Genomic DNA, 130,339 nt, shown 5'->3' with positions numbered 1-130,339 from the left:
ATTTTTGGGGGGTTACAGTCTTGTCCCATCACTGCAACTCCCGTACAGACTCGGGAGAGGCGAAGGTTGAGAGCCATATGTCCTCCGAAACACGACCCTGCCAAGCCACACTGCTTCTTGACACACTGCTCGCGTCACCCGGAAGCCAGCCGCACAAATGTGTCGGAGGAAACACCGTACAACTGACGACCGTGTCAGCGTGCATGCGCCCGGCCAGCCACAGGAGTCGTTAAAGCGCGATGGGACAACGACTCCCGGTTGTGGCCAGCTGCGACACAGCCCGGGATCGCAGCCTAGCACTGCAATGCAGTGCCTTAGACCGATGCGCCACTCGGGAGGCCAGGGTCTGAATACTTACGTAAATAAGGTATTTAGGATTTTTTATTTGTAATAAATGTGAAAAAAATTATAAAAACCTGTTTTCGCTTTGTCATTATGGGGTATTGTGTGTAGATTGATGAGGAATGCACTGTAGCTTGTCTAACTTTCTTAGCTGGCAAGCCTGCTGGCAAGGTTAGCAGACTTTAGAAAAGCAAGAAATTACTAAATGTAATGAATAAGACTCACATTCCTTTTACCCAGATTTTAGCAGAGAATCATTCGTTTCTTTAAAACAAAACACCAGTCAGAAGGATACAGACAGCTCAAGAGGTACGCAGAAAAATAAACATTTTTGACATATAATTAAGCATAATTATTATGGCTCTAGATTGAAAGAAAAAGCTAAATTATCAAATTTACAGACAACGGGCCCAGCCTGCCCCCAGCCATCCTCAGGTACTTTGTGCCCCCTGCCTCTAGATGAGGTATATAGGGCATCAGAATGCATTTACGATATCATTATCACAATTCCTCCTGATGCAGGCCTATGTCTCCATTAACCTCTGACTGGTAAAGAAGCTGAATGAACAGATATATTTAGAGGTAGGTTTAATGCAGTAGGCTTACAGAAGACTTAGATTAATACTGTCAATGAGATGAAACACTGAGCCAGAAGTTACACCACGAATCATACTGGGTCAGGAGTTACAGTGGGGAGAACAAGTATTTGATACACTGCCGATTTTGCAGGTTTTCCTACTTACAAAGCATGTAGATGTCTGTAATTTTTATCATAGGAACACTTCAACTGTGAGAGACGGAATCTAAAACAAAAATCCAGAAAATCACATTGTATGATTTTTAAGTAATTAATTTTTGCATTTTATTGCATGACATAAGTATTTGATACATCAGAAAAGCAGAACTTAATACTGTCAATGAGATGAAACACTGAGCCAGAAGTTACACCACGAATCATACTGGGTCAGGAGTTACAGTGGGGAGAACAAGTATTTGATACACTGCCGATTTTGCAGGTTTTCCTACTTACAAGGCATGTACAGTGGGGAAAAAAAGTATTTAGTCAGCCACCAATTGTGCAAGTTCTCCCACTTAAAAAGATGAGAGAGGCCTGTAATTTTCATCATAGGTACACGTCAACTATGACAGACAAATTGAGATTTTTTTTCTCCAGAAAATCACATTGTAGGATTTTTAATGAATTTATTTGCAAATTATGGTGGAAAATAAGTATTTGGTCACCTACAAACAAGCAAGATTTCTGGCTCTCACAGACCTGTAACTTCTTCTTTAAGAGGCTCCTCTGTCCTCCACTCGTTACCTGTATTAATGGCACCTGTTTGAACTTGTTATCAGTATAAAATACACCTGTCCACAACCTCAAACAGTCACACTCCAAACTCCACTATGGCCAAGACCAAAGACCTGTCAAAGGACACCAGAAACAAAATTGTAGACCTGCACCAGGCTGGGAAGACTGAATCTGCAATAGGTAAGCAGCTTGGTTTGAAGAAATCAACTGTGGGAGCAATTATTAGGAAATGGAAGACATACAAGACCACTGATAATCTCCCTCGATCTGGGGCTCCACGCAAGATCTCACCCCGTGGGGTCAAAATGATCACAAGAACGGTGAGCAAAAATCCCAGAACCACACGGGGGGACCTAGTGAATGACCTGCAGAGAGCAGGGACCAAAGTAACAAAGCCTACCATCAGTAACACACTACGCCGCCAGGGACTCAAATCCTGCAGTGCCAGACGTGTCCCCCTGCTTAAGCCAGTACATGTCCAGGCCCGTCTGAAGTTTGCTAGAGTGCATTTGGATGATCCAGAAGAGGATTGGGAGAATGTCATATGGTCAGATGAAACCAAAATAGAACTTTTTGGTAAAAACTCAACTCGTCGTGTTTGGAGGACAAAGAATGCTGAGTTGCATCCAAAGAACACCATACCTACTGTGAAGCATGGGGGTGGAAACATCATGCTTTGGGGCTTTTTTTCTGCAAAGGGACCAGGACGACTGATCCGTGTAAAGGAAAGAATGAATGGGGCCATGTATCGTGAGATTTTGAGTGAAAACCTCCTTCCATCAGCAAGGGCATTGAAGATGAAACGTGGCTGGGTCTTTCAGCATGACAATGATCCCAAACACACCGCCCGGGCAACGAAAGAGTGGCTTCGTAAGACGCATTTCAAGGTCCTGGAGTGGCCTAGCCAGTCTCCAGATCTCAACCCCATAGAAAATCTTTGGAGGGAGTTGAAAGTCCGTGTTGCCCAGCAACAGCCCCAAAACATCACTGCTCTAGAGGAGATCTGCATGGAGCAATGGGCCAAAATACCAGCAACAGTGTGTGAAAACCTTGTGAAGACTTACAGAAAGCGTTTGACCTGTGTCATTGCCAACAAAGGGTATATAACAAAGTATTGAGAAACTTTTATTGACCAAATACTTATTTTCCACCATAATTTGCAAATAAATTCATTAAAAATCCTACAATGTGATTTTCTGGATTTTCTTTTCTCATTTTGTCTGTCATAGTTGACGTGGACCTATGATGAAAATTACAGGCATCTCTCATCTTTTTAAGTGGGAGAACTTGCACAATTGGTGGCTGACTAAATACTTTTTTTCCACACTGTAGAGGTCTGTAATTTTTATCATAGGTACACTTCAACTGTGAGAGACGGAATCTAAAACAGAAATCCAGAAAATCACATTGTACGATTTTTAAGTAATTCATTTGCATTTTATTGCATGACATAAGTATTTGATACATCAGAAAAGCAGAACTTAATATTTGGTACAGAAACCTTTGTTTGCAATTACAGAGATCATACGTTTCCTGTAGGTCTTGACCAGGTTTGCACACACTGCAGCAGGGATTTTGGCCCACTCCTCCATACAGACCTTCTCCAGATCCTTCAGGTTTCGGGGCTGTCGCTGGGCAATACGGACTTTCAGCTCCCTCCAAAGATTTTCTATTGGGTTCAGGTCTGGAGACTGGCTAGGCCACTCCAGGACCTTGAGATGCTTCTTACGGAGCCACTCCTTAGTTGCCCTGGCTGTGTGTTTCGGGTCGTTGTCATGCAGAGATGAGGAACGCTCACACACACACTGCTGTAGACAATGAAGGATGGCGTTGAGTTTCAAACCTATGCCTGTCCACCGAGTGTAGGATCTAGACCCAGGTGTAGCAGAAGGTAGGACCCGCCTGGATGTTACGTCTGGGTGGTGCAACAGGTATAATGGGCTTGTCTGACCAAAAGTGCATCATGCTACGTCGGACATTCATAGTGTTATGTCGTAAGCCCAGCTGATGCAACAGACCCCAGGTGCTTGGCCCTGTACACTGGCACTCTCATGTCCGCTGCTGTGGTATCAGGTCCTGGTCAGAGAGGAGAGGCTGCTGTGTATTAAACCCTGCTGATCTCATCTGATCTCATCGGCTGGACCGATGGCTGAGAGGACAATAAATCCCTGTCAAGTGCTAAAACACCATCAGGGTGTGTGTGTGTGTGTGTGTGGGAGGGGGTGGTTGCGGCTGGAGTCCTGGGTGTTTAGCTCCTGAGACAGCTGAGGGCCAAGGTAGTACTACAAGTCTTATTCTTGAATTTGGACCAAAACAACAACTCTCCTCTCTCTCTCAGTACCACTTCTCTGTCTGGTTGACTATATCCACACTCTACTATTCTCTGACCTCTGACCCCTGGATTATAGTCTCCATGTGTCCAATGGCCTCTAGAGATTCTGAGCCTCTGAGCAGCCGGTCCAGTCAGTCAGAGTAGCCGGTCCAGTCCCAAACAGACCCTTTCTTCATCTGCTGCTAATGCTTGTTGTCTGCTATTAATAACTTTCTGATGAATAGACATGACAGTAAAACGGTGAGTCTGTGGGCCCTGGATTAAAGCCTAGTGAATGGATGTGCACTAATGCACTAATGCAGTGACCTATAAGGTTAATACCACATCTCTATTCATACCTTCTTCAACAATAAGCCTGGACTCACACACTCCCAGTCTACTTGTATATGAGTGTGTGTGTGTGTGTCTGTTCTTGTGCGTGCATGTTAGACACACAGGAGCGTTTCTAACATCCTTCCATTGCTGTGTGTCCTGTCCTCACAACAAAGATCACTGTCTGGATAGAGATTGACTGTGTGACTCTTGTCTGCTGTACACGTGCAAAACACCATGGTCTATAGAACCCACAATGCACTTTGTCTGAGGCGAGATGCGTCTCACGGCACCATGACGTGCTCTAAGCGGGAGAGCGAGACTGAATGCGATCATGAGTTTTATATAGAGACGGTTGCTATGGTGATGTCATTTTGCAAAGAACTCTAGGTAGTATTTTAACTGTCACTTCTCTCTGTAGCGGAAGTGGTTTGGTAAACTGCGTTCGTATGAATGAGTCATCTTGCCTGTGTCATGAAGACTCGAGTCTCATGCGTATACAGATACGGTCAAATATATTGGCACCCTTGCACTTTACAATGGAGTGCAATGGGGCAGAATGTTCTGTTTTATCTTTTCAAAACTGTTTGAATGGCTATTTTTACCCAGTATGCACCTGTAACTTACCACAGATGAGATAAATTACACTTGCCGAGTATCACTTGCCTTGAACCCAATTAATTAGAATTTGTATTAATTTAGTCTTTATTTTTTAGTCTTTATATAAGTAAAACATCTCAATTTCAGTTTCGATTATTATAATTGTTTTGGTCCTGTGCAATTGTAAATCAAACAAATACACGTGTGAACACCAAACGTTTTTCAATATCAACTGATTTTAGAATAAATAATGAATTGTGTAAGGGTGCCAATATATTTAGGCTTTAGCTCTGTAGGCTAATGGTCTTGAGGCTCGGGGATTAACTCGGTTCAATAATACCAAGTGGGTCACACCTACTTCCTCTAGGCCTTTATGGCATAGGAGGTAGTGCACTTTCCCTGTAAGTAACCGCAGGGTTACTGGTTCAAGGCCCACTCCAGCAGTTCCCCCTAAATCACTACACTAAAAGGGAGAGCTGAATGTCATCCGGACCTAGTTATTACACAACCATCATAGCTGACAATCACTTGGTGTGGGCCTGATCACTTGTTTTGTGTAATAATTATAATAATCGTGTTTCTGTTGAGGACAGGGCATGTCAGACAGACTCCATTCAATCTGCCATACAAATCAACCCACAGTGCCACACGTACACAACCACAGACTAAATCATCTGAATCCAGGACAGTGGACACACCCTGATCCATAACTCCCACGCAGCTGCTTGGTGCTCCGGCAGAGAAGGACACACACATGCAGAAAAACACAAGCCATCAACCACTGAATGGGTCGAAGCACCCAGCCTTGAGACTGTCCTACATAAAATACAACTGACACACAATTAAAATGTGCAGACTGAGACTCTCCATCTCTACCAGTAGTAACTACAGCAGACTGAGACTCTCCATCTCTACCAGTAGTAACTACAGCAGACTGAGACTCTCCATCTCTACCAGTAGTAACTACAGCAGACTGAGACTCTCCATCTCTACCAGTAGTAACTACAGCAGACTGAGGCTCTCCATCTCTACCAGTAGTAACTACAGCAGACTGAGACTCTCCATCTCTACCAGTAGTAACTACAGCAGACTGAGACTCTCCATCTACAGCAGACAGACTCTCCATCTCTACCAGTAGTAACTACAGCAGACTGAGACTCTCCATCTCTACCAGTAGTAACTACAGCAGACTGAGACTCTCCATCTCTACCAGTAGTAACTACTGCAGACTGAGACTCTCCATCTCTACCAGTAGTAACTACAGCAGACTGAGACTCTCCATCTCTACCAGTAGTAACTACAGCAGACTGAGACTCTCCATCTCTACCAGTAGTAACTACAGCAGACTGAGGCTCTCCATCTCTACTAGTAGTAACTACAGCAGACTGAGACTCTCCATCTCTACCAGTAGTAACTACAGCAGACTGAGACTCTCCATCTCTACCAGTAGTAACTACAGCAGACTGAGACTCTCCATCTCTACCAGTAGTAACTACAGCAGACTGAGACTCTCCATCTCTACCAGTAGTAACTACAGCAGACTGAGACTCCATCTCTACCAGTAGTAACTACAGCAGACTGAGACTCTCCATCTCTACCAGTAGTAACTACAGCAGACTGAGACTCTCCATCTCTACCAGTAGTAACTACTGCAGACTGAGACTCTCCATCTCTACCAGTAGTAACTACAGCAGACTGAGACTCTCCATCTCTACCAGTAGTAACTACAGCAGACTGAGACTCTCCATCTCTACCAGTAGTAACTACAGCAGACAGACTCTCCATCTCTACCAGTAGTAACTACAGCAGACTGAGACTCTCCATCTCTACCAGTAGTAACTACAGCAGACTGAGACTCTCCATCTACAGCAGACTGAGACTCTCCATCTCTACCAGTAGTAACCACAGCAGACTGAGACTCTCCATCACTTCCAGTAGTAACTACAGCAGACTGAGACTCTCCATCTACAGCAGACTGAGACTCTCCATCTCTACTAGTAGTAACTACAGCAGACTGAGACTCTCCATCTCTACCAGTAGTAACTACAGCAGACTGAGACTCTCCATCTACAGCAGACTGAGACTCTCCATCTCTACTAGTAGTAACTACAGCAGACTGAGACTCTCCATCTCTACCAGTAGTAACTACAGCAGACTGAGACTCTCCATCTCTACTAGTAGTAACTACAGCAGACTGAGACTCTCCATCTCTACCAGTAGTAACTACAGCAGACTGAGACTCTCCATCTCTACCAGTAGTAACTACAGCAGACTGAGACTCTCCATCTCTACCAGTAGTAACTACAGCAGACAGACTCTCCATCTCTACCAGTAGTAACTACAGCAGACTGAGACTCTCCATCTCTACCAGTAGTAACTACAGCAGACTGAGACTCTCCATCTCTACCAGTAGTAACTACAGCAGACTGAGACTCTCCATCTCAACTGAGACTCTCCATCTCTACCAGTAGTAACCACAGCAGACTGAGACTCTCCATCACTACCAGTAGTAACTACAGCAGACTGAGACTCTCCATCTACAGCAGACTGAGACTTCCATCTCTACCAGTAGTAACTACAGCAGACTGAGACTCTCCATCTCTACCAGTAGTAACTACAGCAGACTGAGACTCTCCATCTCTACCAGTAGTAACTACAGCAGACTAGACTCTCCATCTCTACCAGTAGTAACTACAGCAGACTGAGACTCTCCATCTCTACCAGTAGTAACTACTGCAGACTGAGACTCTCCATCTCTACCAGTAGTAACTACTGCAGACTGAGACTCTCCATCTCTACCAGTAGTAACTACAGCAGACAGACTCTCCATCTCTACCAGTAGTAACTACAGCAGACTGAGACTCTCCATCTCTACCAGTAGTAACTACAGCAGACAGACTCTCCATCTCTACCAGTAGTAACTACAGCAGACAGACTCTCCATCTCTACCAGTAGTAACTACAGCAGACTGAGACTCTCCATCTACAGCAGACAGACTCTCCATCTCTACCAGTAGTAACTACAGCAGACTGAGACTCTCCATCTACAGCAGACTGAGACTCTCCATCTCTACCAGTAGTAACTACAGCAGACTGAGACTCTCCATCACTTCCAGTAGTAACTACAGCAGACTGAGACTCTCCATCTCTACCAGTAGTAACTACAGCAGACTGAGACTCTCCATCTCTACCAGTAGTAACTACAGCAGACTGAGACGCTCCATCTCTACCAGTAGTAACTACAGCAGACTGAGACTCTCCATCTCTACTAGTAGTAACTACAGCAGACTGAGACTCTCCATCTCTACCAGTAGTAACTACAGCAGACTGAGACTCTCCATCTCTACCAGTAGTAACTACAGCAGACTGAGACTCTCCATCTCTACCAGTAGTAACTACAGCAGACTGAGACTCTCCATCTCTACCAGTAGTAACTACAGCAGACTGAGGCTCTCCATCTCTACCAGTAGTAACTACAGCAGACTGAGACTCTCCATCTCTACCAGTAGTAACTACAGCAGACTGAGACTCTCCATCTCTACCAGTAGTAACTACAGCAGACTGAGACTCGCCATCTCTACCAGTAGTAACTACAGCAGACTGAGACTCTCCATCACTTCCAGTAGTAACTACAGCAGACTGAGACTCTCCATCTACAGCAGACTGAGACTCTCCATCTCTACTAGTAGTAACTACAGCAGACTGAGACTCTCCATCTCTACCAGTAGTATTACAGCAGACTGAGACTCTCCATCTCTACTAGTAGTAACTACAGCAGACTGAGACTCTCCATCTCTACCAGTAGTAACTACAGCAGACTGAGACTCTCCATCTCTACCAGTAGTAACTACAGCAGACTGAGACTCTCCATCTCTACTAGTAGTAACTACAGCAGACTGAGACTCTCCATCTCTACCAGTAGTAACTACAGCAGACTGAGACTCTCCATCACTTCCAGTAGTAACTACAGCAGACTGAGACTCTCCATCTACAGCAGACTGAGACTCTCCATCTCTACCAGTAGTATTACAGCAGACTGAGACTCCATCTCTACTAGTAGTAACTACAGCAGACTGAGACTCTCCATCTCTACCAGTAGTAACTACAGCAGACTGAGACTCTCCATCTCTACTAGTAGTAACTACAGCAGACTGAGACTCTCCATCTCTACCAGTAGTAACTACAGCAGACTGAGACTCTCCATCTCTACCAGTAGTAACTACAGCAGACAGACTCTCCATCTCTACTAGTAGTAACTACAGCAGACTGAGACTCTCCATCTCTACCAGTAGTAACTACAGCAGACTGAGACTCTCCATCTCTACCAGTAGTAACTACAGCAGACTGAGACTCTCCATCTCTACCAGTAGTAACTACAGCAGACTGAGACTCTCCATCTCTACCAGTAGTAACTACAGCAGACTGAGACTCTCCATCTCTACCAGTAGTAACTACAGCAGACTGAGACTCTCCATCTCTACTAGTAGTAACTACAGCAGACTGAGACTCTCCATCTCTACCAGTAGTAACTACAGCAGACTGAGACTCTCCATCTCTACCAGTAGTAACTACAGCAGACTGAGACTCTCCATCTCTACCAGTAGTAACTACAGCAGACTGAGACTCTCCATCTCTACCAGTAGTAACTACAGCAGACTGAGACTCTCCATCTCTACCAGTAGTAACTACAGCAGACTGAGACTCTCCATCTCTACCAGTAGTAACTACAGCACTGAGGCTGGCTCTCCCAGGGTGGTGGTGTGTACACATTCCCTCCATGCCAGCCCTGTTGTGTGTGTGGTCCTGGACTATACATCAGCTAACATACAGTATACCTTTATGAAACAGTTGAAGACAGTGGAAACACACACTTTGCCCAAGAATGAAACAGTTGACATGGACACACTAACACACACAGCTGGATTCCTCTCATTCCAGAAGTCATTTCCACCTCCCCATCACTAAAAGTCAAACACAGGTTTTAATGGAGTGTTTGATTCATTTGCAGTGCTTGATTCATTTGCAGTGTTTGATTCATGTAAGTAAGCATTTCACGGTAATACCTGTTATATTCGGCGCATGTGGCAAATACAATTTGATTTGATCGGCAGTGTATGATTCATCTGCAGTGTTTGATTCATCTTGTTATTTCTGCAACAGAATAAAAGACAGATGGAATACGCAGTATAATTTAACAGTTTATTCAAAAATTTACACTTTCTTCTATCAAACTGTAAAAACAGTAGAGAATATAAAGAAAGAATAACAGTCCAATGGTCCAATGTTTCTCAGAAAGGGCCACTTCCTTGGTGTCTAGAGGTCATTTGTGGAGCCTGTGTGTGTGTGAGTGCGCATGTTACTGAGTGGTGTGTGAGATGGTGGACTGGAAGGCGAAGGAGATGTGGTTTCGTGCGTGATCCAGGTAAGCATCTCTGAAGGTGTGTGTCCCCCCTGAGAAGTGTCTCCACTGCATCAGTTCTGACATGCTCAGATGCTTCTGCCCAGCCCCATCACGGTCACCTTGACGACCCAGCTGGCACGGCCTATCAGACGCAGGCTCCTCATCCTCTTCTTCTTCTATAATACACACAAAAAACACATTTAATAAACACACATGTAGACAACTCTGTGTGTGTGTGTGTGTACCTGGGGCTGATCCATCCATACTGCAGCTGCAGTGTAGTAGGTCGTGAGTGAGACAGGGTGTGTCCGTCAGGCTGAAGAGATCTCGCAGCTCATTGGAGGAGAAGCTGGTATGCTCTGCCCCTTTCCCCAGGTCCACCACTGTCCCAGAAAGCCCCTGTTTGGACACCTGCCTCTGGAAGATACGCTCCTCTATGGTACCTGCAGTGAGCAGGCGGTAGATGTGAACAGTCTTCTTCTGTCCGTCTCTCCACACTCGCGCCATTGCCTGGAGGGGGACAGACACACAGACAGACACACACACATCAGCCCCAACTATCACATCAGGAGGAAGGCCTATTCCTCATCCTCACTCCTCCAAGAGCATAGCAGGTACTGACCGACCAGTAACGTGTACACGTGTGTTTCAGATGTGAACGAAACATACACAGACCGTGCCATCTAATGGTGGTGAGTGGGAGTGTGGAGCGTGTGTGTGTTTGTACCTGTATATCGTTAGCAGGGTTCCAGTCGATGTCGTACAGGACCAGGTGGGAGGCGCCAATCAGGTTAAGCCACACCCCTCTGGCTTTAGAACTCAGGAGGAAGAGAAAGTGAGCGGAGTGAGGACTGTTAAAGTTGTCGACCAATCGCTGCCTCTGGATGGTGGGGGTGTGGCCATCCAGGCGACAGTAGGTGTAGCCCAGGTGGACACACAGGCTCTGGAGTAGGTCTAACGTCTGAGTGTAGTTAGACACCACCACCACCCTGTACACACACACACACACACACCACATAGGATCAAGATGGTCAAGATCATGTGCCAGAGCATGAGTGTGTCAACCATAGAATTAGGAATTAGAATACTAGAATGGACATTAACCTTCTTATGATGGTCTAAAGGTCAGCCATTTTGGTCAGGGAGTTTGTCAACCATGGTTTGCCAGTGCTGTGATAAGATATTGTGTAAAATAATGCATTTTAAGAATTTATCTGCACTGTATGTTTGTTAGCTAGCTAGCCAGTCAGTTTTAGAGGAATGATTCCATAAATGTTTCTAATTAACTGCCAATATGCCAACATTCCATTTTAAAAATGCAGTCAATCCATACACTGGCTGAAATCAGTTGATGATAGGACTTAGACAAGTTGTAAATGCAACAAGTATTGATATTGTATCATATAACTAACATTTTTTTACATTTATGGTCTGTTTACATATATTTCACAGGCTATTTATACTGAAAATGTGTATAAAATCCGTATAAACTGTATTTATAATTATATGACAATATTTTAGTTTGACAATAATTCTATTACACAATTTCTGATATCACATGCTTTGCTTTTATTTTCCTCCATAAGAAAAATCGGGATTCTGCCTCTTCTGCCATTCATTCCAATTAGACTGGTTTGGATTTCTCCCTGGCCAATATGGCTGCCATTTTCAACCCATTCTGGAACTTTGAGGGTTTATGACAGCCCCTCTAGTAATTTAATAGGATCTCTATGGTGTCAACAAACCAATGGCAGTGTACCCGGATCCCTTGACGCACTTCATACAAACACACACACACACACACACACGCACGCACAGAGACACACACACACCTACCTGTCATTAGGGCTGAGGTGGCGTATAGTGGTCAGTAGGTCAGACAGGACCAGTAGTTTCCCTGAGTCAGCTGTACTGAAGCCCCCAGAAGAGTAAGACTCTGGAAAGACACCTCTTAGCCCTTCATACAGAGAACCCTCTGCTGAGCCACCGTCAGAACGCTCCTGGAAAACACACAATCATCACCATCATCATTGTCGTCATCATCATCGTGTCTTTATGTGTCGTACCTGTACAGTGGAGTAGAGCAGTCCTGGGAGGTTGCAGAGCTTTTTCAGGGCGGTGATGCAGGCGAGGTGTGTGTGAGTCTGTGTCTGTGTCGACCCCTGTAGACAGGCTCGGATGACACGGTGCGAGAGGAGAGCCTGGTATAGCTCCCGCTGCAAGGGGGAGGGGCTACAGAACACTGTCCAATCAAGACGAGGCGGCAGGTAGCGGTTGATGATCTCTTGGGTCCGCCTCAGAATAAACAGACCAGTCAGACGAGAGAGCTCAGCCGCTCGCTCCTCCCCCAAAACCCTCTCCTCCTATAGGGAGAGATATAGAGAAGGAATGAAGGGAGAGAAAGAGATGGGGACAGTAGATAATAGAGAGATAGTGTAGCGGTATAGAGACAGAGATAGAGAGTGTAGGTGGGTAATGTACCTCAGTGTAGGTGGGCTGTCGGGAGCGGAGGATTGGCTCCTCGTACACCTTCCTGTAGGCAGCAGACGACCCCAGAATGCCCGGGTTCACAAACTCTATGATGGCATAGAACTCCTGCAGGTCATTCTGCACAGGAGTACCTACAGTACAGCACACACAATATACCAGAAAACACTAGGAGAAAGGGACAGGAAAACGTCAATAAAACAGAGGGCTGTGTGTGTACCTGTCAGAATAACTCTGCATGTACAGCTGAGACCACTGAGGGCAGAGGAGGTCTTGATGCTGCTGTTCTTCAACCTGTAACCCTCATCACAGATCACCAGCCCAAACTCCAGCTTCTGTACCTACACACCACAAACATAGAACACACACCACACACACAGAACGTTCTGATGTCCCATGAGTGTAGCATCGTACTCCTAATCTGTGTCATACAGTGCCTTCAGAAAGTACGGAGTGCTGCATCAGATGACCTGGCCTCCACAATCCCCCGACCTCAACCAAATTGAGATGATTTGGGATGAGTCGGACCGCAGAGTGAAGGAAAAGCAGCCAACAAGTGCTCAGCATATGTGGGAACTCCTTCAAGACTGTTGGAAAAGCATTCTAGGTGAAGTTGGTTGAGAGAATGCCAAGAGTGTGCAAAGCTGTCATCAAGGCAAAGGGTGGCTATTTGAAGAATCTCAAATATAAAACACTTTTTTGGTTACTACATGATTCCATATGTGTTATTTCATAGTTTTGATGTCTTCACTATTATTCTACAATGTAGAAAATAGTTTTTAAAAAATAAACAAAATTGAATGAGTAGGTGTTCTAAAACTTTTGACGGGTAGTGTATGTAAATAAATTCTATTTTTTATTTTTATGGGGTATTGTGTGTAGATTGCTGAGGATTATTATTTTTTAATTCATTTTAGAATAAAGGTTGTAACGTAACAAATGTGGAAAAAGTCATGGGGTCTGAATACTTTCTGAATGCACTGTATAGGAGTTTAGGTGTAATTCAATCAATCAATCAATCAATTTTATTTTATATAGCCCTTCGTACATCAGCTAATATCTCGAAGTGCTGTACAGAAACCCAGCCTAAAACCCCAAACAGCTAGTAATGCAGGTGTAGAAGCACGGTGGCTAGGAAAAACTCCCTAGAAAGGCCAAAACCTAGGAAGAAACCTAGAGAGGAACCAGGCTATGAGGGGTGGCCAGTCCTCTTCTGGCTGTGCCGGGTGGAGATTATAACAGAACCATGCCAAGATGTTCAAAAATGTTCATAAGTGACAAGCATGGTCAAATAATAATCAGGAATAAATCTCAGTTGGCTTTTCATAGCCGATCATTAAGAGTTGAAAACAGCAGGTCTGGGACAGGTAGGGGTTTCGTAACCGCAGGCAGAACAGTTGAAACTGGAATAGCAGCAAGGCCAGGCGGACTGGGGACAGCAAGGTGTCAGCATGCCCGGTAGTCCTGACGTATGGTCCTAGGGCTCAGGTTCTCAGAGAGAAGAGAGAACGAGAGAATTAGAGAGAGCATACTTAAATTCACACAGGACACTGGATAAGACAGGAGAAGTACTCCAGGTATAACCAACTAACCCCAGCCCCCCGACACATAAACTACTGCAGCATAAATACTGGAGGCTGAGACAGGAGCGGTCCGGAGACACTGTGGCCCCATCCGAAGAAACCCCGGACAGGGCCAAACAGGAAGGATATAACCCCACCCACTCTGCCAAAGCACAGCCCCCGCACCACTAGAGGGATATCCTCAACCACCAACTTACAATCCTGAGACAAGGCCGAGTATAGCCCACAGAGGTCTCCACCACAGCACAAACCAAGGGGGGGCGCCAACCCAGACAGGAAGATCACGTCAGTAACTCAACCCACTCAAGTGACGCACCCCTCCTAGGGACGGCATGAAAGAGCACCAGCAAGCCAGTGACTCAGCCCCTGTAACAGGGTTAGAGGCAGAGAACCCCAGTGGAGAGAGGGGAACCGGCCCGGCAGAGACAGCAAGGGCTGTTCGTTGCTCCAGTGTTGTAACACTGGTACTTCCCACCGCTGTTGGATACGCTGCTGTGAACCAACTCACCACGTCCAGAGAGCGTAGCAGCATCTCATAGCTGATCACTAACACACTGTGGAGAGGAGAAGCTGCAAACAGCTCCACCCTGTGGTCCTAATGAACAACACAACATGGAACACACACACACACACACATCACCATATTATTTTTTATTATTATTTTTTAATTTTTGGTCATTTAGCAGACGCTCTTATCCAGAGCGACTTACAGGAGCAATTAGGGTTAAGTGCCTTGCTCAAGGGCACATCGACAGATATTTCACCTAGTCGGCTCGGGGATTAGAACCAGCGACCTTTCGGTTACTGGCACAACCATATGGATCAGAAACAGCAGTGTAGACGATAATCAAACACACCCCTACCTGGTTAACAGTGTAGACGCTGATCAAACACACCCCTACCTGGTTAACAGTGTAGACGCTGATCAAACACACCCCTACCTGGTTAACAGTGTAGACGCTGATCAAACACACCCCTACCTGGTTAACAGTGTAGACGCTGATCAAACACACCCCTACCTGGTTAACAGTGTAGACGCTGATCAAACACACCCCCTACCTGGTTAACAGTGTAGACGCTGATCAAACACACCCCTACCTGGTTAACAGTGTAGACGCTGATCAAACACACCCCTACCTGGTTAACAGTGTAGACGCTGATCAAACACACCCCTACCTGGTTAACAGTGTAGACGCTGATCCTCTCACGGCCGAGCCACTTCTTAAACTCCGCCCCCCAGTTCTGCACTAGGCTGCCAGGGGCAACCACCAGCACACACTTAGCAACCGGCTTCCCGCCGTACGGGCCCTGCTTTAGCAGCGTCCACGTCAATGCCACACTCTGGAGGGTCTTACCCAGACTCATCTCATCTGTCAGGATAGCACCGTACCTACATGTAGCCCTGACACACACACACACACACCAAATCAATCAAACTAAATAAATAGCAGCCCAGCACAGAGCCTTGTGGAACACCACATTTAATTTTGGAGTGATCAGAGGATTCATCATGAACATGCACACATCTCCCATTACCTCATCCCCATGACACACTCGTAGAGGAACAGCAGGCCGTCTCTCTGGTGGGGTCGGAGGTTAGCAGTCAAGTAGGGGTCAACCACCACGTCCACCAGTGGGAGGCCTGCCTTGTTATAAGCCCACTGGTGATTGGTTGAGGGCCGGGGCATGACAAAGGCTCCTACACAAACCATTAGAGAGATGATGAGGATGAGTGTGTGTGTGTGTGTGTGTGTGTGTGTGTACTGTATGTCTGTGTATTTACCTGGTGCTAGAGGGTCGTGGCGTGGTTTACAGGGCCCCTCCTCCTGAGGCTTGGCCACTCCCCTATCAGTCTCTCCGCCCAATAGTTTGGAAGCTGGGCGTCGTGAGGGGGGAGGAGCTGATATCTTAGGCTCCTCCTTCTCCACATGGACATCAAGGAAACAGCGGCCCTTATTGTAGTCCAGCTCTGATATGAGTCCCATCACCTCCACCTGTTTACCCCCTATCATCAACGCCTCTCCTTCACACAGCGATGCCAGCTCTGACACCTTATACCCACTACCTACACACACACAAAATCTGAATCCCTCTCAGATGCACTCGGAAATAACACTCTCAGGGCCGGTTTCCTGGCAACAGATGAGGCCTAGTCCTGGATTAAAACCACTTTCAAATGAGGATTCTCCATTGAGCATGATGTTTTGTCTATGCTTAATATGTGATTGGGAAACTGCCGCTCAGACAGTAAAACGCACACACACTCACCCTTGCCGATGTCCTTGCCCTCCATGTCTTTGAGAGTGGCGGTGCGTCCTCGTGTCACCAGGACAGCATCTCCCTCCCAGCGCTTGTGTTTCCTCCCACTGGCCTTACACCACATCACACTGAAGTACCTCGGCCCACCAGAATCAGAACCAGGACCGCTACCTGACCCTCCTGCCGGACTCTGTGGGGAACATCTGAAATCTGAAACAAAAAAAGACATCAACACTAATAATCAGAGCATTAACACATTACTGCTCACACAAACTGCAGCCTGCAAACTCTAAATATACTACATGTGACTAGAACAAACACCAGCGGAGACAAGTAGCTCAACTCTTTTTCAGTACAAGATACTGAGTGGTCTTTTATATTTGCTAAAGCATGAATGTATGAAAGCGTGTATTCTTATTTGAAATGTATGATGTTCTGTCCATTAATGTTATGTATTATGTCAAGTTTTATGTGGATCCCAGGAAGAGTAGCTGCTGCTTTAGTAGTAGTTAATGGGATCCTAATACAATACCCTAAACCTTATACCAAGGCTTTGAATTGCTCTTTAAAATACATTTGTTTTCAATTCTGTTATTGACAGCAGCAATGTACGATTTAGGTGAAAGTGTGAATTGTGTGTGTGCACTAATCTCAAATTAGGATTCACGCTATAGGTTTTATGCAAGTATAGGTTTTTATGCACATGTTCACCAGCAGAGGCTGCTACATCACTGAGGCCTCCACTCTACTTGCAGCCTGGGACTTTCCTACAGCGCCATGCCCAGGATGAGACATCAGCCCTGGGCTGCAAGAGGCTGTCCAAGCCATGGGTCCCTTGCCTTACAGAGAAACATTTAATCCAGTTTCCTCTAAAATGACCATATTAGGACAGTATAGTCACTGTAGTTGTTAAGCATCACTGCATATGTGCTTTACCTCACACTTCTTCACAAGTGAAACATCCAAGTCTAAAGGTTTTGAATTAGGTTTGAATTACACATTCACTCTTACAGGTGGCAGGCTTACAGTGAAGAGAACCTCATATTGAGTCTAGACCGAAGAGGAGAGGTGAGGGGAGACCGGAGAGAAGAGGAGAGGTGAGGAGAGAAGAGGAGAGACCGGAGAGAAGAGGAGAGGTGAGGAGAGACCGGAAGGGAGGGGAGGTGAGACCGAAGAGAAGAGGTGAGGAGAGACAGATATGGGGGCGAGGGGGTAAAGAAGAGGGGAAGAGAGAGGGATAGAGGAGGGGAGGTTAGAGAAGGGAAGAAGAAGAAGAAGAGATGAGATAATAAAGCACAAAACCCATGAAGAAAAATACTTTTAATAGAAAACAATGAAACCACAGAAGATCTGAACAACAAACACTGAACATCATAACACTAACAGCAACACCCCCTTCTAAACCCCTCCTCCCTCCCTATCCCTTATCCATTTCCCTCCCCATCACCTATCCTCTTCCCTCCTAATCCCCAAATGGGATGGTTAAGCAACGCAGAGTTTTGAACCAACGGAAACCAGTCAAAATAGTACCAGTTTTAAAACCAGTGATAGTAGCACCTCTCGTATGACAAAAGCAGAGATCTGTATGGTCTTTTGCTCCAGAGTTAAAGCTCAACCGTATAGTCGCCACACACACACTATTCCTCAAGCAAACACACTCTTCCTCATACAAACAACTATTAAATCCTCACTCAAAGATACTCTTCCTCATGCAAACACACTCTTCCTCACACAAACACATTCTTCCTCACACACACACTTTAAATCCTCACACAAACACATTCTTCCTCACACTTTAAATCCTCACTCAGACACTATTCCTCAAGCAAACACACTCTTCCTCACACAAACACACTGTTTAAATCCTCACTCAAACACACTATTCCTCAAGCAAACACACTCTTCCTCACACAAACACACTGTTTAAATCCTCACTCAAAGACACTCTTCCTCATGCGAACACACTATTCCTCAAGCAAACACACTCTTCCTCACGCAAACACATTCTTCCTCACACAAACACTGTTTAAATCCTCACTCAAACACACTCTTCCTTACGCAAATAAACTGTTTAAAGGCCCAGTGTAGTCAAAAACTAGATTTTCCTGTGTTTTATATTTCCACAGTATGAGGTTGGAATAATACTGTGAAAATGATAATGCCTTTTTAGTGTAAGAGCTGTTTGAAAAGATCGGCTGAAATTTTAGCCTGTTTTGGAGGAATGGAGTTTTGGCTTGCCTCATGACATCACCATACATTTGTTAATAGACCATTAAGAAAGAGGGTTCCAAACCACTCTGCCAATAACAGCTAGTTTTTAGTTTTCCCCTCCCCACTCAGACCACTTCCAGACAGTCCTACCAAAATTCTTACTTGAGAAATTGAACTTTGCTAAGAATCTATTTTTGTTTCTTTTTGACCATTTTAATGGAAAACAATCACAGTAAGGTATTTAATTGTTACCCAGAAATGATTTGAGATTGAGATAAAGAAGGCTGCATTGGACCTTTAAATCCTCACTCAAACACATTATTTCTCAGGCCAAACCCCTCTTCCACACGCTAAACATTCAACACGGAAATACTAACAATTCAGAGCATCCTCCTGAGTTCCAAATGGTCAGTCCTACCAGGCCATGGGTGTGTCTTATAGGGGCAGTGGTAGTCCATGTCTCAGCCTGGCTGCCCTCAGTTTCTCTACTTTGATTTTCGCTCTCATAAGCTCTTCTTCCAGTTCCTGCTTCCTCTTTAGCCCCTCCCTCTTCTCCTCCAGGTATACGCCCATCTTTCTGTGATTGGCCATGACCTGCTCGTGCTCCTCCTTGGCCAGCTGAAGGGGGTGGAGCCTGTCAGGGTCACGGCGGGGGTAGTGGTCATGAGGGTAAAGGTCACGTTGCAGGGGAACGGGTGAGGTGGAGAGGGGCAGGGCGACGGAGGATGGGCAGGGAGAGAGGGAGCCGTCGTAACCATGGACACTGCCCAACTCCTCATCTTCCTCCTCCCCCCCCTCGCCTCCTAGCACCGCCCCCACACGCGTGGAGAGGATGGTCAGGTCTGGCGGAGGCTTCACGTCCACTTCCTGGTCCAGCCTGATCACATCCTGGTCCAGCCTGATCACATCCTGGTCCAGCCTGATCACATCCTGGTCCAGGTGGTGGGTGATGGGGTTTGATGGGTAGTCTGGGAGGGAGGAGCTGCTGCCAGGCTGCTCCATGGGAGAGTCATGCTTATACATCATCCTGCAGATAAACAGTAGAAAACAGCTTTATTACTGTAGTCACCCTTATACATCATCCTACAGATTCATGCTTATACATCAACCTGGAGTTAAAAAGTATAATGCAGTTTTATTACTATATCATTATTATACATCATCCTACAGCGAGCATATGGAGTAGAATACAGCTTTATTACTACAGCCATACATTTATAAGTGGCATTAGGTGGGAGGGGGTATTGAGAGTATTTAACACAACCGGTCTTCGGGACTGTCAAAAACATTCTTCATAAAACCCTTTTTATGACCATCTCATACTTTGCTAAAAAATGCATTTGCCTACTGTGGGCTTCTAATATCTCTCCTACGTTTAAAATGCGGATTGACCAGATTGTTGACTTTCTGCCCCTTGAAAAGCTGACCTATGACCTCTGCAAGAGACAGCCCGGGTCTGATAGACTCTGGTCTCCACTACTCATCTATATTTCAAACTGGACAGATTGAATGGGGTGATTAAGGAAATGTGTGTATGTATATGTGAAACTACATATTAGGAAGGCGTTCCTAATGTTTGGTAAACTCAGTGTATATAATAAATATCAAACATGATTACTGATAGTGCTGCTGAAAATGTTGTTTTGTTTTATTTTTCATTTATTTTCTTATGTTATTTATGTCTGCCACATCTGTCAACGTGGATTGTGTTTTGTTTGTTGACTGAGGTAATAAAATAAAACATTCCTGCACAGCCAGAAAGCATGTTCAGCGTTTACATTATGAAGAGAAGAGAACATTTTTCTATTCAATATCACTTTTCGCTGTGCAGGGAGAATGTTGTTATTGCATTATCATCGCTGAAATAAAATGTCAGTTTTACTTGAAATCGGAACCAAATACTTTAGGCTGAATGAGCGTGTGCGTTTGTTAAGAGTGTGAGCATGAGGAGTGTGTTTGTTTGTGTGTGTGTAAACTGATTGGGGTTAGCTCTGTGCACAGTTCTACAGAGCAGCCCCTCCCCTCTCCTCTAGTTACTGGTAGAGCTCTACAGAGCAGCCCCTCCCCTCTCCTCTAGTTACTGGTAGAGCTCTACAGAGCAGCCCCTCTCCTCTAGTTACTGGTAGAGCTCTACAGAGCAGCCCCTCCCCTCTCCTCTAGTTACTGGTAGAGCTCTACAGAGCAGCCCCTCCCCTCTCCTCTAGTTACTGGTAGAGCTCTACAGAGCAGCCCCCTCCCCTCTCCTCTAGTTACTGGTAGAGCTCTACAGAGCAGCCCCTCCCCTCTCCTCTAGTTACTGGTAGAGCTCTACAGAGCAGCCCCTCCCCTCTCCTCTAGTTACTGGTAGAGCTCTACAGAGCAGCCCCTCCCCTCTCCTCTAGTTACTGGTAGAGCTCTACAGAGCAGCCCCTCTCCTCTAGTTACTGGTAGAGCTCTACAGAGCAGCCCCTCCCCTCTCCTCTAGTTACTGGTAGAGCTCTACAGAGCAAGGGGGGGGGAGTGTTCTCCTTTATTTTCTCAACTTGATTTGATTAAAACAAACTTTAATGGGTTTAAAGTGCAGTAAAACCGCTTTTAGGTTAAAATGTCTGCTTCTATTGCAGTGCCTTTCAGCAGGAGTAAGAGTGGATAAATTCACAATAGAATGCATCAGATATCCACTCTAATGGTTTAAAAGTGGTACATATGCTCAATATTTAAGAAGCATGGAGAGGGGGGTGCTGGATAAAAATCTGGGGGCGGGCCAGCTTTGTTCCTCCCGAATCATGGGTTTCAGAGATGGATTGTCCACCAACCTGAGTGTAAACCTCCGCCCCCAGAACAACCATCCTCTCCTCTACTGTTCTCAGTCCTGAAACTTCATGTATGTAGTGTGTGTTTGTGTACGTGGGGAGTTTGTACGCCATCTTGATGGCAAGGTGTTGAATCGTCTGAAGTTTTCTGACATGAGACCTCCCCACGTTCCACCAGGCTGGTTTATCATACTCAGAGCGGCTGGATGTAGCTCGGGTACACTCTGACAGCTGTTCCTGATGTGGCTCCTCCTCCTCTTCTGCAGAGTACCCTCAGGTGGTACAGTCACTTCCACTCCTTCTCCAGGCACTCTATGTGGGCACTCCAGGACATGTTTTCTTGAAATGTGACCCCAAGGAACTTAGCCGCTGGGGTCGTCTGGAGTGCCTGTCCATACAGTTTAAGGTGTACTTGCTTGGTTCTTTTGGGGTTTCTGAAGAAGAGGATGCACTGGGTCTTCAGGGGTTGAGCTTGACCCGCCACAGATTGGCCCAGTTCTCGATCTCTGTTACGCTCCTCTGTAGCTTTTTTCCAGTATGGGCAAAGCTTTTGGAGCAGGCCCAATAACAGAGATCGTTAGCAGCCCCTCCCCTCTCCTCTCTTGAAGAGCTCTACAGAGCAGCCCCTCCCCTCTCCTCTAGTTAATAGTAGAGCTCTACAGAGCAGCCCCTCCCCTCTCCTCTAGCTACTAGTATTTCTCTACAGAGCAGCCCCTCCCCTCCCATCTAGTTACTAGTAGAGCTCTACAGAGCAGCCCCTCCCCTCTCCTCTAGTTAATAGTAGAGCTCTACAGAGCAGCCCCTCCCCTCTAGTTAATAGTAGAGTTCTACAGAGCAGCCCCTCCCCTCTCCTCTAGCTACTAGTATTTCTCTACAGAGCAGCCCCTCCCCTCCAATCTAGTTACTAGTAGAGCTCTACAGAGCAGCCCCTCCCCCTCTCCTCTAGTTAATAGTAGAGCTCTACAGAGCAGCCCCTCCCCTCTCCTCTAACTACTAGTATTTCTCTACAGAGCAGCCCCTCCCCTCTCCTCTAGCTATTAGTAGAGCTCTACAAAGCAGCCCCTCCCCTCACCTCTAGTTACTAGTAGAGCTCTACAGAGCAGCCCCTCCCCTCTCCTCTAGTTACTAGTAGAGCTCTACAGAGCAGCCCCTCCCCTCTCCTCTAGTTACTGGTAGAGCTCTACAGAGCAGCCCCCTCCCCCTCTCCTCTAGTTACTAGTAGAGCTCTACAGAGCAGCCCCTCCCCTCTCCTCTAGTTACTGGTAGAGCTCTACAGAGCAGCCCCTCCCCTCTCCTCTAGCTATTAGTAGAGCTCTACAGAGCAGCCCCTCCCCTCTCCTCTAGCTATTAGTAGAGCTCTACAGAGCAGCCCCTCCCCTCTCCTCTAGTTACTGGTAGAGCTCTACAGAGCAGCCCCTCCCCTCTCCTCTGGTAGTTATTAGTAGAGCTCTACAGAGCAGCCCCTCCCCTCTCCTCTGGTAGTTATTAGTAGAGCTCTACAGAGTATCCTGTGTGTGTGTGTGTGTGTCTCACCTGTGCATCGTCGCAGGGTCTTTATCATGGTGGATAGCTCCGTGATGGAACAGGTGAGGTATCATCTCCATCACTCTCCTGGTTGGTTCAGATATACTTCCTCTGTACTCTGGCTGGGAGTGTCTCCGTTGCATCACTTCCTGTTTGGCCGACTCCTTCAGCCTCTTGTAGAGGGTGCGTAGGCCTTGGGCAGTGCGGGGGGGCCTGTCCCCCCCCAGGACGTTATACTGCTCCGACACTGTGTCCCAGCACTTGTTCTTGTCCACGATGACGGCGTGCTTGTTGGTGTGCTCCTCCAGGATGCGGATGTGTGGGCGGACCAGCTTCAGCAGGTCCAGCTTCTCAGACAAGGTGAAGTTGGAGGAGCGAGCCTTACCCACCATACTGGATGACATGTAGACGGACCCAGACGCCATCTTAGAACATAGCCCAGGGAACCAGACTAGGCCAAGCCTAGACACCAGCACTAACTCAACTCAATAACTTGCTTATTTTCCTCTCCTTTTTACATTTGGTCTGGTTCTCTACCTCCCTTTTCTTTCTGTTCCTTCACTCAGTGCTCCGTGACGAGGCTTAGGCTAATACTGGTTTAACTCTCACTCACTCACTCTCTCCTCTCTTCCTTGTCCCTCTTCTTCCTCCCCTTTTATGGATTCTCAATCAAACACAGTCTAACGCATGTACTCTCGCTCATCCAAGGTCTTCTCTGCTCTGTGTTATACAACACACACAGGCACACAATAAGAATCAGGCTTAACTAGGCCAGCCTCGTTTAGGCCCCCGCCTACCGCGGAGGGCTTTGGGTGAATTCCTCCCAGCTTAGGCTGACGCAGGCTAAAGCCGCTTAAACCCAGCCCGACCTACTTACAACCCGGTCTCTCTAAACCTAAAAACAGCGCTAGTTCTAACTGCTATACACTAAATACTAACATACGGTGGGAATGTGTGTGCTTACATGGGGAAATACCAATGAAATTGTAAAGATGCATGTTCTTTATTCTTATTTCCGTTTAACTAGAGATGAGGAAACGGCGCTGGTTTAACCGGAGCAGTGTGTGCGCTGCGCGAGTCCGTGCAAATGCGCGATTTTATTTTACACAAAGGAAATCAGAACCGCGTCTCAAGGAGAAACACACGAATCATCCGCCGACGGGGAACAACAGAATGGAAATACTGGGAAACTAGTGAAAAGGCAAAGAGAGAGGAAAAGCGGGGAAAGGAGAGGAGACACTGAGACAGAGGCACTAGTTGCTCTGAGAGGGAGGGAGGGGGACAGAGCGCGTGTGCTCACTGATCCCAGGCACAGCTCTAATCTGCCTCGCGCTGCCGCTGCACTACCCACGCTCATTTGCATAATGCTGGAACTGCTGTCATTAAAACATAGGCTTGTTACAGTTGGCCAGGCTTCATTCAGTGTGTGTTTGTTTCACTGAAGCCCAAGGATAAAATTAATCCCTGCCAGTCCTAAATGGACAGATTAAGTGTCACTCACCTTAGAAAGGCGATATTGGTTTGCTGCATTTCCTTTCTAAAGCAGCATATACATTCTCTTGATTTCATATTATTCTATCATGTTTGTATTGGAAAAGCAAAAAGGAAAAATTATAACCACAAATAGGTGCTAAGTGGCATAAAAAAATCTAAGTCCAGGCACTTAAAATGCCTTTCATTTGTAGTCAAATAAAATACACCAACGCCTATCTGCTAAAGCCTTCATCAGGGTGCCACAAATTAACGGCTTTTTAACTGAGCCGGTTGGTCGGAGAGCCGATGCTCCGGTCCCGTTTGCCGGACGGTAGCAGAGTGAACGGTCTATGGCTTGGGTGGCTGGAGTCTTTGGCAATTTTTCGGGCCTTCCTCTGATACCGCCTGGTATAGAGGTCCTGAATGGCAGGGAGCTCAGCCCCAGTGATGCACTGGACTGCCGCACCACCCTCTGTAGTGCTTTACGGTCAAGGGAAGTGCATTTGCCATACCAAGCGGTGATGCAGCCAGTCAAGATGCTCTCAATAGTGCAGCTGTAGAACTTTGAAGATCCGAGGGCCCATGACAAATCTTTTCAGAAGATGCGCTGCCGTTCCCTTTTCACGACTGTGCGGGTGTGTGTGGACCATGTTAAGTCCTTAGTGATGTGGAACTTGAAGCTCTCGACCCGCTCCACAACAGCCCTGTCGATGCGGATAGGGGCGTGCTCTCCCCTCTTTCTCCTATAGTCAACGATCAGCTCCTTGGTCTTACTGACGTTGAGGGAGAGGTTGTTGTCCTGGCACCACACTGCTAAGTCTCTGACCTTTTCTCTATAGGCTGACTCATCACCGTCGGTGATCAGGCCTACCACTGTCGTGTCGTCAGCAAACTTGATGATGGTGTTGGAATCATGCGTGGCCATGCAGTCGTGGGTGAACAGGGATGAGGGGACTAAGCACACACCGCTGAGTGGCCCCCGTGTTGAGGGTCAGAGTGGCGGATGTGTCACCACCTGGGGCCGGCCTGTCAGGAAGTCCAGGATTCCAGTTGCAGAGGGTGGGGTTCATTCACAGGGTCCCTAGCTTGGTGATGAGCTTGGAGGGGACTATGGTGTTTAACACTGAGCTGTAGTCTATGAACAGCATTGTCACAGAGTTATTTCCCCTCTTGTCCAGGTGGAAGAGGGCAGTGTGAAGTGCAATTGAGATTGCGTCATCTGTGGATCTGTTGGGGTGGTATGCGAATTGGAGTGGGTTTAGGGTGTCTGGGATGATGGTGTTGATGTGTGTCATGACCAGCCTTGTACTTCATAATTACAGATGTGAGTGCTACAGGGCGATAGTCATTTAGGCAGGTTACCTTGGAGCTCTTGGGAACAGGGACAATGATGGTCAGCTTGAAACATGTTGGGGTTACAGACTGGGACAAGGAGAGATTGAAAATGTCTGTTAAAACACTTGCCAGCTGGTCTGTGCATGCTTTGAGAACACGCCCTGGTATTCCGTCTGGCCCGGCGGCCTTGTGATTGTTAACCTGTTTAAACGTTTTGCTCACATCGGCCACAGAGAGCGAGATTACACAGTCATCCAGAAAAACAGGGGCTTTCACGCAAGGCACAGTGTTATATTCCTCGAAGCCAGCATAAAAGGCATTTAGCTGGTTTGGGAGTTCTGCATCACTGGGCAACTCATGGCTGGGTTTGCCTTTGTAATCCGTTATTGTCTGCAAGCCCTGCCACCTACAGTACGACGAGCGTCGGAGCCGGTGTAATAGGATTCCACCTTCCTCCTATATTGTCCTTTTGCATGTTTGATGTCTCATCGGAGGTCGTAGTTACTTTTCCATCAAATTGGAAATAAGTGTTGTACTTTCAGACCCAAAGGTTAAATCTAGACTTGGTTTCCTCTATCGTAATCGCTCATCTTTCCCCCCAGCTGCCAAACTAACCCTGGTTCAGATTACCATTCTACCCATGCTAGATTACAGAGACGAAATGTATAGATCGGCAGGCAAGGGTGCTCTCGAGCAGCTAGATGTTCTTTACCAGTCGCCTTCAGATTTGCCACCAATGCTCCTTATAGGACACATCACTGCACTCTAAACTGGCCGTCTCTGTATATCCGTCGCAAGACCCACTGGTTGATGCTTATTTATAAAACCCTCTTAGGCCTCACTCCCCCCTATATGAGATACCTACTGCAGCCCTCATCCTCCACATACAACACCTGTTCTGCCAGTCACATTCTGTTAAAGGTCCCCAAAGCACACAAATCCCTGGGCCGCTCCACTTTTCAGTTCCCTGCAGCTAGCGACTGGAACGAGATGCAAAACACACTCAAACTGGACACTTTGGCCTTTATGCCTCTTGCTAGGCCGTCATTGTAAATGAGAATGTGTTCTTAATTGACTTTACTGGTTAAATAAAAAAATATCACTATTTAACTTGCCTGGTTAAATAAAAAAGAACACTATTTTATTAGGCAAAATACAGTTTACCCGTGCCTCACCTTTTTAGGTCTTAGACTCAATCGTTAAGCTACACAAAATCCCAGCATCTCACAAACAATGTTTCAGAACGTCTTTAGCAACAGCAGTGAAATGTAAACAATATATGCTACATATTGTAAACATACTGCATTTCGCTTATAGCACACCAAATGTTCCTGACTATTCTTACCATCATCATTGGTTAGTAGTTGCATTGTTGCTTTTATGATTAGTGATGTTCATCACCAGGATTTCTGCTTTTGACATACAGAGAGTAAATCCAAAGCTTAACAGAAGTATTGTTCCACATTAAAATTCAGTAGATCTACACCAGGAATACCTGGTTTCAATAGAAACGTTTACTGTGCCACCACCACAACCCACCCCACCCCCCATCCTCCAATGTCCGACTCACCAGCTGGGTCTCCAGTGTTCTGCTCTGTAAAGGAAGGGTCTTCAGGCTCTGACCCGTTCTTCTTACTGTCTGCTGCACCCAGCACCCTGGCTAGAGCTCTGGACATGCCTGGGGCTTGCTCTTAGCCAGGCCGAAGGCCTTCACAGGCAGGGCAAGGGGCAGTGCAGGGGCTGGGATGCTCCTCTGGACCTGCAAGGAAGGAGAACTGTTACATAGGTCTGAGAGGGCCCACACATCGCAGTATGAGTGAAATCAAATCAAATGCTATTTGTCACATGCGTCGTAAACAACAGGTGAAGACTAACAGTGAAATGCTTACTTACGGGCCCTTCCCAACAATGCAGAGAGATAGAGAAATAATAGAAAAGTAAAACACGAAACAATAAAAGTACTAATAGATATACAATGAGCAACGATAACTTGGCTATATACAAGGGGTACTTGTATGGAGTCGATGTGCAGGGGTATGAGGTAATTGAGGTAGATATGTACATATAACTAGGAATAAAGTGACAGATAGTAAACAGTAGCAGCACCGTATGTGATGAGTCAAAAAGGTAAGTGAAAAAAGGGTAAATGCAGATAATCCGGGTAGCTATTTGGTTAATAATTTTTTTTTTTTTTTTAAATAATAAAATTAAAAGCCTTTCATGAACTAACACTCGCACTTGACTTCCCCCCCTCCTACTAGCTGACTTTACTGATAGCTACTTTATTGAGGAAAAATGTACTTACTATGACTGTGATGTGGCTGCTCCACCTAGCTATCTTAAGATGAATGCACTAACTAAGTCACTCTGGATAAGAGCGTCTGCTAAATTACTCAACTGTAAATGTTAACTATTTAAAAAAAATGTTTTAACTAACTATTTAGCAGTCTTATGGCTTGGGGGTAGAAGCTGTTCAGGGTCCTGTTGGTGCATTGGTACCGTTTGCCGTGCGGTAGCAGAGAGAACTGTCGATGACTTGGGTGGCTGGAGTCTGAACATTTTTAGGGCCTTCCTCTGACACAGCCTGGCATAGAGGTCCTGGATGGCAGGGAGCTCGGCCCCAGTAATGTACGCTCCACTACAGCCCTGTCGATGTGAATGGGAGCGTGCTCGGCCCTCCATTTCCTGTAGTCCACAATCAGCTCCTTTGTCTTGCTGACGTTGAGGAGAGGTTGTTGTCTCTGACCTCCTCCCTATAGGCTGTCTAATCGTCATCGGTGATCAGGCATACCGCAGTTATATTGTCAGCAAACTTAATGATGGTGTTGGGGTCGTGCTTGGCCACGCAGTCGTGGGTGAACAGGGAGTACAGGAGGGGACTAAGCACACACCCCTGAGGGATCCAGTTGCAGAGGGAGGTGTTCAGTCCCAGGGTCCTTCCCTTAGTGGTGAATTTGGAGGGCACTATGGTGTTGAACGCTGAGCTGTAGTCAATGAACAGCGTTCTCATATAGTTGTTAATTTAGTGTGGAACGTAATAAAGATTGCGTAATCTGTGGATCTGTTGAGGAGGTACGCGAATTGGAGTGGGTCCAGGGTGTCTGGGATGATGGTGTTGATGTGAGCCATAACCAGCCTTTCAAAGCATTTCATGGCTACAGATGCTACGTGGCGATAGTCATTTAGACAGGTTACCTTGGCGTTCTTGGGCACAGGAACTATGGTAGTCTGCTTGAAACATGTAGGTATTACAGACTGGGTCAGGGAGAGGTTGAAAATGTCAGTGAAGACACTTGCCAGCTGGTCAGCGCATGCTCTGAGTATGCGTCCTGGTAATCCGTCTGGCCCTGCGGCCTTGTGAATTTTTACCTGTTTAAAGGTCTTACTCATATCGGCTAGGGAGAGAAGTAGCTCCAATATGACTCCTATGCTTAGTTACTTCATTACTACAATAGAAATAGGGGTCACATTTGTGGCTTAGGATGACAGTGAAGTGGACCGTGTGTTTACCTTGTTGAGCACGTTCCCCAGGGCGAGTTTAGGGGCCAGAGGCTCCAGTTCAGGCAGGGTACCCACAGGGATATCAGGAGGACCTGCCAGTGAGGCTTCAGGAGGGACGAAGCGGGGCTTCTTCGCCATGTTACCAAAGAGCTGGCTGGGGGCCCCCGAGCGACGCATCCTGTCTGTGAGTTGAGTGAGGGTGTGAGAGTGTGTTTGTAATAATTTATCAAATCATTTCACATTATACTGGCCCCCTGTGTAGCTCAGTTGGTAGAGCATGGCGCTTGCAACGCCAGGGTTGTGGGTTCGTTTCCCACGGCGGTGCCAGTATGAAAATGTATGCACTCACTAACTGTAAGTCGCTCTGGATAAGAGCGTCTGCTAAATGACTAAAATGTAAATCTATAAGAGGGCTTATGAGTAGGGGTGGTCAACCCTGAGCCTCCTGGAGAACTAGTGGTCCTGGGTGTACAGGCTTTTGTTCCCTTCTGTAACACCTTATTCAGCTAGCTAACTAGCTAATCAATGTTCTAGTTAGTAGCTGATTAGTAAAAGACAGCTAGCAGCTAGTTAGATAACAGATTTACATAGCATAGCTATATATTACTTCCATACAGTGTACATGGCCTTTGAATAGTTAGTTCAGATCAATGAGATGTATGGGTTTATACCAATGATGGGTTTATACACATCATTGTTGGTTCAGATATATAGATTATGTTAGCTGACGTTAGTGTAGCTAGTTAGCCCAAATTAGTGCAGCTGCTCGGACAGTGCTGTAAGAACGTTAATTGTTGAAGCCTTAAAAATGTCAAAATGTTCTTCTCATCATCTATAACAACCAACTAGCTTGTGACAACATGTTGGAAAGATAACATAAGGCATAATAGTGTGTTTCATAAATACCTGTCTAGTCAAGCAAGCCTCTGCTTTACAGTTAGTTACAAGAAAACATTAACGCACAACTCTTCAGCGATAAATGAATTCTCCCGCTAAAGTGGCGTAAACTGCTATTGGCTGCGTGTTACGTAGAGGGGCGGAGTCCAGTAATATTGAGTGCACTCGTTTTCTACTCCCGCGCCCCCAAACGGTGGTGTTTGCTCTAGTTCGATCGTTTTGCGATTAAAGACACAATCTGCCGCTGTCAACCAGTATCGTGCCGGTAGAGGTAAAACCAGTGTACATTTTGCCTTCGAAATAATCCGATTTTCGCCAGTTGATCAACTATTTACGATAATAGCCTGCCTGCCCTACAGTAGGCCTACAGTTGGCCATTCCGACTAATTTATCGTCGAGATTGCATGGATATTTGTGTTATAATATATCACTTCAATTTGAAGGAGTTTGCAGAATTAAATGATGATTCCGATTGAGATGTCATCTGTCATGGACTGAGCACTGGTGGTAAGTAAACTACTCTAGAAAATAAAAATCGAATAAGTGGTCAAGTAAATTACATCCTGGCAAGCATTTCTGCAAAACCCCACAGACATACTGTAAACAGCAGCTACTGGTCAGAAGGTTGCTGCATGTGATTATATGGAATATGTCAAATGCAGAATTGATATTCAACATCACAGAATACAGAACTTTTACATAAACCCCAAAGCATAAACTGCTTTGGAGTTACACTAGAGTTTATATTTAGCATGTTATCATAATGCATGATATGAAAAATGCATATTGACACCACATAGTCTTAGTGCAGCAATAGTCGATGGTCATGGTAGGAGTAGTGGGCTGTAGGCTAGAGGGCTAGGCTTTATATCCTACAGAGTTGCTGACATGTGGTGGCAATTTCATCATCATAACTCTATGATATCTCTTTGTTTATTGCCTATTTGATTAACATCTCCCTCTCTCTCTCTCTCTCTCTCTCTCTCTTTTACATTTAAATGTTTTACATTTTCGTCATTTAGCAGACGCTCTTATCCAGAGCGACTTACAAATGGGTGCATTCACCTTATGATAGCCAGTGTGACAACCACTTTACAATATATTTAAAAAAAAAAAATTGGGGGGGGTAGAAGGATTACTTTATCCTATCCCAGGTATTCCTTAAAGAGGTGGGGTTTCAAGTGTCTCCGGAAGGTGGTGAGTGACTCCGCTGTCCTGGCGTCGTAAGGGAGCTTGTTCCACCATTGGGGTACCAGAGCAGCGAACAGTTTTGACTGGGCTGAGCGGGAACTGTGCTTCCGCAGAGGTAGGGGGGCCAGCAGGCCAGAGGTGGATGAACGCAATGCCCTTGTTTGGGTGTAGGGACTGATCAGAGCCTGAAGGTACGGAGGTGCCGTTCCCCTCACAGCTCCGTAGGCAAGCACCATGGTCTTGTAGCAGATGCGAGCTTCAACTGGAAGCCAGTGGAGTGTGCGGAGGAGCGGGGTGACGTGAGAGTACTTGGGAAGGTTGAACACCAGACGGGCTGCGGCGTTCTGGATGAGTTGTAGGGGTTTAATGGCACAGGCAGGGAGCCCAGCCAACAGCGAGTTGCAGTAATCCAGACGGGAGATGACAAGTGCCTGGATTAGGACCTGTGCCGCTTCCTGTGTAAGGCAGGGTCGTACTCTGCGAATGTTGTAGAGCATGAAGAATGGCGCCGGAGAAGATGGCTGCCGTTTTACAGCCCTCTAACGGCATAGTCACTTTAACTCTACCCACATGTACATATTACATAAGTCGCTCTGGATAAGAGCGTCTGCTAAATGACTAAAATGTAAATGTAATAGCCTCCCTACTGTTATTTTATTTTACTTCTGCTCTTTTTTTCTCAACACTTGTTGTTTTATTCTACTTTTTTAATTAAAAATAAATGCACTGTTGGTTAAGGACTGTAAGTAAGCATTTCACTGTAATGTCTGCACCTGTTGTATTCGGCGCATGTGGCCAATAAAATTTGATTTGATTTGATGAACCTACAGGATCGGGTCACCGCCTTGATGTTAGCGGAGAACGACAGGGTGTTGTCCAGGGTCACGCCAAGGCTCTTTGCACTCTGGGAGGAGGACACAACGGAGTTGTCAACCGTGATGGTGAGATCATGGAACGGGCAGTCCTTCCCCGGGAGGAAGAGCAGCTCCGTTTTGCCGAGGTTCAGTTTGAGGTGGTGATCCGTCATCCACACTGATATGTCTGCCAGACATGCAGAGATGCGATTCGCCACCTGGTTATCAGTAGGGGGAAAGGAGAAGATTAATTGTGTGTCGTCTGCGTAGCAATGATAGGAGAGGCCATGTGAGGATATGACAGAGCCAAGTGACTTGGTGTATAGCGAGAATAGGAGAGGGCCTAGAACTGAGCCCTGGGGGACACCAGTGGTGAGAGCACGTGGTGCGGAGACAGATTCTCGCCACGCCACCTGGTAGGAGCGACCTGTCAGGTAGGACGCAATCCAAGAGTGAGCCGCGCCGGAGATGCCCAACTCGGAGAGGGTGGAGAGGAGGATCTGATGGTTCACAGTATCAAAGGCAGCAGATAGGTCTAGAAGGACGAGAGCAGAGGAGAGAGAGTTAGCTTTAGCAGTGCGGAGAGCCTCCGTGACACAGAGAAGAGCAGTCTCAGTTGAATGACCAGTCTTGAAACCTGACTGGTTTGGATCAAGAAGGTCATTCTGAGAGAGATAGCAAGAGAGTTGGCTAAAGACGGCACGCTCAAGAGTTTTGGAGAGAAAAGAAAGAAGGGATACTGGTCTGTAGTTGTTGACATCGGAGGGATCGAGTGTAGGTTTTTTGAGAAGGGGTGCAACTCTCAATCTCTTGAAGACGGAAGGGACATAGCCAGCGGTCAAGGATGAGTTGATGAGCGAGGTGAGGTAAGGGAGAAGGTCTCCGGAAATGGTCTGGAGAAGAGAGGAGGGGATAGGGTCAAGCGGGCAGGTTGTTGGGCAGCCGGCCGTCACAAGTCGCAAGATTTCATCTGGAGAGAAAAGGGAGAAAGAAGTCAAAGCATAGGGTAGGGCAGTGTGAGCAGGACCAGCGGTGTCATGTGACTTAACAAACGAGGATCGGATGTCGTCAACCTTCTTTTCTCTCTCTCTCCCTCTCTCTCTCTCTCTCTCTCTCTCTCTCTCTCTCTCTCTCTCTCTCTCTCTCTCTCTCTCTCTCTCTCTCTCTCTCTCTCTCTCTCTCTCTCTCTCTCTCTCTCTCTCTCTCTCTCTCTCTTTTTCTCTCTCTCTCTTTTCTCTCTCTCTCGCTCTCTCGCTCTCTCTCTATCTCTCACTCACTCTCTCTCTCTCGCCCTCTCTCTCTCGCTCTCTTTCTGGGGTTGCTTTTTGATTTCTGCTGTGGGGTGAGAGTGCATTGGGGATGTTGTCATGGAGTCTGTAATCCAATCAGAGAAGAGCGTAATCCATGATAATCCCACATCCACAGACACAGACAGAGAGGGAAAGGGACAGGGTGAATGAGGGAGAGAACATGTTTGTAGATACACCATGTTCCTGTTTGAATGGAACTGCCTTTGTAATGTGTTGCTTCATCAGGACCCCCTGTAGAACACAATGATTCATCCCAAGGGATTTATCCTGCCAAAATGTCTGAATAAAACAAATAGATAAATCAGGATTACTTACAGTAGGCCTAGTCTTCCTTTCATCACTTGCTCTTAACGTGTGTGTGTGTAACTCTGTCTGTCTGTGGTCTCGTCCAGCAGCTGGCTGCATGGGCAGAGGATCCCTGTTGCTAGGGAGACATCACCACAGAGACGTGGCCCTGAGAGAGTAAATAGAGGAGGGGCCAGAAGAAACCCTCACATGGGGTAAACTACAGAGACAAGAGAGCGAAGAAGAGGTGGAGAGAAGAAGAGGTGGAGAGAGAAGAAGAGGTGGAGAGAGAAGAAGAGGTGGGGAGAAGAAGAGGTGGAGAGAAGAAGGAGACAAGTCCAAAGAGGAAGAAAGGACTGAGGGAGGAGAGGAGAGTCTGTCAGTCTCAGGTAAGGGTCAGTGTATTCTGTAAAATAGAATGCCAGTAGAATGGAGAGTCATAGGGGCTCAAAGACTGAGAAAACCAGGAACATTGAGGAGGAAGTTAACAACACTGCTGTATGAGTGTTTGACTGTTTTTGCACTGTGTGGCCTCATTATGTGCTCTGCACGTATATGTGTATGTCTGTGTGTGCTGTAGGATGGGTTATGACCTGGAGAGGTTTGTGGGGTACGTGAACGAGGGACTTCTGTGCTGTGTGTGTCGGGATGTGTTGGAGCGCCCCCTCCAGGCCCCTTGTGAACATGCCTACTGCGCTGCCTGCATCAGCTCCTGGCTCATACACCACCACTCCTGCCCTGAGGACAGACTTCCACTGGACATCAGCACTCTGAGACCACTACACAGGTACACACACACACAGAAACACTCACACACACACACACACACACACACACACACAATATGGTTATTCTAACAATCACTCTCTGGTCTGGTCTGTGTTAGGTACATGCGTAATGACCTGTCTAGGCTCCAGATCCGTTGTGTTAACTCTGGCCAGGGCTGTGATGCTGTCTGCTGCCTGGAGACACTTCACACACACGAGGATGAGTGTCCATTCGCCCTCATGCCCTGCTCCTACACAGGTACTACAGCTCTGTGTGTATTACAGTCAGTGGAGGCTGCTGAGGGGAGGACGGCTCATAATAATGCCTGGAATGGATTCAATGGAATGGGATCAAACATGTGGTTTCCATGTGGTTGATACCGTTCCATTGACTCCATTCCAGCCATTACTATGAGCCGTCCTCCCCTCAGCAGCCTCCACTGATTACAGTGTATTACAATACAGAGAGTGTGTGGGTGAATATGAACGTGTCAGTGTATGTAAGTGTGTGTAAGTGTATTAGAGAAATGTATAGTATACTACATGGAAGTGTGTTTAGTTGAGACGGAGCAGAAGTGATATGACACCTGTGTGAGGGGAGCAGGTGGTAGACCAGTTGTCATGGTGACATCATACAGAGCCCACCTGGGATGAACAATGACCTCAGCTCCAGGTAGCAGTTGCTCTTAGGCACAGATCTAGGATCATCTTACCCTAACCGAATCCTAACCTTTACGATTATGGGTGAATAATAAAATACTCTAGATCTGTATAGAGGAAACATCCAACTACTCAGGGAGGGATCCCACCTCCATTTTTTATGAGCAACATCCCCCAGGGAATGAGAGCCAATGCAACAGAGGGATGGGGGGGATGTGTGAGTTGGTATTAGGTGAACTCTCACGTGTGTCTGTGACCTGTTGTTGGCAGGTGGAGACTACATATGTTACCAGGGTGGTAGGTATCAGGGTGTGTGTGTCTGTGTGGTATTGGATTGTGTTTAATTTATTTGCACAATTAAAAACATAAAAAGTTATTATCCTTCAATCTTCCTTTGACCTTTTGCTACTGCATCTCTGAGTGGGGGAGTGCTTGAGTGCCGTGCAATGCAGTGGAGTGGGGAAGAGGAAGGCAGAGTGGGGGAGAGGAAGGTGGAGTGGGGGAGAGGAAGGTGGAGTGGGGGAGAGGAAGGCAGAGTGGGGGAGAGGAAGGTGGAGTGGGGGAGAGGAAGGTGGAGTGGGGGAGAGGAAGGTGGAGTGGGGTAGAGGAAGGTGGAGTGGGGGTGAGAAAGACAGTGAGAGACTTTCAGTAGGTCTCAAGTGTTGCTCTCTTACTTCATCTTTCTGTTACTTTCTGTGTCCCTCTCCTTAACTCTTCTCTTTCCCCTCTCCCCCTCCCCAGGTTGTCCGGTGCAGGTGGAGAGGAGGGGTCTAGCGTCTCACTTGTCGGAGTGTGAGTTCCGCAGCAGGGCGTGTCCTAGTGGCTGTGGCCATACCCTTCTCTCTGTAGACCAATCACAGCACAACTGTGTTGCGGAGCTACGAACAGAATTGGAGCTGCTCAGGTTCGTGTGTATTTGAGGTGATGGATTGAGATACTGTATATTAGGCTGTTGTAACCGCGTCGTGCCAATATTTACAATATTCTAGAGCCTCAAGGGTGTTATCATCATTGCTTTTATACAACAGATATTGTGACTTATTGTGACACACGTGTGTGTGTCGCAGGGCAGAGATGTTGGGTAAGGTGGAGGAGGTGAGGCGTGAGATGGAGTCGAGGCTGGACTCTCAGAGGAGACACATGGTGCAGAAAGAGTCTCTGCTGAAGAGCGAGGTGGAGGACCTCAAGGTGACACACACACACACTTATAATATGTACTACCTATATGGATTTATGTGTGTGTGTTATAACACATCCCTGTGTGTGTGTGTAGGGCCAGCTGTCGAGGGTGGTGTGTGATGTGCGGGCTCTCTTGGGTGCGGAGCGCCTGCGGAGACGGGAGCTGGCAGAAGCGGAGCTAGAGAAGAGGGAGCTACTGGAGATGCTCCGGAGCCTGCAGCCATGCAGGGGCCAGCGGAACAGAGACGAGCCAATCAGGGGACTGCATCAAGACGGGCCAATTAGGAGCCAGCATCAAGTAGAACACCCAACCAGGGGCCTGCTGAGGGAGGGGCCAACACATGCCTCTACCCAATCACTGCCCTCGGCCTCGCCCACTCCAGCCTTATTCCCGCCTACCTCCCCACAGCCAGGGGAGGGGTCACATAAGGCCGGCCCCCACAGCATCACCCTCGACTGCATCAAGAGGAGCAGAGAGGTCACCGTCATCTGAGGGAGATTGCACAGGATTTAGGGGCCATTCCTAATGTTACTTTTGGGCACTGGGTAATGTGCATTAGGAACAAATTAGAGAAAATGCTTTGACTTCCATATCCTCAATTCCTTCTTAATTTAACCGTCTGAAAACATTTTGTCCGACGTGGCGTCTCCTGAACGCACCCTTGATGATTGGCAGATACCTGTGACATTGCTTAAACTCAGAGGAAACCAACCTGCTGAGATCCTAAATAAAGTCTGATGAACCACCTCTGATCTCTGGTCCTCTTAAGGTACTATAGTCTTACTCCATCTACTCCAATGGATTGTAATTATATACAGTTTATCACTAAATTCTTACATTGTATATACCCCATGCATCGATCCTTCTGTCAATCCAACCATCCATCCATCCATACACTAACATACCACAGTGAGGAACATTAACACACTACTCCAGACAGCGCTCTCATTCACATAACTTTATTGAGTCTGAACAACAATGTAAAAGAACAAAAACATAACACAACAAGATCAACACAAAGTCCACACATCATCATCAATAGAATCCCACAGAGGACACGTTTCCATGGAGATGATGTACTCATTATCCTGATTGGTCCGTTAAGAGCCGTGATGGGCTGCAGTCATTGGCCAGGTTTGTTTACCTGGTGAAGGAGCGAACGTGTCGTCCCCTCCCTCCTCCGCTGCCTCCCCCACCGCTAAACTTCCCCCCCTGAGACCCCCTCCCTCCTCCTCCTCCTCCTCCTCCCTGACTCAGCCACGACAGGCCTGTACCCCCACGACCTCGAGGGGCGCGGTCCCGCGGAGCCAGGCGATACGCACCTGGAAGAGAGAGAAAGATAGAGAGAGAGTGGCAGGAGGGAGGGAGAAGAACAAGGGTGACCATCAGTAATTGTGCATGAAAGTATTATCTTGTATGCATGTTGTTCTCTGAATATGTGTGTGTGTGTGTGCGTGCATACAGTATGTACGTGTGCAAACGAGCATGTGTGTGTGTGTACCTGCAGGCTGCTGTCGTGAGGGCAGGGGGCCGCGTGTGAAGTTGCTCTGCCCGCCCCTGGCATCACTGTATGTTCCTCTGTGGGTAACCGGTGGCAACGGACCACTCCACGACGAGCCACCTCGCCCACCCTCACGACGGGCATTATAGTTACCTAGAAGGGACGGGAAGATATGTTAGTCAAAGGTTCTTCAAAAGACAACAGACCCCCGCTTGTTAGTTTACAGCGATGTGTGTGTGTCTACATACCAGACAGCAGCACTCCTTTAGGCTGCGGTGGGGTGAAAAAGCGTGTCTGCTGGCTGTGGAAGGCAGCCCTGCCTCTGTTCCCAGTGAACAGGCCTCTGGTGGGGGGTTTGGGGGAGCTCTTAGGGGGTCGCTTGGGGGGCAACAGGCCCAGGGGAGTCCCAACGTCTTTAAACTCTGCCGCCACAAAGTCATCCACGTGCATGCTGGGAGGGCGCGAGGTGTTCTGTTTGCGCTGGCGGAAGATGTCGTGGGGGCGACAGAGCTGTCCCCCGAAGCCCCCCCTGCCCCGACCGCGAGGAGCAGCCATCATGTGGGCTCTCTTAGCTGGCTCGATGTAGTCTGACTTACCACTGGAGTGAGGAAGAGGACGACACAGGCATCTTTGTTAATATGTGGGTCACATACAATCACATGGTTATATGTACCTAAAGGTGATAAAAGTGTGTGTGTGTGTGTGTGTGTGTACCTGGTGATGAAGGTCTCGTGTTTGTGCTTGCCCAGCCTGAAGCCCTTGTTAGTTTTGGTGTGACTGGGAGACAAGGGCTCAGACAGGAAGGAGCGTTCTAGCTCCGACTTCAGGTCCAACTCTGGACAACACTCCTGGGCCAGGCCTAGCAGGTCCACCTTCACCTAGGGACAGAGTCAGAGAGGTTACGCACGCACACACACAAACACACACAGACAGGGAGACACACACACATTCAAACAACACACAGGTGTCTCACCATGTCTAGTTCAGCCTCCATGTCGTCAGTGTGGAAGGGGGAGAACCACAGAGCCTTCAGCTGCTCATCCAACACCTCCGACAACACAAACACCGTCCTACAGGAGAGAACACACACACAGACAGTCAGAACAGGACACACACAGTTTGGGGTCAAAACTGGGTCCATAGCATGTCAGTGGGGCATTCAAGACGAGCCAGATTCTCCAAGCAGATTTTGAGTTCATACAGGCGCAGAATTAATAAACAGTTGATTAAAATTGCACTTTTGTTAAAGGTGCACTATGCAGAAATCGCTCCGCCATTTCCTGGTTGCTAAAATTCTAATAGTTCGCCTAATTTCAGATTATGTGACAAAACAGGCAAGTATAGTGTAGAGAATCATTGTACGATCTAAATCTCAGTGAAATATATATTCGATAACTGTTTCTGCTGTTTGAAGCTCGTGTACAAAACTGAAAGTAAAAGACGCAAAAACAAAATTTAAGAATGGGAAGCATAGAAATAGCGCACATAGAACAGATCTACTGCTTCTTTGACTTACTTGCGTTCAATGAGAATGACAGATCTATAACTAACATTTCTATGTGAATTTGGTCAGGTCACCCAAAAAGTTACATATTGCAGCTTTAACGGTATCTATTGGGCCAACAGTGTCTGTGGGCGGTACCTGTGGTTGAACTGGGCCAATAGCGTGTCAGGGTTGGGTAGAGTGGGCTCCGTCTCAGGGGGAGAAGATGCATCCATAGTGGTCTCCAGCGTCTGTCGTAGACCAATCACATTCTCCAACAGGGTCTCCAATGAATCCTCCTCCTTGCACAGCTTCTACACACATGACAGTTACTGCTACTACTTCCGTTCAGAGATCTGTACTTATAATCATTACTATGCACAAAGTGTGTGGGTGTGTACCGTGATGTGTTTCTCTAGTGTGTTTAGAGGGTGTGTGTCAGTCTCCTCCCACTGTAGCAGAGCCTTCATCTCTGAGCCAGTCAGAGCCACAGACCTTGGGGGCGGGACAAGCACGGACTCTTCCCCTCCACTCTCCTCCCCACAGCAACCCTGGGTATGAGAAGAGAGAGTGTGATAGAATGATGAATGATATACGGGCGGATCGGCCTTCATTTCAGCATCGGCTGATAATGGTTGACTGGATAATGGTTGATCATGTTAATAAGGGTTGATAATGTTGATATGGACTTGTTTGGGGTTTTACCAGAGGGTCAGTGTTGAGGATCTGTCGTAGGAAGTCCAGCAGAGCAGAGAGGAGTTCAGCAGAGTCTTTCCTGAAGGAGAACACCTGTCTCTTCAACAGAGCACACACACTGGCACTGTGCTTCTTCAGAGCTCTAAAAACACACATACTACAGTTGAATTCGGTGTTCCACAGGTTTCAGTGCTTTAACCCCTACTATTGTCTATATACATGCTACACTTGCATTGATCTAAACTCCTGGCAGTGAGGAGTGTGTGTGTACCCTTTGAGGTGGTAGAGTCCATAGTCATGTTCTGTGAGGAACATGAGTGTTCTGAGACAGGTGAGGAGCAGAGTGGCACTGCTCTCTCCGTTCCCCAAAAGCTCCAGAAGCGAGTCGCACACTGATGAGATCATTTCCCGTCCTGGAAGGGCATTGGCCAGCTGCTCGGCCTCCGACACACACCCCTCGGCTGGGTGGGGCACCACCAGAGAGATGTCCTAACACACACACACACAGCAGAGTTAATCCAATGAGTCCCACTGTTTACACAAATGTCTGTAGAGTCAGAATGATTTGAGATGCCTATTAAAAGGTATATATGAAAAGATGAGACTCTCACGAACACGTAACATGTTTCACTCTATGATGCTCATTAGCTACACAAGAGGCGTTAGAAGGTAAGGGGTTCTTCTACATAGAAGATCATAGTAAATTCCAGGACATAGTGTCTAGAATACTGTAATAAGCTCACATAATTGCTGTTATAAACTCCAAACTCCACACAGTTGTCACTGACTAGTTGGATATTCATTTCCCAGTGAGCAAACAGTTTCTGTACTTACAGCATTCATATAACTACATTTTTATCAAGTTTTTGCTCTGTCAATAAAACTCATGAATGCAACTGTTTATGTCAAATAGCTTTGTGTTCTACTTGTAGCCCAGGTTGTCCTGAAAATAAAATGGTAAAACACTTCATCGTGAGGCTAAATATAAGAGCTGGACATGCAGATAAATTAAAGTCAAATAAATGAAAAGCCTATTTTTTGCTGGTGTCTTGGGACCGATGGGGTTAAACACACACCTTCCTCTCTCCCTCTACTGCTCCCTCTCTTACCTGGCTCAGCCGGATACGACACCCTGCTAATCTGACACATAGTTTAGACTAAAGAGCACAAAGACCTAAATGTTTATGAACACAACATAGCAGGCACCAATTCACCCCATACCTCTCCACTGTAATAGCTGGAGGCAAAACAACAACTAGTGGATGAAGTGCATTAGCCTCATACAATGCCAGGTGCTTTGTGTGTTACCTGGTCACACAGTGACTGCAGGACAGATCCCACCAGCTCTGCACAGTGCTGTTGTGGCAGGGCGTGGTCAGCAGAGGGAACCAATAGGGACAGTAGCAGGGGGAAGACATCAGTCAATGGTTCGTCTCCGGGGGCGGAGCCAGAGAGCAGGTGTAACGTTGCGATCTTACAGGCTCTCTGGGAAACCAGGGTGTCGAATAGAGAGAGGAGACGCAGGACCTGCCCCCAGCCCGGACTCTTACCCTCCACACTGAAAAACACAACCACACATACCCAAATCAAAAACATACACACACCAGATACAAACACGCACACACATACACACATCAGAGATGGCAGCATGGTGGTTGTAATTTGGACGTGAAATAATATACAAGGCCAATTTGGGATTTATTTGGCTTGCCATCTTAGTTGATGAGGTGCAAAAGGCTGTGTGTTTGTGCCTGTCTTACGGCTGTACTTCCCCCAGCAGTAGCTCCAGCAGGGTCTTCATGATGAGGGTGGCGGTGGGAGAGGAGAGGTCAGCCAGCTGCACACACACACGTCGCAGCATGGCCAGCAGCGGTGGACAGCTAGTCCCACACACACACCCGAGGGCGTCCGCAAACACGCCCCACTGCACCCGCAGGTGCATGCTCCACAACTTCCTGGTGTTCAATGCTACCGCCACGTCCTGGACCGAGATCACCTGGAGGGGGGCCAGGCACAACACACAACTAGAAACCTGTTCCCCCTTGGTTTGGATGTTTCCAACATGAAAGACTTGTCCTACCTCATGCATTAGTCTATTTGTTAAGTGTCAATCTGATGACATACAGACTGTTGCTGATGACGGTTGCTGTATCAACATGAGAAGCAGCAGGCGTGTGTGTGTACCTGTGTGCTCTGCATGGGCAGGGGGAGTGGCAGTAGTTCAGACAGCAGGGTGAGGCCTGAGAAGAGTCCCTCTGGGGCTTTCAGTAGAGAGCCCAACACCTCCTTCAGCATCAGAGACCATGTGTTGCTGAGCAGAGTCTCCTCTGTGTGGGTCATCTACAGGGGAAATGATACACAGGTTATTACACACACACACACAGCCACACAAAACACACACACACCCACGCCACACAACACACAGCAACACACACGCAACACACACAACATGTGACATAATGTTACAGGACAATCAGAAAAGAGTTGTACCTGTTCGCTGACTCCCTGTGTGAAGGTGAGCAGCACGTCTACGATGAGGGCCTGAACCTTGGTCTCCTCCCAGTCTAGACGTCCAGAGGCCGGGGCTGAACACACGACCATGTGTAGCGTCACCAACGTGCTCGCCACACGCGTGTCCCTGAACTGGAAGGCCCCGCTACGCAGCAGCTCTGTCAGCATGGTCCGCAGCAGCCTTAGCGTGTTCGCGCACACGCCAAGGATCATACAGCGCTGCGGCGTGGGTCCCATGTGTCCGTGCACACGCCAGGCAGGCAGCAACACGCTACACAGCTTCTGGAGCACACAAACACACATGTCCAAGCCCTCCCCAGAAAACAACTGCACCCCCCGCTAGACTCCACTTCAGATCTCTCTGCTGACCCTCTACGGCGGGAGGGGGGACAGGCGATCTGGCAGAGGGCCCTCAGAGCAGACATCAGTCCACTTCCCTCTAGGGTCAACACGTTCTCGACGTTCTACAGGGACACACACGGGACAGAATGGGTTCTCCGTTAGTAATATGACCAATAATACACATGTACATACAATATGTACTTTGTTTACATCAGCCATGCTCTAACTGATGCACATCCATATGCATGCAGCCACATCTCTCTCTCCCTCCCTCTCTCCCTCCCTCCCTCTCTCCCTCTCTCTCTCTCTCTCTCCCTCCCTCCCTCCCTCCCTCCCTCCCTCCCTCCCTCCCTCCCTCTCTCTCTCTCTCTCTCTCTCTCCCTCTCTCCCTCCCTCCCTCCCTCCCTCCCTCCCTCCCTCCCTCCCTCTCTCCCTCTCTCCCTCTCTCCCTCCCTCCCTCCCTCCAGTCAAGATCTGGGTCAGCCACTGTAACAACTATTTGCACTGTCACAACTATTTGCATGTACCGCAGGGTAGCTCTCTAGACCCTCTACTGTTTTCTTTGTTCTACCAATGACCTGCCACTGGCATTAAACAAAGCATGTGTGTCCATGTATGCTGATGATTCAACCGTATATGCATCAGCAACCGCAGCTAATGTAGTCATTGAAACCCTTAACAAAGAGTTGCAGTCTGTTTTGGAATGGGTGGCCAGTAATAAACTGGCCCTGAACATCTAAAACTAAGAGCATTGTATTTGGTACAAATAATTCCCTTTGTTCTGGACCTCAGCTAAATCTGCTAATGCATGGTGTGGCTGTTGAACAAGTTGAGGAGACTAAATTACTTGGTGTTACCTTAGATTGTAAACTTTCATGGTCAAACATATAGATTCAATGGTTATAAAGATGGGGAGAGGTCTGTCCATAATGAAGAGATGCTCTGCTTTTTTGACACCACACTCCACAAAGCAAGTCCTGCAGGCTCTAGTTTTATCTTATCTTGATTATTGTCCAGTCATATGGTCAAGCGCTGCAAAGAAAGACCTAGTTAAGCTGCAGCTGGCCCAGAACCGAGTGGCACTTCTTGCTCTTCATTGTAAACAGAGGTCTAATATTAATACTATGCATGCCAGTCTCTCTTGGCTAAGAGTTGAGGAAAGACACAGCGTCACTTCTTGTTTTTATAAGAAACATTAATGTGTTGGAAATTCCTAATTGTTTGTATAGTCAACTTACACACACACTTACCCCACCTGACATGCCACCGGGGGTCTTTTCACAGACCCCAGGTCCAGATCAAATTCAAGGAAACGTACAATATTATACAAAGCCATGAGTGCATGGAACTCCCGTCTTATATAGCGCAAGTGAACAGTAAACCTGGTTTCAAAGAACAAATAAAGCAGCACCTCACGGCACAACGCCTCTCCCCCATGTGACCTAATTGTTGTGTATATGTACTGACATGTATGTGGAACTGATAGATGCACACACACACACTACATGTTAATGTATGTAAATTGTAAAGTATTTTGTCTGTAATGAATTTTTGTTATGTGTCAGACCCCAGTAAGACTAGCTGTCGCCATTGGCATTGGCTAATGGGGATCCTAATAAATCAAATCAAATTAGCTGTTGCTGAATTTCACAAAGCCTGATCTCTGCTCCACTCCGTTGGTGGATTTGATCAGAAACTTCCTTGACCATGGAGTGGAGTTCAGTCAGCTAGTTATATCAAAGCAAGTCGGTGTGTGTGTGTTTAGGGAGGTGAAGGCCTGCAGCCAAGTCATCATTATGAGGTATTAAACAAACTGCAACAACTGGTTATCACTCCTTGGGGACCTGTAGCTCACCTGTTTGATGTAGTCTATGAGGCTGGGGATGCTGCCCATCTCCAACTTCACTTTGTCCAGAGGTTCCAGCCACTGACTCAGCTCTGGAACACAAGACCAACACTGAGAAGATGACTTAGTGTTGCAGTTCACCTTTGCAAGAAATTCTGAATAGTAGTTCAACACATTCTTTTTTTAATATATATATATATATTTTCTTTTTTTTTACTTTTTACTTTTTTTTTGTACTTTTACCCCCCTTTTCTCCCCAATTTCGTGATATCCAATTGGTAGTTACAGTCTTGTCCGATCGTTGGAACTCCCCTACGGACTCGGGAGTGGCGAAGGTCGAGAGCCATGCGTACTCCGAAACACGACCCTGCCAAGCCGCACTGCTTCTTGACACACTGCTCGCTTAACCCGGAAGCCAGGCGCACCAATGTGTCGGAGGAAACACCATCCAGCTGGCGACCGAAGTCAGCTTGCAGGCACCCGGCCCGCCAAAAGGAGTCCGTGGGGGAGTCCCGGCCGGCCAAACCCTGTTAGAGTCAGGGGTCAGGAGCTACGTACCCTGTAGTTTAGCGTTGGTGTCATCAGCCTTGGCCAGGATGAGTAGAGGAGCAGCGTGTTGTTCCATGGTACGGAGATCACTGGAGTTCTGAACCACCATCAGCACCAGCATACACGCATAGTTATAGGTCACCGCCTTCCGGGCCTTGGCCTCCCCGTGTCCGTCCTTGCTGTGGTGCTGCAGCAGCGTAACCAGACAGGAGAGGTTGTTCTCCAGGCTGAAGACATGGGCCACAGCACTCCTCCCAGTCTGTGTGAAGGTGATGAGGTAGAGGGCATGGAGCATGCTCAGTACCTCCGCACTGTCCCCCTCCTCTAACCCCACCCCTCCCTCCCCACCGGCAGTCACGTGACTCATCAGCTCAGAAACACTCTGGAGGGCATGCAGCGCCTGCATCAGCCACACCCCCAAACCCTCTTCACCCAATCCGGGGCCCAAGAACCCCCCGTCGCCCCCGATGACCATAGGCTCCTCTCCCTCAGCCTCGGCGATGGTTGCTAGGAGGCGGAGCAGCAAGTTGGTAGGCGTGGGCTGGGCCAGCATGAAGAGCAGTCCTGATTGGGTGAGAGACAGGAAGTGCAGGAGTTCTCTGACTGCGTGAGTGACGCCTGTATGCCCCGTCGCCACTGCTGCTGACAACGCCACCGCCGTGCTCTCCAGGAAATGACATGCATGCATGTACCTGTGGGGGGGGGGGAGTTATTAGTACAAACGACTGTGTGTGTATGTGTGTGTGTGAGTTTTTGTGTTGTACCTACCTGTAAAGTGTAGGGTAGGGGTCGTCTCTCTCCTGTGGACCAGTAATGCGTGTGGTTGTAGGGAAGGCCTTTCCAGGGGGCTGGACCATGGTGTGGGGGGCGGTCTCTAGAAGGTGATGTAACTCTTCTAGAACCCCAGCCAACCTATCCAGCTCAGCCTCGCTGACAGGGGAGGGGCCTAATGATGGCTCCTCCTCCATTGGTATGTCAGGCTCCTCCCCCTCATCCTGACATATAACAATGATAAATCTCATATACTGATATACTGTTGTAATTATATGCACAGTAGAACCTCAGACATAGAAACCCCAGAGTTCCACACTGAACTGGGAACTGGTTATGAAATGGGAACTTTTATCAGACCAAAATAACCGTTCTCAAAACGCAGGTCTCCAGTCAGTGTGTGTTTACCTGCAGAGGCTCGCTCCAGGCTGCCGCTGTCCTCTGCAGGTCAGTCATAACCTCATAGGCGTGGCCTTTCTGTAGAATGGCGTTGCCCGCGGTTACCACCCGCACGGTTTCCTCCCCCAGGAACAGCTGCACCAACCGCTGCGGGGGGCGGACACACAACACACAACCTCAGTTAGTAACACACGCAACCTTTCTATTATGAAGTCTTTATGTATACTGTATGGCCCCTCTCACCTGGTATCCACTCCTCTCTATTATAAGGTCTTTATGTGTACCGTATGGCCCCTCTCACCTGGTATCCACTCCTCTCTATTATGAGGTCTTTATGTGTACCGTATGGCCCCTCTCACCTGGTATCCACTCCTCTCTATTATAAGGTCTTTATGTGTACAGTATGGCCCCTCTCACCTGGTATCCACTCCTTTCTATTATGAAGTCTTTATGTATACCGTATGGCCCCTCTCACCTGGTATCCACTCCTCTCTATTATGAGGTCTTTATGTGTACCATATGGCCCCTCTCACCTGGTATCCACTCCTCTCTATTATAAGGTCTTTATGTGTACCATATGGCCCCTCTCACCTGGTATCCACTCCTCTCTATTATGAGGTCTTTATGTGTACAGTATGGCCCCTCTCACCTGGTATCCACTCCTCTCTATTATGAGGTCTTTATGTGTACCGTATGGCCCCTCTCACCTGGTATCCACTCCTCTCTATTATAAGGTCTTTATGTGTACAGTATGGCCCCTCTCACCTGGTATCCACTCCTCTCTATTATGAGGTCTTTATGTGTACACTATGGCCCCTCTCACCTGGTATCCACTCCTCTCTATTATAAGGTCTTTATGTGTACCGTATGGCCCCTCTCACCTGGTATCCACTCCTCTCTATTATGAGGTCTTTATGTGTACAGTATGGCCCCTCTCACCTGGTATCCACTCCTCTCTATTATAAGGTCTTTATGTGTACCGTATGGCCCCTCTCACCTGGTATCCACTCCTCTCTATTATCAAGTCTTTATGTGTACAGTATGGCCCCTCTCACCTGGTATCCACTCCTCTCCATCTCCCCCTCCTGTAGGAAGGCCTCCACACCAGCGGGGGCACTGGTCAGAGCATCCAGAGCCCTCAGGATACACAGCTTCAGCGTGGACGACACATGGTCCACCTGGAGCAGCTCCAGTAGGAGCTCCAGGGCTCCCTCGTGCAGCAGCGCAGTGAGGCCCTGTGGGCACTCAGCCAAGCAGGAAGCCAGCTTAGCTCCAGCTTTCAGCTGCCTGAGGTTTAGAGCAATGGGTTGGGTCAGAGCTATCTCCATACTAAGACCCTGGAGAGCCCATTGGACCAGAGCTCCAATAGGCTCCTCCCATTCCCCCTGTGCAATCAGAAAGCCCAAACCTCTAGCGAGCAGCCCTGATGCCTGCTCTAGGGCCGTGACCCAGCGGGAGTCACGGTCCTCTCCTATCCCAGCCAGGAGCTCTCTCATCTGGGCTACAACCTCAGCCTCTGCCCCCTCTCCACCTCCAGGCCCCTCTGGACCACAACACACAGCCCCCCTGGCCCTCTCCAGCTGGGAGTCGAAGCGGGTCTTGTAAGGAGGGGTGAAGTAGAGCAGTGGGCGTAGCTCTCTTTCGTAGGGATCGTACTGGACTGGGGGCACAGAGGCCAGGTCTTCAGGGGTGTAGTCAATGTCAAAACTGGGCACCTTAAAACTCCCATTGTCCAAGTCATCCTCATCACTACTGATTTGCTCATAACCGTCATCACCTGGAGAGGAGAGGGAGGGAGTGTGAAAGAAATATTGTAAATCAACAACAAAAACAATCAACACAAGCACAGCAAAAGAAAAGGCCTCACTCACTTTAGTGCTAAAACACTAATAACATGATGAAATTACATTTCACTCAACCAAGAGTTAAGAATGAGAGAGACAACCACAGCAGACAGGCGCAGTTAGTTTGTCATGCAAGGGGATCTGAACCTACAGCAGCAACAGCCATGGCTCCAAGGCTTATGATTACAACTGGTTAGGCTGGTTACAACGGCTCTGTTAACTGCACTGAGCAGGGTGTAGGGTTGAGGGGTCTGAGCAGGGTGTAGGGTTGAGGGGTCTGAGCAGGGTATAGGGTTAGGGTTGAGGGGTCTGAGCAGGGTATAGGGTTAGGGTTGAGGGGTCTGAGCAGGGTGTAGGGTTGAGGGGTCTGAGCAGGGTGTAGGGTTGAGGGGTCTGAGCAGGGTATAGGGTTAGGGTTGAGGGGTCTGAGCAGGGTATAGGGTTAGGGTTGAGGGGTCTGAGCAGGGTGTAGGGTTGAGGGGTCTGAGCAGGGTATAGGGTTAGGGTTGAGGGGTCTGAGCAGGGTATAGGGTTAGGGTTGAGGGGTCTGAGCAGGGTGTAGGGTTGAGGGGTCTGAGCAGGGTGTAGGGTTAGGGTTGAGGGGTCTGAGCAGGGTGTAGGGTTAGGGTTGAGGGGTCTGAGCAGGGTGTAGGGTTAGGGTTGAGGGGTCTGAGCAGGGTGTAGGGTTAGGGTTGAGGGGTCTGAGCAGGGTATAGGTTTAGGGTTGAGGGGTCTGAGCAGGGTGTCGGGTTGAGGGGTCTGAGCAGGGTGTAGGGTTAGGGTTGAGGGGTCTGAGCAGGGTGTCGGGTTGAGGGGTCTGAGCAGGGTGTAGGGTTAGGGTTGAGGAGTCTGAGCAGGGTTAGGGTTGAGGGGTCTGAGCAGGGTATAGGGTGTAGGGTTGAGGGGTCTGAGCAGGGTGTAGGGTTGAGGGGTCTGAGCAGGGTGTAGGGTTGAGGGGTCTGAGCAGGGTATAGGGTTAGGGTTGAGGGGTCTGAGCAGGGTGTAGGGTTAGGGTTGAGGGGTCTGAGCAGGGTGTAGGGTTAGGGTTGAGGGGTCTGAGCAGGGTGTAGGGTTAGGGTTGAGGGGTCTGAGCAGGGTGTAGGGTTGAGGGGTCTGAGCAGGGTGTAGGGTTAGGGTTGAGGGGTCTGAGCAGGGTTAGGGTTGAGGGGTCTGAGCAGGGTGTAGGGTTGAGGGGTCTGAGCAGGGTGTAGGGTTAGGGTTGAGGGTTCTGAGCAGGGTATAGGGTTAGGGTTGAGGGGTCTGAGCAGGGTATAGGGTTAGGGTGTAGGGGTCTGAGCAGGGTATAGGGTTATGGTTGAGGGGTCTGAACAGGGTGTAGGGTGTAGGGTTGAGGGGTCTGAGCAGGGTATAGGGTTAGGGTGTAGGGGTCTGAGCAGGGTATAGGGTTATGGTTGAGGGGTCTGAACAGGGTGTAGGGTGTAGGGTTGAGGGGTCTGAGCAGGGTATAGGGTTAGGGTTGAGGGGTCTGAGCAGGGTTAGGGTTGAGGGGTCTGAGCAGGGTATAGGGTGTAGGGTTGAGGGGTCTGAGCAGGGTGTAGGGTTGAGGGGTCTGAGCAGGGTGTAGGGTTGAGGGGTCTGAGCAGGGTGTAGGGTTAGGGTTGAGGGGTCTGAGCAGGGTATAGGGTTAGGGTTGAGGGGTCTGAGCAGGGTTAGGGTTGAGGGGTCTGAGCAGGGTGTAGGGTTGAGGGGTCTGAGCAGGGTGTAGGGTTAGGGTTGAGGGGTCTGAGCAGGGTATAGGGTTAGGGTTGAGGGGTCTGAGCAGGGTATAGGGTTAGGGTTGAGGGGTCTGAGCAGGGTTAGGGTTAGGGTTGAGGGGTCTGAGCAGGGTGTAGGGTTGAGGGGTCTGAGCAGGGTGTAGGGTTAGGGTTGAGGGGTCTGAGCAGGGTGTAGGGTGTAGGGTTGAGGGGTCTGAGCAGGGTATAGGGTGTAGGGTTCTGAGCAGGGTATAGGGTTATGGTTGAGGGGTCTGAGCAGGGTGTAGGGTGTAGGGTTGAGGGGTCTGAGCAGGGTATAGGGTTAGGGTTGAGGGGTCTGAGCAGGGTGTAGGGTTATGGTTGAGGGGTCTGAGCAGGGTATAGGTTTAGGGTTGAGGGGTCTGAGCAGGGTATAGGGTGTAGGGGTCTGAGCAGGGTATAGGGTTATGGTTGAGGGGTCTGAGCAGGGTGTAGGGTGTAGGGTTGAGGGGTCTGAGCAGGGTATAGGGTTAGGGTTGAGGGGTCTGAGCAGGGTGTAGGGTTATGGTTGAGGGGTCTGAGCAGGGTATATGGTTAGGGTTGAGGGGTCTGAGCAGGGTGTAGGGTTAGGGTTGAGGGGTCTGAGCAGGGTATAGGGCTAGGGTTGAGGGGTCTGAGCAGGGTGTAGGGTTGAGGGGTCTGAGCAGGGTGTAGGGTTAGGGTTGAGGGGTCTGAGCAGGGTTAGGGTTGAGGGGTCTGAGCAGGGTTAGGGTTGAGGGGTCTGAGCAGGGTGTAGGGTTGAGGGGTCTGAGCAGGGTGTAGGGTTAGGGTTGAGGGTTCTGAGCAGGGTATAGGGTTAGGGTTGAGGGGTCTGAGCAGGGTATAGGGTTAGGGTGTAGGGGTCTGAGCAGGGTATAGGGTTATGGTTGAGGGGTCTGAACAGGGTGTAGGGTGTAGGGTTGAGGGGTCTGAGCAGGGTGTAGGGTTAGGGTTGAGGGGTCTGAGCAGGGTATAGGGTTAGGGTGTAGGGGTCTGAGCAGGGTATAGGGTTATGGTTGAGGGGTCTGAACAGGGTGTAGGGTGTAGGGTTGAGGGGTCTGAGCAGGGTGTAGGGTTATGGTTGAGGGGTCTGAGCAGGGTATAGGGTTAGGGTTGAGGGGTCTGAGCAGGGTGTAGGGTTATGGTTGAGGGGTCTGAGCAGGGTATAGGGTTAGGGTTGAGGGTTCTGAGCAGGGTATAGGGTTAGGGTTGAGGGGTCTGAGCAGGGTATAGGGTTAGGGTTGAGGGGTCTGAGCAGGGTGTAGGGTTAGGGTTGAGGGGTCTGAGCAGGGTATAGGGTTAGGGTTGAGGGGTCTGAGCAGGGTATAGGGTTAGGGTTGAGGGGTGCAGGCAGCATGCTAGAGCACACACACTGTCTGTCCTGCCGTCACACAGGAGCCCCCCTACCTTCCTCCATCTCTTCCTCCTCCTCCTCCTCACCCTCATCTTCCTCATCTTCCTCCTCCTCATCCTCAGGGGCGCTACACTCCGTCCGTGCGTCGTCCTCTTCTTCCGGCTCCTCGTCCTCTTCTTCCTCCCCCTCCTCCTCAGGCTCGGCATCTGAGTAGGGTTCGTCGGCAGGTAGTGAGCCGCGTTCAGGTGAGACCGCTTCCAGGTAGTCCTCCCCTCTTTCAGTCGGCTCCGCCTTGGACACTCCAACTGAAACAGTCACCATGGACACCACAGTCGGTTATCACGGCAACCAAAGAGGGCATCAGGTATACATGGATACAGGCTTGCACAAATACATGGACACGTTTCTTTTGGCAATGTTAGCTAGTTGAATATACAGTATGAAATCTGTCCCTGTGAGATAAACATAAAGACAGAGAAATGTGTGTGTGTGTGTGTGTGTGTGTTACCGGTCACTGGGACTGGCTCCTCATCATCATCATCTGGTGGGGGCGGTCCAGGAGGGGTGCGGGGGCCTCTGGGAGCTGGTCTGGGGGGACTGCCATTATACTGTTCCTCCTTATCCCATTCTGAGACACACACAGTTCAGTTCGCCTTGTGTTTTCCTTTTTGCCATGGAAAGTATGGTAGTATTGTGATAGTGGTATCCTGACAACCCTAGTATGAGTCTTTACCCACCTTGTTTGATGATCCTCTTGAGGCCAGTCTGTTGTTGGGGGGGTGGGGGAGGGGGAGGCGGGGGAGAGTCCCGGTCGTGACCATGTGACCGTTCCGCTGTACCGTACACCGCCACCGTCAGACTGGTGTACCAACCACGCAGTACCAGACCATCTGTATTCACCTACACAACACACACACACACACACACCATTACAAACACAAAGCGACACACACACAACACAGTTCCCCTGCAGAGAGAACAGTGACCTTTCCACAGACAGAGGGGGGAGGAGTCTTTACCTTTCCATTGGGCCTGAAAATTATGGATTTGTTTTCGTCATATTCAAAACTGTAAGGATGAGACAGAAACAGAAAGAGAGTTATCACATTGCCATTAGTAGTGGAGCAGGCTACAGTAGAGGGGCTGACGTACTGCAAGTTCTCTCTCAGGTTAACAACAATGGCCTGTGAGCGCTTGACCAACATTAGGTTGTGCCTGTGTTCTCTGTTGGAATGATCGATGTGTCTTTCTGTGTTCTACATTCTGTTGTGTGTGATTCGGAAGGTGCAACAACAGGGCTGAGTTTCTAGAGACCAGTCTCGGCGTGGACAAGGACTAAGACAGTCGGCACAGATTGGTCTCTGCCCTGGCAGGTTCTACAGGTGAGACTTGAACTCTCAAATACTTTTATGGACACATTCTGGGAAGAGAAAAAGGAGGGGCGGGGAGAGAGAAATAGACAGATACTGGGAGGGCAGGAGTGACAGAGGAAGAGGTAGAGAGAGAGGGATACAGACAGAGAGAGGTAGTTTGAGAGAAGTAGAGGTATATTCGAGGACCAGTCTTTGGAAACAAGTGTTTTAAATTAATAATTGTAAGTGCTATCCTCTGGGTCCACATTGTACATTTCTGTTAAATATGTCATTTACACAAATAAATTCAATTCAATTCAAATATAATGTACTAAGTGTTACTGACCTGCCCAGTCTGTGGAAGCAGGCGTTGCTGGGTTTAGTGAGGTTGTTGAAGAAAAGCTCCAGCTGGAAGGAATGAGGCGACGTCTCCCTGGAAACAGATAGGAACAGGATATGACATCACCACTCAGCCCCCCTTTCGGACACATGAGAGATCCCGTCTGTCCGGTTACGGTTACCTCACACACGGTGAGAACGAGGCCAAACAGGACATTACAGCTCTGGGGCCTCATTTATCAATATTGCGTAGAAACTTCTATAAAATACTACTTTCGAACAGAATTTAGAATGTTCGTACACATAGAAAAAGTATGATTTATCAAACAATCCCACAAGCTTCATTCGTACACCTGTAGGAGATAACCGTTGATAAATACCAATTGTTCTCAGCCTCAGTGCTCTTGCACGACCTTGGCTATTTGCATTTTGAAACACCCCCAATTAATCATACATGGTCCAAATCATCCCTTTAAAGCCTGTAGGGAATATACAACACCGTACCATGATATACAACATCGCAACCAAAAAAGACTAAGAAAATAGAGGTGCTAGTGTCAGAGATTGAGTACAACCAAAAGGTTTCATTTGTCTCTCTCAGTTGCGGCTTGAACAGTAAAAATAAAACCAAAGCCAAAACGAGAGGAACATTAAGACAATTAGTTGCTTTAGCAATGGCAAATATACTTCAAATGAGTAGGCAACACTCACGAATAAGCCATCCATCCTCAACAGCTCCCTCCTGTAGGCCTATAGGCCAACATTGGCCACCACATTCAGCAGCGTCTTTTGCACATCACATAACTTATCACCTGCACATTAATAGTGGAAGCCTTTACTGTTCACATAGTTCAACTCGTTTTGGGATGGTGCTTTTATGGCGATGTGGCTATTGCTCCGTTCGTATTTGGGAACCCATTGATGGCAACAACAAAAAACTTGACTTCAACCTGTTGTGCGATGGTGTATGGAAATTGTATGTTACAGTTCATTTTACTGATGATTGCATCCAAAACACTGGCTCACCGAGGCTGTGAGATGCCGATCGGCAAGCTCCCAATGAAAAAACCAGAGGGTGGATAGCACTTGGATGTGCACCGGAATGGCATGCGTTTGCCTTTTTAAAGTAAGTCTTAAGTCCTCACAAAAATCCTATAAGATTGTCTCATCAGACATAATTTCCTAAAACCAAAAAAGTCCCACCTGTTTCTAAAAACGCGCTCTCTGTGAAATGCAGCGTGCCAAATCTTCCAACAGAGCAAGATCAGCCTCTCATTCGTTTTCCCATTATCTCAGTCTTTTATAGTATTTCAACAATTGTTTCACTTTCACATGTGCCTCTAATTTAACAAATGACTGTACTTTATGTGAATTATTATAGTAACAAATGCACTGTGGTCAAATGATATGCCTGTCAAGATATGTTGCATGAATTCACAATGGAAATACGACATCGAAAAGCGATTGAATTATTACTCCATCGCAATTTCAGACATTTTCAACATATATTTTCCCCATTCTACACTTGACAGTACCCTTACGCCTCGATCACACTGACAGCATCATTGCGTTTTGGTACACCACAAGTACATTCATTTCCAATGGAATGCTGCGTTTGCCTTGCAGAATTGCATTGCAGTGCGTTCTGTGTGGTGCATACATTGGATTTATTGAACTTATGCATTAAATTGTATGCGTAGACGGCTTGACATTAATGATAGCAGAATGTGAATATTGAACTTTTGTTGCACACATATCCAGATGATGCTGCGTACCATTTTGCTCAATGAGGCTGTAGGTGTGATCAAGGCATTATTTCACCACTTGGCACTGTGTGAGTGCGTAAAGTTACACACACTCAAGCAAACATTCATATTGATAAATCGCACACGTTGTGTGGAAATAATCCCACGCATGGTTTACGCACAGATTAGTGCCTATGCATGATTGATAAATGAGGCCCCTGGAGTTCCCCTCACACACATCCCAGTCTCAGATGTCACATGCACATAGTAGTATATATTTATTTTGCTCTCCCGTATACACCTTGAATGATGGTTTCTTACCCGAATGCCCGGTTGTCTGGCAAACTGGTGTGTGCTTTAATTCCAGGGGGAATGACGCGCACCTCTGTGATCAGGACACCGCACGGGAACCGCACCACGTCCACATTGGTCAGCTACAGACAGAACACATTTTAATAATTTCACTGTAAGGCCTACCACACCCGTTATATTCGGAGCATGTGACAAATAAAATGTGATTTTTATTTAAAGACCATGTTAGCGCACAACAAAAACAGTCAGCTCTTTTTTGTGCCATAAATAAACAAAAGGGCCTGTTGGGAATTTCGTGTATTCATCTGCAGACAGTAACTGTAGACTTTATCTGTAAATATGAACAGTCTGAAAACTGTCTGTGTATCGTAACCTGTGTGAGTAGCTAGCTAGCTGGTAAACATAGACGTTAGTTGTGTGAGTAGTTAGCTAGCTAGCGGGTAAACAATCTGCGCACACGCTGTTGCCGACTGTCCCATTATCCATTATGGCTAGGTAGTTTCGCGTATCCCTATCCCTGCTACAACTGTAGGAGAGACCACTGAATATAAGAACCCGTAAGCTACTTAAAACGTAATACCTTGCTAGGAAACAATGCATCACACTTAGTTTGGAAGGACGATTTAGTTATTCTGCAAGGTGGCCACTGTGTTAGCATTAGCATTAGCCTAGGGGAAGATAGGGGATCAGAAGCCAAAGTTAGCTAGCTAAGTGGAATCTCAGCAAAGTATACTCCTGGGATAAAACCCAAGCGGTATTAACATATTTAGCTACCTCTGCACTTTGATGTTTGAACGTATCCAGAAAAAGAAGCTCCGTTAAAGTGTCCCCCGCCATATTTTTCTGTTTTCACTTGGGGTAAACTTCCGGATCTAGCTACAACGGTTTCCGGGTTTTAAAACCCGACGATGAGCAGTTCTGTAAAGACAGACCCTGAATCAGTTTAAACCTACTTTGTTTATAATGAGTAGAACCACAAACTGATCTGAAATCGGTGCATAGTGGAGAGTTCATCCAACATAATTCAGGCTACTGCCAATGGCTCTCTTATAATAAATTATAAAGGTGCCGTAATAAAAAAGGCAATAGCCTGACTTTGAATATTTTATCTATGTATTTTACAATAGCCTAAATGAAAACAATGGATCTACATATTTTTCATTACTGTTTATTTTTAAATAGGCCTTATAAACTTCATTGTAATGATTTCACTGATTTGCCACGACCGGCTGGTCTCAACATGTTCTCAGCAGTAGCAGAAACGCAGAAAACAACATTATGTTACATTTGATTTTTTTCATTAACATTTCCCACTGCAGCCTATATGCCAAGCGTAGCATTTGGAAATAGCCTATGCACTCGTCTACCCATAAACAGGGATAAAAACTAGGCCATCATCCGTTTGTAGGCTAGTATATGAGATTGTTGTTCTTCTCATGTATGTTGTTCAGGTCGTGCTGATGGGTTTGTCGCGATGCGGTGCCACGTCCCTGTTTGAAAGCACCAATAGGGACAGCACTCAGACAGAGAAGGGGTGTATTCATTACGGAAAACGTTTAAAGTTTAAGAATCAAACGGAAGCAAACAGAGCAAAACGAGAGTTTCTATTGGACAAATGCAGGTAGGTCTCTCCGCGTTTCGTTCCGTTTGCTTCCGTTTAAGAAGCGTTTTCCAACATAATCGGCGTAATGAATACACCCCAGGCAGGTAGCTACCTGGGTCACGTGGTCCGCAGCGCACACAGGTAGGTCCTTCACAAAAAAAGGGAACATTCAGCCATTACACTGCCTTGAGGTGTGCGGGAGATTTGGCATAGATTATCACGCAATCAAGAAGCCACTAAAAATATCTTGAGTTGCTGAGCACACCTTTGCGCATAGGGGTCTGGGTGTGGGTGGCTGGATTCTTTGGGTTCTGTACTGTTCTGGGGGTGTAGCTGTAGGTTATTTTCTATTACTTTGGGTGTAACTAGAGTAGTTTCTTTGTATTTATCCTGAAAATGACGGCTCAGGTAGACTACCTGGCGGTGTTGTTCACCACCACATCTGGCGCGAGCGGAGACCTCTTGGGTTCGGACGAGAAGGAGCTCGTGCAGTTGGTGTGGCAGCTCGTGGATTTGAATAACAAAAAGGTCATCTTTAAAATATTGTATTTTATTAAGAGAATATGAGAATGACTATTATTATTATAGAAAGACAGTATTCATCCAGCATAACCAGAATGTGCATTGTGTCAAATGTGCGCTATTTGGTTTAAAAGACGACCAACTTTGTTTTTCTGTTTATGAGGTCTAATGACAAAACTCTGATCATAAGTGTGTCATAAGTCTCCTACTCCATTTTTTTAAGTGTACACAGGCATATAGCCTATGAAAATGTGCATTTGATAATGAAGTTTATATTTTAAATGTACTGAAGTGTGTGTGTTTTTTCTCTGGTCCAGTTGGGGAAAGTGAATGAGGTGTTAATACGGCCTGAGCACTCCGACCTGGCAGAAGATTGTCTGGGGGAGAGAGAGGATGGGGATGAAGTGGAGGACAGCGAGGAGTCTGTCTCTACAGTCACAGGCTTGGAGCACGCGCTAAACCAGGTACATACAGTATCTGTTGTCTCATGATTTTTTATGAAATACATTTTTGACCTCACCATATTCTGCTTTGCCATCCATTCATCCTTCAATTGAAATCAGGGGCACTATGCATTGATTGGAGTTTTATAACAATTGATTGTTTATTTAGGCCTTCATCCTGGGATATCTAATTATAATTGGCTAATAATTCATCTTAGTTTTAGATCGCTATAGCTTTGATGGCATTTTACTGTATTTGAATGAGATCCACATGGCTTGACAGCTTGAACTGACAGTCCTTTGAGTGATGAGGAGGTGTGCATCTTTAGAGCTTAGTAATGCAAATGATCAACCATTTGCATAATGAGGATGATACAACTAGCAGCAATTAAAGTGCTTGTTCTCTGGTTGGTTATCTGAAACCAAAAACCGTGTACTTTTTTTCTTTGTATTTTTCAAACAATATAAACCATAAGTAGACAAAAGACAATAGACAGACATACACACACAAACATCAATGACAACACACCAAAAATGTAACAACAAGCCATTCAAGTTGGACTTTATAACAATCAGTAAGGTGTAAGCCTATATTTTGATGTTTTTGTAAATATTTATCTTTATGGTAATACTTTCCATTAAGGTAGACTCAGTTTAAATAGTCTATAAACTGCATTAATTGGTTGTTTATTAGTCAGTAGGAAACATTTATAACTCATTGGTTGAAATTGTATACTGTGGTCAACGTTTTGGTGCTAAATTCTGAGATTATAAATGGCTGCATTGTTATTGATCATCACCAGAAAAATGATCACACTTTCAACCAATAAAATCTTAGTGGATTTTCAATATTACCAATGAGTTGTTCTGTAATTGTTTATTACAGATGTATTATCTGATCTTGATTTTAAAGAGTTTACATTGTAGCTAATCTCTTCCTATGTTTTAAACAGTTCCATCTGAGATTGACCAATGAAGTGAACACCTTGGGCACGGGCACGTCAGTGTGTGTGTGTACAGACGGGCAGCTCCACATTCGCCAGGTTCTCCACCCCGAAGCTGCAGACAAGGTAAGGGTACAGGCTGACAGGGCGGGGCAGAGCCTCAAGGTGAGGGCGGACACTTACCTCCACCAGAACCCTTTGGTTCTGGTCACAGAACCACAAAGAAATGTGTTATGTCATCTCCTCTGTCAAGATCCTGCTCTACATGATGTTAAAATGTGAGGTTGTCTTGACGTATTGTCTTGGCTTTGTTTGAACACGAACGCGCACACACACACACCGTTCTCCTATTACATCTTGTGTTCCTCCCCCCCTCACACCTAGTATGATACACAGACCCATGGGGAACCTAACTTTATTGACATGAGTAAATATGTAAATGACAGTAATAAACAGAGCGTAGATCCTGATACCGACCCTACACCAAACAGCTGTCAATGGTAGGCTACACATGTTCTCTTCCTCCTCTCTACTGTTGAATCAATAATAATAAATGTTTCCACGTCATTTCAATACAATTACCTTGAACCAATGTGGAATAGACGTTGAATTCACGTCTGTGCCCAGTGGGTAATGTCTGCAATTGTCTTCCTCTGCAGAACCTGGCACTGCCAGAATGTTTCAACTCCTTTTTTGACCTGAGGAAAGAGTTCAGGAAGCACTTCCCCTCTGCAGACACCAAGAGCCTGGAGGTGCAGTACATGGCTGAATGTATCCTTACAACTGAGAAACACAGCAAAGACACTCATTAGCTAGTTGTCAATTGGTTCATTCTACAGCTTTGCATGAACCCTGCTTCTGTGTGAGAGAGAGAGAGCACGAGAGTGTGTTTGTGTGATACTTAAGTGAGCACCCCCCCCCACAAACACACTCCCAAGGGGGAGGCGTCTGCAGGCCACAGGGTGTTGGCTGTGGGACTAGAGGTTTTGAAATGCAAATAGAGACACAATTGACATGTCTCACTGTAGCTCAGAGAGTAACAGGCTGTGTGTTTAGCCAACAGGACCAGCCCTACACACCTACCAGGAAGCAGGACTAACACACACACACATACACATGCACACACACACGCACCTTGCTTGCTCCTCTCCTGGAGTTTTCTCCTTGACCACGGTTTCCTCAGCTCTCAGTGTAACTGTGGAGCCAGTAGCCATGTTGGATCCGACGCCAGTCACAGCAGCACTGCAGGTCCAGACCATGGCCAACATCGTCCTAGCCCTGCTATCTGAACCCTTACGTGAGTAACACACTAACTTACACAAACTCTGACTTTTCTCACTATGTTGTCATTGTTGCTCATCTTTGATTTCTTCTCTGGTCTTCTGTTTGTTGTAGGTCACACATTCTCAAACCCAGAGAGAGTCACTGAGAAGTTTGAAAGCGGCACTTGGTAAGTAGACTTGCTAAGATAGATTTGCAGTAAGGTAGAAGATATGATACAATTCATTGGTGTTCTCACATCATTGGATGGAGCGGGTGAGTGATTTGACGCTAACTGGTGTGTGTCCGTGTGTGTGTAGCAGTAAGATGGAGCGTGTGTGTGATAACACGGTGATCAGAGCGAGGGGGTTGCCTTGGCAGTCATCTGACCAGGACATCGCTCGCTTCTTCAGAGGACTCAACATTGCCAAGTATGTGTGTTCAGTGTCCAGTACTGTGTTGTCTGTTGTGTTTGACTCGTTGCTGTTATGATGGTGTGTAGTGTATTGAAATTGTTTTAATAGCTGTAATGCTGTGTGTTGTCCAGAGGTGGCGCTGCGTTGTGTCTGAACGCCCAGGGTCGGAGGAACGGAGAGGCTCTGGTCCGCTTTGTCAGTGAGGAACACAGAGACATGGCCCTGCAGAGACACAAACACCACATGGGCAACAGATACATAGAGGTAACCTGTTAATAACCTATTTCAACCTATTACTGACCCTAACCCTAACCAACGATACATAGAGGTAACCTAGTAATATCCTATTATCAACCCATTACTGACCCTAACCAACAATACATAGAGGTAACCTGTTAATAACCTATTATCAACCTATTACTGACCCTAACCCTAACCAACGATACATAGAGGTAACCTGTTAATAACCTATTATCAACCTTTTACTAACCATAACCCTAACCAACAATACATAGAGGTAACCTGTTAATAACCTATTATCATCCTTTTACTAACCCTAACCAACAATACATAGAGGTAACCTGTTAATAACCTATTATCAACCTTTTACTAACCCTAACCAACAATACATAGAGGTAACCTGTTAATAACCTATTATCAACCTTTTACTAACCCTATCTATGGTCCTGCTCAGACACTAACAACACCAATAAATACGTAGACGTAACCTGTAAATAACATCTGGATCCCAAAGAGCAGGAGTTAATGCCATGTCTTTTCTGCTGCAGGTGTACAAGGCAACAGGAGAGGACTTCCTTAAGATAGCAGGCGGTACCTCCAGTGAGGTGGCGCTGTTCCTGTCTCGTGAGGACCAGGTGATCGTCAGGATGCGAGGTCTTCCCTTCACCGCCACACCTGACCAGGTGCTGGCCTTCTTCTACCAGGGGGAGGGGCCTAAAGAGGCGTGTCCTGTCAGTGGTGACAAGGATGGCATCCTATTTGTGCGTTTCCCTGATGGAAGGCCTACTGGCGACGCCTTCGTCCTATTCGCCAGTGAGGAGCATGCTCAGTGCGCTCTCAGGAAGCACAAAGACATCCTGGGGAAGAGATATATTGAGCTATTCAAGAGCACCGCCGCTGAGGTGCAACAGGTATGAAGGGTTATCTGTCTGTTAAGGTGCAACAGGTATGTCTGTGTGTTGGGGGAGGGGTGTGTGTCTGTCTGTTAAGGTGCAACAGGTAGAAAGAGAGAGGGAGGGAGTGAGCGTGCATGTGTGTGTTGGTGTGTGTGTGTTGGTATAGTCCTGGTGGGGGTTTTCTGTAGGAAACTTAAGCAGAAGATTTAAAGGTTTAAGGGTGTGACACAGAGCTTCAATAGAGCATGGGCATTTACTCTAATTAAGAACTGGATGAGCGAGTGTGTGTCTGTGTGTCTGTGTGTGTGTGTGTGTGTGTGTGTGTGTGTCTCTGTGTGTGTGTGTGTGTGTGTGTGTGTCTGTGTGTGTGTGTGTGTTTGCTCTCCTCCTCAGCACCTGGCGTTCTGGTTTGTTGTGTAAACACTTAAACGCTCTGGTCTGTGAAAGATTACATTTTTTACATTTTAGTCATTTAGCAGACGCTCTTATCCAGTGCATACATATTTTATTGTTTTTTCATACTTAGGATTACCCTCCTAAAGCACACACACACACACACACACACACACACACACACACACACACACACACACACATACACACATACGCACACACCTCACCTCACCTCACCTCACCTCTCACAGTCTTAATAGACCTATTCATTGATAAGCTGGTGTTTCAGCTCTCAGTGTAGAAACATTCCCATGTACTTAGACTCCTATACAGTACAGGTTTAAATGTTATAGTGGTCTTATATGTCTGAAGGTGAGAGGTCAAGAGGTCAGAGTTCAGTGGTAGTGAGTGACCCTGATGGGGGGAGTTAGAGTTCCTCTTCAGGACGGTAAACATTGTGATATCCTGTTGGCAACCAGCCAGATCCCATCTCTTCAATACAGACACACACACTCACCTACACACACCTAAACGGAATACCCCTGCCAGAGTAAAACCAGGAACTCCAGAGAGAATACGCTTCTTTATGTGTGTATGTTGTTGCTGAACCAGCGCTTACAAGTTATAACTGTCTAACCTTATAGCTCAGTGTGTGTGTGTGTGTGTGTGTGTGTGTAGGTGTTGAACAGGTACTCGTCAGCCCCTCTGATCCCCGTGGCTCCTGCCCCCCTTGTGTCACTGTTGCCCTCCGTGTCTCTGTTGCCCTCTCCTGGTGGTGTGAGGGACTGCCTCAGGCTGAGGGGGCTGCCCTACACCGCCACCATAGAGGATATACTGGCCTTCCTAGGAGAATACACACATGACATCAGACCACACGGAGTACACATGGTGGTCAACCAACAGGTAGGTACACACTATATGAGCCTGCACACGCACACACGCGCGCGCACGCACACACACACACACACACACACACACACACACACACACACACACACACACACACACACACACACACACACACACACACACACACACACACACACACACTACACCTACAGAAACTAGACTTTCCCTGCTGTGTGTGTGTTTGTGTGTGTGTGTGTGTGCGTATGTGTGTCTCCATAGGGTCGTCCGTCAGGGGACTGTTTCATCCAGATGCGTTCAGCGGAGCGGGCTTTCTCTGCCTCCCAGCGGGTCCACAAGCAGGTGATGTCTGGTCCGGGCCAGGCTGGCAAGCGAGGGCTTAACAGTCGCTATGTGGAGGTGTTCCCCTGTAGCGCTGAAGAGATGGGTCTGGTGTTGATGGGAGGCTCCCTCTCACATACACACACTCACACACACACCCGGACCAGGAGTGGGACAGGGCTCAGCCCGCCGCCATGTAAGTCCAGACGTAAGTGCTGCTGGGAGCTGGGCGCTTCGGGACCGCAGGGTAGGTGGGCTGCCACAGACCAGGGAAGGGTGAGGGGTTAGAGGTCAGAGGTTAAATCCTGCCCCCTGTCTTCTTTTCTGTCTGGGTTCTCTCTGTTCTAGAACTCTGGGAGGACAGGAGCATCTGACCTGACCAGAGGGGTAGGAACCTGGGGTGTGTGTGTGAGTGTGTGTGTGTGCGTGCTTGTGTAGGAATGCGTGTGTGTTACCCCTTGTTGTGGTTTGTGTAATTCTGTGTGATTTTGGTGAATTTGCATGCAGGGAGAAATCTGTAGTTCACTGACTGTTCATTGTAAACATATTTTTCACACACACTCTGATTAAAAATAGTCTGTTCCAATGGTTTGTGTGTGCTTGGCATGTGTGAGGCCTCTTGCCCAATTCCAAATGGATCCCTATGTACTGGAAGTATTGGATAGGTGTGTAAGCAATATTGCAAAAATGACTTGAGGGTAGGGACTCAGGGTTGATTTAGGATTGGGCTTGAGTCTTACAGTTGGAGCGTGTCCAATCAGTGGGGGTGTGGGAGAGGTGGGCGGAGCTGAGCTCTGGTGTGTAGTCATGGTGATGTCTAGTCATTGAGTTCTGGTGTGTAGTCCCGTGTAGCTCAGTTGGTAGAGCATGGTGCTTGCAATGCCAGGGTTGTGGGTTTGATTCCCACCGGGGACCAGTATGAAAATGTGTGCACTCAACACTGTACGTCGCTCTGGATAAGAGCGTCTGCAAAAATGTAAAACAATGTTGGTGATGTCTAGTCTTCGTTATGCAGGTGGGGTCAGGAGTCACCCCCAAGCCCAAACACACGTCTGTAGAATCTAAAGCTACCTGTTGTGTCAGGTGTTCATTGAGGAGGGTCTCCTAGAAACAAAAAGTCACCGGACCATGTCACATAGCCACTGTAGATGACCCGGAAGCACACTGTAGTCTGCTTACAGCGGCCATCTTTAGAGGGGACCAGGGGATCTGTTGTTCTCTGTGTGCCGTGTTGGGCATATGTTCTTTCCGTGTCCTTGCCTTGGCGTGTTGTCTAACTCTATCCCCACTCCCCAGGTCTGTCTCCTCCCTCCTACTCCTTCCCATCCGCCCCTTCCATCCTGCCTGCTGAGGCTGCCGGCCTCTTCCCTCCCATTGGTCAGATGCTGCTGAGTCCCCGCCCCCTAGGACCTGGACACGCTTACTACCCAGCTAGCACTCAGCTCTACATGAACTACACTGCATACTATCCCAGGTAAGGACTAGTATGTGTTGTGGGGAAGGACATACACAAGGGTAGTTAATGATATCAATGCCCCAGGTAAGAACTATTAGGCCCATAAACCATCCAATCATATATTGTAAGTGCCTTGGGGGCTGGGGGGGGGGGACATACACAAGGGTAGTTAATGACTGAGCAGTGGTGTGGTATCAGAAGGAACAGCAAACAGCACTAAGACCACAATGACCTCTCTCTCCCCCCTTCTCTCCTCTCCCCTCTCTCTCTCCCCCCTCCCCTCCTCTCCCCTCTCTCTCTCCCCCCTCCCCTCCTCTCCCCTCTCTCTCTCCCCCCTCCCCTCCTCTCCCCTCTCTCTCAGCATTCAAGTTCATTTGGATGTGATATCCCTGATGGAAAAACCACATGGAGTTGTGTGTTCCAAAAACACATATTTTCATGTGATCACATTTGATCTTATATTAAGTTAATGTGATAACGTGACAACATGTAAAGCAACATGTGATAACATTAAACTACACGTGAAAACACGTGAAGTGTTCCAAAAACACAATTTCACATGATTTCACATGTGGAATTTCATATAAAATCACGTGATTTTCCACATGTGAAATCATGTGATATTTCCGTAACGGATATTTACAGCACGCACCTCATGGCATTTCAGGATGTATAATACTCTTTTTGTTATGGCCTCTCCAACTCACTCTTTATATCTCACCCTCTCTCTCTCCTCTCTTCTCCCCCTCCCTCTCTCCAGTCCCCCAGGTTCTCCCAACACTATAGGGTACTACCCCTCCCCCTCCCCTCTGCCCTCCCCTGGGGGAGTGGTCCGTATGCATGGGCTCGCCTACAAAGAACTGCTCAACACCATTCAGGGATACCAGGTAAACAGTGTGTGTGTGTGTATGTGTGTGTGTATGTGTGTGAGTGTGCACTTGGACGTGTTTAACTATACTTATGGGGAAGAGAATGGTTAGTTTTAGGGTTAGGGTTAGGAGCTAGGGTCGAGTTGAGTTAAGTTTATTTTTATTTTTACAGGGACAGTGTATTAATCAACGTTTCAGTAAAAGTGCCAGTTTTAGCCAGCCGGCTCATTTTCAACCGCAGTCCCTGGGCAGGTTATTAAAAACTATTACAATAACAATACAGACAAACAATAAGCAGTGAGCACATGCAGAGCAACATAGGTTAGGGATAGGGTTAAGGTTAGGTTTTGGTGTTAAGGTTAGGGTTAAGGTTAGGGTAAGGTTTAGGGTAAGGGTAAGGGTTAGGTTTAGGGTTAGGGGTTAGGAAAGATAGGATTTTGAACGGGACTGAATTGTGTGTCCCCACACGGTTAGTTATACAAGTCTGTGTGTACATTCATGTGTGTTAGAGAAAGTGTGTGTGTGTGTGTGTGTGTGTGTGTGTGTGTGTTTGTGCAATGTGACCGGTATGGTATGTGTTGCCGTGCCCTCTCATGTCTCACGGTCGATCCAAAGGAAGTATTCAAATCTGCTATTGGAGGAGTGTACTATACTGTCAGGCATCCACTGTGTTTGCCTGGAGGCTATCAAACGAGTTAGTCAGGTCTACCCTCCCTATTCTGTCCTCTCCCTCTGCCTCCCTCCCAAACACCCACAGGCATTATGTAGGGTGGAGCTCCACTGCCTGCATGGACTTGATTTACAAGAGGCTGCTCCTCACTGATACACTAGGAAATAGACAACGAGTTCAGCCTGTGCTAATGAACACTAGTTTGAAAGTTGAAGTGATACTATATACTGTAGATAAATCACAAGTAAGCAACTTGCAAAGGCTGACTCTTCTGAACACACAGCCCAGCCCAGCCCAGCCCAGCCCAGCCCAGCCCAGCCTGTCTGTCTCTGTCTCAGTCCCCTGTGTCTCTGTCCCCCCCAACACTATAGTACGCTACTGAGGATGGCCTTGTGCACGCTCATGCTAACGTGCATGATCACGATCCCTCCCGGACCCTGCTCACGCAGCCCAAAGAGTGGGTGTGTATTTAAGGGGTGTGTCCTAGGCAGGCGGAAGGTAAGGATTGGCTGACAGGGTCATGGTGTGTGTTTCTCCTCTCTTTCATCTCCGGGACGACGTGGTTATGGGTGTGGTCTGAGATTCCGGGTTACTAGGGGGTCACGGGGTAGAGTCTAGCTAGGGGGGATTTCAATGCCCCAAACCACACACTGTAAAAAAAGATTATGGTTCTAGATTCCACCAGAGAATGTGTGTTGATCGGGACACAGAGTAGAAGTGTCACCCCAACCACTGGTCCAGGATCAGATGTGTTCTACCCCCTGATGGATCACATTAGGATTGTGTGTGTGGGGTAATCTGATCCTAGATCTGTGGTTAGGATTGGGTGTGTGGGGTAATCTGATCCTAGATCTGTGGCAACCAGCTGCAATAGGATTGTGAGTTTGCTCAACAACATTTTTGTTAAGCAAACTCACAATCCTATTCCAGCTGATTTCCTTCTTCTTGACATCTTTTTTTACAGTGCAGATATAGGATCAGATTACCTCACACACCCAATCCTAACCTCAGATCTAGGAACATATTACCCCACACACCCAATCCTAACCTCTAGGATCAGATTACCCCACACAGTCAATCCAAACCTCAGATCTAGGATAAGATTACCCAACACACCCAAGGATCAGATTACCCCACACACCCAATCCTAACGTGAACCATCAGGAGGTAGAAAACATCTGATCCTGGACCAGTGGTTGGGAGGAACTTCTACTCTGTGTCCCGATCAACACAACATTATCTGGTGGAAACTAGAACCGTACCTGTTCTATATGGTCAATTTCTACACTACCAGTCAAAAGTTTGGACACACCTACTCATTCAAGGGTTTTTCTTTATTTTTACTATTTTCTACATTGTAGAATAATAGTGAAGACATCAAAACTATGAAATAACACATATGGAATCATGTAGTAACCAAAAAAGTGTTAAACAAATCCAAATATATTTTATATTTGAGATTCTTCAAAGTAGACACCCTTTGCCTTGATGACAGCTTTGCACACTCTTGGCATTCTCTCAACCAGCTTCATGAGGTAGTCACCTGTAATGCATTTCAATTAACAGGTGTGCCTTCTTAAAAGTTAATTTGTGGAATTTCTTTCCTTCTTAATGCGTTTGAGCCAATCAGTTGTGTTGTGACAAGGTAGGGGTGGTATACAGAAGGAGCCCTATTTGGTAAATGACCAAGTCCATATTATGGCAAGAACAGCTCAAATAAGCAAAGAGAAACAACAGTCCATCATTACTTTAAGACATGAAGGTCATTCAATCTGGAACATTTCAAGAACTTTGAAAGTTTCTTCAAGTGCAGTCGCAAAAACCATCAAGCGCTATGATGAAATTGGCTCTTATGAGGACCGCCACAGGAATGGAAGACCCAGAGTTACCTCTGCTGCAGAGGATATGTTCATTAGATTTACGAGCCTCAGAAATTGCAGCCCAAACAAATGCTTCACAGAGTTCAAGTCACAGACACGTCTCAACATTAACTGTTCAGAGGGGACTGTGTGAATCAGGCCTTCATAGTCGAATTGCTGCAACGAAAACACTACTAAAGGACACCAATAAGAAGAAGAGACCTGCTTGGGCCAAGAAACACGAGCAATGGACATTAGACCGATGGAAATGTGTCCTTTGATCTGGAGTCCAAATTGGAGATTTTTGGTTCCAACCACCGTGTCTTTGTGAGACACAGTGTTTGTGAATGGATGATCTCCGCATGTGTAGTTCCCACCGTAAATCATGGAGGAGGAGTTGTTATGGTGTGGGGGTGCTTTGCTGGTGACACTGTCTGTGATATAGTTAGAATTCAAGGCACACTTAACCAGCATGGCTACCACAGCATTCTGCAGCGATACACCATCCCATCTGGTTTGGCCTTAGTGGGACTATCATTTGTTTTTCAACAGGACAATGACCCAACACACCTCCAGGCTGTGTAAGGGCTGCAATAGATGACCTGGCCTCCACAATCCCCCGACCTCAACCCAATTGAGATGGTTTGGGATGAGTCGGACGGCAGAGTGAAGGAAAAGCAGCCAACAAGTGCTCAGCATATGTGGGAACTCCTTCAAGACTGTTGGAAAAGCATTCCAGGTGAAGCTGGTTGAGAGAATGCCAAGAGTGTGCAATGCTGTCATCAGGGCAAAGGGTGGCTATTTGAAGAATCTCAAATAGAAAATATATTTGTTTACTACATGATTCCATATGTGTTATTTCATAGTTTTGATTTCTTCACTATTATTCTACAATGTAGAAAATAGTACAAAATAAAGAAAAACCGTTGAATGAGTAGGTGTGTCCAAACGTTTGACTGGCACTGTACCTGCTGCTGTCTGACTCAGCCCTTCCAAGGTGTGTTCCCCCTTTCCTCCTTGGGGCATTGTAGTGTGCTAGATAGTGTTATCAGTGGTGTACTAGTGTGTTAGGTGGGGAGGTGGTGGACTAAGTGATGGAATCCTCTGGTGCTGGGACAAGACAACCTTCAAACCACATAGACTCCTTTCCTTGTACGATCACTTCCTGTCTCTATCTCCCTCCCCCTCTCTCCCTGCCTTTCTCCCTCTCTCTGTAGAGTCCTATGGAGGCATTGCCTGTCCTGAGCGGTATGATTGGTCAGTCCAGCAGTGGTGATGCTCTGATGCCCTTTCCCCCTCTCCTGACCAAGCAGGGAGGGTACTACCTGGACCGAAACATGCTGTAGAAGGCTCAAAGATCCCCACACTGTCGCACACTACCCATTACACACACACTATACCAGGGGTGTCAAACTCATTTTACCCCGAGGGCCACATTGGGTTTTCACCCAGGTCTGGAGGGCCACACTGAAAATTGGTTATATGTACTTTTTAAAATTTTTATAAGACATGGCTCGCTATATTAAACTGTGCTGAAAGTTTGACACTCCTGCACTACACTATCACACAACACACACAACGCACACACACCAAAGGATATGTGGGGGAATGTCCTGGCCTCCAGTTCCTAGTCTGAGTTGTATATACAGTGTATATGCGTGAGAGCAGAAATGTATTTTATATCAGAGCTTTGCCTCAGCCAAAATGCAACTCTGTCTTATATTGCACACACTATTTTAAAAAAGCTTTGTAGAGATGTTAGAAGTATTAGAACCACTTCAGGAGACGTTTGTTAGAAGTAGAGCTGCGTTTAGTAGTAATTATTGATCTGAACCTTTCTTCATGACGTGTGTGTATGTGTGTAAGTGCGTGTGGATGTATGTGTGTGTGTGTGTGTGTGAGAGAGAGAGCGAGAGAGAGAGAGAAAGAGGAATGTTCATACTGTCCTACTCTACGTACAGTGGGGGAAAAAAATATTTCGTCAGCCACCAATTGTGCATGTTCTCCCACTTAAAAAGATGAGAGAGGCCTGTAATTTTCATCATAGGTACACGTCAACTATGACAGACAAAATGAGAAAAGAAAATCCAGAAAATCACATTGTAGGATTTGTAATGAATTTATTTGCAAATTATGGTGGAAAATAAGTATTTGGTCAATAACAAAAGTTTCTCAATACTTTGTTATATACCCTTTGTTGGCAATGACACAGGTCAAACGTTTTCTGTAAGTCTTCACAAGGTTTTCACACACTGTTGCTGGTATTTTGGCCCATTCCTCCATGCAGATCTCCTCTAGAGCAGTGATGTTTTGGGGCTGTCGCTGGGCAACACATACTTTCAACTCCCTCCAAAGATTTTCTATGGGGTTGAGATCTGGAGACTGGCTAGGCCACTCCAGGACCTTGAAATGCTTCTTACGAAGCCACTCCTTCGTTGCCCGGGCGGTGTGTTTGGGATCATTGTCATGCTGAAAGACCCAGCCACGTTTCATCTTCAATGCCCTTGCTGATGGAAGGAGGTTTTCACTCAAAATCTCACGATACATGGCCCCATTCATTCTTTCCTTTACACGGATCAGTCGTCCTGGTCCCTTTGCAGAAAAACAGCCCCAAAGCATGATGTTTCCACCCCCCATGCTTCACAGTAGGTATGGTGTTCTTTGGATGCAACTCAGCATTCTTTGTCCTCCAAACACGACGAGTTGAGTTTTTACCAAAAAGTTATATTTTAGTTTCATCTGACCATATGACATTCTCCCAATCCTCTTCTGGATCATCCAAATGCACTCTAGCAAACTTCAGACGGGCCTGGACATGTACTGGCTTAAGCAGGGGGACACATCTGGCACTGCAGGATTTGAGTCCCTGGCGGCGTAGTGTGTTACTGATGGTAGGCTTTGTTACTTTGGTCCCAGCTCTCTGCAGGTCATTCACTAGGTCCCCCCGTGTGGTTCTGGGATTTTTGCTCACCGTTCTTGTGATCATTTTGACCCCACGGGGTGAGATCTTGCGTGGAGCCCCAGATCGAGGGAGATTATCAGTGGTCTTGTATGTCTTCCATTTCCTAATAATTGCTCCCACAGTTGATTTCTTCAAACCAAGCTGCTTACCTATTGCAGATTCAGTCTTCCCAGCCTGGTGCAGGTCTACAATTTTGTTTCTGGTGTCCTTTGACAGCTCTTTGGTCTTGGCCATAGTGGAGTTTGGAGTGTGACTGTTTGAGGTTGTGGACAGGTGTCTTTTATACTGATAACAAGTTCAAACAGGTGCCATTAATACAGATAACAAGTGGAGGACAGAGGAGCCTCTTAAAGAAGAAGTTACAGGTCTGTGAGAGCCAGAAATCTTGCTTGTTTGTAAGTGACCAAATACTTATTTTCCACCATAATTTGCAAATAAATTCATAAAAAATCCTACAATGTGATTTTCTGGAATTTTTTTCCTCAATTTGTCTGTCATAGTTGACGTGTACCTATGATGAAAATTACAGGCCTCTCTCATCTTTTTAAGTGGGAGAACTTGCACAATTGGTGGCTGACTAAATACTTTTTTCCCCCACTGTATATGTATATATTTTATTTTATACTGTCTGTTTAAAAACGTTATATGACATTTTATTTCTTTATACTTTCTATAATTTTACAATCCAATACTAGAATATTGTATTAGGAAGCTTCCTGCATGAAGAAGTTAGTAGTGCTAGCTACACTCAGATGTTTACATGTTATGGCAAATACCAAAGCACTGCTAACCAATCCAATTACTATACAGATTATACTGTATATCAACAGCATAGTGTCTGACATAAAAGTTACATGTAGTTAGTTAATCAAATGCCGAATCACTCCCACACCCCTCCCATCTGACCTGTTTATGGTTGCATAGTGCCACTCCACCCTTGCCTTTTGTTTGTGATGCCAAGCTGAGCCCAGAGCCAGGAGATCACTATTCCTGTTGCCAGTGGTGTAAAGTACTAAAACTAAAACAACTTTAAAGTACTACTTAAGTAGTTTTGGGGATTATCTGTACTTTACTATTTATATTTTTTACAACTTTTACTCCACTACATTCCTAAATAAAATAATGTACTTTTTACTCCAAACTTTTTCCGACACCCAAAAGTACTCGTTACATTTCAAATGCTCAGGCAGGACAGCAATATGGTCCAATTCACGCACCTATCAATATAATGCATTGTAATCCCTACTGCCTCTGATCTGTCGGACTCACTAAACACAAATATTGCGTTTATAAATGATGTCTGAGCGTTGAAGTGTGCCCGTCTGTCCATAAATTAAAAAAACAATTCAATCATGTCGTCTGGTTTGGAATATAAGGAATTTGATGTATAGCATTTACTTTTTTATGACAACTGAGTACTTTTTCCACCACTGTACTTAAGTACATTTAAAACCAGATACTTTTACTTAAGTCATTTTCCATTAAGGTATCTTCACTGTTACTCAAGTATGACAATTTAGTACTTTTTCCAACACTGTCTATTGCCTAACCCAGCTCGGTCCCAACTCCTATCCCTAATCAACACACTCAGCCCTGCTCAGTCTCGCACTGTGATGGAGATTTACCACTGTGCTATCTCAGATGCCTTACTGTAATGTCACTGTGATGGAGATTTACCACTGTGCTATCTCAGATGCCTTACTGTAATGTCACTGTGATGGAGATTTACCACTGTGCTATCTCAGATGCCTTACTGTCATGTCACTGTGCCTGCATGGCTGCATCTCAACAGTCTACTACACTGACGTAAAAGGACATATTGTTCTCATCTATCATGAGTTTTCAGATCAGTGCAGACTAAGGAGAGGAGTCAAGGAGATGAGCCCACTTTAGACTATTGAAACTCACCCAGTGTGTTTTACTCCCATGTAGGCCAGATTAGACAGAGCTATACATGGCCAATGATGATGAAGATGTAATACGTTAATAATTTAATATGTTGATGATGTCTGCTGTGACTGTGGGTCCCTGGCTGTCCAGGGAACTCTCCTGTGACCACACTGACACTAATAAATAGAACATGTGAAACAAGCCTGTCTGGGAAACTCATTGATTACAAATCACACGCACCGTCTGTGAATTCATTATTCATTACAACGATCAAGTGATCAAATTGGAGTGAAGAACCTATGATAAGTGGGTTTGTGATTTGGTGCGTTCACGCACTCCCACACCTCTCATACTGCTAAGGTGGGGCCGCTGTTGACAGAATGTGGCTGGAGGAGGAACACTGAGAACTCCCTGTCACAGTGCACTGACTCTCAGTCCCTCACACACCTTCTCTCACAGTACTATTGTCATCCTGAAACATTAGAGACATTATACCACAAGATGGTATTTTCTAGCAGTAAAGAATGGAGGGAGAGAGAGGGGGGATGAGGGTAGAGGAAAAGAGTAAACAAGAAGCAGTAGGACCTTGTTAGTGCATAACTAGCATTGTGTAACACTACAACCCCACCCACATTCTCCCTCACTCACTCCACAACACCCTACCTGATCCTGTTTATGCACCAGTTTCTCTTGATTTACCTGACACTCACACACCGACAGGAACCCCCCCACACACACACACACACACTTCCTAGCAGAGACCAGACAGAGCAGGAGTAAAAGTAACCATGTTTTCTTTATTAGGGTTAAACACAGGGGTATAGAACATAGACAATAACAGCAATAAGGAACTGCACAGAAACATGGCAGAGCTGTAACCTGAGCTCTGACCCAAACTCTCCAGTTAGTTCCACGTAACCACAGGCCTAGGATCAGTTTAATCGCAAAAATTCTAACAACTATAAGGAGGATGTAAAAAAGGCCTTATCCAGGTAGTGGTTAGGGGAAACTACAACTGATCCAAGCTGCAGTCTGTGTGGGTGTGTCTCTATCTACAGGACAGGAATGGGACTGCAGCTCTGCAGATTTTCGCCTGGGAACAGTTACTAGCATGTAGCAGTTTAATTAGAGCGGGTCAACTTGACAATACAATAAGTCATGACAAGTGTGTAGGATTCCCAGCAGTAACCTTACTACTTTACCATTCATCTTTCATCGTCACCTGTCCCTCTGCCCGCCTGTCTGTCTGTCTGCCTGGTTATTTGATTCTCTCTGAGCATGTGTTAATGTTATTTCAGGGTCTGTAGTGTGGGTATACATAAAACATGTTCCTTGTAAAATAACACTTAAGCAAAGTCGTTTTTATGCAAATATAGAAAGGTTGACTGCATTATGTAAATGTCTAAATGCTGAGTGCGGCCAGTGGAGGTGGGACTCCTGAAGGTCATCTCAGACCGGGTCCATGAGACATCCATGATGACACAGGGGTCAGGGGACTCAGAGCTCCGTCATCAGAAGAGCCCTGAGAATCTTCTCTCTGCCCAACCTCATCTCCTCCCCGCTAAACACAGACACACACAGGAATGTTACATGACTGGGATTTGTGTGTGTGTTAGGTGTTAGTGTGTCTGTAACCTGAGTGTGTGTTACCTGTCGGTGTGTGAGGCGAGGTAGGGTACCAGGTGAGGGATAGAGGTGTGGTAGTAGGAAGGGGAGAGGTGGGGAGAGGGGGAGAGGGAACGCTCACAGCATGGACTCCTCAGCTCCAGTATCGGCATGTCCATCTGCAACACACACACACAAAACAGTTTAGTTCACAATCCACTATTATCCTGGTATTTGCTTAGAAATGTCATGGCTCTGATCCAGATGGACAAATGCACTGCCATGAAAAGTGTGTGCGTGTGATGCTGAGTGCTCTGGGGGATGGTAACCTGTGTGTGTGGTTCCTGGGGGTATATGGAGGGTTGTGTCTGGTTGTCCAGTGAGTTGTTAGATCCAGACTTCCCAGTGCTCCGGGACGAGATCGCTGCAAGGGCCTCTGGGAGATTATCCTCGTCCTCATGGTTACTGAGGACCAATTACAGGACAGTGTTCAGCCACAACATTCTAAATGTATCACATGAGTACTGAATAACTAACATCATAGGTTTTTCTGTATAGTGGCTAGGCTATGACAGTACTTGGAGTACAGGACACAGATGTGAGCATCGTATGGAATCCCAGAGCAGGTTGTGAAAACCCTGCCCTACTTACAAGCTGAACTGCCTGACCAGTCTTTTCCTGCGGTTGGGGTTAGACTTGGCGGGTCGGTCTGTGGTTGAGTTGTGGTCGGGGCGGAGGGACAATTTCTCTGTGGTCAGACTGGACGTGGCAGAGTCTCTAGAGTCCTGACTGGAGCTCTGATACCTGAGACACACACACATACCATTATCTACCATCAAACACACACACTGGGAGGAGTACTGTATCACTGGTAATACTGGCCTGTCGTTGATCTCCTGACTAGAGGTTTTCCCTCTGGGCGTCAGTGGAGCATCCTTCATCAGGAGAGGAGAGGAGGATGACAGGAGGATGACAGAGGAGAGGACAGGAGGATGACAGGAGAGGACAGGAGGATGACAGAGGAGAAGACAGAAGGATGACAGAGAAGAGGACAGGAGGATGAGAGAGGATGTTAGCTTTTACACGGCTACTGCAAACACACACTCACTAGGGGTCAGTACTCACTCTATAGAGCTCCTCCATCACTCACTAGGGGTCAGTACTCACTCTATAGAGCTCCTCCATCACTCACTAGGGATCAGTACTCACTCTATAGAGAGCCTCCATCTGAGCTTTGAGGATGTTACACTTGAGATGGTCTGGAGGGCTGCGGGGAGAGGAGGGGTGGAGAGACTTCTCAGACAACTGCTTCTCTTCCGCCTGAGAGATGAGAGAGAGAGAGAGAGAGAGAAAAATGGAGTCCAAATGTGTACTAAAATAACTGCTAAAATGTGTCACCTGGTGTGTTACTGTACCTTGTTGTCCACGTTGACATGAAGTGAAGGCCAGGGAGAGGTGTTGCTGTCTGTCTCCAGGGGGTTGAGCAGACAGAGCTCCAACTCATCTACAGGACAGGGAGGGGCTCTGTGTTCTACACACACACACAGTGTTAACATACAGTGCCCTCCACAATTATTGGCACCCCTGTTTAAGATGTGGTCGAGGACTTCCAAAAATTCTCCTTTTTTTTTAACAACATAGAACCCAAATGCAAAAAAGAGAAAAATCCAACCTTTTATTTAAGTACATTACTTTGGTGAAGAAAAAAAAAAATCACACATTTAGAAAAAAAAAAACTTGAAATCATGTGTCCCACAATTATTGGCACCCCTGATGTTAATACTTTGTACAACCCCCTTTTGCCAACAAGACAGCACTTAATCTCCTCCTATAACATTTCACAAGATTGGAGAACACAGAGAGAGGGATCTTTGACCATTCTTCTTTGCACAATCTTTCTAGATCATCCAGTGTCCTGGGTCCTCTCTTATGCACTCTCCTCTTTAGCTCGCCCCACAGGTTTTCGATTGGGTTGAGGTCTGGGGACTGAGATGGCCATGGGAGGACCTTGAGTTTGTGACTGCTGAACCATTTTTGTGTAGATTTTGCCACATGTTTTGGATCATTATCCTGCTGAAAGACCCAATGACGACCCATCTTCAGCTTTCTGGCAGAGGCCATCAGGTTTTTATTTAAAATGTCCTGGTAGTTCAAAGCGTTCATAATGCCATGCACCCTAACAAGGTTCCCAGGGCCTTTGGAAGAGAAACAGGCCCACAGCATCACAGATCCTCCACCATACTTCACGGTGGGCATGAGGTGCTTTTCGCATACTCATCTTTTGTTTTACGCCAGACCCACTTAGAGTGTTTGTTGCCAAAAAGCTCAATCTTAGTCTCATCTGACCAAAGCACACGATCCCAGTTGAAGTCCCTGTGCCGCTTAGCAAACTCCAGACGTTTACGTTTGTGAGTGTTAGTGAGAAAAGGCTTTTTCCTTGCATGCCTCCCAAACAGCTTGTTGGCATGTAGAGAGCGTCTGATGGTTGTTTTGGAGACTTTGTGACCCCAAGATGCCACTCTTTGATGCAATTCTGTGACAGTGAGCTTAGGACTTTTTTACTTCTCTTACCATCCTCCTCACTGTGCGTTGTGGCAAGATAAACTTGGGACCTCTTCCAGCCTTGTTTGTCACTGTTCCAGTTGTTTTAAACTTCTTAATGATTCCTCTGACTGTAGATACGGGCAAGTTAAGGCGAGTGGTTATTTTCTTGTAGCCATTGCCTGACTTATGAAGGTCGACACAAATCTGCCTTACTTGAATGGTGTGTTCTCTTGTCTTTGCCATGTTGACAAATGGGTAAGAGAATTAGGCCTCTGTGTCACGTCATATTTATACCCCAGGGAAACAGGAAGTCATGAATTACTAATTAAAAGTTCCTAGATACCCTGACCAACTTTAGCAACTACAGAAAAATATATTTAAAAAAAAATCAATTAAAATGTTCAGCGGAATTGTAAGGGGTGCCAATAATTGTGGGACACATGATTTCAAGTTATTTTTTCTTCTAAATGTGTGTTTTTTTTTTTTTACCACCAAAGTAATGTACTTAAATAAAAGGTTGGATTTTTCTCTTTTTTTGCATTTGGGTTCTATGTTGTTTAAAAAAAAAGGAGAATTTTTGGAAGTCCTCGACCACATCTTAAACAGGGGTGCCAATAATAGTGGAGGGCACTGTATAACCTGGCTGCCGTGGTGTGTATACCTGTGTGTGTATACTCACTGTTCTTGCTGTGTGTGTGACAGTAAGTCTCCTGGCTGTTGTCGTAGTGTGTGTGTCTGCGGTGGCGATGGTGCATGCTTCCAGAGTAAGGCGTCTCATTCTCCTCAACACTGAACTGCTGCTCCCCTCCCAGGACAGGACCACTCAGAGGGAAACTGGGGACAGCACATCACACACACTCAAACACACAGTCCAGAAACCCAGAACCAGAACCTCAGACAGCACCCTGGTTCATCTCCATTACCACACATTAACAAGAGTTTTTAAACCTCTCTTTGGTACACAGGCTGCTGAGGGGAGGACATATCATAATGCCTGGAATGGATTGAATGGAATGGCATCAAACACATGGACAGCACCTTTGATACCATTCCATTCCAGCCATTACTATGAACCCGTCCTCCCCAATTAAGGTACAACCAGCCGCCTGTGCTTTAGTAGTCTGTGTGCGGTATTGTGTGTGTATGGCACATCATTTTAACACAGTCATTCATTGTGTGTGTGTGTGTGTGTACACATGTACATTATTAAACTTAAGTGAAAGAGTTTAAGCAGTGCGTTTATTCAACAAGGCTGCAGCTATAGCAACCAAGGCTGGTTGTGATAGGAGTAATTTTAAGGCAACAGGAAGGAATGTTGAGCATGACCAGGATGTAAACACAATCAGCATTGAGGTAAACAACAAGGCTATCAGTGCCATTCTATTGATTAAGCTGAGTCAGAACCTCTCACACACATAACATTCATGTCTCCGAAGAACAAAGGTAGATATGCAGCGATAAATTCAAGGCAAGGTTTCCATAACATGACATCCTATTGTAATGTACAGTGGGGAAAAAAAGTATTTAGTCAGCCACCAATTGTGCAAGTTCTCCCACTTAAAAGGATGAGAGAGGCCTGTAATTTTCATCATAGGTACACGTCAACTATGACAGACAAATTGAGATTTTTTTTCTCCAGAAAATCACATTGTAGGATTTTTTATGAATTTATTTGCAAATTATGGTGGAAAATAAGTATTTGGTCACCTACAAACAAGCAAGATTTCTGGCTCTCACAGACCTGTAACTTCTTCTTTAAGAGGCTCCTCTGTCCTCCACTCGTTACCTGTATTAATGGCACCTGTTTGAACTTGTTATCAGTATAAAATACACCTGTCCACAACCTCACAGTCACACTCCAAACTCCACTATGGCCAAGACCAAAGAGCTGTCAAAGGACACCAGAAACAAAATTGTAGACCTGCACCAGGCTGGGAAGACTGAATCTGCAATAGGTAAGCAGGTTGGTTTGAAGAAATCAACTGTGGGAGCAATTATTAGGAAATGGAAGACATACAAGACCACTGATAATCTCCCTCGATCTGGGGCTCCACGCAAGATCTCACCCCGTGGGGTCAAAATGATCACAAGAACGGTGAGCAAAAATCCCAGAACCACACGGGGGGACCTAGTGAATGACCTGCAGAGAGCTGGGACCAAAGTAACAAAGCCTACCATCAGTAACACACTACGCCGCCAGGAACTCAAATCCTGCAGTGCAAGACGTGTCCCCCTGCTTAAGCCAGTACATGTCCAGGCCCGTCTGAAGTTTGCTAGAGTGCATTTGGATGATCCAGAAGAGGATTGGGAGAATGTCATATGGTCAGATGAAACTAAAATATAACTTTTTGGTAAAAACTCAACTCGTCGTGTTTGGAGGACAAAGAATGCTGAGTTGCATCCAAAGAACACCATACCTACTGTGAAGCATGGGGATGGAAACATCATGCTTTGGGGCTGTTTTTTCTGCAAAGGGACCAGGACGACTGATCCGTGTAAAGGAAAGAATGAATGGGGCCATGTATCGTGAGATTTTGAGTGAAAACCTCCTTCCATCAGCAAGGGCATTGAAGATGAAACGTGGCTGGGTCTTTCAGCATGACAATGATCCCAAACACACCGCCCGGGCAACGAAGGAGTGGCTTCGTAAGAAGCATTTCAAGGTCCTGGAGTGGCCTAGCCAGTCTCCAGATCTCAACCCCATAGAAAATCTTTGGAGGGAGTTGAAAGTCTGTGTTGCCCAGCGACAGCCCCAAAACATCACTGCTCTAGAGGAGATCTGCATGGAGGAATGGGCCAAAATACCAGCAACAGTGTGTGAAAACCTTGTGAAGACTTACAGAAAACGTTTGACCTGTGTCATTGCCAACAAAGGGTATATAACAAAGTATTGAGAAACTTTTGTTATTGACCAAATACTTATTTTCCACCATAATTTGCAAATCAATTCATTAAAAATCCTACAATGTGATTTTCTGGATTTTTTCTTCTTCTAATTTTGTCTGTCATAGTTGACGTGTACCTATGATGAAGATTACAGGCCTCTCTCATCTATTTAAGTGGGAGAACTTGCACAATTGGTGGTTGACAATACTTTTTTTCCCCACTGTATATAATCACTGATAAGAATTTAACAAGCACATTTTCCTTAATCATTCATCTGAGATTTCCAAAGTAGCTATATTCACCTACAGATGTAATGTAGAACCATGTAATCCCTAGTTCCAGCAGCATATGATGACACAGACTACTTCACACACTGCACACACACTCAAATGCTTTACATCTTACATTCAAACAATGAATCCTGATCTAGGATAACTTTGCAATAACATGAAATTATTTGGCTTGCTCTGAAAGGATTTATCTAAAAGCAAATCTACCCGCTAACTGGGCAGGAAAATAAAGTAACGGTACGATTGTTTTGTATAGCATAAAAGGAATTTCAATCTTACCCAGTTAAATTTGAGGACTTTGTAGCATTTAGACACTGAAGTATCAACAACAATCACATGAACTAACACGGCACTGAACATGAACCATTAAACATCATGGTCCAATCCACTAGGAGAGAGATCTCTCTATGGTCTCTGTGTTTAAAGTCTCTCGCTCTCTTTGTTATTACAGGCTCTTTCTCCCTCCCCAGCATGGTGGTGGGGATCTGATGGAGAAGACACATGGTAGACAAGGCTGGTGTGTAATGATGATGGTGGTGATGATGAGGGCCATGTATTTTGGTCCATGAGTCCACAACCAGAGTGTTTATCGGTCTCCCTCAGTCTTCTGTATTCCAGTTCTCTCCTATGCATGTGTGTATGTGTTAGAGTTTGGATTTAGTGGTGGGTTTGGGACAGGGTCCTGGGGCAGAGCTGTAGAGGTTATGATGTAGGGGTCAGAGTGCAGTCATGACCTTGTCTCTGTACACCACACTGATGGATCCTGGGAAAGACCCGCTGGTCCTCTCTGGTACTGACTGATGACTGGGCTCTGGACTCACTGCTACTGCGGCAGGCGCTCTGGACATGGAACATGACACACACACGGTGAGCATACACACACACACAGCCGGTCTGAATGACGCAACACATGAATGATGTAACAGTGATGTGAAATGAAAGACATTTAAAAAAGATAAAGGGAGTAGAGCCCACCAGGCAGAGAGAAAGACAGCACCTCTGAAATGAGAGAGAACTCTGGGGGCTAGGGGGATTTTCACTATATGCCATTAAGACGCCAACTGGCCTTCCCTGTGTGTCTGTCTGTGTGTCTGTGTGTCTGTCTCACCTGTGCGGGGATGTGTGTCCTGAGCGTTGTAGGTAGATGGGGGGTGTGAGGGCTGGGTGCCAAGGCTCATGGGCTATAGGGATGTTACACTGGTACTGAAGAGAGAGAGATGGAGGCAAAGACAGTGAGAAAATAATATTTAGTTGAATATTGCAGATGCATTGCCATGGTAATCAGTCAAAGGTATCCATTGACATTTTATTTTTTAACCTTCATATCCATGAGGAACCATTGTGTGTGTGTGTGTGTGTGTCTTACTGGGTGTAGACTAGGTTCGGGGCTGGTGTGGGCGCTGAAACAGAACAACAAAACTGCTTAATAAGACCACATTTACATACAGATCATTAACAGAAACATATCTTCAATTTACATACATTTTACAACAATGTGCATCATGCTCATTCACATACTGCTCATTAACACAACATACAGTGCCTTCAGAAAGTATTCACACCCCTTTTCCACATTTTGTTGTGCTACAGCCTGAATTAGAAAATTTATTAAAATAGTGGAATTCATTTTTACAAATGAAAAGCTGAAATGTCTTGAGTCAATAAGTATTCCACCCCTTTGTTATGGCAAGCCTAACGTTCAGGAGTAAAAATGTGTTTAACAAGTCACCTAATTTTCATGGACCAACTCAGTGTGCAATAAGTGTTTAACGTGATTTGACTGACTACCTCATCTCTGTACCTCACACATAAAATTATCTGTAAGTTCCCTCAGTCGAGCAGTACATTTCTAACAGATTCAACCAAAGACCAGGGAGGTTTTCCAATGCCTCGCAAAGGGCACCTTTTGGAAAGCAGACATTGAATATCCCTTCGAGCATAGTGAAGTTATTAATTACACTTTGGATGGTGTATCAACACGCCCAGTCACTACAACGATACAGCTGTTCTTCCCAACTCAGTTGCCGCCGAGGAAGGAAACCGCTAAGGGATTTTACCATGAGACCAATTGTGACTTTAAAACAGTTACAGAGTTTAATGGCTGTGATAGGAGAAAACTGAGGATGGATCAACAACATTGAAGTTACTCCACAATACTAACCTAACTGACAGCGTGAAAAGAAGGAAGCCGGTACAGAATAAAAATATTCCAAAACATGCACCCTGTTTGCAACAAGGCACTAAAGTAATATTGCAAAGAATGTAGCAAAGCAATTCACTTTTTGTCCTGAATACAAAGTGTTATGTTTGGGGCAAATCAAATATGCAACACATAACCAAATACCACTCTCCATATTTTCAAGGATAATGGGGGCTGCATCATGTTATGGGTATGCTTGTAATCGTTAAGGACTGGGGAGTTTTTCAGGATAAAAAAAGAAACGTAATGGAAAAATCCTAGAGGAAAACCTGGCTCAGTCTGCTTTCCACCAGACACTGGGAGACAAATGCACCTTTCAGCAGGACAATAACCTAAAACACATGGCCAAATCTACACTGGAGTTGCTTACCAAGAAGACCGTGAATGTTCCTGAGTGGCCGAGTTACAGCTTTGACTTAAATCTGCTTGAAAATCTATGTCAAGACCTGAAAATGGTTGTCTAGCAATGATCAACAACCAATTTGACAGAGCTTGAAGAATGTTGAAAAGAATAATGAGCAAATGTTGCACAATCCATGTGTGGAAAGCTCTTAGACTTAACCAGAAAGACTCAGCTGTAATCGCTGCCAAAGGTGATTCTATCATGTATTGACTCAGGTGGTTGAATCCTTATCTAATCAAGATATATTAGTGTTTAAAAATAAATGAATGTGTGTGTGTGTGTGTATGTATGTATATATATATATATATATATACACACACACACATACATACACACACATTCATTTATTTTTAAGCGTTCACATTTTGACAGAGTATTATGTAGATCGTTCACAAAAAATGACAATTAAATCAATTTTAATCCCACTTTGTAACAACAAAATGTGGAAAAAGTCAAGGGGTGTGAATACTTTCTGAAGGCACTGTACATGCTTGGTTGTCCTGTGCTCTCAGGGACCCACCTGAGGTGTAGTGGTTTGGCTGTAGAGAGAGAGCGAGAGACAGGTTAATCAGGTCAGTGAATCAAGCACAGGAGAATTCACATGGGAAACTGCCTGTATGGATGTTTTACTGTATGGGGTAACTGGGAGCTGTAGGGTATAGGCTATAGGGTGTACTGGGGGGAATATACCAACCCTTGCCCCCCAGTGAGTGAGTGCGGGAGGGGTATCTCTTGCTGGGTCGTCTCTCAAACGTACTGGCCCTCCTCAGCCTCCCTCCGTGAGTCGCCTGGTACTCAGTCTTTCCACTGAGAAGGAGAGAGAGAACACTTTAAAGGATTTTGACAGTGAGTCAGATGAACTCATTGATACCAGTTTTATGTCTCTGCATGCAGTTTAAAGGAAGCTGCTAATTAGCATTAGCGTAATTGCTAACTAGCATTAGCGCAATGACTGGACGTCTATGGTAACTGCTAGCATGCTAGTAGATATCATAGACTTCCGATCATTGCGCTAACGCCAGTTAGCATTGGCTCACGAAACTACCGCTAACTTCCTTCATACTGGACGCAGATACATAAAAATGGTATCCATGAGTTCATCTGACTCTGGGGTAGTAGATAAGGGCTTCATAGCCAAAATCTCGAAGTTTCCCTTTAACGAAGACTAACTGTAGCTGGCGTCTGTATTTGGCATGTTAGGATGTACAGAACATTTACATGACTCAACATACTGCGTCCCTGTATGATGGGGATATATGCGTGTAATAGTGTGTGCATCTGAAGGTCATTTCAGTTTGTAAACAAACGGCGTGGCGACAGCTCCCTGTAACCATAGGGAAAGATCCCTGTAACCATAGCTTTCATCAAGTAACCATAGAGACAGAACTTGCATTTTGGATGGCGCACTAGTCTTAATTTAGTGCACTACCTTTGACCAGAACCCTACCTAGTTCTGAGTGCATCCAAAATGGCACTCTATTCACCATATAGTGCACCATAGAGCTCTGGTCAAACCTGGTGTACTCTATAGGGAATAGGGTGCCATTTTGGACGCAGACTCTGTTGGTGCAAGCCCCACCCACCTGAACCTGAAGCGTGATCCGAGGCGTGTGAAGTCACTGCGGGAGGCATTCCCAGCAGTGGGCTGACGCAGCCGGAAGAAGGCGTGGCTCTCCACGGCACATTTCCACAGGTGTTTACATGTCTTCGAACTGTCCAACTGGAACACAAAGGTGTGCTCCTGCTCCCGCCCCTAAACACACAACAGCCAATCACAATCAACCACCACTCCGACAAAAACCATGTATGAAATCATCTTTGTCGTCAAGTCAAAAGGTCAAATAGGGGGTGTTCATGCACAAGTGTGTAGCCTGTAAATGTATGATGGTGTGAAATGGAAATGTGTTTTTTGCATATATGAGACACCTTCAGAGAGTGGGGTCATGGCCAGGGCTATTTGTCACCGTGTGTGTATTGCTCACCTGATCATCATCCTCCGTCACCACTAGAGTGAGTCGACTCTTCTTGAAGTCCAGGCGGGTGATCTTGGGCCTGGAAAACACACACAGTTGACATTGTCAGAGACTATGCAGCTGTTTTCAAGAATATATCAGTGTGTTTTGGAGTGTTTATGTCAAAGACTGTGTGTTTACCAGAAAAACAGGCCTATCTTGGCGGAGCCCTCAAACACCAGGATGCCAGTGGGAGTGAGACCCAGAGCGTACTCTCCTCCGTCCCTTCCCTGAGGACAACACACACAGTCACACGCTCATAATGCTACTCTACGACCACCAGCACAACTCCCTTCAAAAACACCACACACACACCAACCTTGACAAAGTGCATGTCCACTCCGTACAGCTCCAGCCATTTACACTTGTTGAGGAAGCTGGTCTCTGCCTGGGATGGATCCTTACCCCTGGGGAAACACACAAACATGTGCTCGGCCTCTAACACACACATATCCTGCCCTGTAGGTGGAATGTCCTCCATATTTCTTGCAGTGATCCAGTTCAGATGTACACAACAGATTAGGGCCTAGGGGTTTATCTGGCAAATAGAGAGAGAGCGAAACTCAGTAGGGTTTCTCTTCGGTTTCTCGCTTTCACTGGTGTCATGTCAGCTCAGTGAGCCCCAGCGTATGTGTGTGTAATCTGTGTGTGTGTAATCTAATCTGAGATTGGAGCGATCAAACACTAGCGGGGTTAAATACTGCCTGGATTCAATCAAGATGCTCCAGGGACTAATCCCTTAATCCGTCTCACAGACAGAGAGGAACAGAGGGAGAGAGGACCAGAGGGAGAGAGAGAGAGGACCAGAGAGAGAGAGGACCAGAGAGAGAGAGAGAGAGGACCAGAGAGAGAGAGAGAGAGAGAGAGAGAGAGAGAGGACCAGAGAGAGAGAGAGAGAGAGAGAGAGGACCAGAGAGAGAGAGAGAGAGAGAGAGAGAGAGAGGACCAGAGAGAGAGAGAGAGAGAGAGAGAGAGAGAGAGAGGACCAGAGAGAGAGAGAGAGAGAGAGAGGACCAGAGAGAGAGAGAGAGAGAGAGAGAGGACCAGAGAGAGAGAGAGAGAGAGAGAGAGGACCAGAGAGAGGACCAGAGAGAGAGAGAGAGGACCAGAGAGAGAGAGAGAGGACCAGAGAGAGAGAGAGAGAGAGAGAGGACCAGAGAGAGAGAGAGAGAGAGAGAGAGAGAGAGAGAGAGAGGACCAGAGAGAGAGAGAGAGAGAGAGAGAGAGAGAGAGAGAGAGAGAGGACCAGAGAGAGAGAGAGAGAGAGAGAGAGAGAGAGAGAGAGAGAGAGAGAGAGAGAGAGAGAGAGAGAGAGAGAGAGAGAGAGAGAGAGAGAGAGAGAGAGAGAGGACCAGAGAGAGAGAGAGGACCAGAGAGAGAGAGAGAGGACCAGAGAGAGAGAGAGAGAGGACCAGAGAGAGAGAGAGAGAGGACCAGAGAGAGAGAGAGAGAGGACCAGAGAGAGAGAGAGAGAGGACCAGAGAGAGAGAGAGAGAGGACCAGAGAGAGAGAGAGAGAGACCAGAGAGAGAGAGAGAGGACCAGAGAGAGAGAGAGAGGACCAGAGAGAGAGAGAGAGACCAGAGAGAGAGGACCAGAGAGAGAGAGAGAGGACCAGAGAGAGAGAGAGAGGACCAGAGAGAGAGAGAGAGGACCAGAGAGAGAGAGAGGGAAGTGGTGAGCTACATAGGTTTGATACAGCACTAGAGAACACCAGAGTGATCACCTGCTCTCCTCTATCTGATGTTAAAGAATCAGACAGCCCATGTGGCTATCACCTGTCCTGTGTTCTTATCCAGATGCACCTACAGTCTGTTCAGACAGAAACCAGTGAAGATGTCCTGTTTGATGGCGTTTTAACTCACCTTAGGTCCACCCACTTGTTAAAAATGTCTGCCTCCATGGTCTCACTCTGTTTGGGTGTGAAGCGGAACTCTGACACCAGCTCAGGAGAATGCTCTAGAGGGTCACAGTCCCCCAGCTCACCTACACACACACGCGTTATAATCAGGTGTAAAAGAAACCTAAACACTGATTGAAGAGATACCGTAGTGTGTAAATCATCACCTACTCTGTAAGCAGTAGGCCCCCAGTTCTACTGATACATCATATGGACATTTCAACCTGCAGGGAGAGAGGAAGGTTAAAGAGCAGAGATCACACCATATGTAGCCTTACTTTCAAGAGTATTTGTGTGTGTGTGATATAAATATATATGTGTGTTGGGGAGGAGAGGTCCTTTTCTTCAAATTAGCAGCCCTCTGATCCTGTACTTTATTATAGAGCTACACACAGGAGACATGACCCAGATGGGGGGAAAGAGAGAGAGAGAGAGAGAGAGAGAGAGAGAGAGAGAGAGAGAGAGAGAGAGAGAGAGAGAGAGAGAGAGAGAGAGAGAGAGAGAGAGAGAGAGAGAGAGAGAGAGAGAGAGAGAGAGAGAGAGAGAGAGAGAGAGAGAGAGAGAGAGAGAGAGAGAGAGAGAGAGAGAGAGAGAGAGAGAGAGAGAGAGAGAGAGAGAGAGAGAGAGAGAGAGAGAGAGAGAGAGAGAGAGAGAGAGAGAGAGAGAGAGAGAGAGAGAGAGAGAGAGAGAGAGAGAGAGAGAGAGAGAGAGAGAGAGAGAGAGAGAGAGAGAGAGAGAGAGAGAGAGAGAGAGAGAGAGAGAGAGAGAGAGAGAGAGAGAGAGAGAGAGAGAGAGAGAGAGAGAGAGAGAGAGAGAGAGAGAGAGAGAGAGAGAGAGAGAGAGAGAGAGAGAGAGAGAGAGAGAGAGAGAGAGAGAGAGAGAGAGAGAGAGAGAGAGAGAGAGAGAGAAGAAAGTGTAGAAAGTGTGTGAGGTTTAGTGTGTCGGGGGTGTTAGGAGCTGCTTACTTGCCGGACAGAATGTCTTGTCGAAGCTGCAGCACAAACAGGTACCTGGAACACAGACAAAAGGAGTGAGAGAATAAAACCACTCAATCTTTCCCTCTTTCACACTGACTGACAGACAGGCACACAGACTGTCTCTCTCTGAAGAGGTCTCAGTCCATTTTGCCTTCATTAGTCTCTTCCCCACTAGACCAAAGTAATTAGCTACGCTGCCCCTTTACACCTCTACACTACACCCAGGAGGGGGTGAGTTTGTGTGAACGAGAAACTGTGTGTGTGATTGTGTGTGTGTATTCATGTGTGCTAGAGAGTGTGTATATGAGTGTGAGAGCGTGTGTGTGTGTAGGCAGCCAGGTGTGGTGTTACCTGGTGAACTCCTCATGCAGGTTATTGGGCTCTGAGGAGTAGAACTTCACCCTGAAGAACAGTCTGTATGGAGGACCATCTGAAACAGACAGAGAGGGGGAGGGAAGATATAGACATGCCAATCTACTATTCTACCACATATTGTAAAAAACATAATATATATATATAAATAATTCTGGGGACACCAGGCACTTAAACAATTCTGCAAACTCGGGTAAGAACCAGGCAGCCCTGGTTGCAAAACGTGTGCACCTTCTCTCTCTCCGAGAGGGGCGTTTCCAGACAAGGTAAACATGGGCATCACCCTGCAACACTCCCTAATCACCATGTCAACAGCTGGTAATGAGCCTCCTGCCCCCCCACTTAGCTACATACACACACCATACAAACACTGCACACAAACCCAGTGTATACAGTACACACATTAAGTAGAGGACACTGCCAACAGTCTGGCAAAAGTATCTGGCTTTCACTTGTTATTAACTATACACCACACACACTAAGAATATTAGATAGTGGGAGTGAATGGACTCACCTCTGATCTGTTTCTTTATGGGCTTGGACACATCCAGCCAGTGCTGAGAGACACAAAGAAGTAGAGAATCAATAGAATGTTATACATATGGGGGATACAACCATCCCAGCTCTGCAGATTTTGCTGTGAAGAGACAGAATCATTAGATAATTTGTTTTGGTACTGTCCATATGTAGCTTGTTTTTGGTCACAGGTCCGGAAATGGCTGAAGAATTGCAATATTTACCTGGAGCTAACTCTGCAGATAGCACTGCTGGGTGATTTGAAAAGTCATAGTCAATCGATCAATAATATAGTATTACTTTTAGAAAAACATTTTCTTTAATTTACAATCTGTAGAAACTATGAGAATAGAAAGGTTCAGACCTTTTGTAAAACATCACAGCACAGTTGAAAAATATATGGCAAACAGATATCAAAACTGGATGGTTTTCAGAGATAGATGGGAGGTGGAGGGTAGCTGAAGGATGGGATTAAAAACAAACAAAAGATGACTATTGTAAAATACATTGTGTCCGTAAAATGTATATAGTATGTATAAGCTGGAAGTAGAAGCCTAAGTGTTGTTGTCCATTAGTTTACTCCAATTAGAGGAGGGATGGTAAGGGAAAATCAATTTAAAAAAGACACACATACATACATACAGTGAGGGAAAAAAGTATTTGATCCCCTGCTGATTTTGTACATTTGCCCACTGACAAAGACATGATCAGTCTATAATTTTAATGGTAGGTTTATTTGAACATTGAGAGAATTATAAATTGATTTGCATTTTAAATGAGGGAAATAAGTATTTGACCCCCTCTCAATCAGAAAGATTTCTGGCTCCCAGGTGTCTTTTATACAGGTAACGAGCTGAGGTTAGGAGCCCACTCTTAAAGGGAGTGCTCCTAATCTCAGTTTGTTACCTGTATAAAAGACACCTGTCCACAGAAGCAATCAATCAGATTCCAAACTCTCCACCATGGCCAAGACCAAAGAGCTCTCCAAGGATGTCAGGGACAAGATTGTAGACCTACACAAGGCTGGAATGGGCTACAAGACCATCGCCAAGCAGCTTGGTGAGAAGGTGACAACAGTTGGTGCGATTATTCGCAAATGGAAGAAACACAAAAGAACTGTCAATCTCCCTCGGCCTGGGGCTCCATGCAAGATCTCACCTCGTGGAGTTGCAATGATCATGAGAACGGTGAGGAATCAGCCCAGAACTACACGGGAGGATCTTGTCAATGATCTCAAGGCAGCTGGGACCATAGTCACCAAGAAAACAATTGGTAACACACTACGCCGTGAAGGACTGAAATCCTGCAGCGCACGCAAGGTCACCCTGCTCAAGAAAGCACATATACAGGGCCGCCTGAAGATTGCCAATGAACATCTGAATGATTCAGAGGAGAACTGGGTGAAAGTGTTGTGGTCAGATGAGATCAAAATCAAGCTCTTTGGCATCAACTCAACTCGCCGTGTTTGGAGGAGGAATGCTGCCTATGACCCCAAGAACACCATCCCCACCGTCAAACATGGAGGTGGAAACATTACGCTTTGGGGGTGTTTTTCTGCTAAGGGGACAGGACAACTTCACCGCATCAAAGAGACGATGGACGGGGCCATGTACCGTCAAATCTTGGGTGAGAACCTCCTTCCCTCAGCCAGGGCATTGAAAATGGGTAGTGGATGGGTATTCCAGCATGACAATGACCCAAAACACACGGCCAAGGCAACAAAGGAGTGGCTCAAGAAGAAGCACATTAAGGTCCTGGAGTGGCCTAGCCAGTCTCCAGACCTTAATCCCATAGAAAATCTGTGGAGGGAGCTGAAGGTTCGAGTTGCCAAACGTCAGCCTCGAAACCTTAATGACTTGGAGAAGATCTGCAAAGAGGAGTGGAACAAAATCCCTCCTGAGATGTGTGCAAACCTGGTGGCCAACTACAAGAAACGTCTGACCGTCATGAAAATAAATAATTATATATATATATATTTATTATTTATTTATTTACATATATATACACTGAACCAAAAATATCAACGCAACATGCAACAATTTTAAAGATTTTACTGAGTTACATAAATTAATTAGGACCTAATCTACAGTACCAGTCAAAAGTTTGGACACACCTACTCATTCCAGGGTTTTTCTATAATTTGACTACTTTCTACATTGTAGAATAATAGTGAAGAAATCAATAATGTAGTAACCAAGTGGAATCATGTAGTCTCCCGAGTGGCGCAGGGGTCTAAGGCACTGCATCGCAGTGCTAGCTGTGCCACTAGAGATCCTGGTTCGAATCCAGGCTCTGTCGTAGCCGGCCGTGACCGGGAGACTCATGGGGCGGCGCACAATTGGCCCAGCGTCGTTCAGGGGAGGGAATGGCCGGCAGGGATGTAGCTCAGTTGGTAGAGCATGGCGTTTGCAACGCCAGGGTTGTGGGTTCGATTCCCACGGGGGGCCAGTATGAAAAAAATAAAAAGATAATAATGTATGCACTCACTAACTGTAAGTCGCTCTGGATAAGAGCGTCTGCTAAATGACTAAAATGTAAAAAATGTAAAAATTGCCAACAAGGGTTTTGCCACCAAGTACTAAGTCATGTTTTGCAGAGGGGTCAAATACTTATTTCCCTCATTAAAATGCAAATAAATTTATAACATTTTTTACATGCATCTTTCTGGATTTTGTTGTTGTTATTCTGTCTCTCACTGTTCAAATAAACCTACCATTAAAATTATAGACTGATCATGTCTTTGTCAGTGGGAAAACGTACAAAATCAGCAGGGGATCAAATACTTTTTTCCCCCCTCACTGTGTATATATATATATATATATATATATATATATATATATATATATATATATATACATACTGCTCAAAAAAATAAAGGGAACACTAAAATAACACATCCTAGATCTGAATGGATGAAATAATCTTATTAAATACTTTTTTCTTTACATAGTTGAATGTGCTGACAACAAAATCACACAAAAATTATCAATGGAAATCAAATTTATCAACCCATGGAGGTCTGGATTTGGAGTCACCCTCAAAATTAAAGTGGAAAACCACACTACAGGCTGATCCAACTTTGATGTAATGTCCTTAAAACAAGTCAAAATGAGGCTCAGTAGTTCGCTCTGGATAAGAGCGTCTGCTAAATGACGTAAATGTAAATGTAAATGTAGTGTGTGTGTGGCCTCCACGTGCCTGTATGACCTCCCTACAACGCCTGGGCATGCTCCTGATGAGGTGGCGGATGGTCTCCTGAGGGATCTCCTCCCAGACCTGGACTAAAGCATCCGCCAACTCCTGGACAGTCTGTGGTGCAACGTGGCGTTGGTGGATGGAGCGAGACATGATGTCCCAGATGTGCTCAATTGGATTCAGGTCTGGGGAACGGGCGGGCCAGTCCATAGCATCAATGCCTTCCTCTTGCAGTAACTGCTGACACACTCCAGCCACATGAGGTCTAGTATTGTCTTGCATTAGGAGGAACCCAGGGCCAACCGCACCAGCATATGGTCTAACAAGGGGTCTGAGGATCTCATCTCGGTACCTAATGGCAGTCAGGCTACCTCTGGCAAGCACATGGAGGGCTGTGCGGCCCCCCAAAGAAATGACACCCCACACCATGACTGACCCACCGCCAAACCGGTCATGCTGGAGGATGTTGCAGGCAGCAGAACGTTCTCCACTGCGTTTCCAGACTCTGTCACGTGCTCAGTGTGAACCTGCTTTCATCTGTGAAGAGCACAGGGCGCCAGTGGCGAATTTGCCAATCTTGGTGTTCTCTGGCAAATGCCAAACGTCCTGCACGGTGTTGGGCTGTAAGCACAACCCCCACCTGTGGACGTCGGGCCCTCATACCACCCTCATGGAGTCTGTTTCTGACCGTTTGAGCAGACACATGCACATTTGTGGCCTGCTGGAGGTCATTTTGCAGGGCTCTGGCAGTGCTCCTCCTTGCACAAAGGCGGAGGCAGCAGTCCTGCTGCTGGGTTGTTGCCCTCCTATGGCCTCCTCCACGTCTCCTGATGTACTGGCCTGTCTCCTGGTAGCGCCTCCATGCTCTGGACACTACGCTGACAGACACAGCACACCTTCTTGCCACAGCTCGCATTGATGTGCCATCCTGGATGAGCTGCACTACCTGAGCCACTTGTGTGGGTTGTAGACTCTGTCTCATACTACCACTAGAGTGAAAGTACCGCCAGCATTCAAAAGTGACCAAAACATCAGCCAGGAAGCATAGGAACTGAGGTGGTCTGTGGTCACCACCTGCAAAACCAGTCCTTTATTGGGGGTGTCTTGCTAACTGCCTATAATTTCCACCTGTTGTCTATTCCATTTGCACAACAGCATGTGAAATTTATTGTCAATCAGTGTTGCTTCCTAAGTGGACAGTTTGATTTCACAGAAGTGTGATTGACTTGGAGTTACATTGTGTTGTTTAAGTGTTCCCTTTATTTTTTTGAGCAATATATATATATGTATATATATATATATATATATATATATACACATATACACACATACATATATATACACATATATATATAAAAAAGTAGAGAAAGACAGACAGAGACAGAGATATGTAGAGAGAATATGATGGAGAGAGAATATGACAGATAGCTGGAGAGTCAGATCAATCATTTTAACACCACACTGTGATTCATTTAACTATTGTCATTACATCATAGGGAAACCCCTCAGCAATGGCAGGTTGTGGTGTGTGTGTTTGTGTTCAGAGGCTTTATGTATACTCACCGAGACTTGTTCTGGGTCCATGAACTGCAGTCCAAAGTAGTCAGCCTCCACCAGGTCCAGATGATACCTGATCTGGTCAAACAGCTCCTGGCCCTTTGACCTTTTCTGTTAAACACACACGTGTACTATAGTCACAATAGGGAGGCTGGAGAATAAATAGCCTAGACCTTGATGCTGGATATGGAGCAGAATGACAGTGTGTGTGTGTCATTTCTAGGGCCTGCATCTGGGGCAGAATCAGAGGGATAAAACCTGGGGGAGTATCCATAATTCAGGCCTTTGTCTTTGAAACACCCGCCCTTGAGCTGAACACCCACCAAGATGCAATGCCCTAAACCACTAAAAAGCTGCACCCCTCACAGTGTGTGTTTTTAAAAGAGAGAGGATAACCTTGTACTTTGTTCCCTGATAACAAGTCTGAACCTGCCTATTTCTGTGTGTGTGTGTGTGTGTGTGTGGTGTTACGGAGTGGGAGGTCACAAAAAAAAGCTATTGTCTTCCTGTTCCTCTCCTCAGCTCCTGTCAAATCACAGCACAGACACACACACACACTCCCAAATCAACCCCATACCCAAGGCACTTTCCCTAGACAGACAGACAGACATTTCCCCTAGATATTATCTCCAAAGCTCTTGTGCAGATCTGGATTAGACAGCAAGTGCAAGTAAAATGGGACAAAGTCCACCAAGCCTATAAGGAGGTAGAAAAGGTGAAGTTATCACCATAGCGCTAATACCCATGAAATCCACTCATATCTAGGAGTGTTTAGGGGGTAGTGGCTAGCTGAAAGCGCCTAGGGGCATAGCCATGCGAAGTAGGGGTCCTGAGGGTGCTGCAGCACCCCTGATAAATAAGAAGAAAAAAATGTTTTCAAATACCTAATATTTCTTTTCCACAAAAGTAGTGCCCTGGGCCTTTATTACTACTTACTACATGAGCAGACCAAAATAGCCATCAACAGTGCAGGGAGAAAGAATTCTCAGCAGCACTGCCCCCCCCACACAAATAAAAGTCAGCACCCCCACCCTTAAACATCTTCTCACAGCCATGCCTAGAGGGCAGGCACTAGCGGGTCGATTTTGGATGAAGACAAGTTTAATTGAATTAATTTCAACTCAATACACCTGTAGATGAATCCCTGAGGGAGGATTCAGCAGTCATGTTCAGGCTTGTTCCTGTCAGAGCTCTATATAGACTCTGGTTTCAGTCAGCTGATGTCCTGTGATCCGTTAGCATTTTCTCCAGCCAGTTCGTATTAATAAGAGGAAACAAAGGAAATAGTCCTTACATACACAAGCCTTTATTCTCTAAGGCAAAGTTATAGCCTACTGTTTGGAATACATTTAATGTGATATTACTGAATGTACTGTTTATTTCTGAAGAGAGGATGCTTTCCACACACTGCAAGAAATTATCTCCAGAGTCAAACTTCATAAAGCATATTTCTTAACTACACCATGTCCTGGCTCCACACACCTGCAGCGCACTAATTTAACTTCAAGACATTGAGCGCAGCAATTTACATCCTCTCACACGCAGTGAATTGCGCTCATGTTCTGATGTTTTGTGTATTTGCCAGAATCTTTTGCCCAATACAAATCCAACTTATTATCATCATGATAAACTACTAGCGTCTATCCAGGAACATTAGGTCATAGGATCTCTGTATCCATGACCATTGATTCCCTCAGCAGTCTGACTTCTTGTAAGTGTTCAAAAAGTGACACGAGACGGCTTCATTGACGATGAGACACGCACAAACTCGACCTTTAAGATAAAAAAAGCTCACAAGACAACATGATGCACATATGCCTACATACTAATCATCTCCATCTCCCCTGGACCCACACACTCTCTCTTGTCACAGCACCACAAGATAAATCAGATCACTCACTCACAGAGACAGAGACAGAGAGACAAACAGAGATAGAGAACTGAGGATGGAGGGAAGGAGGCAGAGAGAGAGAGAGAGAGAGAGAGAGAGGCAGAGAGAGAGAGAGAGAGAGAGAGAGAGAGAGAGAGAGAGAGAGAGAGAGAGAGAGAGAGAGAGAGAGAGAGAGAGAGAGAGAGAGAGAGAGAGAGAGAGAGAGAGAGAGAGAGAGAGAGAGAGAGAGAGAGAGAGAGAGAGAGAGAGAGAGAGAGAGAGATGGGGGGACAGAGATGGGGGGGACAGAGATGGGGGGACAGAGATGGGGGGGACAGAGATGGGGGACAGAGATGGGGGGGACAGAGATGGGGGGACAGAGATGGGCAGAGAGAGAAGGAGGGAGAGGATGTGGAGGTTTCTCTGAGGTAAGCAGCTTCCTCCCAACAGTCAGAATGGGGAAGTAATGTGATGAATTGGCTGATCACAACACCATCTGTAGCCCTACCTCTCACTGCACAGGACACACAATGACAGGTGTGAAAACTCCATGGTGCTGAATGACCTAAGCCATACAACCATAGAATAACAGCCACGTTTTTATTCTGCTGATAGAGAATTGTCCGAAAATAATATGGAGACACCACACACACTCACTGGTATATCCACGTTAACGTCCGACCCGTCCAGCAGCAGCACGCGGCAGGTGATTGCATCCCTGGCGGTCCCAGCCGCCGGGATGTGCACAGCCGCTCCCCCGGTCACCACGGCGGGCGCGTGGACGACCTGCTGTTGGTGTGCGAGGAGCGCGGGGTTCGCGGTTCCCCCTCTTCCTTTCCCGTCCGGTTCGTCCGCTGTCTGAAACCGTCTGCGCGAGCGGTGGCTGAACGTCCGGCGTAGGAAGCCCATCATCTTTCCAATTGTTAATTCTACCCACAGCGCGAGCACCGTGTTCGGTGTCCACGGGGAGGCTTACTACAGGGAAACAATGTGTGTGGCGTTTGTCCCACTGCCACCACCCCGGGGCGAAGAGTCCCTCACTGCAGGCACGGAGACCTCAGGCTGCCGCTGAATCCTGAAACTGACGGTCGGCAGCAGTGGGGATCACCAGCCGCATAATTGAGCAGGACCTGTCTATTCGGCATTAACAAAGCAACCAGTTGAATTTTCCAATCATTTATTCGGTTTCAATAGTGAACTCACTCACGGAAGCACAACCCCCCTTTCGTCTCCGCCTGCCTTTCGTCCCCGCTCGCGCACCTGCTGTTGCACTGATTCTGAAATGTTGGAGAAATCCCGGAGAAATCCCGAGCAGCTCTCGTGCTCCGCAGCGGGCGTCCCTATAGTCTCACATACCGTGGTTAGTCTCCCGGGACGCGCTTACTCAAACCAGTGGTCGGTATTATTTAATCCTCTCACGAAGAACCGAAACTGCTCCACCTCACAGGTAAGTCAACCAGAGAAACTGGACAAACAGCATGCTTTGCGCCTGCGTAAAAACACAACGCAGAACAAACTTTTTTTTTTACTGGGGCCAGGCTGTCAGCGAAGCAGCGCTCCCTGTCGGCCACAGGCGACACCACGGCTAGCGCAGTGGAGGACAAACCACAACAGGGACAATGTAATGTGGAGGACAAGCAAAAAAGAAGAATGCAATTTCAGAATAAACCGGTAGGATTATGGTGTAGCCGCGGGATTCAGGCAGAAAGAAGCACACACACCAGTGAAAGTGCAGAGAGTTGACCTGTCCTAAAACAAATATATTCCTTTTACTCACTCCAGATATCTGCCTGCTATGGTTGTTTAGTAGTAATTGCTACTATGCCCCTCCTAAATCTTTCTATGAGATCAGTAGACTGTACAACATGGTCTGGGACTTATGTTGGCACTGAACTGGAGCATGCAGACATCTAGGGCAGGTAACAGGAATGTGTTTAAATGAGGACTAACTGCACTGCAGCCTGTAGGACTCAACTCCTACAACGTTTTGATACGTACAGGCAACTCTACTGGCCACAAATATACTTACATTTACCTGGAACTGATATTACATGTAGAACTTGTGAATATTATCTTTCATCTGTAAAATTCACTCTGAGAATGTAAGATGCCATCAATTGACTTTTAGTAGATCAACAAACAGACAGAGAGCTCCAAGTAGATATCAGTGTGTTTATTCAGTGTGTCAATAATTTAGGGAAGATGGGAGCGGGGGGGTAGTGTGTGGTGCCTCTGGCAGTGTTCGTCTGTACTGTGAATCCACCGAAAGCCTCTGACACTCTCCCAACAATACAGACAGACCAGTCAATCGCTCTAGTCTAGAAAAGGCCTAGTTCTATAGCCGCCACTCAGGAGGAAATAGCTGCGACCCACCATTAGGAAGGCTAAATAGCTACCACTCAGGAGGAACTAGCCGCGGGCCCACCATTAGGAAGGCTAAATAGCTACCACTCAGGAGGAACTAGCCGCGGGCCCACCATTAGGAAGGCTAAATAGCTACCACTCAGGAGGAACTAGCCGCGGGCCCACCATTAGGAAGGCTAAATAGCTACCACTCAGGAGGAACTAGCCGCGGGCCCACCATTAGGAAGGCTAAATAGCTACCACTCAGGAGGAACTAGCCGCGGGCCCACCATTAGGAAGGCTAAATAGCTACCACTCAGGAGGAACTAGCCGCGGGCCCACCATTAGGAAGGCTAAATAGCTACCACTCAGGAGGAACTAGCCGCGGGCCCACCATTAGGAAGGCTAAATAGCTACCACTCAGGAGGAACTAGCCGCGGGCCCACCATTAGGAAGGCTAAATAGCTACCACTCAGGAGGAACTAGCCGCGGGCCCACCATTAGGAAGGCTAAATAGCTACCACTCAGGAGGAACTAGCCACGGACCACCATTAGGAAGGCATTTCTCTAAGGCATAATTTCTACAGTGGCTATAGTGAGATACAGTCTTCAGTCACTCACACAGTAGCACTTTTGTCCCAGAGAAAAAAAATATACAGATCTCTACCGTACATGACCCTTCCCTGCTAGCTGTTCTCTGTGGCTAGCATAAGGATAAGACAACTGAGCACATTCTGCACTACGGCTTATGTGCTGTAGCAACCGAAGGCTAGCCGTAGCCGAGCACTTAAGGTTAGTGGAGTGCTATGGCTCTCTAAGGCTACAGCCTAGCGCTGTGGCTAGCGGTCCTCTCCTCCTGTTAGCCTAGCTGTCCCCCTCCTCCTTTTAGCCTAGCGCTGTGGCTAGCCGTCCCCCCTCCTGTTAGCCTAGCGCTGTGGCTAGGCGTCCCCCCCTCCTGTTAGCCTAGCGCTGTGGCTAGCTGTCCCCCCTCCTGTTAGCCTAGCGCTGTGGCTAGGCGTCCCCCCTCCTGTTAGCCTAGCGCTGTGGCTAGCTGTCCCCCCCTCCTCCTGTTAGTGGTCCGTTAGCCGTGCTGAGGGTGGTGCTGCAGAATGCTCTCCTCTGTAGACACGCAGGATGGCCTCACACATAAACCGGAACTGACACTTGAACACAAACATAAAAATAGTCCAGTCACATACAACAAACATACCAAAGGAATTTGCAGACAGTCATTAGGGTTTCAGTCAGGGCTCAAGGCTGGTCTTGGAGGACCGTAGCTAATGGTTAGACGTATAGGTGTGCTTGTGTGTACCGTGGTCTGGATCATCATGGCCCTCTGGTCTCGGAGCGTCCTGATGATGTCCAGAGGGAACACAGGTCGTCCGCTCTCCAACAGCGTCAACGCCGTCTCCATGGTAATGAGAACACCTGTACGCCCAATCCCAGCGCTGCAATTACATCAACAACATACATGAGGTGTTATAAGTCTTGCAACCCTAGAGGGGTAGTTTGTGTGTGTGAATGTGTGCGTGTGTGTACCTGCAGTGCACCATAAGTGGCGTGTCTCCTGTCCTCCTCTCCCTAACAGAGGTGATGAACAGCAGGAAGTCTGAGGGGTCATCAGGTACACCATGGTCTGGCCATGCTACATACTGCAGGTGGGTCACCGAACGCTCCTTTCCCAGCTGGAATCACACACACGTATAGGATAATAAACACAGAAGGAAAACAGCTGAGAGAACAATCAATCAATCAATTTTATTTTATATAGCCCTTCTTACATCAGCTAATATCTCGAAGTGCTGTACAGAAACCCAGCCTAAAACCCCAAACAGCTAGTAATGCAGGTGTAGAAGCACGGTGGCTAGGAAAAACTCCCTAGAAAGGCCAAAACCTAGGAAGAAACCTAGAGAGGAACCAGGCTATGAGGGGTGGCCAGTCCTCTTCTGGCTGTGCCGGGTGAAGATTATAACAGAACCATGCCAAGATGTTCAAAAATGTTCATAAGTGACAAGCATGGTCAATAATAATCAGGAATAAATCTCAGTTGGCTTTTCATAGCCGATCATTAAGAGTTGAAAACAGCAGGTCTGGGACAGGTAGGGGTTCCATAACCGCAGGCAGAACAGTTGAAACTGGAATAGCAGCAAGGCCAGGCGGACTGGGGACAGCAAGGAGTCACCACGGCCGGTAGTCCCGACGTATGGTCCTAGGGCTCAGGTCTCTCAGTTGGCTTTTCATAGCCGATCATTAAGAGTTGAAAACAGCAGGTCTGGGACAGGTAGGGGTTCCATAACCGCAGGCAGAACAGTTGAAACTGGAATAGCAGCAAGGCCAGGCGGACTGGGGACAGCAAGGTGTCACCACGGCCGGTAGTCCCGACGTATGGTCCTAGGGCTCAGGTCTCTCAGTTGGCTTTTCATAGCCGATCATTAAGAGTTGAAAACAGCAGGTCTGGGACAGGTAGGGGGTTTCATAACCGCAGGCAGAACAGTTGAAACTGGAATAGCAGCAAGGCCAGGCGGACTGGGGACAGCAAGGTGTCATCATGCCCGGTAGTCCTGACGTATGGTCCTAGGGCTCAGGTTCTCAGAGAGAAAGAGAGAACGAGAGAATTAGAGAGAGCATACTTAAATTCACACAGGACACTGGATAAGACAGGAGAAGTACTCCAGGTATAACCAACTAACCCCAGCCCCCCGACACATAAACTACTGCAGCATAAATACTGGAGGCTGAGACAGGAGCGGTCCGGAGACACTGTGGCCCCATCCGAAGAAACCCCGGACAGGGCCAAACAGGAAGGATATAACCCCACCCACTCTGCCAAAGCACAGCCCCCGCACCACTAGAGGGATATCCTCAACCACCAACTTACAATCCTGAGACAAGGCCGAGTATAGCCCACAGAGGTCTCCACCACAGCACAAACCAAGGGGGGCGCCAACCCAGACAGGAAGATCACGTCAGTAACTCAACCCACTCAAGTGACGCACCCCTCCCAGGGACGGCATGAAAGAGCACCAGCAAGCCAGTGACTCAGCCCCTGCAACAGGGTTAGAGGCAGAGAACCCCAGTGGAGAGGGGAACCGGCCCGGCAGAGACAGCAAGGGCTGTTCGTTGCTCCAGAGCCTTTCCGTTCACCTTCACACTCCTGGGCCAGACTACACTCAATCATATGACCTACTGAAGAGATAAGTCTTCAGTAAAGACTTAAAGGTTGAGACCGAGTCTGCGTCTCTCACATGGGTAGGCAGACTGTTCCATAAAAATGGAGATCTATAGGAGAAAGCCCTGCCTCCCGCTGTTTGCTTAGAAATTCTAGGGACAATTAGGAGGCCTGCGTCTTGTGACCGTAGCGTACGTATTGGTATGTACGGCAGGACCAACTCGGAAAGATAGGTAGGAGCAAGCCCATGTAACGCTTTATAGGTTAACAGTAAAACCTTGAAATCAGCCCTTGCCTTAACAGGAAGCCAGTGTAGGGAAGCTAGCACTGGAGTAATATGATCAAATTTATTGGTTCTAGTCAGGATTCTAGCAGCCGTATTTAGCACTAACTGAAGTTTATTTAGTGCTTTATCCGGGTAGCCGGAAAATAGAGCATTGCAGTAGTCTAACCTAGAAGTAACAAATGCATGGATTAATTTTTTCTGCATCATTTTTGGACAGAAAATTTCTGATTTTTGCAATGTTACGTAGATGGAAAAAAGCTGTCCTTGAAACAGTCTTGATATGTTCGTCAAAAGAGAGATCAGGGTCAAGAGTAACGCCGAGGTCCTTCACAGTTTTATTTGAGACGACTTTACAACCATCAAGATGAATTGTCAGATTTAACAGAAGATCTCTTTGTTTCTTGGGACCTAGAACAAGCATCTCTGTTTTGTCCGAGTTTAAAAGTAAAACGTTTTCAGCCATCCACTTCCTTATGTCTGAAACACAGGCTTCTAGCGAGGGCAATTTTGGGGCTTCACCATGTTTCATTGAAATGTACAGCTGTGTGTCATCCGCATAGCAGTGAAAGTTAACATTATGTTTTCGAATAACATCCCCAAGAGGTAAAATATATAGTGAAAACAATAGTGGTCCTAAAACGGAACCTTGAGGAACACCGAAATGTACAGTTGATTTGTCGGAGGACAGACCATTCACAGAGACAAACACACACTGTCTCTTTTATGAAAGATATTTTAATAAATTAAATTAACCTGGATATGTGATGATTGTAATGGAAGATGGATGAGATGCGAGGAGAGAGAGAAACAGTTAAAAGTGTAGGGTGTGGTAACTCAGTTACTGTGATGGGAGATCTGGAGGAGAGTAGAGAGAGGAGAGTAGAGAGGAGAGAGGGAGGAGAGTAGAGAGCGGGAGGAGAGTAGAGTAGAGAGGGAGAGATGGAGGAGAGGGAGAGATGGAGGAGGGATAGAGGAGGGGAGTGTGTTGTCCAGCCTGTGGCTCCATGCAGGGATTAATTCTGACAGCCAGAGGAACAGATGGGCCAGCACAGCAGTGTAGTGTGTGTGTACTCTTTGGCAGGCTATTATTGTAAAGGAGAACGTGTTCTATATTAACCTCTGTGGTGTAAAGGTAAATAAACACAATGCCAATGGAAGCAGAAACACGTGGAGCTGGCTGGGGATAGTTTGGTCAATGTTTCCTGTGGAGAACTCACACACACACACACCTCCTGTTATGTGAGTCAGGTCGTGTGTGTTACCTGTGTGTGTGTGAGGGTGAACTGGCGTGTGACGTAGGCCAGGTTGCATTCCTCGGAGTGGCAGCTGACTCTCAGGTACCCATAATCAACCACTTCAGGAGGGTGTGGCCAGTACTGGTGGCACTTAGTCTGAAACACACACACAATAGATTTTTGACATTCATTAATATTGATTTACTAGAGGCTATAACACATCTTTAAGCTCTGAGACATTTTATTTTACTGAGCTGTGTTCCATATTTCTGAGTCAGTGCTTCACTCAGTGTGTTCTCCCAAACATCTCAGGACATTCTCAAGGTCAGGACTTATATTATATCAGGAGATGAGTGGAAACTGACTGTCAGCCTCAATGTGTGTGTGTGTGAAGTACCTGTGGAATATCAGCAAGATGATCAATTAGTGAGAGCTTCAGGTTACCAAGCAACAGGCAGGCAAAGACGCAGACAGCTACTCACAATGAGCCTGGGACCTTGGTAAACCTGTGTGTGCTGTATCCATTCTCATTCGGTAAATGTGTGTTTCACTCTTTGAAAGAGAGAGGAGAGAGTGTGTCCGTGTGTATACCCGTCCTCTCTCGGTGAGTGTGGTGAGCATGATGATGGTGTGTGTGCGTTGCTCCCACACACTCTGCCAGAAGTGAGTGCAGGTCTGAGGCAGCGGTCCTTGAGCTGCAATGTAGCGCAGACACACACCAGACCCTGGGGGCACCACCTGACACACAGAATATACAAATACAGCATAATTACACACAAGTCAACAAGGACAACACTAAACACACAGTGTGTACTGACCATTATGTGGCTTGCATTGATGTAGTCCTCTTGGTCCTGAAGTACCACTCTGGAGATGTCATCTGACAGAACAAAGAGTTTGAGAGTGTGTGTCAGAGATGGAGTCAGAACAAGACCCGCACAAACCACCCCAGACCCGCACAAACCACCCCAGACCCGCACAAACCACCCCAGACCCACACAAACCACCATACCAGCTCAACAAACAAAGCACAGTGTCCTGTCCTCCAGCTCCCACAGATTCAGGACATTAGGGAAGATAGGTACACTGGCACTGGTATGTTGAGTCACTCCTACTAGGACATAGAACTGTATGTACTCACAGGGCAGCACGTCCTTGTATCTGTTCTTGTCTGTGTTCTCTGGGAGACGAGCGCAGGCTACTGATAGGTCAGGCTTCCTCATGTACAGGTTCTACAACACACACATCATCACCATCACTCACTACGCTCTTCTGTCTGGATTGTCAACAGCAGGTTTTATTGTGATGTGAATGACTAGTTATTCCCAAAGTGCATTTGTTACATTTAAACACACAAGCAAGTCCCTTTCATAGTGTTGTTGCCTAACTAAAACACACCTCGAAGTGGAAGGTGAGAGTGCCTGTCTGGATTCCCCTCTCCAGTTGTTTCATGGACTCTTCAAGTGTCTGGCCTCGTTCTGATTGGCCAGGCAGAAGCAGTGGATCACTGTGTGATTGGCCAGTCAGAGACAGGGCAGAGGGAAACTGCAGCAGGGGGGCCACACGGCCTGGACCTAAACACACACAGTGTGTTACCTGCAACAGTGTCTGATTAGCAGGGCCATTCTCTCACTCTCTCTAGTGTGCGTGTTACCTTTGCGTCGTATGAGCAGAGCCAGTTCTCTGGAGTGGGACTCTCTGCTGGCTCTTATGAACATGACAACCTGGTCATGCGTGTGTTCAGAGATGTCGCGACCGTTGATCAACACGACCTGGTCCCCTTCCAACAACCTTGGCTCAACCCGCCCCGCCTACAATCAATTAATCAATCAACAAATCAAGCAAATCACATTGGATTAATCTAAAGTACTGTTTACAAAGGCATTAGCAACACAGATAAACCAGAATACATGGTCACTTACAGGGGAGTCAGGGTTGACTTGGGATATGGCCAGAGGCATCTTCTGGTCCACGCCACCCTGAGAACAGGAACACAGTCAGGGATACAGGAATGGTACTGTATGTAACAGAGTGTGTGTGATTCATTGAAGGGGAGACTCACTTTGACATTGAAACCAAACTTTCCGTTGTGATCAGGTGCGAGACGCACCAATAGCAGGTCTCCATCCCCCAGAGCACGCTGCAACACACACACAATTGACTGAATCTGGCACACAGATGAGATACTTTATCCCAAATACATGATCACCCCCACACCCGTGTCTGTCTGGGTAACTGACCTTGTCCCGGTAGTGAGAGGTGGCCTCAATGTCGTCCTCTCCTGTGCTGATATCATCAACTTGCGACAATCCGCCCCCTTGGCTGTGTGTACCAGAAACACTGATATAGATACTGTGTTCAGAACATACTCCAACATGAGAATGTACTTTACACTGATACAATTTCATACCGTGTGCAAGTGTGTGTGTGTCTGACCTGTGTGTAGGCGTGCCCTCCTGGATGCCCCTGCTGCTGCTGAGGGAGACCCTGTAGGTGTAAAAGACGTCCTCCCCCTCTGAGACGTCTCGCAGGTCATTGTTCAGCTCCACTGAGGAGGGGCGGGGTTTACGGGCGCCATGACGCACACGAGGACTCCGCCTAACAGAGAGAGACAAGGTAGGATGAAGTTACCCCTAGACACAGCTACTCCTTAACATGATATCTCCTGCTGTAGCAGTGTGTGTGGTGTGGGCAGTACCAGTTGGGTGTGAGCGGGGGGGATCGGGATGGCAGGCTCTTGGTCTCCAGGTGTTCTGACGAGGTAGACCCCCTCAGAACCGGGTTCCACTCCATCCCACCCATCACTTTCTTACACACTGGACCACTGCAGAGGAGACAAGTGTGCAGATGAGTAAAAGAAAGAGAGAAAGATGGTGTCTGTTATGTGTGTGTGTGTGTGTGCGCTTGCCTGTCTGTTTTAGTGTTGCCCAAGGCCCAGTGTTGTGAGAGCAGCTTGTTGTGTATCTGGGTTGCCAGGTTGGCGTAGTGTGGGCTACGGGTTGCCTTGTTGGAGTGGAAGAAGCAGTGATGGTCCACACATGACCTCCACAGGCTCTTACATGCCCTGTGACAGGGCAGGACCAGGCTCACCACACAGTCCTGCGTCTCCCCCTGGAACACACGTTATGAAGACAACACTAAGGCCAGCCAATAGGAGAGCAGGACACACCATTTTGAGCCAATCAGGACTCACATGTTTGCGTCGGAGCTGCATAAGGAAGCGTTTCCTCTTGAAGGATATCTTGATGATGTTCACCCTGCAGGAGACAATACATACTCAGGGTGTGGGTGTGTGTGGGGTGTGGGGTGTGTGTGGGGTGTGTGTGTGTGGGGTGTGGGGTGTGTGTGTGTGGGGTGTGTGGTGTGTGTGTGGTTTGGGGTGTGTGTGTGTGTGGGGTGTGTGTGTGTGGGGTGTGGGGTGGGTGTGTGTGTGTGTGTGTGGGGTGTGTGTGTGTGGGGTGTGTGTGTGGGGTGTGGGTCTGATCATAAGTCCAGGTGTTCACCAGGGGAAGAAGCTGGAGCAAATCATGTTACAGAAGATAGCCACGCCCCCTGAGGCCAATCCCACCAATAGAGGGGAACTGTTGGAGTCCTGCGAGAAAGACAGAGATAGAATAATGAGAGGAAGCCGAGGGAGCGTCAGAGGGAGACATACGGAGGTACTTACCATGGCAGTGTGTAGCTCCACTCCATACAGCTCCAGTGTTCTTGCTGTATTGAGAAAACACAGCTCTGCTTCACTCTGCTTCAGCCCCCTGAAACAGCACATGAATAGGATAGGTTGGTATCAGCATTATGCTAACAGCTCCACCATGTCCTCTAGTAGGCCAGGGGGTGCTGTATACACGCCTGGCCTCTGGGTGTGTGTACCTGTGCCCTGGGTACAGAGCCTCCACTCTAGACAGGAAGTCATCGTCCTGCTCCGGGAGGAAATGGCTTTTGGACAGGTAACCAGGGAGAAGGTCTGGGGAGTAGTCACCAAGCTCAGCTACAACACAGAGAGAGAAGACCGAAAGAGAGAGAGAGAGAGAGAAGAGGAGAAAGAGAGAGAGAGAAGAGGAGAAAGAGAGAGAGAGAAGAGGAGAAAGAGAGCGAGAGAGAGACAGTGAAAGAGCGAGACAGATTATGCTAAACCCCCAGACAGACAACACACTAATAAGACCAAAGAAGAGAGCGTGACTTACACTGCACAGCGTAGGAGGCCAGTACTACAGCTGCACTCAGAGGACACTTCAACCTGCAGGACACACACTTTCTCAATGTAACGTCACACTGTTTACACCACTAGGTGGAGTAAGAGGGAATGTATGTGTATGTGGGAGCTCAGTGTCTGACCTGCCCTCTCTGATGTCACTCCTGATCTGGAGGAAGTACATATGCCTGCAGACACACAGGACAGTAGAGGAGACGGTTATCATCTGAATCAGACATATACTGTACATCCTAATGACACACACTCTCAACATAGTCTACAGGTACACAGACACACACAGGGGATCTGAACCCAGGTCTCCCATTGGAGAACCCAACCAACCTCTTGACCATTAGACCAAGAGGAAATTCCCTATTGGGCCAAAGGTTCCACTGATTTTGAAGTGGCAGGCAGGGCTACCTTGTCACGAGACCATGATCCCTACTCATGTCCCTACCTGGTCTGGTCATGCTGTAGAGAGTTGGGGTCTGAGATGAAGAATCGGACTCGGAGGGTCAGGTAGAAGGGAGAGACAACTCCTGTAGGACAGAGTCACTGTCAGACACAGCCCGATGACCTCACCTCTGACCTTAATCATCCATCACCCCTGACATGACCCCCCACAATCCACAGAATTCAATCTTAAATTGAACATTGATAATTTATCGAAATGCACACTGGACTAAAGAGTAGGATGTCACTGGGCTCAGGCTAAACAGTAGGATGTCACTGGGCTCAGGCTAAACAGTAGGATGACACTGGGCTCAGGCTAAACAGTAGGATGACACTGGGCTCAGGCTAAACAGTAGGATGTCACTGGGCTCAGGCTAGACAGTAGGATGTCACTGGGCTCAGGCTAGACAGTAGGATGTCACTGGGCTCAGGCTAGACAGTAGGATGTCACTGGGCTCAGGCTAGACAGTAGGATGACACTGGGCTCAGGCTAGACAGTAGGATGTCACTGGGCTCAGGCTAGACAGTAGGATGTCACTGGGCTCAGGCTAGACAGTAGGATGACACTGGGCTCAGGCTAGACAGTAGGATGTCACTGGGCTCAGGCTAAACAGTAGGATGTCACTGGGCTCAGGCTAAACAGTAGGATGTCACTGGGCTCAGGCTAAACAGTAGGATGACACTGGGCTCAGGCTAAACAGTAGGATGACACTGGGCTCAGGCTAAACAGTAGGATGTCACTGGGCTCAGGCTAAACAGTAGGATGACACTGGGCTCAGGCTAAACAGTAGGATGTCACTGGGCTCAGGCTAAACAGTAGGATGACACTGGGCTCAGGCTAAACAGTAGGATGACACTGGGCTCAGGCTAAACAGTAGGATGTCACTGGACTCAGGCTAAACAGTAGGATGACACTGGGCTCAGGCTAAGGTCTCATTTAGTGTTTCTTACCTTTCAGCTGCTTCTTCAGTGGTTTGTTGGCCTCTAGCCACCTCTGCAAGACAAACAAACTATGTTAATCAAAGACATTATGCTACATTCACCATCTGTTGTGTGCGTTTTAGAGTACTCACTAAGTGTGTGTGTAGCTACTCACAAAAGAGTGTGTGTGAGCTGTGTTAGTGTAAATACTCACTAGAGAAAGAGTGTGTGAGCTGTGTTAGTGTAGATACTCACTAGAGTGTGTTTATATGTGCATGCGTGTGTGCGTGTGTGTAGCTGCTCACAGGAGAGTGTGTTTGAGCAACAATGGTGGTGTTGGAGTCTCGTAGCTGCAGACTGAAGAAATGTCTCTCCTGCAGACCCAGCTGGTTACACACCTGCTCCAGCAGAACCTCCCCTGCATCCTGCTTCTGAGAGATGCAAAACACACCTTATACTGGGAGTCACTCAGTGTGTGTGTGTGTGTGTGTATGTGATATTGTAGTACAGTATGGTTTGGTAAAGCTTCTCTAATGAGTGTGTTCTCCAGGTCAAGGTTGTGTGTTGAGATCAATGGGAAGCTGAGATCTGAGTCTCCCGGTCTGCCCTTCTGACACTGCTATCATTACCACTCTACAGAGATGGATAGGAACTACAGTGGGGGGAAAAAAGTATTTAGTCAGCCACCAATTGTGCAAGTTCTCCCACTTAAAAAGATGAGAGAGGCCTGTAATTTTCATCATAGGTACACGTCAACTATAACAGACAAATTGAGAGAGAAAAAAATCCAGAAAATCACAATATAGGATTTTTAATGAATTTATTTGCAAATTATGGTGGAAAATAAGTATTTGGTCAATAACAAAAGTCTCAATACTTTGTTATATACCCTTTGTTGGCAATGACACAGATCAAACGTTTTCTGTAAGTCTTCACAAGGTTTTCACACACTGTTGCTGGTATTTTGGCCCATTCCTCCATGCAGATCTCCTGTAGAGCAGTGATGTTTTGGGGCTGTCGCTGGGCAACACGGACTTTCAGCTCCCTCCAAAGATTTTCTATGGGGTTGAGATCTGGAGACTGGCTAGGCCACTCCAGGACCTTGAAATGCTTCTTAAGAAGCCACTCCTTCGTTGCCCGGGCGGTGTGTTTGGGATCATTGTCATGCTGAAAGACCCAGCCACGTTTCATCTTCAATGCCCTTGCTGATGGAAGGTGGTTTTCACTCAAAATCTCACGATACATGGCCCCATTCATTCTTTCCTTTACACGGATCAGTCGTCCTGGTCCCTTTGCAGAAAAACAGCCCCAAAGCATGATATTTCCACCCCCATGCTTCACAGTAGGTATGGTGTTCTTTGGATGCAACTCAGCATTCTTTGTCCTCCAAACACGACGAGTTGAGTTTTTACCAAAAAGTTCTATTTTGGTTTCATCTGACCATATGACATTCTCCCAATCCTCTTCTGGATCATCCAAATGCACTCTAGCAAACTTCAGACGGGCCTGGCTTAAGCAGGGGGACACGTCTTGCACTGCAGGATTTGAGTCCCTGGCGGCGTAGTGTGTTACTGATGGTAGGCTTTGTTACTTTGGTCCCAGCTCTCTGCAGGTCATTCACTAGGTCCCCCCGTGTGGTTCAGGGATTTTTGCTCACCGTTCTTGTGATCATTTTGACCCCACGGGGTGAGATCTTGCGTGGAGCCCCAGATCGAGGGAGATTATCAGTGGTCTTGTATGTCTTCCATTTCCTAATAATTGCTCCCACAGTTGATTTCTTCAAACCAAGCTGCTTACCTATTGCAGATTCAGTCTTCCCAGCCTGGTCTACAATTTTGTTTCTGGTGTCCTTTGACAGCTCTTTGGTCTTGGCCATAGTGGAGTTTGGAGTGTGACTGTTTGAGGTTGTGGACAGGTGTCTTTTATACTGATAACAAGTTCAAACAGGTGCCATTAATACAGGTAACGAGTGGAGGACAGAGGAGCCTCTTAAAGAAGAAGTTACAGGTCTGTGAGAGCCAGAAATCTTGCTTGTTTGTAGGTGACCAAATACTTATTTTCCACCATAATTTGCAAATAAATTCATAAAAAATCCTACAATGTGATTTTCTGGAGAAAAAAAAATCTAATTTTGTCTGTCATAGTTGACGTGTACCTATGATGAAAATGACAGGCCTCTCATCTTTTTAAGTGGGAGAACTTGCACAATTGGTGGCTGACTAAATACTTTTTCCCCCACTGTACATATGATCTCTGCACATCAGGAGAGTGTGTGTCTGTGTATACTCACATTGACTGTAAAGGTCTGGATAGTGTTGTCCAGTAGTTGAACCAAACAGAGTAGATCAGGCTTGGGCATGTCTGTTACCGCGGGTTACTCAACCTCATACACACACATTCACTTTCTCTCACATACACGTCTATCAGAGTCCAAAATGTGTATGCACAGCAGTATTCTAGAATATTGGACCGTTGGCTTTCATATTTTTTTGAATTCTTAACGCGGCTCAAGCAATTTCTCCAACTGTCAACACATTCAAATGAATAGAGGGACATGGAGTCACGTTGGTTGGGAATGTTGGGGAGGTACCCGTTAGGGCTGTGCGTCTCCCCGCGGACAGTGGTCTCAGAGACGCGTAGCTATGTCACGAAGGGATGCCGGACTATCACGTCTCTGTGTCTTTGCACTCTGATTTACGCTTCACTCACACACACTGATACAACCCTCAGTCCATTTCTCCACAACCTGGGGAGAGAGATACAACACACACACACCTTAATGAAACACCTCCAGACTGGAAATTATGATGATATCTGCTCATGTAGTTTTGCCCCTCCCTAAGGATGACATCGTCTGCAGAGAACCGCCCCTTGTCATTCGCTCTCACACACACACTTTACTTTTTTTTTTTTTTTTTTTTACATTTTAGTCATTTTAGCAGATGCTCTTTTCCAGAGTGACTTACAGTTAGTGAGTGCATACAGTGAGGGAAAAAAGTATTTGATCCCCTGCTGATTTTGTACGTTTGCCCACTGACAAAGACATGATCAGTCTATAATTTTAATGGTAGGTTTATTTGAACAGTGAGAGACAGAATAACAACAAAAAAATCCAGAAAAACGCATGTCAAAAATTTTATACATTGATTTGCATTTTAATGAGGGAAATAAGTATTTGACCCCTCTGCAAAACATGACTTAGTACTTGGTGGCAAAACCCTTGTTGGCAATCACAGAGGTCAGACGTTTCTTGTAGTTGGCCACCAGGTTTGCACACATCTCAGGAGGGATTTTGTCCCACTCCTCTTTGCAGATCTTCTCCAAGTCATTAAGGTTTCGAGGCTGACGTTTGGCAACTCGAACCTTCAGCTCCCTCCACAGATTTTCTATGGGATTAAGGTCTGGAGACTGACTAGGCCACTCCAGGACATTAATGTGCTTCTTCTTGAGCCACTCCTTTGTTGCCTTGGTCGTGTGTTTTGGGTCATTGTCATGCTGGAATACCCATCCACGACCCATTTTCAATGCCCTGGCTGAGGGAAGGAGGTTCTCACCCAAGATTTGACGGTACATGGCCCCGTCCATCGTCCCTTTGATGCGGTGAAGTTGTCCTGTCCCCTTAGCAGAAAAACACCCCCAAAGCATAATGTTTCCACCTCCATGTTTGACGGTGGGGATGGTGTTCTTGGGGTCATAGGCAGCATTCCTCCTCCTCCAAACACGGCGAGTTGAGTTGATGCCAAAGAGCTCGATTTTGGTCTCATCTGACCACAACACTTTCACCCAGTTCTCCTCTGAATCATTCAGATGTTCATTGGCAAACTTCAGACAGGCCTGTATATGTGCTTTCTTGAGCAGGGGGACCTTGCGGGCACTGCAGGATTTCAGTCCTTCACGGCATAGTGTGTTACCGATTGTTTTCTTGGTGACTATGGTCCCAGCTGCCTTGAGATCATTAACAAGATCCTCCTGTGTAGTTCTGGGCTGATTCCTCACCGTTCTCATGATCATTGCAACTCCACGAGGTGAGATCTTGCATGGAGCCCCAGGCCGAGGGAGATTGACAGTTCTTTTGTGTTTCTTCCATTTGCGAATAATCGCACCAACTGTTTTCACCTTCTCACAAAGCTGCTTGCCGATGGTCTTGTAGCCCATTCCAGCCTTGTGTAGGTCTACAATCTTGTCCCTGACATCATTGGGGAGCTCTTTGGTCTTGGCCATGGTGGAGAGTTTGGAATCTGATTGATTGATTGCTTCTGTGGACAGGTGTCTTTTATACAGGTAACAAACTGAGATTAGGAGCACTCCCTTTAAGAGTGTGCTCCTAATCTCAGCTCGTTACCTGTATAAAAGACACCTGGGAGCCAGAAATCTTTCTGATTGAGAGGGGGTCAAATACTTATTTCCCTCAAAATGCAAATCAATTTATAACATTTTTGACATGCGTTTTTCTGGATCTTTTTGTTGTTATTCTGTCTCTTACTGTTCAAATAAACCTACCATTAAAATTATAGACTAATCATTTCTTTGTCAGTGGCCAAACATACAAAATCAGCAGGGGACCAAATACTTTTTTCCCTCACTGTACATTATTTAATTTTTTTCATACTGCCCCCCCACCCACACACAAACCACCCCCCCACACACACACAAACAAAACCACACACACACGCCCAGTGAGTACTTTTTGTGTCTGTGAAGCAGTATCATGCTGCAATGAGTAATGCAGCGGGTATGTGTGTGTGTCTGTCGGTAATACATTATTATCTGTCCAGTCTGAACATGTCCGTCCTCCCTCCCTCCTTTTCTCTCTCTCTCTTCCTCCCTGTGCAGACTGCTGAATGATAAGAATGTTAAATATTGTCAGAGACGAGCTCGCCCATCCACAGGCCTAGGAACTGATCTCAGATCTACATGCAAACGCATGGCAGTGTTGTTTACACACCAGCTCTACTGGGCATCAACCCAATAACCCATGCTTTTAATAACAGTAGGTGTGTGTGTGTGTGTGTGTGTTAATGTAGGCTAAGGTGAGTGGGCCAGGTCTTTCTCTAGGCCTATGACACACACACACACAGGTTAATGTTTGTACTCACTCTGAATACATTACAGTGAGTAGAACACTCTCACACGCCTGATTTTCCATAATGATAATGACATTCACACCAGTTAGAACTGAACTGCCTTAACTATTTTAAGACACTGAGTTTTTTTAAGTCTAGACTGTTGAGGGCAGTATTGGTATACAACATCGCCTATTTAAAGTGTATCAGATAGGCCTGAGATTTGCTCCTGGTGGCATTGGCGAACTTGTTATCAGACGTCATCTCGGTTATCGATTCAACTGGTGTATCGCAATAACTAACATGGAGAATAAGATAACGTCCAATATCCTTAATGGTAGGTTATTTGAAACCTACAGCCTCGACGTGGACTTTAAACTAAGTAGGCTCTATGAACGACCAACATAAACGTAGCCTAATGTTATAGGTTCTTCTACTGCTATACTCAACATGCCATTCAGCAACTTTACTTCACTTCAGATATCAAGTTGATCCTGGCGGATTGTTATGAGAACACAGACAATCTAGTTAGAGAAGATCAGTTAAAATACCTCAGTAGTCCTGGATTTGTGAACTTTGTCATGTCCGTTGATACTACCGCTGTTAAAACCCTCGGAACCAGGCGCGTCGCGCGGGCAGGTGGAGGTAAATATCCGGAAAGAGAGATTCCCGCTGCCCCGCCCCTTCTCAATGCGCGCTCGCGCCTTGATGGATGCGCGTTCTGGTCCTCAGCCACCCCCGATGTAGGCACAGCAGATCATATTATTTCTTATCAGAGGAAGCCGATATCATGTAATCTGTTCACGCAGCCTTGCAGGACTGTAGAGGAGTGACACCCTGATTCACCAGAACAAGGGGTTGAATATCCTTTGCAAAATCTAAACTTCCAGAGATGTGAAAGTGAAACTCGGTCTAGGTTCTTGGCTGGTCCGAAAAAGAGTGGAGTACCTCTCAAGTCTTGTTCATTGGGACTACTTTGATAACACATCATTCTTTCCTTCCATCCTTGAAGTAGCCTAGGCTACTTATTCATAGGAGAAAACGAATGGTGCCTCTGCATAGCTTCCACATGTCCTGTCTTGAGGAGGCTCATCAACTGTCCAGTCAGGGGCTCGCTTCCTCTCCTAAAGCAGCGTCATCTCCTTGTCTCTTCTTCTTAATCTCAATAGTCTAATGACTCCCTCTCATTGTCTCAATTCCTCGTTCATCTGTACTCATCCAAAAAGTCAGATATTTCCATACCAGTGCAGATGAAGGTAATGAGACCTGTCTAATTACATCCCCAATTAAAATGTGACTTTGTTATCCGATTGAGACAATCATATTACTATCAATACACTTGTCTGTGTCCTAACAGTTTATGTCAGGGTTCTTCAATTCCGGTCCTGGAGGGCCGAAACACTTCTGTTTTTTTTATTTCTACCTGGTAGTTAATTGCACTCACCTGGTGTCCCAGGTCTGAATTAGCCCCTGATTAGAAGGAGAGGATGAAAAACAGAGGTGTTTCGGCCCTCCAGGACCGGAATTGAAGAACCCTGGTTTATGTTGTAATCCTGTTTTAACAGCCTGAGATGCAGCCTGTAATTTACTCCCATTGAACCTCTCTGGGATCCTGCTGCCATCTACAGACGAGACGAGGTACTGCTGAAGCGGGTGTTCCTATAGGCAGGGCAAGGGTGTCAAGTTTTAGTTTTTTCCTTTCAATTCGTGTCCAATTAATTCGTGTAGACAACCAGGTGAGGGGAGATCCTAACTAATCAATGACGTTAATTGATCAATCAAGTACAAGGGAGGAGCAAAAACCCGCAGACACTTAGTCCCCCTAGGACAGGGGTGGACAAACTTTTTGGCTCAAGGGCCACATTGGGATTTTGAAATTCAACAGAGGGCTGCACAGATTTTTTGGAGACCGATTTGTTTGTCAAAATCCATTTGCAGCCCAGAAAAGGGGCAGTTATTTGAAAATATATACTGTAGGACCATTATAATTTCAACATAATTTCTGTCTAGTTTTAGACTTTCAAGAGTGGCCTGGAGTGTTTTAACCCATAATCATCTTTTTTTTTTTGCCCACCCCTGTCCTTTGCCCACCCCTGCCCTAGGAATTCAGTTGGACACCCCTGCTATAGGGCCAAGGGTAGGCAAAGGGCTGGCAACCCTGATCCTGTGCTGACTTCTTATCCCATACCATTCTTCCGAGAGTGTGCACTTGCTCACACCCCCTCATGGACACTTGCTCACACCCCCTCATGGACACTTTCTCACTCCCCCCCCATGGACACTTGTTCACACCCCCTCATGGACATTTGCTCACAACCCCTCATGGACACTTGCTCACTCCCCCCATGGACACTTGCTCACTCCCCCCATGGACATGTGCTCACATCCCCTCATGGACACTTTCTCAAACCCCCCTCATGGACACTTGCTCACTCCCCTCCATGGATACTTGCTCAAACCCCCTCATGGACACTTGCTCACTCCCCTCCATGGATACTTGCTCAAACCCCCTCATGGACACTTGCTCACTCCCCCTCATGGACACTTGCTCAAACCCCCTCATGGACACTTGCTCACTCCCCTCCATGGACACTTGCTCAAACCCCCTCATGGACACTTGCTCACTCCCCTCCATGGACAGCATTGGATTGATGTAAACAGAAAGGGATTTTCTGAAATTCAGCGATAGAGAGCTACAGTGTATGCAGCAGGCTTGTGTTCCAGCCCAGCACTAACAAACCTGATTCTATTCCACTAACCAATAGTGGGATAGAATTTTGCCCAATCCAGAGAGAGGCCATTGTGGTGTCGTCAAAAGAGAGTGCTTCTTCTCTGTTAGGTAATGTTGGAGGGTTATGGACGTGTTACAGTGTGTAGTGTCACCAGTTGCTGTGCTAGTAGGTTACCAGGGTCAGAGGGTATGCAGAGTCAGATGTGGGATGGTGAGTTATAACCAGCAAAGACCGGTTCCTCTGACTCTTAGTGGGGTGACCCTCACCTATCTCTCTGTCAGTGGGGTGATAAAGTGGGATAACTTCCTCTGCCTCTCTCTCTGAGTGGCACCTTACTGCTGCAGTAACCAAGACCCAACAGCACTGACTGTCCCCTGAACTCCACTGCTCCAAATATAGAGACGAGAGAGAGAGCGAGAGAGAAAGAAAGAAAGAAATAAAGAGAGGTAGAAAGAGAGAGAAAGAAAGAAAGAGAGTGGTAGAGAGCGAGAGCAAGAGAGGGAGAGAGAGCGAACGAAAGAGAGAGAGAAAGAGAGTGGTAGAGGGAGAGAGAAAGAGGGGGAGAGAAAAAGAAAGAAGAAATGGTCAGCATACTTGACTCCTTTCGACTAGTTTCTCTGTTTTTCACCTTTTATCCTCTCTCTGTCTAACCTTCAGCCCTCTTTCTCTCTCTTTTCCCATCTCAATTCTCTCCATTTATTTTTGCCTCTCTCTCTATCTCTCTCTTTCTGATGGTCTTCCTCTGTGAGATGGGCAGAGTGTGTTGTTGGTGTTGTCTTCGTTGGAGCAGTGCATGTTCCCATTTGTCTGTTTCATTAGGGCAACATGTATGTACTTTCTCGTTAGGACGGTGTGAACGTATTGACTAGACGGTGTCTGATTCGGGAGAATGTTCTCTCTCTGGTTACATATGAAGAGGTTATTTCCAAAATGCTATCTCCATACATTTTTCACATGGTTTTTCATGTGTGTGTAAAATATTACTGTTCTCAGTTTTTTTTATTCATAGATTGTAGGTGTGTATTAAAATGTGTTTTATTTGCAAAACGCTATACAGTATATATCCATTGTTTAGCTGGAATGGAATGTTGGTATCCTGTATATTTGACTGTGATATGTGGTTGTCTCACCTAGCTATCTTAAGATGAATGCACTAACTGTAGTCGCTCTGGATAAGAGCATCTGCTAAATTACTCAAATGTAAAATGTAAATGTTTTACATTCAGATCTCATATTACTGTATTGATTCATAAAAAATAAAAATAATATATATGTCACAAATGTATCATTTGTACAGTTCTTTATTAAAAATGTAGTTATTTGTTACATTTGACTGTGTAAAACCTAGCAGTACTACTTATTTCTCTGAGAGTGAGGCGGATGTATAGCATTTTGCAAAAAAACATGATTATTTGTCTCTATGAAATGAAACTATCAAGTGCTAGATTTCAAACAAATACTTTTCTGTCATTGAAGAAGCCCATGCCATAATTAGATAGTGAAAAAACACCAATATCTTTCATAAGTTCTTTAAACAATAAAAACGAATTTACCAACATTTCTGAAAAGGGGAAAAATACTCATATTATGTAATGAATTACATGATTAGTTGTAATATTGATACACTCTTTGGCACACACAGAATACAGACCTGTCAGAGTGTGTGTGTGTGTGCGCGTGCGTGCGTGCAAGCCTGTGTTCTCTAAATGTCCAATGAGAGGAAGGTTAAATGTCAGAGGTCATAGATCAGGTCAATGTTGGTGTGGTAAATCTACAGTAGTCATTCCCTGTATCCCCCTTTCCTTTCCCTCCTCAGACAGGTCTATATAGCCTACAGTCTGTAGTGACTCTGAACAGGGTTTACCTGTATCTGGACCAAAGCAGATGACCTCTGACCTTCCTGCATTAGTTTGGAAAATAGCATGGTCTGACTCTTACCATACAGCCCCTGCTGTGACTAATTATGTGTATTTGTCTCTCCTTGTCTCTTTTGCTCTATTTCGACTGTCTTTCCGAATGGTCAGTGGAAACTATCGGTCAGTATTGATCTCCCCTCTGTGTGTTCTGCATTCAGAGTTCATTTATCAGGATATTGTTAGGCCTACTGCTGCTAGGTAGCTCTCTCTCTGCTCTCTCCCTCCCCTCTGTCTGTCCTTGATTGCAGGAGTGAAGTCTGGTGTGCGGGAGTCAGGGTTCCAGCTGCAGCTCATTCACCATAATCACCTCAGCCTTTAAGACCCGGTCAAACTTACCACTCATCGTCAGATCATAGTCAAGACGACCATGTTAGTCTCGCTGCCGACTCAACCTGTTTATTTTTGCTCTTTGTGTTTTGGCCTGTTCTATTTACTTTTTTCTCCTGTGCCACAGATATTTGGAACCTGACTCCTGCCTCCGCTTCACTCCTGCCACCACCATCCTGCTCTCCACTACCGGACCTCTCTTTTGGACTCACCACGGACACTAGGACATTACGGTACCACACCTGCCCTGACCTGGATCTGTTACCCTCCCTGTAACCTGGACTTGCTCTTCCCCTATTATTGGAAACCTGGACTATTGAACATTTTAAATAAACCTGTTAAACCTTCTCTGGCTTGGTGTACTTGTCTGCATTTGGGTTCTAATACTGGTAAATCATAACAGTATGATCTGACCATCATGAACCCAGCAGACAGTAGCTTGGATACCACCCCAGAGTGCACTCAAATTTGGACTGCCATAGCCAATCAGGGCATTTTACTTGGCCAACATGATACCCTGTTTAAGACGATTGCTGAGGACAGTCAGGTGCTGCTTAATCAGGTTCAATTACTCACCAATCAAGTGTCTGCCCTTACTACCCCTTCAGCCCAGATCAGAGAGCCTTTTGTTCCTGCTCCAGAGCGCTATGACGGGAACATGGGAACCTGTGGCGATTTTTTGACTCAATGCTCGTTAGTGTTTGAACAACAGCCCCTCACCTACGCCTCAGAAAGAGCCCGTATTGCCTACCTTATCAACTCTACTAGCGGTTCCGCTCGTGCCTGGGGATCCGCGGTCTGGGAGAGTCAGTCGGACATTTGCAACGCTTACGTTGCCTTCACCACTGAGATGAGGAAGGTTTTTGACCACCCCGTACGAGGCAAGGAGGCTGCGAAACGGTTGTTTTCTCTTCGGCAGGGGGCTCGCAGTGTGGCGGAGATGGCAGTGGAGTTTCGGACTTTAGCAGCAGTGAGTGGTTGGAATGACGAGGCATTACAAGGAGTGTTCATCAATGCTTTGTCTGAGACTTTAAAAGATGAATTGGTGTCATATGATGAATCGCCTACGCTGGATAATCTTATTTCACTCACCATCAGGTTGGATAATCGGATTCGGGAGCGCCGCCGGGAGAGGAGTGTTAGTTCCAAGCAACCTGTCTGTCATCAACAAACTCCTCCCCGCATCTTCCCTACGGAGAAAGCCGTGTCTTCCCGAGTCGATACGAGGAGCACTGAACCCGAAGCCATGGAGGTGGGTCGTGCACGGTTGTCCTCAGAGGAGCGTGCACGTCGCATTCAGGCTCGGGTCTGCCTGTATTGTGGAGAAGCTGGTCATTTCGTTCCTTCCTGCCCAGTTCGTCCGGGAAAAGGGCCGGCTCATCATTAATGGGAGAAGTTTTGGTGAGCCGAGCAGCGGATTCTTCCTCTTCTCCCCGCATTCTGCTCCAGGCATCCCTCCAGTGGCAGTTCCAGAATCTCTCTGTTAGTGCGCTGATTGACTCTGGTGCAGACGAAAGCTTTTTGGATAGAGAGTGGGCTCAACAAATGGATTTGGAGACTGTTCCTATGGACTGTCCGCTGCAGGCTAAGGGTCTGAATGGACAATTGTTGACCCATATTACCCATCAGACTGTTCCTGTTTGTCTTAGAGTGTCGGGAAATCATCAGGAGAACATTCAATTCCATATTATCGACTGCCCACAGACCCCTCTGGTCCTTGGTATCCCCTGGCTCATAAGACACAATCCACACATTGATTGGGTGACAGGTAGAATTGTTTCATGGAGCACATTTTGTCATGTGAATTGTTTGTGTTCTGCTCTGACTCCTGCCAGTACTGTGCCTCGACCTCCACTGGAGTCCATGGATCTTTCTAATGTTCCTGACGTGTATCATGACCTGGCATCCGTTTTCTGCAAACACAGAGCTACTTCTCTTCCTCCTCACCGGCCTTACGACTGTGCCATTGACCTCCAGCCAGGAGCCCCGCTCCCCAGCAGTCGCCTGTACAATCTCTCCCGGCCGGAGACGGAGGCTATGGAGAACTACATTCGGGACTCCTTGGTGGCAGGTATTATGAGTCCTTCCTCGTCACCTGTAGGAGCGGGATTCTTTTTTGTTGCTAAGAAGGATAAGACCCTCAGACCCTGTATTGATTACCGTGGACTTAACAACATCACCATTAAGAACAAGTATTCTCTGCCTTTGATTAATTCTGCTTTTCCCCTCCTTCATGGTGCTACCATCTTTACGAAACTGGATCTACGAAATGCGTATCACCTGGTGCGCATTCGTAAAGGTGATGAATGGAAGACTGCCTTCAACACACCCTTGGGACATTTTGAGTATCTGGTTATGCCTTTTGGGTTGTCTAATGCCCCTGCTGTTTTTCAGGCACTAGTCAATGATGTCCTTCGGGACATGTTGAATCGGTTTGTTTTTGTCTATCTGGATGATATCTTGATTTTCTCAGAGTCCTCCCAGGAACATGAACTGCATGTGCGCCAGGTGTTGCAAAGGTTGTTGGAGAACAAACTGTTTGTGAAGATGGAGAAATGTGAATTTCATGTGTCTGAGACCTCTTTTTGGGTTACATCATCGCTCAGGGGGAGTTGCGGATGGACCCAGCTAAGATCTCTGCTGTCACGGACTGGCCAGCCCCCTCTACCCGCAAACAACTTCAACGATTTCTGGGGTTTGCGAACTTCTATAGGAGGTTCATCAAGGACTACAGCCGCATTGCGGCGCCACTCACCGCTCTCACCTCCATCTCACGACCGTTCGCTTGGAATGAAGGGGGCCGAATCAGCGTTCGAAGAACTGAAACATCGCTTCGCCTCGGCTCCCATTCTGATGCAGCCGGACCCCGACCGCCAGTTTGTCGTGGAGGTGGATGCATCCGACACTGGGGTAGGTGCGGTGTTGTCACAGCGTTCTCCTGAAGATAACAAACTGCATCCCTGTGCTTTTCTCTCAAGGAAACTTTCTCAGGCAGAGAGGAATTATGATGTTGGCAATCGTGAACTGCTCGCCGTTAAGCTGGCTCTCGAGAGTGGCGACATTGGTTGGAGGGGGCGGAACAACCCTTCATCGTTTGGACGGATCATAAGAATCTGGCTTACCTCCAGTCAGCGAAGCAGCTCAACCCCCGTCAAGCCAGGTGGGCACTATTTTTTTGGGGAGATTCAATTTTTCTCTGTCTTACCGTCCTGGGTCACGCAACGTCAAGCCTGACGCCCTGTCTCGTGTTCATTCGGCTGTTGATACTGGTAGTAACCCTGAACCCATTTTGCCTCCTACCTGCAGTATTGCGGTCGTCACATGTGACATCGAGGGGATTGTTAGACAGGCTCAACATCATCAAGCTGACCCTGGGAGGGGTCCTCCTAACCGGATGTTTGTCCCTGAGTCTGCTCGCTCCCAGGTACTTCAGTGGGCTCACTCGTCTCCCCTTACCTGTCACCCTGGAGTTTCGCGGACCCTTGACTTTGTGCGACGGAAGTTCTGGTGGGCCACGATGGAGGCGGACACTCAAGCCTTCATTGCTGCTTGTACGGTATGTGCACGAAGTAAGAACTCCACCCAGGCCAGCGCTGGTCATCTACGACCTCTACCTATACCCAGCCGGCCCTGGTCGCATATCGCTATGGATTTTGTCACTGGACTTCCCCCTCGTCTGGAAAGACTGTAATTCTTACGGTGATTGATCGTTTTTCTAAGTTCGCTCATTTTTTGGCCCTACCTAAACTGCCCACTGCCAGAGAGACGGCTGATATTTTGGTTGAACATGTGTTCCGCTCTCATGGTCTACCCACGGATATTGTCTCTGACAGGGGTCCCCAGTTTGTCTCCCAGGTGTGGAAAGCTTTCTGTAAAGCTTTGGGCATTACATCCAGCCTGTCCTCTGGATATCACCCCCAGACCAACGGGCAAGCCGAGAGAGCGAACCAGGAGATGGAGACCGCTCTTCGCTGTGTCACAGGGTCTAACCCTGGGTCATGGAGCTCCATGCTCCCCTGGGTGGAATATGCTCATAACACCTTGACTAACGCTTCCTCTGGTTTGTCTCCTTTTCTGTGTGCTCTGGGTTATCAACCTCCCCTGTTCCCTTCTCAAGAGAGGGAACTGGCGGTACCCTCGGTGCAGTCCCACATGCGCCGCTGCTTCAAGGTCTGGAGGAAGGCCAGGGTAGCTCTGTCCCGAGCTTCGGCGTACATGCAGAGGCAAGCCAACCGTCACCGGTCCCAGGCTCCCCGGTTACTCTCCTGGTCAAGAGGTATGGCTGAAGTCACGGGACCTTCCATTGAAGGTGGAGTCTAAGAAGATGGCGCCTCGTTTTATAGGACCGTTCAAGATACTGTCTATTGTTAACCCCTGCGCGGTTAAGCTACAGCTTCCTGCCTCCCTACGGGTTCATTCCACCTTTCATGTTTCCCAGATTAAGCCTGTGTCGGTTAGCCCTCTGTGCCCGCCCTCTCGTCCCCCTCCTCCGCCCAGGATCGTGGGTGGGGGTCCGGTCTACACTGTCCGGCGACTTCTGGATGTTCGCCGCCGGGGTCGTGGTTTCCAGTACCTGGTGGATTGGGAGGGTTATGGTCCTGAGGAACGTTCCTGGGTGCCCAGGAGCTTCATTGTGGATCCTGCTCTGGTCCGAGAGTTTCATAGGTTACATCCCGATAAACCCCGTCGGCCGCCAGGTGGCGTCCGTAGAGGGGGTACTGTTAGGCCTACTGCTGCTAGGTAGCTCTCTCTCTGCTCTCTCCCTCCCCTCTGTCTGTCCTTGATTGCAGGAGTGAAGTCTGGTGTGCGGGAGTCAGGGTTCCAGCTGCAGCTCATTCACCATAATCACCTCAGCCTTTAAGACCCGGTCAAACTTACCACTCATCGTCAGATCATAGTCAAGACGACCATGTTAGTCTCGCTGCCGACTCAACCTGTTTATTTTTGCTCTTTGTGTTTTGGCCTGTTCTATTTACTTTTTCTCCTGTGCCACAGATATTTGGAACCTGACTCCTGCCTCCGCTTCACTCCTGCCACCACCATCCTGCTCTCCACTACCGGACCTCTCTTTTGGACTCACCACGGACACTAGGACATTACGGTACCACACCTGCCCTGACCTGGATCTGTTACCCTCCCTGTAACCTGGACTTGCTCTTCCCCTATTATTGGAAACCTGGACTATTGAACATTTTAAATAAACCTGTTAAACCTTCTCTGGCTTGGTGTACTTGTCTGCATTTGGGTTCTAATACTGGTAAATCATAACAGATATAGGGCCTTTTAGAGGAATCAAAGCAGCTACCACACAAACACACACACACATTCCCCAAAGCAGTAGCACAGTGTCTGTCCATACAGAGCTCTTAGAACATTTCAGAAGGGTTTCCATTGATAAGAGCATTGATTCGACACTACACCCGGGGCGCGCGGGAGCCCGTTCAGGATTTCGTAGATGAGTGACTTGAGCCCAATGCCCACACAATAATGTAGCCTATGGTGGTGCCTTGGATTCAATTAGGCCTACGTCAGAGAGGTCTTTTGACGGGAGAGCGCGTGGGGTTGTTGTAAATAGCCTGCCTGCGGAGCGCGTGCTGTCAGTGGTGCTGAACTCTCAACCGGTTCAGACCGCAGCCACCAGAGTTGAAGAACATCTCGGACCCCTACCAGCCTTTATTTCTTCTCTCGCAGTTTGTTCACTCCTTTTACCTGACTTTATTATTTCATCCAGATGGGAGTTACGCAGCCAAGGCACAGAATGTCCTATGCCAAAATGAAAGGGCTTGTGTCATTTTTTACTGGTAAGTTTGACATTCTGTGGGATTCTATTAATGTAGTTACAACTATGTGTTTTCAGATTCTAGTGTTTAAATGCTCGGTGGCCTAACACCTTTTCTCGCCAACTGCTATAATGCGTTATTATTGGGTTATAACGCATTGTCAATAACAGTTATAACGTATTGTCAATAACAGTTACACTATATTACCAAAGTATGTGTGTTAGAGCCGATTTGGGCATATTTTGTATAAAAGACTGAACATACTGAGCTCCATGTACATTTGTGTAAATATATTAAATATTAATGTATATGATGAAATATTAGGTACGTACCTTTATGATTTATTTACCGGATTGAGATACATTCATTTGTTATTAGTGTAACTCAGTTTTTGGCCCCCCCTCTTGCCCATTCATTGTACTGTGTTAATTGTGTTAGTATAAAGGCAGGAAGTTGGGCCTTCGGGGGGAGGAGTCCTTGCTAGATGCGGGAGCGGTATAGTTTTTTGACCATATAGACATACAGAAATACAGACAGACAGGTCATATTATATTATGTATTTGCATTTCAAGTAATCTCTGCTTTAAGTTGATTGGAGAATACCTTTTTGTTAGATAAGAAGAATAAACGTTTTTTGTTGCACTATATCCCTGGATCTCATTGAATGTTTGGCCGTTTGGAAACGTTGAGTGTGGACTGTATGCGTCCGAAACAACCCCGCTTCAGGCTAGGGCAGTGGCTATGGTAAAGAGGAAAGGAAGCCACTACATTCAAGTCAAAAAACTATACCGCTCCCGCATCTAGCAAGGACTCCTCCCCCCGAAGGCCCAACTTCCTGCCTTTAAGAAGGCTCATGAATCTGTGCTAGAGCTGGTCACAGAGGAGGAACAGGAACAGGAGAGCATTAACTATTATCAACCAAGAATGAGAACTTATGAACATTTCCTGAAAGAGGTGGAAATATGGAAAAAGGCTGAAGTTGAGCCACAAACGCTCATTGAACCACATGACAGCATTTCCAATGTGTCAAAAATATCAAGTAAAACTAAGTATTCTAAGACTGCTTCCTCAGTGTCCTCTGAACGCCTTAAAGCCGAGGCAGAACGAGCAGCTCTACTAGCTCGCCAAGCATCATTACAAGACAAGCATGCATTGGAACTGGAGAAAGCTCAACTGAATGTTAGGATGGAAAAAATGGCACTGGAAACGGACATAGCAGCATATAATGCCAAACTGAAGGTCCTGGAGAGTACCGAGTTAACTTCTCAATCCCATTCTGTGGCAGCCCATTTACTAAGCCAAGAAGATGGAATGAACTCTTATTTTGAGAAACAGGAACCAGAGGTCTATGTGGAACCTGAACCATCACCTGTTGAGTTTGCTGCATTAGGTGCAGTTCCAAAGACCCCACTACAAAGAGTTTTACAACAACCGACCACAAAGCCATCAAACCCTATTCCGAAAACAGTCGTAAACCACACTCTTCAGCAGCCAACAGCAAGGTCTAGCAATCGACACAGAATCAACACTGCGGGTATCAGCCATAATACCAGCCATGATAACCTCTCTACTGTCATGCAAAAGCAGAATGAAATTGCTGACCTCCTTGTACTACAGCACAAACAAGCCACACTCCCTGTTAGGGAGATACCTATGTTTGACGGTGATCCTCTAAACTTTAGGCCATTCATGCGTGCATTTGAGCATGGTATAGAAGATAAGACAAGCAGTCACCAGGATAGGCTCTATTACCTGGAACAATACACCTCTGGTCAGCCCAAGGATCTGGTCCGTAGTTGTCTGCATATGGAAGCCAGAAGAGGCTATGCAGTAGCTAAGAGGTTGTTAAAGGAACACTTTGGCAATGAAATCAAAGTCACCACTGCTTACATGGAAAAGGCTTGGAACTGGACAAACATCAAACCCGATGATGGAAAGGGACTGGGTGGTTATGCACTCTATCTAAGAGGTTGCTGTAACGCTATGCAAGACCTACAGAACATGGAAGAGCTTAATCTTCCCTCCAACATAAAGCTGATCATGTCAAAACTTCCCTACAAACTAAGGGAAAAATGGAGGTCTATGGCATGTGATATTTTAGAGAGAAGTCACCTGAGGGCCCAGTTCAGTGACCTGGTAACGTTCATGGAAAAACAGGCCAAAATACTGCAGGATCCGTTGTATGGAGATATTCAAGATCCCCTGTACAACAAAAGGTTTTTAAAACCCAAAACAGAAGCTGACTTTAAACAGCAGTTCAAGTCCAAGAGTAGGGGAAGCAGCTTTGCCACTACAGTAGCTGTAGTGGCAGATTGTGACTCTGAAAAACCTTTAAAAGAACAAACATTCAAAGTAAAGAGACCAGGCACCTACCCTTCTGATGCTCCCAGTATCTCATGTATATTTTGTGCTGGTGCGCATTTATTGGTCGACTGCCAACAGGTGAAGGCACAGCCACATGAATTCAAGGTTGAGTTTCTGAGATCAAAAGGCCTTTGTTTTGGCTGTTTGATGAGAGGACACTTAAGCAGAGAATGTAAAAGAAGGATGACCTGTCAGAGCTGTCAAAGAAAGCACCCCACTATCCTGCACATTGAAGGAAGAGAAAGATTTAGATCTCAAAAGGCAGATATGAGTGGTGTAGCAGTAAAGCGGGAGGAGACTGTCAGCAGTGCTCTTGTTTCACTGGAAGCTGGTGAAGATACCGGGGCCGGTACAGATTGTGCACTTGCAATTGTGCCAGTTCAAGTAAAGGTGGCAAATGGAAGCAAGTCTGTGTTAACCTATGCGTTTCTCGATTCTGGTAGCTCAGCAACATTTTGTACGGAGAGACTCATGAGGCAGTTGCAAGCTAAAGGCAGTGCGACTGAAATTCTGCTACGCACAATGGGGCAGGAGAGTCCTACCAAGAGCTTTGAGATATCTGGATTAGAGATTGGCAAGGTGGAAGGCGACACATTTCTTGCATTACCAAAGGTCTACACCCAACATAAGATCCCAGTGACAAGAGAGAACATTCCCACTCAGAAAGAGCTCAAAAGGTGGCCATACCTGAAAGAGGTTCAGTTGAAGGAGATTGATGCTGACGTCGAACTTCTGATTGGCGTAAATGCTCCAAAGGCAATGGAACCCTGGCAAATCATAAATAGCCAAGGCAACGGACCGTATGCAGTGAAAACCCTCTTTGGATGGGTGATGAATGGTCCTCTCAACAGTTGTACCATGGCAGAAGAATCCGGGCGTCCTACGGTGATGGCCAATCGTATCTCAATGGCCGACCTGGGGGTTCTTCTTGTAAATCAGTACAACCATGACTTCCCTGAGAGAGAGTATGAAGAGAAAAGTGAGATGTCAGCTGAGGATCGTAGGTTTATGGAGATAGTATCAAGCTCCATAACCCTCAAAGACCATCACTACTACTTACCGTTGCCCTTTCGCAACAAAGATGTAGTCCTGCCAAACAACCGTGACATGGCAAAGCAGCGGGCTCTAAATATTATCAGGAAGTTCAAGAAGGACAAAGGCTACGCTGCAGAGTACAAAGGCTTCATGGAAGAGATGATAACAAAAGGTTACGCCGAGAAGGTACCACAAGAACAGCTCCTCAGAGAGAAAGGCAAGGTATGGTACATACCACACCATGGCGTTCACCATAAGCGCAAAGGAACGATACGAGTGGTGTTTGACTGTTCATCATCCTATAAAGGTACATCTCTTAACAGTGAACTCCTTCAAGGCCCTGACCTGGCAAACACGCTTATAGGAGTCTTGCTAAGATTTCGGCAAGAGCACATTGCCATGATGGCAGACATCGAAGGAATGTTCCATCAAGTACGTGTCCATGAAGATGACTTAGACTTCCTGCGATTCCTATGGTGGCCGGATGGTGATACTAACAAAAGATTGGAGGAGTACAGAATGACAGTACATCTTTTCGGTGCTATATCCTCTCCAAGTTGTGCAAACTTTGCACTGCGAAAGACTGCAGAAGACAACTGTGAGGGGTACGATGAAGAGGTGATTCAAACAGTCAAGTCCAACTTCTATGTTGATGACTGCCTCAAGTCAGTGGCCACAGAAGAACAAGCCATAGCTCTCACAAGAAACCTCAGGGATGTGTGCTCTCAAGGTGGGTTCAAATTGACCAAGTGGGTCAGCAACAGCCGCACTGTACTAGCTTCTATCCCTGATGAACACAAAGCCAAGCAGATAAAAGAACTGGACCTGGACAGAGAAAAGCTGCCTGTTGAAAGAGCACTTGGAATCCGATGGAACATTGAAAGGGATGTGTTTAACTTCCAGGTCACTGTCAAGAACAGACCCCTTACAAGAAGAGGTATTCTCTCAACTGTCAGCTCTATTTATGATCCATTAGGTTTCCTCGCCCCATTCGTATTAAAGGCAAAGCAAATTCTTCAAGTGCTCTGCAAGCTAAAGTGTGGATGGGACGAAGTCATCCCTGAAGAACACTCTATTTCATGGAAGAGATGGCTCTCAGAGCTGGACCAGCTCTCCAGATTCCAGATCAACAGGTGTATGATGCCGGAGAACTTTGGTCAAATCAAGACCGCACAGCTGCATCACTTCGGTGATGCAAGTGAACAAGGTTATGGCACGGCAAGCTACCTTAAGTTCACAAACGTTATGGAAAAGGTCCACATCGCATTCATACTGGGGAAATCAAGGGTGACTCCACTCAAGCAGATGACGATCCCCAGACCGGAACTTGCTGCAGCAACATTGGCAGTGCGAGTGGACAGGATGTTAAGGTTGGAGCTCCAGATTGAACTTGAGGAGTCAACTTTCTGGACAGACAGCCAGTCGGTGCTAAAATACATCCGCAACGATACCAAGAGATTCCATACTTTTGTGGCTAATAGGGTTGCTATGATCCGTGACCTATCGAAAGCAAAACAGTGGAGGTATTTGAACTCCAAACACAACCCAGCCGATGATGCCTCAAGAGGATTACATGTTGAAACTTTCCTGAACTCAAAGAGATGGCGCAAAGGACCAGAATTCCTGGAGAAAACAGAAACACAATGGCCGAAAGTCCCCGAGGAGCTTGGCTCCATCCCTCCAGATGATCCAGAGGTGAGAAAAGACGTCATCGTAAACAGTACATGTGTGGAAGAAAAGAGTCCGACCAGCAAACTGATTGAGTACTATTCAACATGGAACAGCTTGAAGAAAGCAGTTGCCTGGATGCTGAAACTGAAGAGACTTCTACTACAGTTAAGCCAGAAAAGGAAAGTTCTCACCCAAACTGATCCAGGATCAGATCAGAGTCTGACAAACTCACTGAAGGAACAAATTGACAAGTTCAAACTGACGTTTGGAAAAGAAAGTCTGTCTGTAGATGACCTAGATGAAGCAGAAAAGGTCATCATTCGATTTGAGCAACGACAGCACTTTAAACAAGAAATTGCACTAGTTGTAAAAGGAAAACAATGTGCCAAGAGAAGCGGCTCAATCTGTAAGCTTGATCCAATAGTTGACAATGGCATTCTGAGAGTAGGAGGAAGGTTAAGCAAAGCTGCTATGCCTACGGAACTAAAGAATCCTATGATCCTGCCCAAAGACTCCTACATCTCCAAACTGATCTTACTCCACATCCATGAGCAGGTTGGCCACTCTGGGAGAGGTCACATGCTTTCTAGACTTCGCCAGCGATATTGGATACCCTGTGCCAACTCCTTAGCAAGGAAGATCCTTAAGAGCTGTGTCTTCTGCAGGCGGATGCAAGCTAGAGCTGGGGAACAGAAGATGGCTGACCTTCCACAAGATCGGGTAGCACCTGATTTGCCGCCTTTCACCCATGTGGGCATAGATTACTTTGGCCCCATAGAGGTGAAGCGAGGCCGCGTTCATGTGAAGCGGTATGGTGTGATCTTTACTTGCCTTGTGAGTCGAGCTGTCCATCTAGAAGTTGCTAGTTATCTGGATACTGATTCCTGCATCAATGCCCTGCGCAGGTTCATCTGTCGAAGGGGCCCAGTAACAAGTATCAGAACAGACAATGGCACCAACTTTGTTGGAACACACAGAGAGCTAGGAGAAGCTCTGAAAGAGCTGGATCACAACAAGATTCAAAATAAATTACTGAAGGAAGGAGTGACATGGTCATTCAACCCTCCCTCTGGAGCCCACCATGGGGGGTATGGGAGAGGTTGATCCGACTGGTGAAAAAGATCCTCTATTCAGTCCTTAAAGAGCAAGTACTGGATGATGAGGCTTTGCAGACAGCCTTGTGTGAAGTTGAGGCGATTATGAACGACAGACCAATCACTACTGTAACAAATGACCCTAACGATCTAGAACCCCTGACTCCGAACCATCTGCTTCATCTGAAAGCAAAGCCAGTCCTGCCACCAGGACTATTCCAGAGAAGTGACCTATACTCACGAAGGAGATGGAAGCAAGTACAATATATCACTGACCTCTTCTGGAAGAGATGGATCAGGGAGTATCTTCCACTTATGCAGGAGCGGAACAAGTGGAACAAAACTAAGAGAAACTTCAGTCCTGGTGACCTTGTGGTCATCGTCGATGACACCGCCCCAAGGAACTCTTGGCTAATGGGGCGTGTGGTGAAGGCTTT

At 46.7% G+C, this 130,339-nt stretch overlaps 7 protein-coding genes across 14 annotated transcripts; 2 read left to right on the top strand and 5 right to left on the bottom strand.

Annotated features, from left to right (window-relative positions):
* Positions 1-10,082: 10,082 nt before the first annotated feature.
* Positions 10,083-30,453, bottom strand: LOC121543241 (DNA repair and recombination protein RAD54B-like). 2 transcript variants are annotated; one of them, XM_045226014.1, is made up of 15 exons: positions 30,370-30,453; positions 29,473-29,645; positions 27,533-27,721; positions 16,637-16,837; positions 16,152-16,433; positions 15,905-16,067; positions 15,545-15,770; positions 14,877-14,963; positions 13,006-13,126; positions 12,780-12,919; positions 12,365-12,661; positions 12,135-12,298; positions 11,026-11,287; positions 10,544-10,808; positions 10,083-10,474 (listed from the first exon to the last, which is right to left on the bottom strand). In XM_045226014.1, exons 3-15 carry the CDS (start codon positions 27,636-27,638, stop codon positions 10,254-10,256), a joined length of 2,535 nt encoding a protein of 844 aa, XP_045081949.1. In that variant the 5' UTR covers positions 27,639-27,721; positions 29,473-29,645; positions 30,370-30,453; the 3' UTR covers positions 10,083-10,253. The 2 variants fall into 2 exon arrangements, with proteins under 2 accessions (XP_045081949.1, XP_045081950.1); XM_045226015.1 differs by lacking the exons at positions 27,533-27,721; positions 29,473-29,645; positions 30,370-30,453 and having other exon boundaries at positions 16,152-16,362; positions 16,637-16,726.
* LOC121543242 (fibrinogen silencer-binding protein-like) lies at positions 18,023-24,339 on the bottom strand. The gene is made up of 2 exons (XM_041852998.2): positions 23,164-24,339; positions 18,023-19,865 (listed from the first exon to the last, which is right to left on the bottom strand). Exons 1-2 carry the CDS (start codon positions 23,577-23,579, stop codon positions 19,274-19,276), a joined length of 1,008 nt encoding a protein of 335 aa, XP_041708932.1. The 5' UTR covers positions 23,580-24,339; the 3' UTR covers positions 18,023-19,273.
* A 3,869-nt stretch (positions 30,454-34,322) lies between the features above and the next one.
* LOC123492917 (RING finger protein 151-like) lies at positions 34,323-37,368 on the top strand. Its single transcript, XM_045226611.1, has 6 exons — positions 34,323-34,389; positions 34,581-34,787; positions 34,887-35,026; positions 36,169-36,331; positions 36,495-36,615; positions 36,701-37,368. The coding sequence occupies exons 2-6, from the start codon at positions 34,582-34,584 to the stop codon at positions 37,097-37,099; spliced, it is 1,029 nt and encodes a 342-aa protein (XP_045082546.1). The 5' UTR covers positions 34,323-34,389; position 34,581; the 3' UTR covers positions 37,100-37,368.
* Positions 37,369-37,550: 182 nt separating this feature from the next.
* Positions 37,551-56,248, bottom strand: LOC121543240 (protein virilizer homolog). Its single transcript, XM_045226013.1, is given in 27 exon segments — positions 37,551-37,929; positions 38,109-38,261; positions 38,357-38,706; positions 38,823-38,986; positions 39,082-39,178; positions 39,751-39,905; positions 39,993-40,142; positions 40,297-40,429; positions 40,559-40,776; positions 41,596-41,845; positions 42,048-42,283; positions 42,472-42,627; positions 42,778-43,134; positions 43,136-43,186; positions 43,188-43,262; positions 44,996-45,078; positions 45,545-46,227; positions 46,304-46,530; positions 46,715-46,852; positions 47,761-48,482; positions 51,690-51,941; positions 52,145-52,264; positions 52,374-52,536; positions 52,656-52,704; positions 53,335-53,421; positions 55,394-55,506; positions 56,159-56,248. Coding segments are annotated over 27 exon segments (5,427 nt in total). The 5' UTR covers positions 56,222-56,248; the 3' UTR covers positions 37,551-37,747.
* Positions 56,249-57,172: 924 nt separating this feature from the next.
* Positions 57,173-70,061, top strand: LOC121543239 (epithelial splicing regulatory protein 1-like). Of its 4 annotated transcripts, none has more exons than XM_041852996.1 (15): positions 57,173-57,515; positions 57,827-57,973; positions 58,906-59,022; positions 59,556-59,667; positions 60,080-60,193; positions 60,292-60,346; positions 60,477-60,587; positions 60,704-60,836; positions 61,361-61,723; positions 62,780-63,004; positions 63,230-63,485; positions 64,586-64,763; positions 65,506-65,632; positions 66,656-66,782; positions 69,361-69,444. In XM_041852996.1, exons 1-14 carry the CDS (start codon positions 57,384-57,386, stop codon positions 66,755-66,757), a joined length of 2,172 nt encoding a protein of 723 aa, XP_041708930.1. In that variant the 5' UTR covers positions 57,173-57,383; the 3' UTR covers positions 66,758-66,782; positions 69,361-69,444. The 4 variants fall into 4 exon arrangements, with proteins under 4 accessions (XP_041708930.1, XP_041708929.1, XP_041708928.1 ...); XM_041852995.1 differs by having other exon boundaries at positions 63,230-63,497; XM_041852994.2 differs by lacking the exon at positions 66,656-66,782 and having other exon boundaries at positions 69,361-70,061.
* A 3,711-nt stretch (positions 70,062-73,772) lies between these two features.
* LOC121543237 (band 4.1-like protein 4B) lies at positions 73,773-96,803 on the bottom strand. Of its 2 annotated transcripts, XM_045226012.1 has the most exons (23): positions 95,979-96,803; positions 93,458-93,562; positions 88,698-88,740; positions 88,163-88,241; positions 87,800-87,844; positions 87,006-87,058; positions 86,800-86,920; positions 85,255-85,342; positions 85,077-85,165; positions 84,906-84,975; positions 84,507-84,676; positions 83,618-83,730; positions 83,444-83,462; positions 81,687-81,720; positions 81,429-81,523; positions 77,824-77,978; positions 76,016-76,131; positions 75,810-75,920; positions 75,483-75,535; positions 75,252-75,404; positions 74,930-75,065; positions 74,646-74,779; positions 73,773-74,556 (listed from the first exon to the last, which is right to left on the bottom strand). In XM_045226012.1, the coding sequence occupies exons 1-23, from the start codon at positions 96,231-96,233 to the stop codon at positions 74,493-74,495; spliced, it is 2,301 nt and encodes a 766-aa protein (XP_045081947.1). In that variant the 5' UTR covers positions 96,234-96,803; the 3' UTR covers positions 73,773-74,492. The 2 variants fall into 2 exon arrangements, with proteins under 2 accessions (XP_045081947.1, XP_041708924.2); XM_041852990.2 differs by having other exon boundaries at positions 75,252-75,535.
* A 704-nt stretch (positions 96,804-97,507) lies between these two features.
* LOC121543236 (tyrosine-protein phosphatase non-receptor type 3-like) lies at positions 97,508-114,279 on the bottom strand. 3 transcript variants are annotated; one of them, XM_045226009.1, is made up of 26 exons: positions 113,535-114,279; positions 110,211-110,666; positions 108,226-108,351; positions 107,951-107,993; positions 107,004-107,085; positions 106,690-106,734; positions 106,539-106,591; positions 106,225-106,342; positions 106,022-106,109; positions 105,858-105,946; positions 105,548-105,611; positions 105,263-105,465; positions 105,053-105,178; positions 104,791-104,952; positions 104,595-104,694; positions 104,417-104,494; positions 104,277-104,333; positions 104,009-104,165; positions 103,753-103,928; positions 103,496-103,586; positions 103,173-103,234; positions 102,946-103,092; positions 102,382-102,510; positions 99,204-99,349; positions 98,977-99,112; positions 97,508-98,827 (listed from the first exon to the last, which is right to left on the bottom strand). In XM_045226009.1, exons 2-26 carry the CDS (start codon positions 110,277-110,279, stop codon positions 98,735-98,737), a joined length of 2,640 nt encoding a protein of 879 aa, XP_045081944.1. In that variant the 5' UTR covers positions 110,280-110,666; positions 113,535-114,279; the 3' UTR covers positions 97,508-98,734. The 3 variants fall into 3 exon arrangements, with proteins under 3 accessions (XP_045081944.1, XP_045081946.1, XP_045081945.1); XM_045226011.1 differs by having other exon boundaries at positions 104,595-104,676; XM_045226010.1 differs by having other exon boundaries at positions 108,226-108,348.
* Between the last annotated feature and the right edge of the window lie 16,060 nt (positions 114,280-130,339).

This window comes from Coregonus clupeaformis, chromosome 17, assembly GCF_020615455.1.
Source record: "Coregonus clupeaformis isolate EN_2021a chromosome 17, ASM2061545v1, whole genome shotgun sequence".
NCBI lineage: Eukaryota > Metazoa > Chordata > Actinopteri > Salmoniformes > Salmonidae > Coregonus > Coregonus clupeaformis.
Note: the sequence above shows the minus strand (reverse complement) of the source record. Positions and strands in the feature narration are given on the sequence as shown.

Coding starts and splice junctions, on each gene's coding strand:
- LOC121543242 (XM_041852998.2), bottom strand. CDS start 23,579: ATGGCGTCTGGGTCCGTCTACATGTCATCCAGTATGGTGGGTAAGGCT. Junction 19,866..23,163: donor GACCCTGCGACGATGCACAG/GTGAGACACACA, acceptor GTTTATCTGCAG/GATGATGTATAAGCATGACT.
- LOC121543241 (XM_045226014.1), bottom strand. CDS start 27,638: ATGTCCAGAGCTCTAGCCAGGGTGCTGGGTGCAGCAGACAGTAAGAAG. Junction 16,838..27,532: donor GAACACTGGAGACCCAGCTG/GTGAGTCGGACA, acceptor TTTTTGTTTCAG/ATTTCAGATGTTCCCCACAG. Junction 11,288..12,134: donor CACCTCAGCCCTAATGACAG/GTAGGTGTGTGT, acceptor GTGTGTGTACAG/GGTGGTGGTGGTGTCTAACT.
- LOC123492917 (XM_045226611.1), top strand. CDS start 34,582: ATGGGTTATGACCTGGAGAGGTTTGTGGGGTACGTGAACGAGGGACTT. Junction 35,027..36,168: donor CATGCCCTGCTCCTACACAG/GTACTACAGCTC, acceptor CCCCCTCCCCAG/GTTGTCCGGTGCAGGTGGAG. Junction 36,332..36,494: donor ACAGAATTGGAGCTGCTCAG/GTTCGTGTGTAT, acceptor TGTGTGTCGCAG/GGCAGAGATGTTGGGTAAGG.
- LOC121543239 (XM_041852993.2), top strand. CDS start 57,384: ATGACGGCTCAGGTAGACTACCTGGCGGTGTTGTTCACCACCACATCT. Junction 59,023..59,555: donor ACCCCGAAGCTGCAGACAAG/GTAAGGGTACAG, acceptor CTTCCTCTGCAG/AACCTGGCACTGCCAGAATG. Junction 61,724..62,779: donor CCGCCGCTGAGGTGCAACAG/GTATGAAGGGTT, acceptor GTGTGTGTGTAG/GTGTTGAACAGGTACTCGTC.
- LOC121543237 (XM_041852990.2), bottom strand. CDS start 96,233: ATGATGGGCTTCCTACGCCGGACGTTCAGCCACCGCTCGCGCAGACGG. Junction 83,731..84,506: donor GGATCACGCTTCAGGTTCAG/GTGGGTGGGGCT, acceptor TCTCCTTCTCAG/TGGAAAGACTGAGTACCAGG. Junction 81,524..81,686: donor CCGAACCTAGTCTACACCCA/GTAAGACACACA, acceptor CTCTCTCTTCAG/TACCAGTGTAACATCCCTAT.
- LOC121543236 (XM_045226009.1), bottom strand. CDS start 110,279: ATGCCCAAGCCTGATCTACTCTGTTTGGTTCAACTACTGGACAACACT. Junction 106,592..106,689: donor AGTGACATCAGAGAGGGCAG/GTCAGACACTGA, acceptor TGTGTCCTGCAG/GTTGAAGTGTCCTCTGAGTG. Junction 105,179..105,262: donor GGCAACACTAAAACAGACAG/GCAAGCGCACAC, acceptor TCTCCTCTGCAG/TGGTCCAGTGTGTAAGAAAG.